Below are 125355 nucleotides of genomic sequence, written 5' to 3' on the forward strand. Positions count from 1 at the left end.
GGCTTATTCACCTTATAATTCTTATGAATCATCAGATTCAACATATAATAAAGTACCAAACACAGTAGTCAAAAGTGAAGGCTTCAAGGTACCCTCAGAGTCAGAAAAGGAATATAAGTCGTCATTTTTGTCGAAAAATGATTACTATAAGAAGCCATTAGTTTCAGAAGATAACTATAAGAAAGTACCCTTTGTTCCCGAACATGAATCATTCTTGCCAAAGAATGATTACTACAAGAAGCCATTATTTTCAGAAAATAACTACAAGAAAGAGTCATATGTTCCTGAGGTACCCTCAATGGCTAAACCAGAATATAAGGAGCCATTTTTGCCAAAATTTGACTACTTCAAGAAGCCATCATTTTCAGAAGATAACTACAAGAAAGAGTCATATGTTCCAGAGGTACCCTCGATGGCTAAACCAGAATATAAGGAGTCATTTTTTTCAAAATTTGACTACTTCAAGAAGCCATTAGTTCCAGAAGATAACTACAAGAAGGCGTCATATGTTCCAGAGGTACCCACAAAGCCTAAACCGGAATACAAGGTACCATCTTTGCCAAAGAATGACTACTATAAGAAGCCATCAGTTCCAGAAGATAATTACAAAAGGTATCATATGTTCCAAAGGTGCCCTTAGTGCCAAAAGAAGAATACAAGGTACCTTCTTTGCCAAAGAATGATTACTACAAGAAGCCATCAATTCTAGAAGATAACTACAAAAAGGTACCATTTGTTCCAGAGGTGCCCTCAGTGACTAAAGAGGAATACAAGGGGCCTTCTTTGCCAAAAAATAACTACTACAAGAAGCCATCAGTTTCAGAAGATAACTACAAAAAGGTGTCATATGTTCTAAAGGTGCCCTCAGTGCCTAAAGAAGAATACAAGGTACCTTCTTTGCCAAAGAATGATTATTACAAGAAGTCATCAGTTCCAGAAGAAAACTACAAAAAGGTACCATTTGTTCCAAAGGTTCCCTCAGTTCCTAAAGAAGAATACAAGGTGCCTTCTTTGCCAAAAAATGACTACTACAAGAAGCCATCGATTTCAGAAGATAACTACAAAAAGGTGTCATATGTTCCAAAGGTGCCCTCAGTGCCTAAAGAAGAATACAAGGTGCCTTCTTTGTCAAAGAGTGACTACTACAAGAAGCCATCACCTTCTCCATCACCACCACCTCCATATTATTAAATTTCCATCTTTCATCTTCAACATGGATGTTTCATTTTAGTCCTTCTCAAACTCAACATATATAACCCATAAGGTTCTCATATTATGAGTTAGAAGGCATGATATCAAAATTTGTATTTATTTATTTATTTATCCTATTCCTACTTCGGTTTGTAATTGTTTTGTCATTTAAATTCTATATTTTGAGCGAGAAATTTATTTCAATTGAATACAAGTTCTTTTTATTGAGAGTTTATGTAGTTTTCATCTATTCTTCCATCAATTACCAATTTGTTCACTTACTATTAATAACATGTAATGACCCTAAAGGTCATTTTTGGAAATTTTCATAAAATGACTGTTTTACCCCTCCCGATAGTTGCCCCGAGTCCTAATTGTTGTATTTTCGAAGTTGGTTTGAAGGAAAATTGATGAAAAGTTGAGTTTTTGGAAAGTTGAGTTTTTAAGAGTTAAAGTTTGGTTAAAAGTGTTATTTCGAGTCATTTGGAGTTTCGAGACTCGAATCGGATTTCCGTCGATTCTAGCAGTTTTAGAATGTCGAAACTGGTCTATAAGAATTTACGGAGTCAAATTTGGAGTTAAAACGAAGATTTGAGGTCCTAAGTTGCAAAAATTGTGAAATTTTGATCAAGAGTTGACTTTGGTCAACAAACGAGGTTTCGGTGCTCGAAATAGAATTCCGAGGGCACCGTTGGATTTAGGGGGTGATTCTAAGTCTAGAATGAATCTTGGTTGAATTTTTAGAGGCCCCGAGTGCGTTTCGAGTTTTTGAGCCTAAAGTTAGTTTCTTGATGCCTTATCGTATACCGGATCAAGGAGACCTCGAATTCAAATTTCGACGATTTCATTGAGTCCGAAATGTCATTTTCAAGCTAGTAGCATATTTGATTTGTGTTCGGGAAGTGCCAAATGAGTTTTGGGTGAGCTTTTAAGTTTCATGGATGCTTTGACACTATTTCAGCAAATTGTGGCAACTAAAGGGTTCATTATTAGTTTTAAAGGTCAAAAAATTATTCCGAAGGTTCTGAAATTTCTATCATGAATTATAGGACTTATCTGCAAATTTTGGTGCATTTTCGCTAACCCGAGATTGGACTTTTATCGCAAATAAGAAATAATTGTTTACCGAGTAGAAATGATATTTGACTGGGTAAACGAGCATGAAATTGAGCTCCGATTGAACGAGCAGGTCCGTATCATTATTTAAGGCATTTACAAAAAAGAATCGGGTCATTTCACTATCGTATATTGAAATTACGGCCTCTTTAGTGAAAGATTAATTGCTGTTTTTCTGGTGCATAACAGTCATGTACTGTTATAAAAATCTCAGACTGTGTTTATTTGGTATTTTGAGCATATCGGGAGTTCTAGAGATCGGAATGGAGTGATTCTTACGGGTTTCTTCTTGAATTAATATGAGGGTTAGTATTCAATCTTCAATTTGATATTTTCTCATAATTTCTTTATCTGGTTTTTTTTCCTATCCGTAAATCTCTTGGAAAAAATTGGGGTTTTATCGATTTGGACTCCCTTTTTGATGAAAAAAGTATATTTACGATCCTTATGTTATGGGTAAACTGATTTTAACATAAAATTATTGATTCATCGATTATTTTCATCATATTAACCGCGTACAATTTGGACTTTCCCGGTAAAGTTAAAGTTTGACAAATTGAGAATTTCAAGGTCAATCTTAACTCCGTTTTTGATGAAATTTCATATTTGAACTTATATAAGCATGGGTAAGATGTTTTTCAAGAGATATTTCATTTTCGAGTCGAGGTTTCGGATTCGAATATTTTAGGCTTCTTCACAAGAACGTGGATTTTCCTTCAAATTGAGTTTGTGAATTGATTTCAACTCCGTTTTCAAATTGGTTTTCACCATTAGCTTCCAAATACTTTAAGGACCATTTTACATAAAAAAATTCCAGATTTGGGTATCATTTTCCGGTATGAGACTTTTGTACAGTTTTGCCCTTTTTCCCTAAATTTCTTGATTTTGGTGTCATTGAACTCGAATTGTGATTGTGAATAATTGTTTGAATAGATTATCGTGATCTGGATTATACTCGGAAAGGAAAGGCTCAAGTCAAGTAACTTTTGGAGTTCGTTTTACGGCAAGTGGCTTCAAAACTTTGTAAAACTCTTAGACTACGCATGACTACTTTCCTAATTGTGTTGGGGGGTAATGGGGATTGAGGATGAGTTTTATTTGTTGATTGAAATTGTTGTAAATGAAAGATGGAGAATAAAACGAGCTAAATGTGTTATATGTGACTTGAATTTGTTGAATAAGTCATGTGATAACTGATATTGAGGGGATAGAAGAGCATGAGAAGGCTATGATTGATACAGACATTGATGTTGAGACAGATGATGTGTAATACTATGATGTGGTTGTGATATGATTGTGATTGAGACAGGTGATATGTAATACTATGATGTGGTCATGATATGGTTGTGATTGAGACAGGTGATGTGTAATACTATGATGTGGTCGTGATATAGTTGTGATTGAGACAGGTGATGTGTAATACTATGATGTGGTCGTGATATGGTTGTGATTGAGACATATGATGTGTAATACTATGATGTGATCGTGATATGATTGTGATTGATGACATGTGCATATTCATTATTCATCTCATGTGTGAACTATCTGTTGCATGAGTTCTAAGACACTGATATGAGGATGGATGGATATGAGAGACAGTTGAAACTAGCTCCGGTTAGCGATTTGGATACCGATGGGATCTGGTTCCGGCGGTGATACATGGTCCATGTGTGGCCCCCATGGATTCTGATTTGAGAATTCAGTGCGGACTGATTACGTCAACAGATGTGTATCGTAGGACAGACATGCATCACGACTACATGACATCATTATTGCATTTTGCATCGCATTTGTCTTATCTTTGTCTGTGATGTTGGGATTGTATCGGTTTACCCTTCTTATGTGGAATTTGATCTACTTGCTCTTATTTGTTGATCTGAGGTTGATGAGGATATACTGTTTGTTCTGGCTGTTGAATGTGATATGTTTAGTACATGTTGGTTGGTTTGTTGCTAGATTGAAGTTTCGGTGGTTCGATTGGGATTGAAAGGAGTTGTTTGTAGCTACTAGTTTTGCTTAGTTTAGAGTTACTTGCGAGTACCTGTGATTTTCGGTACTCACCCTTGCTTCTACACAATTGTGTAGGTTGACAGCTCTCTCAAGATTCGGCTTAGTATTTTCTTTAGCAAATTGAGCTTCGGGACATACTCGAGAGGTAGCGGTTCATTCCAGACGTGCCCTTGAGTTATCTTTACTTTCAGTTTTGTTCTATTCGAGAACTATACACTGAGACTTGTATATTTTTATTCAAATTCTGTATTTAGATGTTTGTACATGTGACAACCAAATTCTGGGTAGTGTTGAGTCTTAATTAAAGTCTTCCGCTTATTTATTATCTTTTATTCTAGTATTTTCTACTTCTCTATTGTTGTGGTTGGGTTAGGCTGACGTGTCCGGTGGGAAATGGACACGTGCCATCACATCCGGATTTGGGGTGTGACATAACAAAACTCTGGAACATAACAACAATCAAATAATATTTCAAAAATAGGTTACTAAGGATTATATTGGGTGAATCGCCTGATAAATTACTCAATAGAATTGGAAAGAAGAAAGAAACTATCTCTATTGTTATAAACATACAATTCTTGGGAGATAAAGAAATAAAGCGAACCATTTCAATCAGATAAAGAAAAAATCGACGATAAATATTACACTACTTAAGATAAAATGTCACAAATTTTTCATTAGCCCTTCAATATTTATCATTAAGTTATTGTTTAGGTGCATTTGATCTATATTGCAGAAGTTCTATTCTTAAAGTATGAAATTTTTTAAAGCCAGAACTTCTAAAATATTTTGAGAGTGTTTTTTTTTTTAAAAAAATTGATTGACTCAATTATCTTTGTGGTAGGGTTTGATCCTAGGGAAGATTGAAGTAATATCTCATATATAGAGCACTTTTTTTCTTAAAAATAGATCATACACGACGCAAATTTGAATCAATTTGAGTTAATAACCAAAAACATAAAATATATGACATTAAAACAATAGCTTCTAATTTTTTCCTGTTTGTATCAAGAAGAACTAATCGAACCCAAAATATTGTCATTCTTGGTAATGAAAAGTATTCATGGTATCTCGCAAGGATAAGAGAGGAAAGAGATCGATTTCTTCTACCAACATATGCTTTTTCAATTGATTTGTCACAACAGGCTTGCTCAGAGTTACTTACATCTCATGTATGATTTGTATGATATTGCACATAAGCGGATTTATTCAATATGCATCCAAAAAATAGCAACTGTGATTTAAAAAAAAAAAAAGTAAGTGTGGTGCCATGATGTGGATTATAAGTCGTGCACAACAAGTACATATAATTAATGGACACCAAATAATGAACAATATCTTTTAGGCCTACACGTATCTCAACTTTTAAAAACTAGTAATTTAATCAAATTTTCACTATACCAACAACAAAAAAAAAGAACAACATTCTTGGAAGTCATTAAAAAATTGGATTAAAACTTTAAAAATAGGTGAGTCAAGCAAATGTGTATGAATTGATCATGGCTTCCCATTATCTCAAAACCTTAGTGGAACAGTACTAACCAAAAAATGGCAAAATATTTGATATGTTTGATTTATTTATATATTTAGAGCATCCAAATTAAATAACCAAATCACCATCTTAGTTATGTTATATAAACTCCTAATTCCTCCATTCTAAAACACACTAGAAAAAGAAAAATAAACAAATATCTAGCTTTAGAATCCAATTCTTCTCAATGGGAAGCCAAATGAAGAAGCAATGGCTTCAATTTGCTTGTACTTTGGCATTTTTCTTAATTGCTACCTGCACTATGGCATATTAACCTTATTCTTATGAATCATCATATTCAACATACAATAAAGTACCAACCACAATAGTCAAAAGTGAAGACTTCAAGGTACCCTCGGAGTCGGAAAAGGAATATAAGTCGTCATTTTGGCCAAAGAATGATTACTACAAGAAGCCATCAGTTTTAGAAGATAACTATAAGAAAGTACCTTTCGTTCCCGAACATGAATCATTCTTGCCAAAGAATGACTACTACAAGAAGCCATCATTTTCGGAAGATAACAACAAGAAGGAGCCATATGTTCGAGAGGTACCCTCGATGGCTAAACCAGAATATAAGGAGCCATTTTTCCCAAAATTTGACTACTTCAAGAAGCCATCAGTTCAGAAAGATAACTACAAGAAGGCGTCATTCCAGAGGCATCTTCGATTGCTAAACCAAAATATAAGGAGTCATTTTTCCAAAATTTGACTACTTCAAGAAGCCGTTAGTTCCAGAAGATAACTACAAGAAGGTGTCATATGTTCCAAAGGTACCCACAGAGCCTAAAGCGGAATACAAGGTACCATCTTTGCCAAAGAATGACTACTATAAGAAGCCATCAGTTCCAGAAGACAAGTACAAGAAGGCATCATATGTTCCAGAGGTACCCTCGATGGCTAAACCTAAATATAAGGAGTCATTTTTGCCAAAATTTGACTACTTTAAGAAGCCATTAGTTTCAGAAGATAGCTACAAAAAGGTGTCATATGTTCCCAAGGTGCCCTCAGTGCATAAAGAAGAATACAAGTTGTCTTCTTTACCAAAGAATGATTACTACAAGAAACCATCAGTTCCAGAAGATAACTACAAAAAGGTGCCATTTGTTCCAAAAGTGCCCTCAATGACTAAATATGATTACAAGGTGCCTTCTTCGCCAAAAAATGACTACTACAAGAAGCCATCAGTTTCAGAAAATAACTACAAAAAGGTGTCATTTGTTCCAAAGGTACCTTCAGTGCCTAAAGAAGAATACAAGGTGCCTTCTTTGTCACCTTCTCCATCACCACCACCTCCATATTATTAAATTCCCATCTTTCATGTTCAACATGCATGTTTCATTTAAGTCCTCCAGCTCAACATACATAACCCAGAGGGTTCTCATATTATAAGTTAGAAGGCATGGTATCAAAATTTGTATTTCTTTATTTATTTATTTTTCCTTTTCTTACTTCGGTTTGTATCTGTTTTGTCTTTTAAATTCTATATTTTGAATGTTTCGAGAAATTTATTTCATTTGAATACAAGTTCTTTTTATTGGAAGTTTATATAAGTATATAGATTCATCTGGATTAGTCGGGCTCCAAGACAGACACTAGACAATGCAATATGGGAAACCAACCATATAAAGGAGTATATTGATTCATCTATTTTCCAGCAATTGCCAATTTCTTCACATAAATAGAGTAGCAAAACACTGGAACATAACATGGAAACCATAAGAAACTTCAAATACGTATTCCAGGTAACCAAAACAACAAACAAAAATAGAGAAAATAAAAAAGTTGGACGAACGGTACAAGCAATATTATTTTATAAGTGCCATTGAGTAATTACTTTATCCAATTATGAAATTGTGGTTACTCAACTACTAGTTATTAGTTTAAAAAATCACTTTTTTTGTTGAAGGAAGTTGGAATCAAGAAAAAAAATGACTTTCTCGGTTAATAACTATTAATTTAGTGACCATATGAGAAATCAACCGGTAATAATTTCTAAAAATGTCCTTTATTTGGGCTCATTTTGTGTTAAATTAAAGTTACAAAACTTCCAGCCATGGATCATTTTTATCAGATAAAAAGAAACCAGGAGATAAATGTTAAAAATGTTTTACTACTCACAATAAAATGTTATATATATATATATATATATATATTATTGCATTTAACTAATAAATTTTTCATTGACCATCTTCATAGGTTCGTGTGAATAAGAGATATAAATGACGATCCACATTGAACATTCACAAAAGAATCTGCAATATTATTTTGTGCGAAGCTTATTATTCAAGTTTGCACTTAAATTTTCTGAATTGATAATCATGTGCAACGCATGTGTTGAAAATCTAGTATATATATATATATATATATATATAAGAATTGGTGATTTAATCATCTTCTAGCTGATTTAAGTTAAAAGTTTTATAGACTAAATCATCTACTAGTAGTATATAAGTAATGCAGGTACATTAATGATATATATCATAGTTGTACTGACAGAATAGTGCAAATTGAGAATTTAGAACATGCTGCCTACTAAACTGAAGTGCTTTATAACATTGAGATTTCTATTGGGTAGAAATGAACGTTAGAGCATTAATCTAATTCCCTCATAATTGTTCAAGTGTACACTTAGCCAAGACGGAACAACAGATAAGGGCTTTTCGATTCAATTGTCCGAAGAGGATGTCAAATTATCTAGAATCCATGATCATGATGTAAGTAATGCAAGGAAGAAGAAGGTTACTTGGGAGAGAAGAGGAGAAAAATCTTTCATATCACTGAATGAATGTATTGTACTACATTATATACAGTACTGACACTTCTAACAAACTTTCTATCTGACTTATTCTAACCAACTCTACTCATCATTAATTAAGCTCACTTAATCAAGTGATTAGATTTAACAACCAACTACTGATAACTACTTCAACTAATCAGTGTACATCTACACATTTATTGATTTCTTTCACACTCCCCTCAAGCTAGAGGCTATGAAAATGTTCTTCATCCCTAGCGTGGACATCAAATATGAGTGTAGGTGTCGACCAAGTCCTTTTGTGAACAGGTCAGCAGGCTGTTCTGCAGTAGGCAAATAGACAGGCATAATCAGACCTTCTTGAACCTTTTCTCTAATAAAATGACAGTCTATGTCAATGTGTTTGGTCCTTTCGTGGAAGACAGGATTGGCAGCTATTTGGAGTATTGTCAGAGAACTATGTAACAGGAACCTTAATATCTATTCCAAGCTCTTTAAACAAGCTAGTCATCCACACCACTTCTGCAACTGAAGAAGCCATGACCATGTATTCAGCTTCAGCTGAACTCTGATGAGTCCATGATTTGGACTCATTTAGGGCTTCTTTTTAATAGATTTAGTGTCCTTAAATGCATATTTTGTGCCAATAGCTAATGTAAATCCTTAAATTTCAGATATTTGGATTGAGGAACAAAGCATGGACACTAATGAGCAAAAAGAAACAAGACCGCTGGAAGGACGAAGAAAAGAAGGCTTGAGGATCGCCTAATCCATTGGGTGAATCGCCGAATGGCTGATGTCTCGCTTAATGTTCCAGTGTGCCAAGCCCTGAAGGAGAAAATCAAGTAGGCGATAGAAAGGAGCAATCGGCGAGTCGCCGAACAGTTCCGCGATGCAGTGCCATATCGCCCAAAGTTACAAACCTTGAAGTTGTTGAAGGCCAAAGCAAAAAGGCGATGGAATTGATCAAAGGGAGGATCGCCGATCCAATCATCGATCCCGACTTATTGCGCCGAATAGTCCTTCGCAGCACATTTTTGGGCGACTATAAATACATTTTTAAATCTTTAGTTTAGTATCAAACATTCAATAGTTTTCATTTTTATTCAGTTTTCAAGTTTGAGAGCTGAGAACTGAGTTTAGAGACAATATTTCCTTAGCTTTGAAGATTTGAAGATTTCCATTTCTGAGAAATTGGAAGTGGGTGTTGAAGATTCTTCATCTTAGACCGTTGTAAAGACTATATCAATCCTATCCACTTGATGGAAACACAACTTAGTAACGATTTTTACCTTTTTATGATGTCTAGCTAAAACCCCAATTCTTGGGGTGTAATTATGTGATTATGGGTTGATTTAGCTGCTGGGTATTGTTAATTGATAGTGTAAATGTTGTTTAAAAGTGATTTCGTTCATTAATTGTGGTTGAAATTAATGAGTTGTAGTTGCAAATACAATCCTAACTTCGTGTTTTTGACTTGCTCGAGAGAGAGGTTTTAAAACCAAAATTTCTGAATCGATGATCTGTGGATATTGGGTTGTTATGGGTTCAGCTCGAGAGAGTGAACCCTAAACCCTTTTCCACTCATTCAGCTCGAGAGAGTGAATGGACTAAAGCGAAGGTTGTTCTTAATTGCTGCTTATTGGTGTTCGAGAGAAACCAATTTGATTCGCGGTAAATTATTCGAGAGAAAGTTTAACCCATTAAAGTCTAGCTTATTCACTGATTTACAACTATTCACTATTAATTGCATTTACCCGGTTGCCTACCTTAGCCCATAATCCAATCACATCCCTATTAGAACCCATCCCTATACTTGTTATTTTTGTATTATTTGTTGTTGTAGCTGATAGTTGAAACAAATCCCCCTGATATTTGACACTTGTGTCACCCATAACTTGAACCATGCTTTCATTCGTAAATATTTTTAGCTATGATTGACTTGATCATATCCCTACTTACCTATTGATTCTCAATTACAAACCACTCCCTTGGGACTCGACCCCAACTCACTAGTTGGGTTATATTACTACCTTACGATCGTTGACACTTAGTATTGGATAAAGTGCCCTGATATGTGAAATCAAACTCCTGGAAACATTAGCTCGTTTCTTAGACTGCCAAGATATAGGAGATTTCCCATATTGCATCAAGTAACCAGTAATTGATCTCTTACTATTAATACAAGCTCTCCAGTCAGCATCACAATATATCCTCAATAGTTCATCACCATCAAATGACATAAATATCCTAGTTCCTGGTTCATATTTCACATATTTAACCAACCTCATTGCTGCTTCCATATGAGATTTCTTTGGAGAATGCATAAATTGACTCAGACGTTGCATAACAAATGCAATGTCTGGTCTGGTGGTTGTGAGGTATAGTAACTTCCCAATAAGTTTCTGATAACCAATGGGCTCTTCCAATCCTGGATGTTCATGTGACAAAGGTATATGCTAATCAAATTCAGCTGTAGTAAGCCTCTGGTTCTGATCCATTGGAATTGGAACAGGTTTAGCACATGCAAGTTCCATATCTGCCACTAATTCCAAAACATATTTTCTTCGATGCATTAAGATGCCAACTTTGCTTCTAGCAAATTCAATGCCAAGAAAGCACTTTAGCTCTCCCAAGTCTTTGATTCTGAAGGTTGTATGTAGGACTTCTTTGGTGTGTTGTATCATAGAGTGATCATTTTCAATCAACAACAAATCATCTACATATACCAAGACTATGGCTATCTTATCTCTTCCTCTTTGTAAACCAGCTGAAGTCAGGGCTGTGTTTAATATTCCATTGCCTGGATGCTTGCTTGAGTCCATACACGAATTTTAGAAGTCTGCACACTTGACCATCACCTTTTCTCTGTTTGGAAAAACTTCTAGTATAGTCATATACACTTCTTCATATAGGTCTCCTTGGAGAAATGCATTGTAGACATCCATCTGATATAACATCTGTTGTGCCGTAATTTTCCTATCCTTAGAAAAATCACATTTTTGAAATGTTCTAAGTATAAAACAATTTGAGAAAAATACTTAGAAAAGAGTCGCTACTTAATTTTTTAAAGAAATTAAGAAAACTTATAATTTTTAAATATTTAAACAGAAAAAATCATTTGAAAATACCAAAGAGGGTTCGAGGTTAATTTACACTTCGAGAAGGGTTTAAGCTTTCGAAGTGCCCGCTAACATACGGTTGACCTGCGATTTGACTAAAATATATTTTGACTATTTTTAGAAAAATGATTTAACATAAGAATAATACTGTACAATATTTGGTTAACTTCGAGAAAATAATTAAATAAATGACACATTCTATATATTATTTCATTTTTAGAGAAAGGAATCCAAAATGAAACATTTGACTCGAAATACAAGTGATTGGAATATTAATAAAATTAGATTAATTAGAATTTATTTAATTCACTTTAAACCAATTTAATAAATTAAAACATGAAAATCATTTCTTAATTGACTAACCTAAATACTTTTACTTAAAAACAATTTTAAGGTGAATAAAATGTGATTAAGTGAAAAAGTATTAAAGAACATCTCTTTTTCAGAACCAAAAGTTTTAACTTAATTGAAGATATAAAATTTGACCAATATACTTGATTAATAAAATATATGAACACAACAAGTGATATGTATTAAAATAAACCAACACAAAGAAAATGACTCGTCTTTTGGGGAATTTAATTAAGCTAATTAACAATTCTAAAGTTAGAGTTAATGATAAGAAAAACAAACAATAAATAAAGACAATTAAATAATTTAAAGGTAAAGGAACAATGAATTTGGGCCCCCTTTTGGGCCAATTTTGCTGAAATTTTTTGGGGTTAATACTAAACCCGTTTTTGTATACACCTGGTGTATATTAGTGTATATTAGCGTGTATATCAACCCTTTTTATGTATCGCTTGCTTCCGAACACCTGTATCTCACCTCAGTCCTGTATTTGCACATTTTTGACATGTAATTCGTTGTATACATATTGTATACTGCTGTATATGACTTGGAAATATGACTTCAGGACCATGCTCTACCTTTCTCAGCCATTGAAGACTGTTAGGAGGTAGTGATAGTAGCCTAGAACCCCACCTTCCTAGCTTAGGTAGTCTCTGAGGGAATGAGGTTGGCAGGGGAAGCTTACAACCACCATGTCTGGATGACATCGGTCCTACACACTTCTCTATCTTTGTGGACCCACCAAATACCTTTTTATCTCTTTCCAACTTGGGAGAAACCACTATTCAACCCTTTGAGCCAAATGCAGGTTCAAGATCCTTTCCTACCACCACCGTCCTTCTTCCCGCATCAATCTTAGGAAGGAGCTCTAGCCCATGGACCATCCAGATGAAGGGACAAGAAATGAATCTAACTAACAAAGTGATGGAAAGAACCTCCAACAGAGGAGCGGAGGGCCTGAACATGAATATTCCCAACTATGTAATGCCATCCTCCCATGTACCACATCAAACTAGTTCCCCTCGCCCCCGATAGTCGTAGATCCAAACGTAAAACCAAATCGGAGTATTCGGGAACTAGAAGAGGCAATGGAAATGATGAGAGCAACCCGTACAAAAATCTGGGTGTTAAAAGAAGTAAAAGTAATGCTATTCAAAGAAATTTATAAGAAAAAATGCATTTTAATATGTCCACCAAACATAAGGAAAGCCTTCCTGGACATCCGTGCTCCTCGCTCCCAAGAAATAGGAAATTTCATAGTTATTATGGATCCAACCCTGAGGATTTGGACCGCCTCAAATGCAACTATGGTACCAATGATAGTTCCACCAAACCTAAATCGATCAATGAACTTCATAGTTTGGAATTGTAGGGGCTGTAATGTACCGGACTTGGGGAGGAATTTTAGATCTCTAATTGATTGGGATAGTCATGATAGCTTTAGTATAAACAAAAATACAAGACCACCAGACTCTAATAGTAGAGTTCCCATTCACAAAAATGATAGAAGTTCCATCTGTGGGAAACTTCGGAGGACTAGTCATCCCGTGGGATTACAACCTCCTAGATGTGGATAATATTACAACTTGGGGACATGAACTCATGTTATGATTAAGGTACGCTCTACTAATGTTTTTTGGTTATTTAGTTGTATAGATGCTTGCACTGTTAGAAATAAAAGAATAACACTTTGGAGCATTCTCAAAAAATAAAAAAATATAACGGCAAGCTGGCTAATTGTCACGACCCGGATCTACGATCCAGTCGAGACACGGTACTCGGAACCACGAGTGGCCCCAAGCTAACCCTTGCATGACATATCAAAGCATATCATATGAAACTAATGCAGAAGCTGAAACATATGCTTAATAAGTCTTAATAAGGAAATCAACAAATCCATGATGAGTGAACAACTAATGTCTGAATTAAGCCTCTAACATTTAAACCTAAGGGAACAAGTTTATCAGGACATAGCCCCCAACTACCTCAAAATAAAGACAACATAAGGAAAGGATTTGACAGTCTAAAACAATGGTGTCCCCAAATGAGGAGGGCTCACCAAGAGCTATTTGGGAGTGCTACAACCTCACTAGCCACGAATCTAAGTACGAATATCAGAATCTACATCATAAAAAGATGCAGCGTAGGGAAATATATGCGTCAGTACATGCAATATACTGAGTAAGTTAATAATACTAACATAATCATAAAATTTCATAACTCGGATAGTCAAATAAGGTTGCCAAAATCATATGCATAGTGAAAGAACTAAAGAGAAAATAGTTGGAGTTCATGACCAAGTATCATAAAAATCTATTTTCAAAGGTACATATACATAAAGTTGAGTCTATCCAATAGTCTTGAATAATCATATACATAAAATAACATACTTAAAATGAAGCATATAGACCTAAAACATGTCCTGAAATTTGCATAACTAGGGAGTTTCTTATAACCGACATACACCATATGAGCTCATGATGTCCAACAACTAACCAGTTGGGAGGGCTTCCCTATACTTTACCAGAGTATAAGACCATATCATATCTATGTTGATCCACTAATTTGAGTCTTTCAGGTCCAGAAGGTTAATAGACAAAGTGGTGAAACATAATCCTACGTTGGCGCGTAGTTATGGGACTTGGATTTTCTAAACCCGCATCCTCTCGGTACTAAATAGTCCTCCAAAAACAACATATATTCATATAATGCTCATAGGTATGAAAACCACTTATCATCTTGAATCATATATGAGGCTAAGCTCAAAATTTATCTAAAGATAACATGTATTTAGGTTGTAATTTATATCAGGCTTATTTTAATACTTAAAATTCATAAGGGTTTGAATGACCATAAAAATCATGCTAAATAAGTACCATAAGGTTTCAAAATAAAATTGAAATGATGAAAAACATAGCTTATTGAAGAAAGATCATAATTTCATAAAAGCCCTAGCTCTACTTCTAATAATCTTGTGAAATTATTGAGAATCAAAATACTTTAAGCATAAGAGTGAAATAAATACTCTCATTGAAGCCTTACATACCTTAGTAGGAAAGTTTGATGGAGAATCTTGAAAGATGAACCCTAGTCTTGATGTTCTTGAAGTTCTTGAGATTAGAATTTTAGGAGTGAAAGAGAGGATTAAATTATTAAAAAAACTGATTTTCTACGCATTTAGGGCTATTTAGATGACTCCCTAATGGTTTTTAGGACAAAAATATCCTTAAAAAATAAATAAAAAGAGCTGGAAGTTGGAATTTTATTCCAGCGGACAATGAGGTCCGTATCCACTCCGTAACGCGGAGCCATCGCGGAGCTGCTGCCAGGCTAGAGCATCTTTAGTAAATCAATCATAACTTTTTATTCAAAACTTGGATTAATGCAAACTTGGCGGCGTTGAAAAGAGGACTCATAGATATTTAATTTGATAGGTTATGGAGTACCTAAATCTTCATATTCTAAGATATATGGTTGTTTGAAGTGGACCCTTATATGGACTCATGTGAAAACTTAGCCAATAGAAATGCTTTGAATTTGGCTTGGTGTTAGAGGTCCTTTATGATCCTGCTTTGAATTTGGCTTGGTGTTAGAGGTCCCTTATGATCCTAAGTCATTTCCGATACCCTACATACATTTGGTAAAGAACCTTAAAACACATTATCAAGTAGGAAATCACCTAGTTCAAGCTTATGTACTTACAACGAACGATTCAGATTCTAAGAATAGAGTTGTGAGGTGTTACACTAATAGGAGGTGATTTTAACGAACTAATGTGTAGCTCTGAAAAAGGTGGAGGTAGGCTGGTAAATAGACTCGTATTATTGAATTTTGGGATATGGTTAACTATTGTGAATTGATTGATATGGGCTTTAAGGGGGGAGGGGGATTACACATGGCTAAATAAGCGCTTAAAAGGAAAAAACAAAACTTATACAAGAAAGACTTGACCGCTATTTTGCTAATAATGAATGGCTTAAAAAATTCCCAAACGCGCAAGTACACCACTTACCGCGCACTCACTCTGATCATTGTCCACTATTACTTTCCTTGTTTTAGAATAGGTTGGTATGCCGACATAATATATTCCACTTTGAAACTATGTGGACCATCCATCCTGAACTCATTGACATTGTTAAAAGGTGTTGGGTTGGGCAGAACAACATAGTAGACACCATCCATGAGTTCCAGTGTAGAGTTACTTCTTGGAACAAACATACCTTTGGGAATATTTTCCATGAAAAAGAACATTATTACAATGCATTGTAGGCATTCAAAATTCACCCAGTTATGCGTCTAATCTTTACCTCCAGAACCTAGAAGTGGAGCTAACACAAGAATATAACAATGTTTTAAGAATGGAAGATGAATTCTGGAAATTAAAATCAAGAGTAAATTGGCTAAATGATGGGGACTCAAATACTAGGTTCTTCCCTAAATAGGATAAGAAGAAATAGGATTATGGCACTAGTGAATGATGTCGGAGACTGGATGTATAATCTACCAAACATCTTAGTTCTAACCCATACCTTCTTTAAAAGCCTATTATGTACGTTAGAAAGTGTGTTACACTAGGGAGCCATGCCAAGTAAAGATCCTAACCCACTGATCCCATTAGATTTAGGTATTCTACCCACGACCATAGAGATCAAAAGGGCTATGTTCTCCTTCCAGGGCTGTAAAGCGCCAGACCCCGATGGTCTACATCCCAACTTCTACCAAAAATATTGGGACATAGTTGGGGATTCCATTAACAATCTATGCACTAAAGCCTTCATAGACGAATATATACCTAAGGACTTAAATAAGACCCATGTATGTTTAATTCCCAAAGTAAAAGGAGTAAATACACTTAGAGACTTCAGGCTCATAAGCCTATGTAACACAGCCTACAAAATCATTACCAAAATAGTCGCAAATAGGCCGAAGCCCATTACAAATGATCTTGTAGGTCCATACCAATCAAGCTTCTTACAAAAAATACAAGTCACATACAATGATACAATGCAATAATAGCACAATAAACCTTATCTCACTTTAGAAAAATGAAGGGTAAAAAGGCAAAGGTGAGGAGCACGCTAGCTAGGTGGAGTTTCCTTATTTTTTTTCAATTGAGTGATAATTTAATCATAAAATTTCTCTTTTACCTTTAATAATATAATTTATAGTCGCATAAGGTGCATGAATGTTTTAGACCACAAAATTCAAAAGACTTTTTTCTCTCTCTCTTATATTTTATGTAAAATCAAACAATGCTACATAAATTAAAACGGAAGAAGTAATGATCTTAAGTAAGCTAAAATATTTATGTAACCATGAAAGAGTAGCTTTATAAACTTGGTAAGGATCAGGTGAAACTTGATACCGGTAAAATAAATAATTGGTCATAGCAATTGTTAGAGTTTTATGACAAACTTCTATCTCCTCCCACTCTGCCTCTTCTCTATCGCCCAAACAACATTTCACATAATATGGCTGTCACAACCTAAACGCCGAGATGATGATAGCACACACCCGAGAACCCCCAAAAGGTGTGTAAGCCAAAAGAAATACACATATGAGACTTTCGAAACGTGGTATCATAATTATAAAAAGGATCAAATACATTTTTCTTGAATCTGAAATACATCTCAAGTCTTCGAAAAGAAAGTTAAAAACTTTAAACGATGGACGGAGACTAATGGCGTTGTGCAAAGTAGGATCTCACCACAACTCTGAAAGAGGGAACTCCGTTGGAATTCAATCAATCGTTATGAGGCTCACCTTGACTAGGATCTGCATAAAAGGGATAACATAAGTAGGGGGTGAGTATAATCCACAAGTACTCAGTAGCTTAGACCGACTGAGTATAAGCAATTAAACATACTTAATAACTACACTATGAACGCTTCTACCTACACATAGAAAAGTCCCATTCCGGCATCGATGCCTCCAATTTATATAAAATAGCGCGAGTAAATTAAACACATAAGATTACATATAATAATCAAATCAACATATAAACAAGTCACACGACACAACTTGACTGACCAATATGATGCAATGATTGGATGTTGTGGTGGTACCAAGGTCGTCGCACAACCCGTCGTATACACCTTGCCGATCCTCTAACTTTTAGACTAGGACTCATGTAAGACTCACAATTCATATACCAATCTCAATATCTCATCAATTTGCCATCTTAGCATGGTCAATGATATTAGTAAGGTGCCACATTTTCTTTCTTAGAAAGATAATATTTTTTCACTTTCTCATATTTTCATGAACAATGATATGATGCATGAGGATGAATGCATCACAACACATGCAACACAAGTCATAATCAATCCATCATTGGGTTTCAATTGTACAAAGTTCCCAAATTTAACAAGTCATGACATATTTTCTCAAATGATAAAGCTGGAGGAATCCATTTGAAATCAATCTTTAGCACTTTAGAAATCATTTCTTTCATTTTATGATGTTCAGAAATTAACTCAACCCCCTAACTCGAGCATCTCAATGTCAAAAATAAGATAAGTCACAGATCCCCTCGCTCGGGCAATTACTCAAATATCGCAGACTTTCCACAACATTTAACACTACTACACAAGCCTGCACACAGGCTAAACATCACAATAAGGCATACGATGTAAAACAGCGAGATCAACACTTACCAACTTCTAAAACACATTCTGCCACTCAGTTCACTGTTGACTTCCTAAGAACAGGTTAGTTACTCATCTCAGTCTAAAAGAGGGATAGAAAAACCTACCTCAAGGCCAAAACTTCACCCGAACAACTCTATAGGAGAAAATCCTAATCACATGTTAACGGGAACGATCCTCAACTATCAAGAATGGAAAAAGTTCATAAAAAGGAGTCCAATAGCGCCCATATTGATAGGGTTTGAAACTGGTGGTAAAATGGTCAAAAAATCACTTCAAAAAGCGAAAGGATTTATCATATATATATATTGATAAAAATCAAGTTCTACTAACCAAAAGAGATTTATGGTTGAAAAACCCACTAAAACGATCAAGGAACGTGTTCCAAATCAAGGTTTTACTAATTTTTCAACTTTGGGAGAAAAAACCCCAATAATCAACTTTGAATTCAAGATTTTAAGATTTTTCGAAAGATAAAAACAGAAGGAATTAGTAAATAATTGATAAAGACACTTACCCAAATGAATCTACTCAAGACACCCCTAAAAAATATCGTCTCCTAAGCTCCCAACCGAATGAAAAATGGTGGAATGTGAAAAATGGGATGAATTCCCGAATATACACTTCCAAGTCTAAAAATTGGGGTCCGAAAATGTGGGCCAAGTGTCGCAAACGCGGCCTACTAGACTGTTGAGGCTCGTGAACGCGGGAATATCTTCGCGATCGCGGAGCATAGTGCACTTGCGAACGCGGACAAATCCTCTTACGAACACGGTGCCTCAGGTACCCTCTTTCCCTGAACACTCTAGGAAACTCACAAACGTGGGACTCTTGCACCAGAAAACAAAAAAAGGCTAAGTTCAAGTCTCTGACCTAACCCTGAATCTGATAAATATAAATTGGACATGCTACCCCATTAGAATCGACATTCCAGACTCAATGGAATCGTCATATTTCCGAAAAGAGGTCAAATTATGAAATTCCCTCCCGGAACACTCTTAAGGTAAAATTCAACTTCTGACCCAAACACTCAAAACTCAACCCAAGGCCTCGGAAACCTTACCAACCGATGGACTAGCTCAAACTCGACGTTACGGACGTGGTGGAACTGACAGAATTCCCATCCAACACTCAAAACTCAAAGTGTTGACCAAAGTCAACCCTATCAAGAATTCTCAACTTAAGAGGGGTCAAATCACCAAAAGCACATGCGATCGCATCGGGGACTGCACCAACCATTCCAGAAAAACAAACTAAGCATGAAAAAACTACGGGGAAGGTCAAAATGGTTATTTCACAATTAAAAGCAAATTCACAAGAAATGGAACATTACAATAACAAACATGTATTCAATTAGTGGCGGAGCCACATACACTTGATGAGGGGTGTCCTCCCCTTCGTCGGAAAATTATATTGTGTAGCCAGATAAATATATTTTTTATGTGTATATATATCCCATATTGACTGGCTTCTAGCAATTTTACTTCTTTATATTTTGACACCCCTTAGTCAAAATTCTTGTTCTGCCACTGAATTCAATATTAACTATCTTTATACTTTATATCAACTATATTTATATTTGTATCAATTGTGTTATAACAATTTGTATTCTAGTTCAAACAATGCTTCACATAATACATCAAACACACACACACACACATACACACACACACACACACATATATATATATATATATTCATTATCAACTATATTTATATTTGGTATCAATTGCATTATTACTATTTGTATATACAAGTAAAATGAAACACGAATTGATTAAATAACATAATTTGAACACCCTTAACATAACAAGTTGTTAATTGATATAGCCCAGTGGTTTCACGTCCTTAGAATGAGGAAGTGCTTGTGTGTTCAAATCTCATTACTTTTACTTTTTGAAAAGAGTTTTTGTTGTGCTATTTCTGGACACCCTTTGTGAAATTCCTGGCTCCGCCACTGTTTGTATAGAGAGTAAGAAAGAGGGAAAGAGTCCTTATCTAGTGATATATATATCTTTGATCTCATTGGGTATCAAAATCCCATGTGTAGCAATTAATGCAACTTGGCAATCTCTAATCCATCAATTTCCCATGATGTTTACAAGGGGGCCCCAACCAATTGTTGTTCTCTCATATGTGATTTGTTGAGATTAATTATAATATGATATCTCTTATAAATAGCCAATGAATTATTACATTATTGGCTGCATATACACCGAAGTATATTAATAAAAATGGAGCACTGGAAGGACCTTAGCGGAAAAGTAGTGATTTCACCTCCTTAGAATGAGGAGGTGCTCGTGTGTTTGAATCTCATAACAAACATGTATTCAGTATAAACTATAATTGTATTTTATATCAACTGTATTTATAATTCGTATCTATTGTATTATGACTATTTGTATTTCAGTCCAAACAATGCTTCGTACATAATATAACAAACATATATTTTGTATCAACTATATTTGTATTTTGTATCAATTGCATTATTACTACAATTTGTATAGAGAGTAAGAAAGAGGGAAAGAATCCTTATCTAGTGATATCTATATCTTTGATCTCATGGGGTATCAAAACCCCATGATGTTAACAAGGGGGGCCCAACCAATTGTTGTTCTCTCATATGTTATTTGTTGAGATTAATTATAATATGATATCTCTTATAAATAGCCAATGAATTATTACATTATTGGCTGCATATACACCGAAGTATATTAATAAAAATGGAGCACTGGAAGGACCTTAGCGGAAAAGTAGTGATGGTGACGGGTGCATCGTCAGGAATCGGGTTAGAGTTCTGTCTCGACTTGGCCAAAGCCGGTTGCAACATCATTGCTGCTGCTCGTCGTGTTGACAGACTGAAATCTCTATGCAACCAAATTAATAGTAATTCAAAGGGACCTCCACGTGCAATCGCGATCCAACTTGATGTTACCACTGATGGTGCTACAATTGAGTCCGTAGTACAAATAGCTTGGGACGCCTTTGGACGTATTGATGCCTTGGTTAACAATGCCGGCATTACAGGTAATCCATAATTGAGTATACTGTATACATTTGAGGTATATGATAAAAAAATTTATTGTTTGAGTATGTAATGTGTATAGGTAATGTGCACTCTTCACTAGAAATGCCAGAGAAGGAGTGGGACAATGTCTTTAACACGAACCTAAAAGGGGCATGGTTGGTGTCTAAATATGTATGTAGACGTATACGCGATGCTAAACAGGGCGGAGGGTCTGTTATTAATATCTCTTCAATGGCTGGTTTGAATCGGGGAGTATTCATAGGGGGTCTTGCTTACGCTTCTTCAAAAATGGCTCTTGACATGCTCACTAAGGTACCTACTTGCAAAAAAGAATTCAAAATTTCTTTTATAAAAGTATTTAATTTTTCTTATTTCATTTTCCCTCCCTCCTCAAATACTAATTTAGATATTATTTTATCTTTTCAAAAAAATAATTCTACCCACTTAGCTCACCTAACCTTCAGCTTCCATTTTTTCTCATTTTGTGTTAGATATATACATATCGAAAATATTTTTTACTTGCCGCGGCAAGACTTTTTAAATTTATTTATTTATTTATATTATATTCGGTGCACTAGTAGAATTTTTTTTTCTAAAAATATATGTACGTACATATCTAACACAAAATGAGAAAAATGTAAAAAAAAAAAAAAAAATTATGAGTGGAGGGATTTTTTTTTTGGGAGGGTGAAGTATGAATTTTTTAAAAATATTTTATAAAAGATTTTTTTTTTAAAAAAGGATGGGGGATTANAGGGGGGGGAGTGGGGGGATGTGGTGGAGTGGGATAAGAAAAATAATTTAAATTTAATTTTTAAATATATTTTTTCGATAGTAATACTTTAATCTTTAATTTTTAATTAATATTAATAGTTTATTATTTAATTTTTATCAAGGTGAAATATTTTATTTATGTGGAATGTTGTGTGTCAAGGTTTTTTCAAATAAAAGAGAGTGCATTACACACAACATTTATGTGTGTTTCTCAAACTAGAAAGTGATAGTTTAGGTATGAAACTCACACTCTCAATAGTTTAGGTATGAAACTAAAAAAAAAGGATAGTTTAGGTGTGTTTTTGACACTTATCTCAATATATATTAATGAATGACAGAATATGGCGGTCGAATTGGGAGTAGACAAGATCAGAGTGAATTCAATAGCCCCAGGATATTTCAAATCAGAGATAACAGGGTGCCTTATGGAAAAGAAATGGTTCGGTAATTATACTAGGAGAACCATTCCTCTGAGAACATTGGGAACGATAGATCCAGCTTTAACATCAATGGTGAGGTACTTAATTCACGATTCTTCTGAATATGTTTCTGGTAATGTCTTCATCGTTGATGCTGGAACTTCCTTACCAGGTGTCCCCATTTTCTCATCACTCTAATCATAAAGGTGGATTCTTCGTTTGAAGTTTATAGATTCTCATAATGATCTCAGGTTAATATAAAATATTGATTTAGTTCATAAAAAATATACACGCATATATAATGGTGTATCTACTATGTTGGAGATAAATGTCAATAAGGGTTTATTTTGCCTTTGATGTGATAAGCCCACTGAGAAGTTATTGTATTATTGCAAAGTATATCTAATATGCAGAATGATTTGGGAGATTTTTATACTTGGCTTGAATTATAATTTGGACTTTTCTACTTACGATTTTATCTAATGAGCACTCAAATTTGATGAAACTCAACTTCTTAAACCACTTTAACGTAAAGTAACTCTCAATCATGTTGATGTTGCAGTTCGTGTCACATAAAATTTGCAATTTTTTTTTAACAACAATGTAGATTCCATTTCAAAGCAAAAGGTTACAGAGGAGGACCAAACCTTACTCATACAAGAGTAGCTAGAATGGTAGGCCATTCTTACAATTTTAGCTTCCAAAAATAAAGCAAAAGAGGAAGATTGTTCCTAGTATAGTTAGGTTTCCCAAAAAAGTCTAGTATAGAATATCTAGTACTATTCAAGAAGAGCTCAATCAGGGTCGAAGATAAAAGTGTTTTTCCTTAATCTGATTCTAAAGTATGGACGAGCTTCTTCATCATTCTTCATAGTGGCTACAATCTTCCTTGGTAAGTGAAAAGTTTCAGTGAAGAAGTCATTTTTCCTATCAAGCTCCGCATAGTTGGCCAAGAGATCAGAAGTGTTATTCCCTTCCTTGAATATATGAATGAACTGAAAATTTCCCTTTGAAGTCATATTATGGATGTCATTAATTTCCTCCTTAATGCTCCATGTTGTAGTTGTAGCTTTGTTGATCATGTTAATATTAGTCAAGGAATCAAATTCTATAGTAAGAACATTGAAACCATGATCAATACACCATTTCAATCCAATCTTGATAGCCCGTGCCTCGGCCAAGTTGTTAGAAGAGTGACCAAAATATGTTGTGAAAGCCATGATCATATGACCCATATGATTCCTCAAAATACCTCCACCACCGACACTTCCTGGATTGCCCTTAGAGCAACCGTCAACATTAAGCTTGTATTCTCCGTAATTAGGCTTACTCCACAAGACGGGGGTGATATCTATCTTTGGCTTGATCTTCTCCATCATCCGACAAATGCTTCGAAATTTTGTGGGAAACTTTAGGGAAGGGAACTGGGAAGTGAGGATCAAATGGATATGGTATGTGGCTTGATGAATAATGTTGCCAGAGTTAATTTTGGTGCCTTCATACTTATAAGTGCATCTATGTTTCCATAATTCCCAGCAAATCACAGAAGGAAGGCATTGAGTGGTCATTTCAAGCACTTTGTTGGTGGATTTAATACGCCACCATCTCATAAGCTTAGTACGAATGCTATCAGAATTAGGTCAGAGCAGTCCCAAAGTATGTTCAAAAAATTTCCAAACTTTCTCCGCTATTTGACCATAGCTAAACAGGTGGTTGATGTTCTCATTCATACCATTGTGACAACAAAAGCATCTGGAAGGTCCCTGCACACCAAAACGAGATAATGAATCATCCGTAGCCAACTTATTGTTAAGGAGTCTAAGCATATGAAAGGAAATTTTGAAAGGCAATTTTGTATGCCAAATATTTTTAGAAGTCGGGGAGGAGCCATTAGATTGTCTAAGAGCATTCCAGGCAGATTTTGAGGAGAAAGAGCCTGTGTGTTCAGGTGTCCAGATAGCATGGTCTTGATTACCTGCAAAAATCTTGATAGTTAAAATGTGAACAACTAAATCAGAAGGTAAAATTTCATGAAGCTTACTAGTGTTCCAGTGATTAGAATTAATAAAGTCAGAGACTTTAGTATTCTTCGAATGAGTACTTTGGTCCACCAACATAGCAAGAGCCCCTCTGTTAGTCCAATTATCCCACCAAAAAGAAAGATTTCCATTGCCCACTTTCCAAAGAATATTATCTTCACAATCATTCCTGGCATCCATGAGCCTTCTCCAAATGTGAGATTGAGAATAATTCATTTTCCTGGAAACAAGATGAATTCTTTTGCAATATTTGGCTTCTAAGAACTTAGTGAGAGGAGAATTTTGAGTTCTAAAGTTCCACCAAGCTTTAGCCGCAAAAGTATTGCAAATGTCATGGAGAGATTTGAACCCCACTCCCCCTTCTATTTTGGGGTAGCAAAGTTTTTTCCAAGAGATCCAATGGTATTTTCTCTTGCCTTCCGAGGACCCCCAAAAGAAGTTAGCAAGAGATTTTTCAATAAGATCAAGAATAGTCTTCGGAGGATGAGCCACAGAGATGATATGTAAGGGCATCAAATGCAACACTGATCTAATAAGAACAACTTTGCCACTCGTAAAGAGCAAATTACCCAACCATCCTTGAGTTCTGTTGACAATTTTAGAGACCATATTACTAAAGTAGGTAATTTTCTTTCTTCTCGAATAAATAGGGCATCCCATATAGTTAATAGGGAAGAGGGAGTGAAAAAATTCAGTAAGAATTTTAATATCCTCAATAAGCTGGACAGGAGTATTAGCAGAAATTAAAAAAAGTGGATTTTTTCTTATTAACCATTTGACCAGAAACTTGCTCATAGGTATCCAACTTCTTAATCATCATAGCAATAGAAAGAAGATCACCAGAAGAGAAAAGAATTGTATCATCCGCAAAAGTAAGGTGAGTAATAAGGGGGCTACCTTTATCAATAGAGTATGGAATAAAGTTGTCTAGAGGTAGTTGATCCATTAAATTACTAAGCAATTCTGCACCCATAACAAACAGGGAAGGGGACAAAGGATCACCCTGCTTAAGACCTCAAGAAGATTTAAAGAAACCATACCTGACTCCATTGATAATGATAGAATACCAATTGTTAGAGATCAATCTAACAATCATATCAATCCAGGGCTCTGAGAAACCCAAGTGTCTCATAACCAAGCACAAGAAATCCCAAGCAACCCTGTCAAATGCTTTAGCCATATCTAATTTGAAGACAACATTGCCATTTACATTTTTTCTGTTCAAATTATGAACAAGTTCTTGAGTAAGCATGACATTGTCGGAAATGGATCTACCTTTCAGGAAACCGCTTTGATTAGGAGAGATGATCTTATTCATAATTTTAGAAAGCCTATTGTTAAGCAATTTAGAGATGATCTTAGAGATGAAGTTGCTCAAACTAATAGGTCTAAAATCAGTGAATTCTTGGGGGTTGTCCACTTTAGGAATAAGAACTAGATTGGTATGCGTGAACGCTCTGGGAAGTTCATTACCAGCAAAGAAATCCAGAATAACCATCAACAGTTCAGAAGAGATAATGTTCCAGCAAAATTGAAAGAACTTACCTGATATGCCATTCGGACCAGGAGAGTTAGCACTGCTCATGGAGAAAACAACTTCTTTGAGCTCTTCCATGTTCGGGAGTTCTGTTAACATTTTGTTGTCATCTTTATCTACCACTCTCGACAACCTTCTAAGAATAGAATAATCTCTACAAGTGGTCTCTTGGGAGAACTGTTGCTCAAAGAACAAAATGGCTTCAGCGGCAATATCGTCGGTGTTATCAAGCCATGTGCCATCCTGCTTTTTAATTCTAGAAAGATGTAATTTTTTCCTTCTAGAGTTAATAATAGAATGAAAAAACTTAGTGTTATTATCCCCATCATTAAACCATTTGAGACTGGCCTTTTGTCTCCAAAAAGATTCTTCCTTCTTAATATGCATAATGAGCAAAGCATTAGTGCAATTATACTCCATTCTATTAGCCTCAGAGTTATTAGTCAAAAAAAAATTCTCCTTTAAGCTTGAAGCTCTTTGGTCTTTTCAAAGATGTTACCAATTGTGTTTCTAGACCAATGTGACAGACTTTTACAAACATTCTTAAGCTTGAGATGAAATTTCCACATAGGGATCCCTTCAACATGAATGATCCAAGCATCTTCAACTACTTGCATAAAACCTTCATGTTCTGTCCAAAATCAAGGAACCGAAAGTATTTCTTTGGTTCCCTTAGAGAGTTGGAAATGTAGATTAACATAGAAGCATGATCAGACCCGGTTCTAACCAAATGCTCAACAGATGATTCTGAGAACGTTTGGATCCACTCAGAATTGGCAAGCGCTCTATCCAATCTAGCCCAGATCATCCTTTTAGGAGCCCGACCATTACACCAAGTGTAGGGAGAGCCAGTGAAGCCCATGTCAAGAAGACCACTATCCAAGATACAATTGATCAAAGGCATACTCTTAGAGATATTATGAGCATTACCGCCCTTTTTTTCTTCTGGAGTAATTATGGAATTAAAATCCCCTATCACCATCCAAGGAGAAGAGTTCACAGTAGCAAAGTTCTTAATATCATCCCAAAGATCTTGCCTCTGATGCATCTTACATTTGGCATACACAATATAGATGTATAAGGATGCACCATTGTTATTAAAGGAACATGTGACAATTTGGTCATTCTCAGCAATAACATTGCACTCCAGAGTAGTGTCTCCAAAGATCCAAATTTTATTATTGAGATTGGCATGAGCAAAGTCAAAACCCAATCTTCTTTTATATCTATGCAGTTTAGATCTATTAGGGGAAGGTTCTGTGACTGCAATGAAGCTGAGATTATGAGTTCTTTTGAGTTGAATAAGTCTGTCAAAAGCACCTTGAGAATTGGTGCCTCTAATATTCCAAATAAGTGACTTAATCATTAAAAATTTGCGGATAGATCATCATTGCTCTGTGAGTATTTCACAGAAGGAATACCTTTGCCTCTTCGTCCTGTCCTACCTCCTCTGTATGGCAGACCTCCTCTTGTAGATTCTAGTCCTCTGGGAGATAGGTTATGCTTGTCAGATATATCGTCAAAAGCTTGGTCAATTTCATTTGAAGGGATAGATTGAGAAACAAATGCTTCAACATGTTGGATAGTAGTATCAACATTATTGATAGAGATATTTTCTAGATTGTCTTCACTAGAGTTAGCTTGGTCCTCCATACTTTCATACTCATCTTCAGTATCACTAACAATAAGATTTTCATTATCATCGTTGTCTGGTTCTTGGTCGGACATCATAAAATCAGAATCCACGCCATTATCACTTTCATAGTCAGAAACAACATTTTCTTCATGTATGTTCATCCTTGTGGGATTTCTTGCTTCATATTTGTTGGAACCATGGTCTTGTGGGGGATCCGGGGGTTTGTGTTGTGGTATGTTTTGACTGTTATCCTTCAAAATTGTAATCCGTTTAGTAGCTTGAAGGGTGTTGTTCACACGATCAGTTTGGCTAGGCATTTGAATGTGGCTTTGTATAATGTTTTTGGGATCGGAAGCTTCTGGGGTGTTGCTAGTATCAGGAATTTGGTTTGATGTACCTCGAATTTGATTAGAAATAGAAACCTGGGAAGTACTAGGTTGAGTTCCATGTAAAGAGGCTGAATAATTTTGCTTTGTATTTTCTTGGTTGCTTTGGTTGGGTATCATCTGGGAAGTGTTTTGTGTGGGTATCCATTGAACTTTCTTCTTTTTGTCTTTTCCAATGTCATTGTTCTTGTGAGAAGCAGCCCTTTGAACATTCAAGTCGGAATCATTTTAGTTATGGAAAAACTTGGTATTAAGCTGATGAGTATTGTTGTCGTGAAGTGAATCATGCCGAGCTCCATTGTTGTTGTTTTGAGGATTTTGACCAGTTTTCATTAGCCCTTCATCATTGTTCTTGTAAGCATTCCTTTTAGCATTTTTAGGAACTTCCCATTGTTCATTGTCAACCTCCTTGCTAGGGATCTCTTTAGACTTGAAAGTTTCCTCTCTCTTTTTGTTTCTACAAGAGTTTTGATCATGGCCTTGCATTGCACAATAGAGACAATATGAAGGAGCTCCTTCATATTCAATATCTAACCAATAACCATCTTCGACGTTAGAATCCAATCTATTAAAGCCCACCCATAGTTGATCTTGCTTGGGTTTTAGCAAATCGATTTCGACTTTAAGTTTCGCCACATTACCTCTTGATTTGGAGTAGGTAACCATATCTGGAGCCATAGCAGTCCCTATAGAGCTTACCATTCTGGAAAGAATATCCCATCTAAATAAATGCCAAGGAAGTTGATGGATTAAAATCCAAAAAAGGAGCTATAGTGGTCTCATTCTCTGGTACAAAATCGGGGGTCCATCTAATGATCTTCATACTATAAGGACCAAGAGTAATGAAAGGCTTAAAATATATCAAAATCCAAAACAAAAATTGAATTTGTTTTAGGAAAGGGTTAATTTTTTTAGGAGCTAAAAATGGAAGAACAAAAAATTGAAAGGGCAACAGTTCAAAATCCAATAATTTTCACTTATCAAGCAATTGATTTTACAAAGAAAGAAGGGAGAAGGCACAAGTACCTCCTTAGACTATGACCGAAATTCCAGAGACACACCTTAAATAAACTAAGGTCATATTAGCCTCCTAAACACATTTTATATATAATATTGTACACCTCTTGGCTTACGTGGCACACCCCGTGACTCCACGCAGTTGAGGCGCTTGGGATATATTTGGATGCCACGTATGTCAAAAAGGAGTAATAATTACAAAAAAAAAAAAAAGAGTTAGGGGGGTAATAGGACCTTAGTTTAGTTAAGGTGTGTTTCTAGGATTTTGATCATAGTCTAGGGAGGTACTTCTACCTTTTCCCAAGAAAGAATAAATATTATCTATTAGTCAAATATTTTTTTGGCAATAAGTCTATTTTGGATTTTTTCTAAAATAGATTGAAAATAGCCACAAAAGATGGAGAACTTTTCTTAGGTCATTTCGTCTTCCTTTTCTTTTTTTTAGCAAATTTATACCACTAGACAGTGATCTAGTGGCTTTTTTTTATTAATAATAAACAGAAAAAAAAATTCTCAATAGGACTAAGTACAAGTAAGGAAGGCTAGCTAGGCCTTATCTTATCAATCTTAATGAGATATCTATCCTCTACTAATTAGCAATAATGAAGAAAATACGAGCTAGAGAGAACTAGATATTCTATGATTATCATAAAGTTTATAATATACTCTATGATGATATTACAAGTGAGGATTCTTAAATAATAAAAAATCATAAAAGCCAATGAGAGAGTTGAGTTATCAACCTCAACCTTCCTTTTACAAATGTATAAACTAAAAGAGATAGATTGACCATCTAAAGAAACTTGAAGTATGTTTCTCTTGTCTTCTTCTTCAAATCTGTCCAATAACACTTGATAGTTCTTCACTTCTTGGCTTTATTGGATAGTTGTTGACACTATCATATGATTTTGTTTCGCCAGTCGCATCGATAGGTGCCTTGGAACAAACTCCTTAGTCACTTTACCATCCTAACTATGCTTTACCAATTTTGATATATGGCTCTTTCTTCAAAATCTCTTTTATAAAAGTATCTAATGAGATATCTATCCTCTACCATTTAGTTACATCACAAAAATGATTTCAAGACGAGCCTAGTAAAAAGAGCCATATATCAAAATAATTTCGATGGTAAATATATTATAGGGAAAATAATTGTTTTAGTCCCTGTGTTATTGTCTTATTTTGGTTTTCTTACTTCCCAGGTTTAACCTTTAATTAATTATAATAAATTATTTTAGTCCTTCTACTAACGGTGATAACCAATACAAACAGATTTGTTATTTCTGTCAAGGGCAATTATGCTACTTCACATAATATTATATTACTATAGTTTAAAAAAAAAAAAAAAACAGATTCACGTGACAAACACATTTCACAAGAAATTGTTCCGTCCAAAGTATAGTGTTGGATTGTAAAAGTTAAGTGTTTATAATATTACTTTGTAAAGCTCTTTCTCTCTCCATATCTTTGTAGATTTTTTTCACTTAATTTAAGAATCTATGTTTAGTTATGAAAATCTAAAATTCTAACTTCAAATTATATTTGAAATTTGATGAACAACATATAATCTACTTTTCAACTCATTTTTCATTTTTAGAAATCCTGTTTAAGTACAGTTCAACATGAACATTATTCCAACTATCTTGGCAAGAATTATAATCAAACATAACTTAATTATTTCTTGGATCTAAAGGCTTTGACTATATCAAAAGGCCAATACCAATTATTATAGGAAAAATTATTTAACTACACACAATTTATTATCATATTTTCTTATTTTCCCTATCAATTCGAAAAATATAAAAAATCCCTTCTTTTCCTTCCATCATCCCCTTTTCCGGATACATTAATTTGAAATATCATATCCATATTTTCCTTCCTTTTTTCGCATCACAAATCTTCCCATAATTACATCAATTAATCTATTTTTGAATTTCAAATCTTTTCTATTTTCAATTAATGATTTCAAATTATTCAAAAGGTAGATTTCTTTCCATCACTTCAATTTCCAAATTTTTTTTAAAAAAAAAATTTCATTGCCCCATTGAAATCTTATTGAACCTTTGCAATTTTAGTTAATCATATCGTCGTTGAAAATTTTTCTTGAAAAATATTTATTTTCTTTTAATGTATCTACTGTTGAAAAACGTCCAAAAAAAAAGAAGAAAAAAGTTGGATCTGCCATTGCACGACCATCACTATTAAAGGTGCATATTTTTAATGTATCTCATTTATTTTGAGCCTTAAATTAATCTTTGTTAGTGTTATCATTGATCTGATACATCACTGCTATAATAACATTTGTTTTATGCAATGTATCATATTCATATTTAAGGTATTGATACATAACTCTAATGTTGTTGAATCTTCAATTAATGTTTATCATGTTCAATATAAATGTACTTGATACATAAACTTTGTGTTATGTATTACACACAAACGTGATATTTAACTTATATATAAGCAAACGTGATGATGACCTGTTTTTCTTTATTTAATATATTGCGTGAATTATTAGCCCCCTCTAATATATTATCCTCTTCTTTGCCATTATTGCCTACAAAGTTTTAAAAAATCATTTTCTTTAACAAAGAATTGGAAAAACTTTTAAATTTGACGAGAATTTTAAGTGTATTTCACTAATATTACAAGATCAAAAGTGTATTTTGGTTCAGTTAATCAAGTAAAGGGTGTTTTTAAGTATTTCATTCCTTTATTTTTATTTGTTCACGATATTAAAAATAGATATTCATTTTTACTTGTTTAAATTGAAAATGAAGAGATAACTTATCATTTAGTTATTAATTAGCCATTATTATTAACTTATAAAAAGTTATTTAATTTTCTAAAATATTGAATTTATTATATTCAAATGCTGATACAATAATATTGACATTTTATTTTCTATTTATTATATATCCATGAGGTGTGTCATGTGTGTGCAATAAACATCTATCCCACTAGCTATTTTCTTGAGTATTTAAATCTCAAAATTACGTNGCCATTATTATTAACTTATAAAAAGTTATTTAATTTTCTAAAATATTGAATTTATTATATTCAAATGCTGATACAATAATATTGACATTTTATTTTCTATTTATTATATATCCATGAGGTGAGTCATATGTGTGCAATAAAAATCTATCCCACTAGCTATTTTCTTGAGTATTTAAATCTCAAAATTACGTTATAAGTACCCGATGTCTCGATCTGTGCATTATTACATTATTGGTTGCATATACACCAAAGTATATTAAAAATGGAGCCATGGAAAGACCTTAGCGGAAAAGTAGTGATGGTGACCGGTGCATCGTCAGGAATCGGGCTAGAGTTCTGTCTCGACTTGGCCAAATCCGGTTGCAAAATCATTGTTGTCGCTCGTCGTGTTGAGAGACTGAAATCTCTATGTGACCAAATTAATAGTAATTCAGAGGGACCCCAACGTGCAATCGCGGTCCAACTTGATGTTACTGCTGATGGTGCTACTATTGAGTCCGCGGTACAAATAGCTTGGGACACCTTTGGACGTATCGATGTCTTGGTTAACAATGCCGGAGTTACAGGTTATTATTATTATTATTATTATTATTATTATTATTATTATTATTATTATTATTATTATTATTATTATTATTATCTAATTGAGTATACATTGTTACATGTTGTGGTACGTTCAAGAAATTTTAATTTTTGAGTATGTAAAATCAGTTGCTTAATTTGATTATTATTGTATAGGTAAGCACTCTTCATTGGAATTGTCAGAGGAGGAGTGGGACAATATGTTTAACACGAACCTAAAAGGGGCATGGTTGGTGTCCAAATATGTATGTAGACGTATGCGCGATGCTAAACAGGGCGGAGGGCAGGGGCGGACCCACGTGTTGTCCAGGGGGTTCACCCGAACCCCCTCGATAAAAAATTACACTGTATATATAAGGTGAATTTTCTGGATTTATGTGGATATATATATTTTGAACCCCCTCAATGACAAGGTGAAGGAGATAGCCCAGCGGCAGCTCCCTTCAATATTAAGCCTGACGTCCAGGGATCGAATCCCTGGGTTAGCGTTTTTCTTTTTTAGTTCCAGTTCCGATTTTCATGTTTTTTTTAGTTTTTTTTTTTTAACAAAAAGTGCTAAAATGTGGTGTTAAACCCAAAAAATTCAAGGGTCCCATACTCCCATTCCTAAATGCTAATAACTTTTTCACTTTCCAAATCCCTAAATCACTTTCTTGTTCTTCTCCAACACTCAAAACTCAAATACTAAAATCATCTCCCATAATATTCTATTGTTGATTTGACATATTTTAAAAGGCTAACTTTTTGTTTCACTATAATCACTTATGTTAGTTTCGGATTTCTTGTAACAAAAATAACTTTTTGTACCTATAAACTATATACTACTACTTCCTTGAAAAATTTTTTTTGTTGACTTATTTACACGTTTATACTTTTATTTTTCGAACCCCCTGAACGAAAATTCTGGGTCCGCCACTGGCGGAGGGTCTGTTATTAATATATCTTCCATGGCTGGTTTGAATAGGGTAGTATACATAGGGACTTTTGGTTACGCTTCTTCAAAGATGGCTCTTGACATGGTTACTAAGGTACGTACTTACAGAGAAGAATTCAGAATTTTAAGTGACTAGATAGTTATTATTCTCTCCATCTTATTTGATTTTTTTTTTTTTGACTATGCATTCAAACTTACATAAAAAGTGTTATAGGTAAGAAAAATTATATTTGCATTAAGTATTCAAATATATTTAATGAATGGTAGAATATGGCGATGGAATTGGGAGTAGACAAGATCAGAGTGAACTCAATAGCACCAGGATATTTCAAATCAGAGATAACAGAGGGGCTTATGCAAAATAAATGGTTCAATAATGTTACTAGGAGAACTATTCCTCTAAAAACATCGGGAACGATTAATCCGGCTTTAACATCAGTGGTGAAGTATTTAATCCATGATTCTTCCGAATATATTTCAGGCAATGTCTTCATCGTCGATTCTGGAACTACCTTACCAGGTGTCCCCATTTTCTCATCACTCTAGTCATAGAGACGGATCCTACTTTTGAAGTGTATGACTTCTTACAACGAATTAAATTTAATATATAATGCTGAATGAGTTCATAGCCAAATGTTTTTAGAGGAAAAATGATGTTGGTTTTGTCTCACTGTTCAATTGTGTCCAAGTGAAGTGTATCTTGATGCAGTTTAAATAAATTCATGCTTGTATAAAGTTTTACATATTTTGTTTTGGTTTATGATCTTTGTAAAAGTTTAACTTTCAACCTATGTAGTGTATTGTTGTGGTCTCTATGGTTATTCAGAACTTCGAACAAATTGGATTACAAATATTATGCTTGAAATTTTCTCAAAAATATTTAAATTTTAAAAAAATGAGACAAGAAATAGGGCACCAGAACCTCAAGCTCTGAAATATATATATATATATATATATAGGGGTATATAGCATGCTTACATGTATATATTTTAGGGGGAAAAGGTACAAGTACCCCCTAGAATATGATCGAAATCCCAAAGACACACCTTAACTAAACCAAGGTCCTATTACCCCCTAACCCTTTTTTTAAAAAAAAATTTATGCACCTTTTTGGCTTACGTGGCATCAAAATATCTCGCACGCGCCTCAATTGTGTGGAGTCACAGAGTGTGCAACGTAAGACAAACGGTGTACAAAATAACAAAAAAAATAAGTTGAAGGGGGTAATAGGACCTTAGTTTAGTTAAGGTGTGTCTCTGAGATTTCAGTCATAATCTAGGGGGTAGTTATGTCTTATCCCTATTTTAGGGGAAATTTCTCAAATAACCATTATAATAAACTTAATTAGATACATATCCTCTACTAATTAACAACCATGACAAAACTACGAGCTAGAAAGAACTAGATATTCTATGATCATCATAAAGTTTATAATACACTTGTAACACCTCGAATCCAAAACAGACCAAAAGTGCAGATTTTGAGAAGTTGCAGGTGCAACCCACGGTTGCCATCCACGGACCGTAGGTCAAACCACGGCCCGTGCTGGTGGTCCATGGTTCACCACTGCAACCTCTCCCCAAACCAGCTCAGAAAAATGGCTAAGTCCCGACTCACGGACTGACCCACGGTCCGTAGATCAGACCACGGTCTGTGGTCTGTGTCCATGGATCGAGACTTCCCTTACCCAGCCTCTGACACAAACTACGGTCGACCAGCACGGACCGTCATTCGATGCACGGTCCGTAGGTCTGACCGTAGATGAGGGTCAGCAGCCAGTTATCTGAAAATTATTGATGGATCAACTTCAGATGGTCATAACTTTTATCACAAAAGGAATTATGTGTCCCGTGACCTATGATATGATAGATAATTAAATCATCTTTTCGACGCCATCGAGTTTTCTAAAATCCGACATCCGAGTAAAGAGTTATGCTAGTTTTAGTGAAGCCCTGTCGGGCAGACTCGACCGACGACTCCAATCGTCATATTGACCTACGGCCCGTCAGTCCAATCCGTCGGTCACTCTGACAGCAGTTAAGTCAGGGGTCTTTTGGTCTTTTCCTATTTCGTTTAACCCCTAAGATACGTCGTTTAGACCCTAAATCATGAGGTTTTAGTTAGTTTTAGCCTAGAAACATAACTAGAACTTACCTTAGTCAAAATCATTAATCAAAACTTAGAAAATTAGAAGCAAGAGAGAAGAAAAAGGTCAAGAACCCTAGTTCAAGAATGTAGCAAGGTTCCATCAGTTCCAGCCCCGAAATTGAAAGATTTCTCCGTGGAATTCGTCACTAGGTATGTGGGGTTTCACTAGTGGGTTCCTTTCGCCCATTAGGTACCTATAATTCAGTCAGTTTCTTAATTCCATTATTATGAATAAACCTAGGGTTTCTAGAATTACAGCAGATCATCATTAACATGTTCCAAATCAAATTATCATGTTATTTCTCAGTTTATTGCATGAATTTCAGAACCCTAGCTATGTATTTCTTTAGTTGTTGAATTACACATGCTAGGTCAGATATCTCAGTTATTCAGTTATACATGCCTCAATTATTAATGCATCACTATTAGATTAATTGTTGCATTCTCAGTTTGCATGTTCAGTTCGAGCTATCCAGTAACTTACAGAAATTCAGTCATAATGTGTTAATCACTTAATCTATTGGGAGTAGCATAATACCGAGTTGGACTAGGGTTCAGCGTACCCATATAGTCCCAGAACTACGAGCCACTTAGGTGTAAGTCCCCTCTGTGGGCAACATCAGTTTAGTGATCACGCTAGCATGCCTCTATACCTCTGGCAGGGTATATTAGGTCCTCTCGATGGGGCGTATACATCGGACTCCACATTTAGCTCATATGGTGTTATGTCGGTTATTAGTAGCTCCCACAGTTCAGTCAGACTCTATTGCATTGACCATATTTGTAACATCCGACAATTTGAAATAACTATGAAGAAGCTGGAAATTTCAAATAGTCATTTTTGGAAAGAATTCAAAAATTTGGAAATTTGGTTAAGTATGGAAAAAAATGAGTTTTTGGTCAAATTTGAGCAGTCATAACTCCTATCTCAGGATGAGTTAGCTGTATTTCCAGTTATGTTTGGAAATCCCTTGGAATGATCTTTCCAACGCCTCTGAGTTTGCTCGATTCCGAGTTCGTATGAGTGAGTTATGCCTTTTGGAAGTTGGGTTGTTGGCACAGAGCAGTATAGTCCAAATTTGTAAGAGTATTTTGGTCTTTTCCCTAACCATTTCTTTTGGTTATATTAAGGATCTAGACTGATTTTAATTTAGTTTTTCCCTTTTAAAAGTTAGAGTTAAGGTTGTGAGTGAAGAGAGAAAGAAGAGGAGAAATGTCATGACCCAAGCCTAGGGCCTAGACGTGACCGGCGAATGGGGAACCCGAAGGAACCCCAAAAAAGCCTCATAGCGTATCTTACACATCATTGGTCGCGGAAGCAATTAAAATGACCATAAGCTATAAGCATAATCAAGGAGGAAATCGGGACTATGGGAGCAAGAAAAAAAAGAAGAAATGATACATAAATACCATAGATGAATCAAGCTCAAACATAATACACAACTTGTCCAACACCACCTCTAAACATAGGTACTTTAGCGGGGGCCAAGACAAACAACTGGGCTCACCCTCATAGTCAAAACATAACTAAAAGGAAAAGTCTTATACATAGCAAAAGATCATAAGCAACGTCCCCGGAATGGAGGACTCACCAATAACCTTGATAGAAAATCGTATTAGCCACGCGGAGGACGAGGGTCAAGCGGTGCTCCGGTCCCTACATGGTGACATCATGTAGGCATAGAGTATGCGTTAGTACGTTTGAATGTACTAAGTATATGGGATGCAATGCAATGCAACAAGGGATGGACATCATAGGCAAAATGCATAATCGTACCCGATAGATAGCATATTAATGAGATGATATGTATAATGATGCTTATATAAAAATCATATTTAGTAGGGCATAGTATATGTGTAGTGAGTGACCATCAATATAGTATTTCCAAGGCCTACCACCCCCTTGGAGAGGCGAAAGAGGTACAAACCCCTCAATGTGGTTACCCGGGCCTACCACCCCCCGAGCTAGGGACCAAGGTACAAACCCCTCGATATGGTTATACGGGCCTACTACCCCCCGTACTAGGCAACCAAGGTACAAACCCCTCGATACGGTTATACGGGCCTACTACCCCCCGTACTAGGCAACCAAGGTACCAACCCCTTGATACGGTTACCCGGGCCTACAACCCCCCGAGCTAGGCTTGGTCGACTCACACACTATATAGAGAAAATCATATACATGTATCCATTTCATCATCATTTCAATACTTATATAATCATCCGACTCATAGGACGTACATTGGACCTTCCATTTCATAAGAATTCTATAAATGGCATTTTATCAAACATATGGTGGGCTACTTGTTCATGTAAATAAAATCATGTGTTTCAAGAGTACTAAGTCCAACCAATTTCAAAATCCATATAAAACAGCCCACCAACAACATACATATATATATACATATATAACAACCTTCATAATTTGATCATGGAGGCATGAAAACCATAAACATCATATAATCATTCCATTTCATGATAATATACAAAAATAGACCATAATAGGATGTGTAGTAATAATTCCATAATTCAAGAGTTCATAAATGATCATAAGGACCCATAAACTTGAAGTAAAATAGAGGATAAATGGTTGGACTTGTGGAAAGGAAGGTTTCCACAATCAACCCACATACCTCAACTTTGGAGAATTCTTGATGAAGATTGGAATGGAGAATTGCTTGAGATTGAATCTTGAATCCGGAATTAAAGCTTGGGATCCTTGAATTTGGTTGATGATCTTGGTGGAATTTTTGGAGAGGGTTTAGAGAGAGTTTTTGGATGTTTTGAAGTTAAATGACTAAGTATGGATATGTCCCCTTTTTATAAAAACGTCCCAACACTTAAAAAAAAATTGAGGCGGGTGAACAGTGTTTTCGGCTACTGGAATTTGCATTTTCTGCCGGACAGGTTTTACGAAAATGGTCATAACTCCTTCATCCTAACTCGGAATGAGGTGAAACAAATTGCGTTGGAAAGCTAACTCACAGAGCTTTAATTTTGATAGTTTGAGCTCCTTCCAGTTCCTTGTGTGCTGAGAGATATGCCCCTTTAAAGTTGACCCTCAAAATCGCTTTTTTTGCGATTTTCAAATTTTGATACGGTTGTTCTAAAATTCGGGTTAGACTCATTTCCCACTCAATTTGACCCCCTGAATAAGAATATGAAGTCGAATTTCCGAAATGATGCACGGATTTTGAGATATATGGAAATTACAATTTTAGGTGTTTCCGAAGCACATTTTCGGGCATTTTTGGGGTCGTTTCAATATCTCCCCCTTGGGAACATTCGTCCCCGAATGTTAAAGAAACATACATGAGAGACACAAACATGGCAATTTCAGCCCACATAAGGATGCAACAATGCACTTACACCTTATTTCAAAAACCTCAACATAATTGTAAAACCACAATGAACCAATTGTCAACTTAAACATGAATGTATGCAATGACATTATCATGTTTAGTGATGTTCAAGGAGAAACTACCTTCTCCTAGTCATAACACACCAACATCAACATTTCTCATGTTCATAGGAGGAACTACCTTCTCCTAGTCATTACATAGTCCATACATCATTAAGCACATATGCAAGTTTCCATGTTCAATAGCACTCTTTCAAGGAGGAACTTCTCAACTCCTTACTAAGACATGCTCATACCTTATTTTCATGAAGTACAATAGATCACTTATAACCAATGCACTACAACATGAGGGAAACAACTCATACAACTCATCTTTCTTCAAAAACACAAGTTTTTATGGAAATGCGCAAACCTCATTAATTCACATAAACATGGGAGGAACTACCTCCTCTACTCTTTAGGAAAGTTTCCACCACATAAGAAGCTAACATTCCATTTCATAAGAACACATTCAAGCATGTTCATTTAATTCACATCATCAAGTCAAGTATGCCATATTACACACAATGCACAACTTAGGAGAAAAAAAATCTCCATTTAAAACACACATCATACAACATGAGAGAATAGGACTACTTCTACGAACTCAATATGCATGCAACTTAGACATATTCCGTTTCATTGGAGGAATTTCCTCCTCCAACTCAAATCATGCTTATCATATGATCTTCGGCCAATTATGCAATTACTTCTTAAAAGCACATTTAAACCATTCACCTCATGAATCACATAGGTTACTTACTCTAATTGCCTATCAACATGAGGGGCATGAAACATGAAAACTCATTTTTATCTCAAAACATGAATTTTCAAAAACATACCTTTCATAAGGAAATCATCAGAATATAAAAATCACACATGACTTCTAAAACATAACATAGGCCCATCTAGGAACTCTTGGTCTCAAGCTAGAATAGGAATGGAAGAAAGAGATGAGGATGTCGGGATTTCAACAAATCATGCTTTTTAAGCACACCATCCCCTCCTTAGGAGGAAGCCCTCACTACAACCCTCAAGAAAACTTTTTCCAAGCACTCCTAAAGACATAACCAAACTCACATTTTGCCATTTTTGCAAAAGTCTATGGTCCTCAACATCTAGCCATACCACCCTTATATGACACAATCAAACACCAAATCCATAATAGGAAGAAATTGTACCCAAATGTCATCCTACTCAACAAGGTGATAACTAGTACACACTCAAGGGCCCCATATTCTTCTAACCATCCGAGCCCTATCATCAATAAAAACACACCAAGTATGCAACCCATCCATACTAAGAGTCACATCAAGGCTTAACATGCCAAGTTTCACTAAGTCAACAAGAGTATTCCTAGGGGAACAAGGTAAGAGATATTCTTCACAAACCCCCTTTTTTTTTCTAACTTTAAACCATTAACCGGGGTAAAATCCGAAAAAGGTTCTATTAACTCATCCGGAGAACTCTAAGCCTCATAGCCTCATAAGGCATCATACAAGATAAGGTAGTACCGGAAATCAACATAACACTTACTCTCATATGAAATTACCACATACCGGTACCTTCATCCCAAAAATTCTTCCAAGTCAACCCTAGTAGCATCCTTTTCTAAGGCCGTCACTAGGATATCACTCAAGATCTCATATGAATCTACCAATCCGGGTCTAGATTGCTCCAATTCACTAAACCACATAAGGTGAGAATTCAAGCAAACCTATCTCATAAACGTCAAGGACACTCAATAACCTTACCATCTAAGCATATTATCCCGCATTGGGGTAAGCCTAAACTATCTCATTACACAACATGATTCTCAAACCAATGAGGATCTCACTCCTACCCTCTTTTAAAGGAGCTTAATCACTCAACATCTCTAGGTACCACTTAAGAATCACTATTCGTCAAAATCCAACACATCATAAAACTCATAAGGACTAAGTTGAGTTATACTAATCACTCACATATGGCCATAACTAAACCCATGAATATTAAGGACGACACAAAAAAAAAATTCGCGATATTCTCTTTATCAAGTCACGAAAGACAAGTATTACTAAGATTACTCCTACAAGGTTCATCACCTTAGATAACTCCTTTATAAACTCTAGAGGATCTTCCTCTATCTTTGGCCCATGGAATTTCCGCAATTCAATAAAACATAAAACACATACCGGAACCCTTAAGATCCACTACCACTCACTCTTTGAGACTTACGGGTAGACATCCTTTCTTGGTTAAACCTTAGAGGAACTTAGAGGAATTTTGACCAAGAAACCTTTCTTTTTTTCACTAAAGTTGGATTAAGACAACTCTAGACCATGTCAACCCTTATCACCACTTTTGGTGGGGTCTACCAACCAACTATGCCTAGGTATTATCTAAGCACCCTACTTAAGTGACCATACTTAGGATCAATCTTAAAATACAACAACTAACCCTTTGAAGTTGGTCAACACTTATACTTCTTATTCTTCACCTTAACTAGATGGTACATGCAACCCTCAAAGTCAACTTCAAAACACAACATAATCCCGACCTAGGGCATATAATTTCTTTTCCCATCTCCACTCTCGGATAGGCTCCTTTGGGAATCAACAATTTGACCATACGGGTTCTACCATCAACTAAACATAACTTCACAATTACCTTGCTAGGTAGGCACACTATCTCCCCCTTTGGAGTAAGCCTACACAAGTTCTTCTAACCAACACAAAGACAATTATGAAGCATTAATCACACAAAATACAACTTCATAATCTATTCCATCAAAGCTCACAAGTCACATAGCCATAATTGGCATTACAACCACTCGCTCCTTCTAGCAAGAACCCTTCAAGTGGTCCAACTTTAAACACCATAAGACAAGGAATAAGAGAGAGAGCTTATAGATCTATGGCACGACTTAGAGAATGAAGAAGTGAAACATTTCCTAAAACGTCTCATAGCCTCCTACTCATAGTTGTGGTGCACAACACAACCATGAATCGGACTCTAATCAACGCGGTGTGTTGGACTCCGAGGATCTATCAACCTAGTGCTCTGATACCAAGTTTGTCACGACCCAAGCCTAGGGCCTAGACGTGACCGGCGAATGGGGAACCCGAAGGAACCCCAAACAAGCCTCATAGCGTATCTTACACATCATTGGTCGCGGAAGCAATTAAAATGACCATAAGCGATAAGCATAATCAAGGGGGAAATCGGGACTAAGGGAGCAAAAAAAAAAAAAGAAGAAATGATACATAAATACCATAGATGAATCAAGCTCAAACATAATACACAACTTGTCCAACACCACCTCTAAACATAGGTACTTTAGCGGGGGCCAAGACAAACAACTGGGCTCACCCTCATAGTCAAAACATAACTAAAAGGAAAAGTCTTATACATAGCAAAAGATCATAAGCAACGTCCCCGGAATGGAGGACTCACCAATAACCTTGATAGAAAATCGTATTAGCCACGCGGAGGACGAGGGTCAAGCGGTGCTCCGGTCCCTACATGGTGACATCATGTAGGCATAGAGTATGCGTTAGTACGTTTGAATGTACTAAGTATATGGGATGCAATGCAATGCAACAAGGGATGGACATCATAGGCAAAATGCATAATCGTACCCGATAGATAGCATATTAATGAGATGATATGTATAATGATGCTTATATAAAAATCATATTTAGTAGGGCATAGTATATGTGTAGTGAGTGACCATCAATATAGTATTTCCAAGGCCTACCACCCCCTTGGAGAGGCGAAAGAGGTACAAACCCCTCAATGTGGTTACCCGGGCCTACCACCCCCCGAGCTAGGGACCAAGGTACAAACCCCTCGATATGGTTATACGGGCCTACTACCCCCCGTACTAGGCAACCAAGGTACAAACCCCTCGATACGGTTATACGGGCCTACTACCCCCCGTACTAGGCAACCAAGGTACCAACCCCTTGATACGGTTACCCGGGCCTACAACCCCCCGAGCTAGGCTTGGTCGACTCACACACTATATAGAGAAAATCATATACATGTATCCATTTCATCATCATTTCAATACTTATATAATCATCCGACTCATAGGACGTACATTGGACCTTCCATTTCATAAGAATTCTATAAATGGCATTTTATCAAACATATGGTGGGCTACTTGTTCATGTAAATAAAATCATGTGTTTCAAGAGTACTAAGTCCAACCAATTTCAAAATCCATATAAAACAGCCCACCAACAACATACATATATATATACATATATAACAACCTTCATAATTTGATCATGGAGGCATGAAAACCATAAACATCATATAATCATTCCATTTCATGATAATATACAAAAATAGACCATAATAGGATGTGTAGTAATAATTCCATAATTCAAGAGTTCATAAATGATCATAAGGACCCATAAACTTGAAGTAAAATAGAGGATAAATGGTTGGACTTGTGGAAAGGAAGGTTTCCACAATCAACCCACATACCTCAACTTTGGAGAATTCTTGATGAAGATTGGAATGGAGAATTGCTTGAGATTGAATCTTGAATCCGGAATTAAAGCTTGGGATCCTTGAATTTGGTTGATGATCTTGGTGGAATTTTTGGAGAGGGTTTAGAGAGAGTTTTTGGATGTTTTGAAGTTAAATGACTAAGTATGGATATGTCCCTTTTTTATAAAAAAAACGTCCCAACACTTAGAAAAAAATTGATGCGGGTGAACAGTGTTTTCGGCTACTGAAATTTGCATTTTCTGCCGGACAGGTTTTACAAAAATGGTCATAACTCCTTCATCCTAACTCGGAATGAGGTGAAACAAATTGCGTTGGAAAGCTAACTCACAGAGCTTTAATTTTGATAGTTTGAGCTCCTTCCAGTTCCTTATGTGCTAAGAGATATGCCTCTTTAAAGTTGACCCTGAAAATCGCATTTTTTGCGATTTTCGAATTTTGATACGGTTGCTCTAAAATTCGGGTTAGACCCATTTCTCACTCAATTTTACCCCCTGAATAAAAATATGAAGTTGAATTTCCGAAATCATGCACGGATTTTGAGATATATGGAAATTACAATTATAGGTGTTTCCGAAGCACATTTTCGGGCATTTTTGGGGTCGTTTCAAGAAAGTGAAGAAGAAGCAAAGTTCGTTAAGATCGTCGTGGTTTTCATCGGGGGTGATCCCTATTAAGGTATGTGAGATCATAGTGTTGGGTTGGTTCATTCCCCCACACGCCAAACTCGTTTTTATTTTTGAGAAAAGTTTTGGTTGTGTTTGTTGAAGCCTTGTTGTTGTGGTTGTTGAAGTCTTGTGATTGTGTTGAAGTTCTTGTTGATTTGGGACATGTTTCCGAGTTGAATCTATTGTATATTAAGGGTCTTTATGATTCTAAGTGTTTAGGGCTGGAACCTTTGAGGTTAAGGTGGTTTAGAGTTGGAAAAAGAAAGGAGAAGAGTCAAAATTTCTGGGAAAAAGGCTGGGGCGTCGTGCTAGCTAGCACGCCCAAAAAGGGACTCTGAAGTCCAGCCCTTGGGGTGGTGCGCCTAGCAGAGCGCCCAGCAGGCCCCTCTGAGGTCTGTAGGCTGGCGCCCCGCGCCTCTCAAAGCGCCAAGGATGCCAAGTCTTCCCATTCATTCCGTACTTTTTCATGCATGTTCCTTGGTAATGTACCTATGTTTTATAGTGGTTTTCAACACTCTAAGGTACATCTAAACATCCCGAACTCATCCATAAACATGAGATTAATTACCCTTGAATTCATAATCCATTTCGAGGAAAGTTCATATCAAAGTCAAGTGAAGTTAGAGTCAAGTCTAGAAGTTAAGAAGCAAGTCAATGCAAGTCTTTAAAGTTGTTCAAGAGTCTTTATTGAACGTTTTAACTTCATTTTAAAGCTCAAATTTCAAGTTAAGTAAAGAGTATAGAGTTTCAAGTTAAGCCAAGAGTATAAGGTTGAGTTCATTTCTCAAAAGTTATTAGGGAACAATGTATTCCCAAAGAAGTTTTAAAGAAATGTTTTTACATTTAAACAAGATTGGGAACTCAGATTTCCAAAGAGCCTTCGGGCTAGTTTTCCAGAAAAGAGTAATCGCTTTCTAAATGAAGCAAGAGAAGAAACTGAGATTTCCAAGATAGCCTTTGAGCTAAGTTTTTGAGTAATTATCTCAAATCAGTAGGAAGACATATGTTTTAAGAATATAAGAGCCAGTACCTTTTTGGGAGTAGTATCGAGCACCAAATTGGGGGAGCGTTCAAAGAACTCACAGCCCCCATAGAACTATGTAGCCATCATGGGTAGAAGAGGTTTATATGTTTTAGATGAATCCTTTTCAAATTAGACTAGTGGATCCATTAGGCAGTTCAGGTCCTATACCTTTGGCCGGGTACAGGATGCTCTGGCAGCATGAGGTTGATCGCTGTATCATCACTATAGCTCTTATGTGATGGTTGTCGGTTAGAGAAACTCCCACAACAATTATTGTATTTTTATATACATGAGTTCATTGTATTTCTACATACATCTCAGGCTTATTGTATCTTTGTATACACACAGAGTTTATAGCAGGTTTTAAACAACTTTTCTTTATATTGCACTTGTTTTAAATTGCCTTATATTGAAATGAGTCAGTCAGGTTGAGTTGAGTTGAGCCAGGTAAGTTATTCAGTTTCTTCCAGATTTCTTCCTAGCTTATGTTGCTTAGCTTTCCATCTCGCATACTCGTACATTCAATGTACTGATGTCAGTTGGACCGCATCTTATGATGATGCAGACACAGGTACCCAGGATCAGCATCCATCACACCGTTGATCCAGTTGAGCACTCTAGAGTCAGTGGTGAGCCTTTTTGCATTCCGGAGGACTCTGTTATTTTGTGTTCCTAGTTTTGCTTTATTAGGATGTTGTGGGTATGTCCTAACATCCATCTAAGTGTTATAGAGGCTTCATAGACAGTCAGTCAGTTAGTATTGAGTCTCTTATCTATGTAAATATTCTATTTTGAGACCCAAGTTGCCTTTTGGCCAGTTTTTATCAGTTGGGTTGCTTTATGACCTTTCATTGCACTGAGTTATTTCTGTTGAGTTAAGTTTTCCGCTGAGTTAGGTAAGCCAAGCCAAGGGTTCGCTTGGGGCCAGCAATGGTCTTCGAGTGCCGGCCACGTCCAGGGTGTAGGCTCGGGGCATGACAATATTTCAGTACAGTCAGTATTCAGTCTCAACATGTTATAAATTTGGTCATTGCATCAGTTAGGTCAGTATTCAGTATTTTCAGTATCTATATCATGTGTAGATTATTTCATTGCTTTATTTCTTTGTTCAGTTATATGTTATTTCAGCTTTACTCTATCATGCATGCTCAGTACCTTTCAAGTACTGACACATACGTGCGCTACATCTTCTCGTGATGTAGGTTTAGGTTCTCAGCACCAAATCACGCTTAGATCGGTTCCCGATCTCCAGTTCAGCAGCATCAGTGGTGAGTCCTCATTCTTCGAGGACAATAGTCATGTCATCTTTCAGTTTTCAGTCTTTTAGTTTCAGATTTTCTAGACTTAGCTGGGGCATGTCCTAGCACTTCTAGTCAGTTTAGAGGTTTATTTCAGACATAGTTAGGTTCAACTTAGTATTGAGTTAATATCTTCCTTGTATTAAACTCATCAATTATCATTTATCTCAGTTATAGTATATGGGTATTCCCCATCATTTCATTTTATTTATGATTATAGCTTCCGCATAGTTTCTATTATTCACATTATATTTAGTATGATCATGATCATGCCAGCGGGGTTAGCTTGGGATCACTTGTGGTCCTAGGTCCCGTGTCCGCGTCTCAGGGGTAGCTCGGGGCGTGACAAACTTGGTATCAGAGCATTAGGTTTAAGTGTCCTAGGATGTCTGAAAAGCTGCACTAGGTAGAGTCATTTTCATAGATGTGTAGTGCGCACCACATCTAATGAGGGGAGGCCACAAAGTGTTTTAGGAAATCTTCATTTTCTTGTTACTCTTATCATACGTAAGGTATGATCTAATTCCATTCTAACTCGACGTTTTACGTTTCAGTGATTATGCCTCCTAGTAGAGCTAACGCCAGGAATGCGAATGCCAGGAACGCAAACGTAGCTCCTCCAGTTCCATATCAAGAAGTGTCGAATGTTGAATTCAGGAATGTCATTTAGATATTGGCTCAGAGTGTCGCTAACCAGAACAATCAGCGAGTTTAAGCTCATGTGAATACAAATGGTAGATCAGCAGCAGCAAAGGTCCGTGACTTTGTTAGGATGAATCCGCCTGAGTTCTTAGGATCGCAGACTGGTGAAGATCCCAGAATTTCTTAGATGAGATCAAGAAAATCTTTGAGGTGATGCAGGTCACTGAGAATGATCGGGTTGAGTTAGCATCTTACCAACTTAAGAATGTGGCTCATATCTGGTATACTCAGTGGAAGGAGAACATAGGTACATATGCCGCTCCTATTACTTGGGATTGTTTCAGCGAAACCTTTTTGCACAGGTTTTTCCCCATAGAGTTGAGAGAAGCAAGGGCCCAGGAATTTATGAACTTAAGGCAGGGTAACATGACTGTCCAAGAGTATGGGCTCAAGTTTAACCAACTCTCCAGGTATGCTCCTCACATGGTTGCTGATTCCAGGGCTCAGATGAATAAGTTTCTGTATGGAGTATCAGACTTAGTGAAAACAAAGTGCAGGAATGCTATGTTGTTAGATGACATCAACATCTCTAGGCTCATGACTCATGCTCAGCAGGTTAAGGGTGATAATCTTAGGGAACATACTAAGGAGACTAAGAAAGCAAGAACAGGTAACTACGAGTATTCCCAACAGAAATTGGGAGGTGGAAATCGCTCGCAGTTTCAGCAGAAGTCTTCGACTCCAGCACCTTCATCAGCTAGTGTTTCATCCCCCAGGTTCCGTAATGATCAGAAAGGTAGGGTGTCAGGCTCTAAGTCTCAAGGTAGTGTTTCAGGCACCAAAACCTACCCAACTTGCCCGAAATGTAGTAAGAACCATTCGGGCGAGTGCCTTGCAGGTAAGGAATGATGCTTTGGGTGTGGTTAGTCTGGTCATAGATTGAAGGATTGTCCTTCTAGACAGGGTCAAGAAGGAAATAATGGTAGAGCTCAGTCTACAACTTCAGCAGCACCAGCAAGTCGCCCGACTCAGCAGGGTAACTCTTCTTGTACTGGTGGCGGACAACGCCAAAATAGGCTATATGCTCTTCAGGCTCGTCAAGATCAGGAAGATTCTCCTGATGTAGTCACTGGTACGTTACGAGTCTTTGATCTTGATGTTTATGCTTTATTAGATCTAGGGGCTACTCTGTCTTTTGTAATTTTTTACATAGCAGTCCAATTTAGTGTTAGCCCAGAAACTCTTTCAGAACCCTTCTCAGTCTCTACTCCAGTCGGTGACTCAGTTATAGCTAGACAGGTATACAGAAATTGCCCTATCATAGTCTCTCAGAAAGTCACCTCAATAGATCTTGTAGAGTTAGAAATGGTAGACTTCAATGTCATTCTAGGCATGGATTGGTTACATTCCTGTTATGCCTCAGTCGATTGTAGAACTAGGATTGTTTGTTTTCAGTTTCCAGACAAACCAATCCTAGAATGGAAGGGTAGTAGCTTAGCGCCTATGGGTCGATTCATTTCTTACCTTAAGGCCAGAAAGATGATCTTTAAGGGTTATCTCTATCATCTAGTTGGGGTTAAGGATTCTAGTTCCGAATCCCCAACTCTTGAGTCAGTTCCTATAGTCAGTGAGTTTCCAGAAGTGTTCCTAGAAGATCTTCCCGGAGTTCCTCCCGTAAGGGAAATAGACTTTGGAATTGATCTCCTTCCAGATACCCAGCCTATCTCTATCCCTCCTTTCAAAATGGCTCCAGCTGAGCTTAAGGAATTGAAAGAGCAGTTGAAAGACCTTCTAGATAAGGGCTTCATCAGACCTAGTATTTTGCTATGGGATGCGCCAGTGTTGTTCGTGAAGAAGAAAAATGGTTTTCTCAGAATGTGCATTGACTATAGGCAGTTGAACAAGGTCACAATCAAGAATAAGTACCATATCCCCAGGATTGATGACTTGTTTGACCAACTTCAGGGTGCTAGTCATTTCTCAAAGATAAACCTCAGATCAGGTTATCATCATCTTAGAGCCAGAGATAGTGACACTCCGAAGACAACCTTCAGAACTCGGTATGGTCATTACGAATTTGTAGTTATATCATTTGGACTAACCAATGCTACTGCAGCTTTCATGGATTTGATGAACAAAGTGTTCAAGCAGTACTTAGACTTGTTCGTTATCGTCTTTATTGATGATATCCTCATTTACTCTAGGAATGAGGAAGAACATGCGAGTCATTTGAGGGTAGTTCTGCAAACTCTCAAAGATCGCCAGTTATTTGCAAAATTTAACAAGTGTGAGTTTTGGTTACAATCAGTTGCCTTCCTTGGGCATATTGTGTCTAGTGAAGGAATTCGAGTAGATTCCCAGAAGATAGAAGCAGTGAAACAATGGCCCAGACCTACCTCTGCTACAGATTTCAGAAGTTTCTTGGGTCTAGCAGGTTATTACAGAAGGTTCGTGAAAAGATTTTCATCCATAGCCTCACCATTGACTAGGTTGACTCAGAAAAAGGTTAAGTTTCAGTGGTCAGATGATTGTGAGAAAAGCTTCACAGAATTGAAAACTAGGTTGACTACAACTCCTGTCTTGCCTCTACTAGAGGGTTCAGATGGTTATGTGATCTATTGTAATGCACCCAGAGTCGGCCTAGGTTGTGTGTTGATGCAGCTAGGTAAGGTTATAGCTTATGCTTCTAGATAGCTTAAGGTACATGAGAAGATTTATCCAACTCATGACCTCGAGTTTGCAGCAGTGGTGTTTGCACTCAAGATTTGGAGACACTACTTGTATGGTGTTCATGTAGATGTGTTCACAGACCATAAGAGCCTCCAGTATGTATTCACCCAGAAATAGTTGAATCTTCGCCAGAGAAGGTGGCTTGAGCTCCTCAAAGATTATGATATGAGTGTGCATTACCATCCGGGTAAGGCAAATGTAGTAGCAGATGCTCTTAGCAGATTATCCATGGGTAGTGTAGCACATGTTGAGGAAGAAAGAAGAGAGCTAGCAAAGGATGTTCACAGACTTGCTCGCCTAGGAGTTCGTCTTATGAGCATATCAGATGGTGGTGTAACGGTTCAAAATGGGGCAGAATCTTCTTTGGTAGTAGAGGTTAAAGAAAAGCAAGATTGTGATCCAATCTTGCTTGAGATTAAGGGTGCAGTCCACAATCAGAGAGTGGAGGTTTTCTCCCATGGGGGAGATGGTCTACTTCGCTATTAGGGTAGATTGTGTGTTCCTGATGTGGGTGAATTGAGACAACATATTCTCGCAGAAGCCCATAATTCCAGATATTCTATCCATCCAGGCGCCACTAAGATGTACTGCGATCTGCGGGAAGTCTATTGGTGGAATGGTATGGAAAGAGATATAGCAGTTTGTGGCTAAGTACCCCAATTGCCAGCAAGTCAAGGTAGAACATCAGAAACCAGGAGGTATGACTCAAAAGATTGACATTCCTACTTGGAAGTGGGAAGTGATCAACATGGACTTTATCACAGGTTTACCTTGTACTCGCAGACAGCATGACTCCATTTGGGTGATTGTTGATAGGGTTACTAAGTCATCTCGCTTTTTGGCGGTCAAGACTACAGATTCGACGGAGGATTACGCCAAGCTTTACATTAATGAGATTGTGACATTGCATGGGGTTCCTTTGTCTATCATCTCAGATAGAGGTCCTCAGTTTACCTCTCATTTCTGGAAGTCATTCAGAAGGGTCTTGGTACTCAAGTTAACCTTAGCACAACATTTCATCCACAGACGGATGGTCAGGCAGAGCGTACCATTCAGACCTTAGAGGACATGTTGACAGCTTGTGTGATCAACTTCAAGGGTAGTTGGGATGATCACCTTCCTCTTATTGAGTTTGCCTACAACAATAGTTACCATTCCAGCATTCAGATGGCCCCTTATGAGGCATTGTATGGGCGTAGATGTAGATCTCCAGTTGGTTGGTTTGAAGTAGGTGAAGCAGCCTTGATAGGACCAGATTCAGTCCTTGATGCTTTGGAGAAAGTGCAACTCATTAGAGATAGACTTAAGACTGCCCAGAGTCGCCAGAAATCTTATGCAGATGTGAGAACAAGGGAACTAGAGTTCCAAGTTGATGATTGGGTTTTCCTGAAAGTGTCACCTATGAAAGGTATGATGAGATTTTGCAAGAAAGGAAAGCTTATGAGTTAGAGTTGCCAGCAGACTTAGCAGCAGTGTATCCAGTCTTTCACATTTCTCTTTTGAAGAAGTGTGTGGTTGATCCAGCATCCATGTGCCATTAGAGAGTGTGGCCGTGAAAGATAGCCTTTTTTATGACGATGTACCAGTTGAGATTCTCGATCGTCAGGTTAGAAGGTTGAGAAATAAAGAAGTCGCTTCAGTCAAGGTTTTGTGGATGAGTCAGTCAGTAGAGGGAGNGACGATGTACCAGTTGAGATTCTCGATCGTCAGGTTAGAAGGTTGAGAAATAAAGAAGTCGCTTCAGTCAAGGTTTTGTGGATGAGTCAGACAGTAGAGGGAGCTACTTGGGAAGCAGAAGCAGAAGCAGCCATGAAGTCCAAGTATCCTCACCTCTTTCCTTCCGATTCCATTCCAGCTTGAGGTAATAGTTCCTCTTCAGTTTTTCAGTCATTCATGCGTAAAATTCAGTCTTAGAATCATGTTCCTTCAAATGTACTTGCATTTTTAGCATATTTACATGTTCTAGGAACTCAGTTCAGTCAGAAATTCAGTTCTCAGTGTTTAGTGGTAGGGATTGCAGCCCTCTCCCTCTATTTCAGCTAGTTTAGTCTTCATTCGAGGACGAATGGTCTCAAGGGGGAGATAATGTAACACCCCGAATCCAAAACAGACCAAAAATGCAGATTTTGAGAAGTTACAGGTGCAACCCACAGTTGCCATCCACGGACCGTAGGTCAAACCACGGCCCGTGCTGATGGTCCGTGGTTCACCACTACAACCCCTCCCCAAACCAGCTCAAAAAATTAGCTAAGTCCCGACTCACGGACAGACCCACAGTCCGTAGATCAGACCACGGTCTGTGGTCTGTGTCCGTGGATCGAGACTTTCCTTACCCAGCCTCTGACACAAACTACGATCAACCAGCACGGACCGTCATTCGATGAACGGTCCGTAGGTTTGACCGTAGATGAGGGTCAACAGCCAGTTAGCTGAAAATTATTGATGGATCAACTTCAGATGGTCATAACTTTTAGCACAAAAGGAATTATGTGTCCCATGACCTATGATATGATAGATAATTGAATCCACTTTCCAACGCCACCGATTTTGCTAAAATCCGACATCCGAGTAAAAAGTTATTTTTGTTTTAGTGAAGCCCTGTCGAGCAGACTCGACCGACGACTCCAATCGACGGACCGTTGATTGACCTACGGCCCGTCAGTCCAATCCGTCGGTCACTCCGACAGCAGTTAAGTCAGGGGTCTTTTGGTCTTTTCCAATTTCGTTTAACCCCTAAGATACGTCGTTTAGACCCTAAATCATGAGGTTTTAGCCTAGAAACATAACTAGAACTTACCTTAGTCAAAATCATTAATCAAAATTTAGAAAATTAGAAGCAAGAGAGGAGAAAAAGATCAAGAACCCTAGTTCAAGAACGCAACAAGGTTCCATCAATTTCAGCCCCGAAATTGAAAGATTTCTCCGTGGAATTCGTCACCAGGTATGTGGGATTTCACTAGTGGGTTCCTTTCACGCATTAGGTCCCTAGAATTCAGTCAGTTTCTTGATTCCCTTATTTTGAATAGACCTGGGGTTTCTAGAATTACAGCACATCATCATTAACATGTTCCAAATCAGATTATCATGTTATTTCTCAGTTTAATGCATGAATTTCAGAACCCTAGCTGTGTATTTCTTTAGTTGTTGAATTACACATGCTAGGTCAGATATCTCAGTTATTCAGTTATACATGCCTCAGTTATTAATGCATCACTATTAGATTAATTGTTGCATTCTCAATTTGCATGTTCAATTCGAGCTATCCAGTAACTTACAGAAATTCAGTCATAATGTGCTAATCACTTAATCTAATGGGAGTAGCATAATACTGAGTTGGACTAGGGTTCAGCGTACCCATATAGCTCCAGAACTACGAGCCACGTAGGTGTAAGTCCCCTCTGTGGGCAACATCAGTTTAGTGACACGCCAGCATGCCTTTATACCTCTGGCAGGGTATATTAGGTCTTCTCGATAGGGCGTATACATCGGACTCCACATTTAGATCATGTGGTTTTATGTCGGTTATTAGTAGCTCCCATAGTTCAATCAGACTCTATTGCATTGACCATATTTCAGTACAGTTAGTATTCAGTCTCAACATGTTATAAATTTGGTCATTGCATCAGTTAGCTCAGTATTCAGTATTTTTAGTATCTATATCATGTTCAGATTATTTCATTGCTTTATTGCTTTGTTCAGTTATATGTTATTTCAGCTTTACTTTATCCTGCATGCTCAGTACCTTTCAAGTACTGACGCATATGTGCGCTACATCTTCTCGTTATGTAGGTTCAGGTTCTCAGCATCCAGATCACGCTTAGATCGGTTCCCGATCTCCAGTTCAACAGTATCAGTGGTGAGTCCTCATTCTTCGAGGACAATAGTCATGTCATCTTTTAGTTTTCAGTCTTTTAGTTTCAGATTTTCTAGACTTAGCTGGGGCATGTCCCAGCACTTCTAGTCAGTTTAGAGGCTTATTTCAGACATAGTTAGATTCAGCTTAGTATTGAGTTAATATCTTCCTTGTATTAAACTCATCAGTTATCATTTATCTCAGTTATAGTATATGGGTATTCCTCATCTTTTCATTTTATTTATGATTATAGCTTCTGCACAGTTTCTGTTATTCACATTATATTTAGTATGCTCATGATCATGCCAGCATGGTTAGCTTGGGATCACTTGTGATCCTAGGTCCGGTGTTCGCGTCTCGGGGGTAGCTCGGGGCATGACAACACTCTATGATGATATTATAAGTGGGGATTCTTAACTAATAAAAAATCATAAAAGCCCGGGAGAAAGTTGAGTTATCAACCTCAAACTTCCTTTTACAAATGTATGAACTAAAAGAGATAGATTGACCATCTAAAGAAACTTGAAGTATGTTTCTCTTGTCTTCTTCTTCAAATCTGTGCAATAACACTTGTTAGTGCTTCACTTCTTGGCTTTATTGGATAGTTGTTGACACTATCATATGATTTTGTTTCGCCAGTCGCATCGGTAGATGCATTGGAACAAACTCCTCAGTCACTTTACCATCCCAACTATGCTTTCTTCCATGCTTCGTAATATGCAGCACAAGCAAAAATAATATTGGACAAACTTATTCGTGTTTAAAATTTAGTTACATCACAAAAATGATTTCAAAGACAAGCCTAGTAAAAAGAGCCATATATCAAAATAATTTCGATGGTACATATATTATAGGGAAAATAATTGTTCTAGTCCCTGTGTTACTGTTTTATTTTGGTTTTGATTCCTGTGATATCTTACTTCCCAAGTTTAACCTTTAATTAATTATAATCAACTATTTTAGTCCTTCTACTAACGGTGATAACCAATACAAACAGATTTGTTATTTCTGTCAAGGGCAATTATGCTACTTCACATATATATTAATAGTTGAAAAAAAATCAGATTCACGTGACAAACACATTTCGGAAGAAATTGTTCTGTCCAAAGTAAAGTGTTAGAATTGTAAAAGTTAAGTGTTTTTAATATTACTTTGTAAAGTTCTTTCTCTCTCCATCTTTTTGTAGAATATTTTCACTTTATTTAAGAATCTATGTTTAGTTATGAAAATCTAAAATTCAACTTCAAATTTGATAAACTAACTTATAATCTACTTTTCAACTCATTTTTCATTTTTAGAAATCCTATTCAAGTACAGTTCAACATGAACATTACTCCACCTATTTTGGCAAGAATTATAATCAAACAAAACTTAATTATTTCTTGGATCTAAAGTAGGGGTGTACAAAATCGAACCGAAAACCGAATCAAACCGCAAATCGAGTCAAACCGAATAAAAAACCCGACTAGTGGTTTGGTTTGACTTGGTTTGGTATTGGAAAAAAAACTCGACTATATTTGGATTGTTTGGTTTTAACTAAAAAAAACCAACCCAACATTATATATGTAATTTTAAAATTTTATTTGATACATAAAAATATTTACATAGATATAATTTTAAAATATTTCTTATACTATTTCATAATTTATATCTTTTAATATATTATTTCAAGTTTAAAACTTAGAATTCGGAATGGTCCAATAAAGATTATAGTTCATTGTCACGCCCCGAGCTTACTCCCTGGACGTGGCCGGCACTCGGAGACCATCGTTGGCCCCATGCGGACCCTTGGCCTGGCTTACTTAACTCAACGGAATAAACTCATTACAATAGTTTAAATGATAACATCTTAGCCAAAATGGCAACTTATGTCTCAAAACAAAGTATCTGCAAATACATAGATGAGAGACTCAATACTAACTGTCTGACTGTCTATGAAGCCTCTATAATACTGAGATGGATGTTGAGATAGACCCTACAATATCCTAATAAAGAAAACTAGGAAAGCGAAATAAAAGAGTCCTCCGGAATGCAACGAGGCTCACCACTGACTCTGGAGTGCTCAACTGGCTCAACGGCGCGTTGGATGCTGATCCTGGTTACCTGTGTCTGCATCATAATAAGATGCAGGCCAACTGACATCAGTACATTGAATGTACGAGTATGCGAGTTGGAATGCTAAACCACAACTTAAGCTTGAAAGGAGTACAAATGAACACTTACCTTGGCTCTGTTTAACTCATGAACAACTGAACTCAATATAAAGCAATAAGACACATGCAATATATATAAAGCTTGTAAAACATTGTAAACAACTTAGTTCGTTAAATATAAAGCACTAACAAACTCAACTTTACTTAAATATAAAAGTAATATAACTTTTGTGGGAGATTCTCTAACCGACAACCACCACTATGAGCCTAAGTGGTGATACGACGTCTTGCCTACGCTGTCAGAATTGTCCTATACTTTGTCGTCATATAGAACGCTTAACTTAGTGGATCCACTAGTCTATGCTAAAAGCATCTTAACGAGTCATCTAAAAAGTATGATCATTTACTACCCATGATGGCTACATGGTTTATGGAGACTTGAGTTAATATGAACTCGCATCCCCATATCGGTGCTTAATACTACTTCCAAAATATACTTAGCTCATATGTTTGTAAAAATAAAACTCTTTCTTTGAATTGAGATAATTACTCAAAACTTAGCTTAAAAGCTCTCTTGGAATCGATGTTCCCTTTTTTGCTCAAATGTGAAAACATTTATAAACTCTTTGGGAATATTAAGTCCCCTTATAGCTTTTTGAGAAATGAACTAAACTCTTTACTCTTTGCTTAACTTGAAACTAGAGCCTAAAAACGAAGTTAAAACGGTTGTTAAAGACTCTTGAAAACTTTAAGAAACTTTGCTTTGACTTGTTTCTTAACTTCTAAACTTGACTCTTAACTTCTTTGACTTTGATCTTAACTTTCCTTGAATTGAATTATGGATTCAAGGTTCATGATCTCATGTTTATGGATGATTTCATGATGTTTAGATGTACCTTAGAGTGTTGGATTCAACTAGAAAACGTAGGTACATCGATTAGAAACTAATACGAAAAGATGGGGGAAGAATGGGGTGAACTGGCATCCTTGGCGCTCTGAGAGGCTTGGGGTGCCAGGCCCTAAACTTCAGAGAAGTCTGTGGGGCACTTTGGCTGGCGCAGTGCCCCAAGGCCAAAACTTCAGAGGCTGCTTTGGGGCGCGCTGGCTGGCGCGGCGCCTCAGCCCCATTACCCAGGTGTTCTCGATTTTTCTTCTCCGTTTTTCATCTCTAAGCCCTCCAATCTTCCCTAGTTCCTTCTCCAAACACTTAGGATCAATTGAAACCTCAATACACAATCAATCTAACTCGAAAACAGCCCGGAAACATAAATCAACTCAACTCCCAAGCATCAACAATTCAACCAACAAGAACTTAACGAATTTCAACAAAGTTCTTCAAGAACTCCCTAACTTTTCATTCAATCAACAACCATTCTCTGAATGGAAATAAGATGAGAGTGTGGGTGAACTAGCCCAACATGAATATATCTCACATACCTTAATAGGGATCACCCCCGACGAATTTCACTTGCAAGCTTGGATGATCTTGACAAATTCTTGCCTTTTTCTCCCTTTCTTTCTTCTTTTCTCTCTTCTCCAAGCCCTAAGCGTATTTTCTCAATTCTCCAAACTGACTAAGTCATGTTTTTACCCCAATAAATCCCTAAAATCAAATTAGGAAATTAATTAGAGAAAAGACTACTTTGCCCTTCCCTAAATCCGGTTTGGGACTTTCCTCAATCCAACTGCCCAACTTTCGAAAGACATATCTCACTCATATGATGTTGAAATCATGCAATCTCAGCGGCGTTGGAAAGATATCTCCAAGGTCTTTCCAACCATATCAAGATCTGCTCCTAAATCCTCCTGAGCTAGGAGTTATGGCCGTTTGAAAATGGCCAAAACTCACTTTCTAAACTTAGACAAAATTTCCAGATTTCCTTATTCTTTCCAAAAATCAATATTTTCATATTTTAAACTCTTTATAGTCATTTCTAGGTGCGGGATGTTACATTCATAGATGTTGATAATTATAATAAAACCTAAATCAAAATCAAATTAATACTAATACAAAAAGAAAATCATTCAACACTAAGAATGACAATAATATTGAATATTTGTTCTTTAGTTTTACATTGGTTTAGACAATTAAAATACATAATCTAATTTTAATTTTCCTTAAATATTTAGTAATGTAATTATACTTATTAAACTTATTTTAGCATGATTTAGTACTTCTAAATTATGATCATTTTCATTATGACTTTGCAATATTTATTTTATATGATGATTTCATTATTATTTTTTATTGAATATTTTATTGGCATCACTCATCTCATATTTTGTGTTATTTTCTTAAGAAACACCTTAGATAATTGTATTTTGGTTGGACTAAAGAAAATATTTGGAGTACAAGTTAATTATATGTTTGTATGCAAACTTTACCGGAAAAATTCAAAAATCTAAAGAAAAAAACTGAGGTTTATTAGATTGGTTTGATTTATAAATTTAAAAATTCGACACAATGATTTGGTTTGGTATTTGAAAAACCCGAATCAACCCGAGGTTGAAAAACCCGAAAAAATCCAAATTTTATTAGTTTGGTTTGATTTATAAATTTAAAAATTTTACACAAATGATTTGATTTAATATTTGAAAAATCCAAATCAACTCGATCATGTACACCCCTAATCTAAAGGCTCTGACTATATCAAAAGGCCAATACCAATTATTATATATACCCTACCGTGTAATTTTTATTTAACTTATATATAAGCAAACGTGATGATGACCTGTTTTTCTTTATTTAATAGATTGCTTGAATTATTAGTCCCCTCTAATATATTATCCTCTTCTTAGCCATTATTGCCTACAAAGTTTTAAAAAATCAGTTTCTTTAACAAATAATTGGAAACACTTTCGAGAATTTTAAATGTATTTCACTAATATTATAAGATCGAAAGTGTATTTTGGTTCAGTTAGTCAAGTAAAGGGTCAGTGTCTTTAAGTATTTCATCCCTTTATTTTTATTTGTTCACTATATTAAAAGCATATGCTTATTTTTACTTGTTTAAATTAAAAAATAAAGAGATAATTTATCACTTTGTTATTAATTTGTCATTATTATTAACTTATATAAATTCATTTAATTTTCTAAAATATTGAATTTATTATATTCAAATGCTGATATAATAATAGTGACATTTTATTTTCTATTTATTATATATCCATGAGGTGTGTCGTGTGTGTGCAATAAAAATCTATCCCACTAGCTATTTTCTTGAGTATTTAAATCTCAAAATTACATTATAAGTACTCGATGTCTCGATCTGTGCATTATTACATTATTGGTTGCATATACACCAAAGTATATTAAAAATGGAGCCATGGAAAGACTTTAGCGGAAAAGTAGTGATGGTGACCGGTGCATCGTCAGGAATCGGGTTAGAGTTCTGTCTCGACTTGGCCAAAGCCGGTTGCAACATCATTGCTGCTGCTCGTCGTGTTGACAGACTAAAATCTCTATGCAACCAAATTAATAGTAATTCAAAGGGACCTCCGCGTGCAATCGCGATCCAACTTGATGTTACAGCTGACGGTGCTATAATTGAGTCCGCTGTACAAATAGCTTGGGATGCATTTGGACGTATTGATGCCTTGGTTAACAATGCCGGCATTTCAGGTAATCTATAATTGAGTAAACATTTGAGGTATACGATAAGAAATTTTAATTTTTAAGTATGTAATGTGTATAGGTAATGTGCACTCTTCACTAGAATTGCCAGAGAAGGAGTGGGACAATGTCTTTAACACGAGCCTAAAAGGGGCATGGTTGGTGTCTAAATATGTATGTAGACGTATGCGAGATGCTAAACAGGATGGAGGTTCTGTTATTAATATCTCTTCAGTGGCTGGTTTGAATCGGGAAGTATTCATAGGGATGCTTGCTTACGCTTCTTCAAAAATGGCTCTTGACATGCTCACTAAGGTACCTACTTACAAAAAAGAATTCAAAATCTCTTTTATAAAAGTATCTAATTTTTCTTATTTCATTTTTCCCCCTCAAATACTAATTTAGATATTATTTTATCTTTTTAAAAAAATAATTCTACCCTTCTCACCTAACCTTCCGCTTCCATTTTTTCTCATTTTGTGTTAGATATATACATATCGAAAATATTTTTTACTTGCCGTGGCAAGACTTTTTTAATTAATTTATTTATTTATGTTATATTCGGTGCACTAGTAGAATTTTTTTTTCTAAAAATATATGTACGTACATATCTAACACAAAATGAGAAAAATATAAAAAAAATAAAAATTAGGAGTGGAGGGATTTTTTTTTTTGTGGGGGAGGGGGNGAATGAGTCGGTGGTTTTTTTTTTTCTTTTGGGGGGAGGGTGCAGTATGGATTTTTTTTTTGGGGGGGAGGGAGGTGGTAGAGTGGGGTAAGAAAAATAATTTAAAATTTTATTTTTAAATATTTAATATTAATAGTTTACTATTTAATTTTTATTAAGGTGAAATATTTTATTTATGTGGAATGTGGAGTGTCAAAGTTTTTTCAAATAAAAGAGAGTTCATTACACACACCATTTATGTGTGTTTCTCAAACTAAAAAGTGATAGTTTAGGTATGAAACTCATACTCTCAATAGTTTAGATATGAAACTAAAAAGTTTAGGTATAAAACTAAAAAAAAGGATAGTTTAGATGTGTTTTTGACACTTACCTCAATATATATTAATGAATGATAGATTATGGCGGTTGAATTGGGAGTAGACAAGATCAGAGTGAATTCAATAGCCCCAGGATATTTCAAATCAGAGATAACAGGGAGCCTTATGGAAAAGAAATGGTTCGATAATTATACTAGGAGAACCGTTCCTCTAAGAACATTGGGAACGATAGATCCAGCTTTAACATCAATGGTGAGGTACTTAATCCACGATTCTTCTGAATATGTTTCGGGTAATGTCTTCATCGTTGATGCTGGAACTTCCTTACCAGGTGTCCCCATTTTCTCATCACTCTAATCATAAAGGTGGATTCTTCATTTGAAGTTTATAGATTCTCATAACGATCTCAGGTTGATATAAAATATTGATTGAATTCATAAAAAATATACACGCATATATAATGGTGTATCTACTTATGTTGGAGATAAATGTCAATAAGGGTTTATTTTGCCTTTGATGTGATAAGCCCACTGAGAAGTTATTGTATTATTGCAAAGTATATCTAATATGCGAAATGATTTGGGAGATTTTTATATTTGGCTTGAATTATAATTTGTACTTTTCTACTTACAATTTTATCTAATGAGCGCTCAAATTTGATGAAACTCAACTTTTTAAACCACTTTAACGTAAAGTAACTCTCAATCACATTGACGTTGCAGTTCGTGTCACATAAAATTTGCAATCACTTCAAAATCCAAAACAAAAATTGAATTTGTTTTAGGAAAGGGTTAATTTTTTTAGGAGCTAAAAATTTGGAAGAACAAAAAATTGAAAGGGCAATCAGTTCAAAATCCAATAATTTTCACTTATCAAGCAATTGATTTTACAAAGAAAGAATAAATATTATCTATTAGTCAAATATTTTTTTGGCAATAAGTCTATTTTGGATTTTTTCTAAAATAGATTGAAAATAGCAACAAAAGATGGAGAACTTTTCTTAGGTCATTTCGTCTTCCTTTTATTTTTTTTAGCAAATTTATACCACTAGACAGTGATCTAGTGGCTTTTTTTTATTAATAATAAACAGAAAAAAAAATTCTCAATAGGACTAAGTACAAGTAAGGAAGGCTAGGTCTTATCTTATCAATCCTAATGTGATATCTATCCTCTACTAATTAACAATCATGAAGAAAATACGAGCTAGAGAGAACTAAATATTCTATGATTATCATAAAGTTTATAATATACTCTATGATGATATTACAAGTGAGGATTCTTAAGTAATAAAAAATTATAAAAGCCAATGAGAAAGTTGAGTTATCAACCTCAAACTTCCTTTTACAAATGTATGAACTAAAAGAGATAGATTGACCATCTAAAGAAACTTGAAACTTGAAGTATGTTTCTCTTGTCTTATTCTTCAAATCTGTCCAATAACACTTGATAGTCCTTCACTTCTTGGCTATATTGGATAGTTGTTGACACTATCATATGATTCTGTTTCGCCAGTCGCATCGATAGGTGTTTTGGAAAAACTCCTCAGTCACTTTACCATCCTAACTATGCTTTCTTCCATGCTTCGTAATATGCAGCACAAGCAAAAATAATATTGGACAAATTTATTTGTGTTTAAAAATTAGTTACATCACAAAAATGATTTCAAGACAAGCCTAGTAAAAAGAGCCATATATCAAAGTAATTTCGATGGTACATATATTATAGGGAAAATAATTGTTTTAGTCCCTGTGTTATTGGCTTATTTTGGTTTTGATTCCTCTGATATCTTACTTCCCAGGTTTAACCTTTAATTAATTGTAATCAATTATTTTAGTCCTTCTACTAACGGTGATAACCAATACAAACAGATTTGTTATTTCTGTCAAGGGCAATTATGCTACTTCACATAATATTATATTACTATAGTTAAAAAAAAAACAGATTCACGTGACAATCAATTGTTCTGTCCAAAGTAAAGTGTTGAATTGTAAAAGTTAAGTGTTTATAATATTACTTTTGTAAAGCTCTTTCTCTCTCCATATCTTTGTAGATTTTTTTCACTTTATTTAAGAATCTATGTTTAGTTATGAAAATCTAAAGTTCTAACGTCAAATTATATTTGAAATTTGATGAGCAACTTATAATCTACTTTTCAACTCATTTTTCATTTTTAGAAATCCAGTTTAAGTACAGTTCAACATGAACATTATTCCACCTATCTTGGCAAGAATTATAATCAAACGTAACTTAATTATTTCTTGGACCTAAAGGCTCTGACTATATCAAAAGGCCAATACCAATTATTATAGGAAAAGTTATTTAACTACACACAATTTATTATTATATTTTCTTATTGTTCTTATTATTTTGAAAAATATCAAAAATTCCTTCTTTTCCTCCCATCATCCCCTTTTCCGGATACATTAATTTGAAATCTCATATCCATATTTTCCTTTCTTTTTTCACGCCACTAATCTATTCATAATTACATCAATTAATCTATTTTTGAATTTCAAATCTTTTCTATTTTCAATTAATCATTTCAAATTATTCAAGAGGTAGATTTCTTTCTAGCACTTCAATTTCCAATTTTTTTTTCATCTTAAAAAATAAAAATAAAATTACCTCTGCCCCTTGCCCCATTGAAATCTTATTGAACCTTTGCAATTTTAGTTAATCATATCGTCGTTGAAAATTTTTCTTGAAAAATATTTAATTTCTTTTAATGTATCTACTGTTGAAAAACGTCCAAAAAAAAAGAAGAAAAAAGTTGGATCTGCCATTGCACGGCCATCACTATTAAAGATACATGTTTTTAATGTATCTCATTTATTTTGAGCCTTAAATTAGTCTTTGTTAGTGTTATCATTGATCTGATACATCACTGCTACAATAACATTTGTTTTATGCAATGTATCATATTCATATTTAAGATATTGATACATAACTCTACTATTATTGAATCTTCGATTAATGTTTATCATGTTCAATATAAATGTACTTGATACATAAACTTTGTGTTATGTATTACACACAAACGTGATAGTTAACATATATATAAGCAAACGTGATGATGACCTGTTTTTCTTTATTTAATATATTGCGTGAATTATTAGCCCCCTCTAATATATAATCCTCTTCTTAGCCATTATTGCCTACAAAGTTTCAAAAAATCATTTTCTTTAACAAAGAATTGGAAAAACTTTTAAATTTGATGAGAATTTTAAGTGTATTTCACTAATATTATAAGATCGAAAGTGTATTTTGGTTCAGTTAATCAAATAAAGGGTGTTTTTAAGTATTTCATCCCTTTATTTTTATTTGTTCACGGTATTAAAAATAGATATTCATTTTTACTTGTTTAAATTGAAAAATGAAGAGATAACTTATCATTTAGTTATTAATTAGCCATTATTATTAACTTATATAAAGTCATTTAATTTTCTAAAATATTGAATTTATTATATTCAAATGCTGATACAATAATATTGACATTTTATTTTCTATTTATTATATATCCATGAGGTGTGTCATGTGTGTGCAATAAACATCTATCCCACTAGCTATTTTCTTGACTATTTAAATCTCAAAATTACGTTATAAGTACTCGATGTCTCGATCTGTGCATTATTACATTATTGGTTGCATATACACCAAAGTATATTAAAAATGGAGCCATGGAAAGACCTTAGCGGAAAAGTAGTGATGGTGACCGGTGCATCGTCAGGAATCGGGCTAGAGTTCTGTCTCGACTTGGCCAAATCCGGTTGCAAAATCATTGCTGCTGCTCGTCGTGTCGAGAGACTGAAATCTCTATGTGACCAAATTAATAGTAATTCAGAGGGACCTCAATGTGCAATCGCGGTCCAACTTGATGTTACTGCTGATGGTGCTACTATTGAGTCTGCGGTACAAATAGCTTGGGACACCTTTGGACGTATCGATGTCTTAGTTAACAATGCAGGAGTTACAGGTTATTATTATTTTTATCTAATTGAGTATACATTGTTACATGTTGTGGTACGTTCAAGAAATTTTAATTTTTGAGTATGTAAAATTAGTTGCTTAATTTGATTATTGTTGTATAGGTAAGCACTCTTCATTGGAATTGTCAGAGGAGGAGTGGGACAATATGTTTAACACGAACCTAAAGGGAGCATGGTTGGTGTCCAAATATGTATGTAGACATATGCGCGATGCTAAACAGGGCGGAGGGTCTGTTATTAATATATCTTCCATGGCAGGTTTGAATAGGGTAGTATACATAGGGACATTTGGTTACGCTTCTTCAAAGATGGCTCTTGACATGATTACTAAGGTACGTACTTGTTGAGGAATTGACAACTTGCATAGCAGTGCATTGAAGATAGTTGTTGTTACATTGCCTTTTATATTGTTTGTTAATTAGTTACTTAACAGAATCAGTTAGTTAGCTAAACAACCTGAACTCATAGTTTGTTAGCTTTGATTATTTGTGTATAAATATCCCAGTGTACAGATGTAAACAATCAATCGAAAATATTTGAGATAGCCATCTAGAATCTTCTCTGTAATTCTTCATCTCTTCAAACAGTTTTCTACAGATTTCATGGTAGATCTCAATTTTTAACATGGTATCAGAGCATTAAGGAGTAAATCTAGGGATTTCCTTCGCGGATTGACTGGAGATCGAGAGATTTCTCTTTGTTGTTTGTATAATTGCTTGATTTTGCTTGATTTTGTTCCAAATCCACTGTCACGATGGATGTTGATGGAGCTGCCATTGATGCTCAAATTCGAACTCATGTCCTTGATTCTCTTCGATCCAAGGATGCATTTGGAATTGACTATCATCACCCTCTGTTTTTGCACGCATCTGATGCTCCCAGTTCAATGTCTATTGGCATGCCTCTGCTTGGCATGGAGAATTACTCACTCTGGTGTGAAGCTATGCATCTGTCTCTACTCACTCGAAATAAATTTGGATTTGTGGATTGATCTATTACATGTGATACTTTTGGTAAGGACTATGAGTTGCTTTGGGATCGTTGTAATACCGTAGTCAAATCGTGGATCATGCACAATGTAAGCCGCGATCTAATCAATGGAGTACTGTTTCGATCGAGTGCTCATGCGATTTGGGAAGATTTACGAGAGAGGTTTGACAAGGTTACAGCATCTCGTATGTTCTCATTGCATAGGTCAATTTTTACATTGGGACAAGGAACTCTCTCGATTTCTGCATATTACTCCAAGCTGAAGGACCTATGGGATGAATATGACTCATTAATGCCTCCTCCGTGTTGTGATTGTGTTAAATCTAAGGATTATGCTGCACATCTCCAATACCAAAGGCTTTTACAATTTCTTATGGGACTTAACGATGGCTATGCTCATGCTAGGAGCCAGATTTTGATGAAATCTCATATTCCCAATGTCAACCAAGCTTATGCTATGGTGCTGCAGGATGAAACTCAGAAAATATCTGCTGGAAATGGTGGAATGGATCCTACTGCCTTATTCACAGCTAGAGGTTCAGGTTTTAAGCCTAAGAAATCTGGTTTGGAATGTGAATTTTGTCACGCGAAAGGACATAACAAAACTCAGTGTTTCAAACTGATGAAATACAGTCATTGTCAACTAGCTGGCCACCTGAAAGAGAATTGTTACAGGTTGATAGGGTACCCTACTGACTTCAAGTCCAAACGCAGAGACACTACTGCTACTAGCAACATGGTGCATGCAGATGGGAATCCAACACCTGATCTAACACCACCATTGAATCCCCATACTGCTCCTGTGACTGTTCCTGTGTTCACCCCTGAACAATATGCTCAGATTTTAGGGATGTTGAACAAGGAAATGGCTGGTCATCAGGCTAGTGCTCACATGGCAGGTACATCTCTTCTTGCTTCTAATGCTAATCCTAGTTGGATTGTTGACACAGGGGCCACTAATCATATGGTTGGAGATTCACATTTACTGATTGACCATACTAAAGTAGGCAACACAGGGAAAGTGCAGCTGCCTAATGGAGAATCTACTGAGATTACACATATAGGAAACAGTCATCTAGTAGGAGGTGATGTTCTCAAAGATGTGTTGTGTGTTCCCACTTTTAAATTCAACCTTCTCTCTGTGTCTAAGGCTACAAAACAGCTGAATTGTTGTGCTTCGTTTTATCTTGACTTCTGCACATTTCAGGACCTCTCCGATGGGAGGGTGAAAATGATTGGTAGAGAACATGGAGGACTCTACTGGTTGAGGGAACACCATAGCAATGGTCATTCACTTACAGGTCACTCTTTAATGGCAAAAGAGGTACCAGATTCAGAACTTTGGCATAAGAGGATGGGGCATGTACCTCTACCAGTTTTGAAGAAAATTCCTACTCTTATCAATAATTGTAGTAATGTTTTAGGCCATTGTGATATCTGCCCTATGGCCAGGCAATCGAGACTTCCTTTTAAGCATAGTTCTACTAGATCTACTACTTGTTTTGAATTGATTCATTTAGATGTTTGGGGACCTTACAAGGTCACTACATACAATGGCATGAACTACTTCCTCACTTTAGTAGATAATTACTCTAGATGGACATGGATTTTTTTACTAAGAGTGAAATCTGATGTTTCAAGTGTTCTTAAAACATTCATTGCTATGGTTCTAAATCAATTTGAACAGCATATCAAAGTTTTTCGATCTGACAATGGATCAGAATTTTTCAATACTGCTTGTAGTGATTTGTTCAGAAGTCATGGAATTTTGCACCAAAGTTCCTGTCCATACACTCCACAACAGAATGGAGTGGTGGAAAGGAGGCACAAGCACATCCTGGAAACAGCCAGGGCAATCAAGTTTTAGGGAAATTTACCATCCAAGTTTTGGGGTTGTTGTGTTGAGGCTGCTGCATACATCATCAATAGAGTACCATCTACTGTTCTTCAAGATAGATCACCCTTTGAATTATTGTATGGTAGAGCACCTTCCTTGCATCACTTGAGAGTTATTGGTTGCTTGTGTTATGTTTCAGTATTACCCAGGCAAGATAAGTTCAGTTACAGGGTTGCTAAATGTGTTCTGGTTGGTTATGGTTTGTATCAAAAGGGTTATAAGGTGTTTGATCTTGATAAGAGACAAGTTTTTGTCAGCAGAGATGTGGTTTTTCATGAGACCATTTTTCCTTTCTATTCCCCTAATACAGTCCCTATGTCACAAATTATTGATCCTTTCTTAGACCTTGAATCCCCAACTTCAGTGATAGTCCATAAAATCATTATTTCTGCACCTGTCACAACTCAACTGCCTACCATTCCCATTCCAAGCTCTCCTGATTTTCTTTCTACTTCAATATCTTCTGACTGCTCACTTGAGCATAACACACACGCTGCTGAAAATTCATCCTCTGACCCTCTTCCTACACCACCTAGAAAATCCACCAGACAAACTAAACCCCCAATCTGGCTAAAGGATTTTGTTATGCCTCACAAGGGCACTCATTCTTCTAATCCTGCCTGCTTATATTCTATAGGCGATGTGGTGAACTATAACTCCTTGTCCAATTCATATCAAAGTTTTGTTTCTAAGTTTTCTGCTGACATAGAACCTAAATCATATGCCCAAGTTGCCAAAGATCCAAGATGGGTTGAAGCAATGGAATCCGAAATCAAGGCATTAGAGGATAATCATACATGGGATGTTATAGCTTTGCCTCATGGGAAGAAGGCAATTGGTTGTAAGTGGGTTTATAAAATCAAGTATTAAGCTAATGGTGAGGTTGAAAGGTTTAAAGCAAGGTTAGTTGCAAAGGGATATAGCCAACAAGAAGGAATTGATTATCAAGACACTTTTTCTCCGGTAGTAAAAATGATCACTGTAAGGGCAGTAATATCATTGGCAGCCACTAAGCACTAGCACATTCATCAAATGGATATGTATAATGCGTTCTTACAAGGTGATTTAGAAGAAGAAGTGTATATGACTATGCCTCCAGGTTTCTCTGCTCATAATCAGTCCACTCATGCCTGCAAATTACTTAAGTCTTTATATGGTCTCAAGCAAGCCTCCAGGCAGTGGAACTTGAAGTTAACCACAACTTTGCTCTCTTTTGGCTTTTCACANCAGGGCTGCTAAATGTGTTCTGGTTGGTTATGGTTTGTATCAAAAGGGTTATAAGGTGTTTGATCTTGATAAGAGGCAAGTTTTTGTCAGCAGAGATGTGGTTTTTCATGAGACCATTTTTCCTTTCTATTCCCCTAATACAGTCCCTATGTCACAAATTATTGATCCCTTCTTAGACCTTGAATCCCCAACTTCAGTGATAGTCCATAAAACCATTATTCCTGCACCCGTCACAACTCAACTGCCTACCATTCCCATTCCAAGCTCTCCTGATTTTCTTTCTACTTCAATATCTTTTGACTGCTCACTTGAGCATAACACACACGCTGCTAAAAATTCATCCTCTGACCCTCTTCCTACAGCACCCAGAAAATCCACCAGACAAACTAAACCCCCAATCTGGCTAAAGGATTTTGTTATGCNTAGCCCAGCCTTGGTCAACATTTTTTTTTTTGTTGATGTTTTAAGTTATGGGGCATCTTTTATTCGATTTGAGTAGTTGAGCGTTTACGAGACAAGCACAATTCATGATCTTTAAGTTCAAATAATCATTAAGGTTTTTTTCTTAGGTATTCTATAAACTCTAGCTTATATCTATAAAAAGAGATATATATTCTCCTTGAAGAGACTTCTCAAATATCCAATAAACTTTTTGATATTCACAGAGAGATCTTAGATCAAGAATCAAGATATAAGATATTGTCGCTTTGTAAGCCGAAGTGATCAAGAGACATTCTTCCTCAAGATCAACTCAATATATCAAAAAATTAAAGTATTGTCCGGCATTCTTAGAGATCAATTGTATCACAAGAAGGTGTACATCAGGGCCGTCTTAACCCCTAGGTCACTAAAGCCATTACTTGGGCCCCCATATATTTTAGGGGCCCCATTTTTTAAAAACAATTACTTATATATGTTATTTTTTTAAAAAAATTATATGTACTATGAGTGTTATTATTTATACTAAGGAAATTGCATATGAGATGAAAATAAACCTGAATTTCGTAAGGAACAATTTTATGAAAATATGAATAGCGAAATCACAAAGTTCCTTGAAGAGTCTTTTAGAGTTAATTGTTTTATATATGTAGAGTAGATCAAACTATTTTTTCACTTCAAAATAGATTTGAACCAATTGAAGCATATGGAAATATTTTTGATTATTTATTTAGTGGTAAAATATTGAGATCACTAGATGATGAGAATTTTAAAAAAATATTGTCTTAATGTTGAATTTTCTTTAACACGTAGTAGTTATTCTGATATTGACGGTTTAGATTTTTTTTTTGGAATTAAAAATGTTAAGGGAAATAATACAAGTAGAAGATAATGATCTAATGAAAATACTCAATCTAATAAAAAGACTTAATTCTTTTCCAAATACATTATTGAATAATGTTAACAGTTCATGTAACCGTTGCCTCAGCCGAAAGAAGTTTTTTCGAAATAAAAATTAGATTAAATATTCTTTAAGATCAACAATGTCTCAAGAGAGATTGAATGAATTAGCTAGATTATCATTTGAAATGGAATCATTAAAACAAATTGATTATAAAACAGTACCTAATGACTTCGCATCTAAAATAGCTAGAAAAATAGATTTTAAATAAAAGTATATATGATGAAAAAAATTAAATATAGGGTCCATCTCTTAAGTTTCGCTTTAGGCCCTCAATATTGTTGAGTCGGCTCTGGTGTACATCCTCCTACATTCTAGAAATACATTGCTAATGACTTTCAAATCACCGAATACAATTACAAGAGAAGCACCAAGAGATACACAAAATTGTACTCACAATCTTATAAATAAAAATAATTCTTTTTTACGCTTGCAAAAACTCCATAAGTGGTGAATATTGTTGAATCTTGAAGCTTTAAAATATATAAATATATTTCTTTTATAAATAAGCTCCATTTTGTTGAGGAATTGACAACTTGCATAGCAGTGCATTGAAGATAGTTGCTGTTACATTGCCTTTTATATTGTTTGTTAATTAGTTACTTAACAGAATCAGTTAGTTAGCTAAATAGTGTGAACTCATAGTTTGTTAGCTTTGATTATTTGTGTATAAATATCCCAGTGTACAGATGTAAACAATCAATCGAAATATCTGAGATAGCCATCTAGAATCTTCTCTGTAATTCTTCATATTTCTTCATCTCTTCAAACACTTTTCTATAGATTTCATGGTAGATCTCAATTTTTAACACGTTTTGAATGAGTATTGTTACGAAAGATCGAGTATATATTGCGGAAACTAAATATGAAATTCAAGGTGATTTTGTATAGTTTTTGAGGTGTTTTGGATTGATATGAAGCTTGGATTAAAGGAAGAAGACAAAGTCAGGTGTTGTATAATAGTGTATAATATTATATAGTATTGTATATAATATTATATATTTGAATGTATGATATTGTATATCATGTTTTTAAACATATATTGTTATAAAACCGTTTATGAAAGTTTTGTATATTATTGTATATTGAATGTATATCTTTTATATTATTGTATATCGAATTTCTTAAACATTGCCGTAAGAAAATAGTATCTATGCGACTAAAAGCATAGAAACTTGGCTATGTAAATAATGGGAAAAATATCTTCCTTATCGGTAATGGGATATAGTGTTTTGAGCTAAATATTTGTAATATATAAAACAGAGAAGGGTTTAAAATGCCCTTCAACTATTTAAATTGGTACAAAACTACCCTCCACCCAACTTTCAGCCCCCAAATACCCTGACGTCAACTTTTTGGCTCAAAAATACTCTCGATGTTAATCTTTTGACTCACATTTGCCCTTATTTTTAAGGGCAAATTACAGAAATCACATACTTTTAAGACAAAATTACAATCTATCTTTTAAAAGTTTATAATTACAGAAATCCCTCAAACGGATACAATAATATAAGCGCTGATACACTAATTTGATGCGCGAGATACAATAATATAAGTGTTGATACATTAATCTAATACGCGCGATACATTAATCTGATGCGCGAGATACAATAATATAAGCGCTGATACACTAATCTGATGCGCGAAAATGAGGGATTTTGGAGATTTGTAAAACTTATAGGGGATAATGGTAATAAGTAAACTAAAATGTGGGATTTCTATAATTTTTCCTATTTCTAATAGCTCCCTCAAAGTAAAATTATTAAATATTTATTTATTATGTTGTCTAATGTGATTGGTCCAAATTTAAACACTTCTCAAATAAATAATAAAAACATATTTTTGAAAATTTATATTTTTATAAAACCACATATGACTCATATTTTTGACATGATACACTTGAAAATAATATTAAAAAATAATTAGTTTCATGATATCTTCCTATTGGCCTATTTTAAATCAACACCCAATTTATTATAATCCAACTCATAAATGGGGATCCAACTAAAATCCATACTCACCCCGATTGATTGTCCATCTAAATTTTTTATTAATATTAATTTTCTCTCAATTATCCAAATATCTTGTCCATTTCCTTTTTTAGTCTCTTATTCTTTATTAGGATATCCACGACTCAAACTAGAAATGAACTCACATGTTCATATTTTTTTAATTTGTATTATTGTCATGGTGGAATCAGGGATGGATGTGGATATCAGAGAAATGATTACTTTTATTCTTTTATTTTGAATTTTGGATACACACAAAAGAAAAATGCATTATACGTACATATTTGCTTCATTAAATCATCTTTTATTGAACTAATTATTTCTATATGAATGTCATCGTTATTTTCCTTCTTTTTCTCCCTTTTTGTCATAAATTGAAAAAAATTAAAATGATGGACAAGATCCAATTAGAAAAAAAATGTAAGAGAGAGGAAGAGAAGGGGTGGGTGGGGGGGGGGGGGGGGAGTGTAGAGAGTAGAGGACTAATTTTTTTCTATTTTCAATTTACTATGAAATTTAAAATCAAGTCAACCATATGGGCTTATATATAAAGTAATTTCAAATTATTTTAATGGATAAGAGCCTAAAATGCTCTAAACTATGGGATTAGGTACAATATTGCCCTCCATCCACCTTATGTGTATGATCCGTTAGACATAAGGGTATTTTTGAGCCAAAAGGTTGACGTCAAGGATATTTGGGGGCCGAAGGTGGATGAAGGATAGTTTTGTACCAATTTAAATAGTTGAAGGGCATTTTAGGCCCTTCTCCATGTAAAAATTCGTATTTGGCGAGTGGCCAAATGTGTAACTTTTCCTTTTTTTCTTTCTTAAAGGGAATTAATATCAGAAATGTATACAGAACATATACAGAAAGCGTGGCCCAGTAAGATTCACCCGTGTAAAACCAACATTGAAATACAATATATCCGATTTGTCTAACAACTTGGGGATGTAGCTCAAATGGTAGAGCGCTCGCTTTGCATGCGAGAGGCACGGGGTTCGATCCCCCGCATCTCCATTTACACAATTATTTTAAATTAGTTTTTTTTATTTTTGTGTTTTTCTACATGAATTCAAATTAAATAAAAAAATGGATATTTGGACGATGAGCGGGAAAATAAAAAAAGTTAAGCACCCCCTCTTCTCGAAAATCTATATTTTATTTCTAAATTAGTTTTTTTAAATTTTTTTTGTGTTTTTCTACGTGAATTCAAATTAAATAAAAAAAAATGGATATTTGGACGATGAGCGGGAAAACAAAAAAACTTAAGCACCCCGTCTTCTCGAAAATCTATATTTTATTTCTAAACTTTCCATTGCATGCAACAACAGTCAACAAACGACATTTTCAAGTCTTTTTCTTGAATGATAACACTATATATAGGACATGTTTGCTAAAGAAAAGTTGTACTATCTAAGGTACTTGTCCTCTAATTATTCGAGTATGTTGAGTTGGTGAAACAACAACGTAACTCACTAATCCAGTTAAGTAAAAATTAAGATTTTTAGAGCCACCAAATTCAATAGCGTTATCAAGTTAATTTTCAATTGCTTTTGTCACAAGAAAATTGAGAAAATGAGTACAAAATAATGTCAAAATTTAACCATATTCGAAAGCTCATATTTTACCTTGTGTTCACTTCACCACATATGACATATCATCATTGTTAAATTGATTTCACCACATCTGATCGATATGGACTTTTTACAAATTAAATATGCTCTCTCACTTTCTTGCTTATAAGTATGCTTTACTTCGACCATTGTCATACCTTAGCATGTTATTCCTTTTGTTATCAAACGAAAATAAGTATATATACTTGAGGTGTCNGTGGCTTTCAAACTTTGTAAAACTCTTAGACTACGCATGACTTACAGAGAAGGATTCAGAATTTTAAGTGACTAGATAGTCATTACTCTCTCTATCTTATTTGTTTTTTTTTTTGACTATGCATTCAAACTTACATAAAAAGTGTTATAGGTAAGAAAAATTATATTTGCATTAAGTATTCAAATATATTTAATGAATGGCAGAATATGGCGATGGAATTGGGAGTAGACAAGATCAGAGTGAGCTCAATAGCACCAGGATATTTCAAATCAGAGATAACAGAGGGGCTTATGCAAAATAAATGGTTCAATAATGTTACTAGGAGAACTATTCCTCTAAGAACATCGGGAACGATTAATCCGGCTTTAACTTCAGTGGTGAAGTATTTAATCCACGATTCTTCCGAATATATTTCAGGCAATGTCTTCATCGTCGATGCTGGAACTACCTTACCAGGTGTCCCCATTTTCTCATCACTCTAGTCATAGAGACGGATCCTACCTTTGAAGTTTATGACTTCTTACAACGAATTAAATTTAATATATAATGCTGAATGAGTTCATAGCCAAATGTTTTTAGAGGAAAAATGATGTTGGTTTTGTCTCACTGTTCAATTGTGTCCAAGTGAAGTGTATCTTGATGCAGTTTAAATAAATTCATGCTTGTATAAAGTTTTACATATTTTGTTTTGGTTTATGATCTTTGTAAAAGTTTAAATTTTCAACCTATGTAGTGTATTGTTGTGGTCTCTATGGTTATTCAGAACCTCGAACAAATTGGATTACAAATATTATGCTTGAAATTTTCTCAAAAATATTTAAATTTTAAAAAAAATGATACAAGAAATAGGGCACCAGAACCTCAAGCTCTGAAAACTATATATATATATATATATATATCATGCTTACATGTATATATTTTAGGGGGGAAAGGTACGAGTACCCCCTAGACTATGACCGAAATCCCAAAGACACACCTTAACTAAACTAAGGTTCTATTACCTCCTAACCCTTTTTTTAAAAAAAATTTATGCACCTTTTTGGCTTACGTGGCATTCAAATATCTCGCACGCGCCTCAATTATGTGGAGTCACAGAGTGTGCCACGTAAGACAAACGGTGTACAAAATAACAAAAAAAATAAGTTCAAGGGGGTAATAGGACCTTAGTTTAGTTAAGGTGTGTCTCTGAGATTTCGGTCATAATCTAGGGGATAGTTGTGTCTTATCCCTATTTTAGGGGAAATTTCTCAAATAACCATTATAATAAACTTAATTAGGCTCCTTAGCTATAATTTGTATATTTACGTGTTGTAGCTATAGCTTACTCTTTTGTATAATTCACACCTCGTTGCATTATTCACGGGTACGTTTGTATAATTCACGTGTAGCTGTATAATTGAGTTATTTTCATCTGTATTTGTATAAATATAATTATATATGTTGGTAGACTTTTGTACTTATCTATTTTGTATAAGTAAAATATAGAAATATACTACTAGAATAACTATATACAATGACAGATTTATACAAATATGGGTACAACTGTAGATTTAAAATTGGATCTGTTTTTCGGAGTAATACAACAATTCTAGAATTATACAAATATAATAAAATTCGAAATAATGAATTTATAAAAACACAAACATCTAAATTCTAAACAATTATACAAATTATATTTGAGTACCGAGTCGTTGAGATCAATTTTCCGGAAATTACAATCGTCAAATTAATCTATTTTATTTTTGTGCAAATGTGTGTTTAGTAGACAACATTTCTCAAAGAATAGGTAGTAATTTTAAATCCATAAGGTATTGCGTTGATGATCCTCACAAAATTCACTGTTTTTGGAGGGCCAACACACACTCATCACGCCATTTTTGAAGAGTCCAAGCAACATAGGGACATACTATGCAGTTATGTTCCAATTTGTAGTCATGCATATTGTGTCCACAATCTTTTATTGAAAGAATGCAAAAGGGGCTGCAGAATTTTGACATTATTTGGAAATATCGACCTATATGGAGTGGTGAAATCGAAGATAGATCCATGATGGTAGAACTCATAATCAAGTTTTAGTCATATATAGTGAAGAACTAATACTACTAGAAATTCACTGTTTTCACACGGAGAAAACGTTCGGTGGCTTATTTCTAAAGATATTTTGATTGAATCAATGAGAAAAAACTAGTAATATTTTCATACAGGAAAATTAGAAAGTTCCCCACTATTTCAGTAAAAATCCATTACCTACCATGCATTTTCGTAGTGAGCTTATTCAATGGAAAATGAGTGAAGAAATCATGTTCTGAAGCACAAATTTCCCACTAATTCATGGTGGAAAAACCTTCGTTTCTAGTAGTGTAATTAAGGATGATGATTTGCTGAACTAACCAGAGAGTAGTAAACTCCACAAGGCCTTTTAGCTAACAAAGAAGAGTGAGTTCCCTTCTCCACAACTTTGCCTTTGTCTAACACAACAATTGTATCACAATTTTGTATAGTACTTAACCTATGTGCCACAACCACGCTTGTCCGCCCAACCATCACTCGTTCAAGTGCCTCTTGCACTAATTTCTCCGATTGACTGTCCAGTGCACTCGTTGCCTTGTCTAATAATACCACCCCTGGATTTTTTAATAGTGCACGAGCTATCGCGATTCTCTGTTTTTGGCCTCTTGATAACTGCAGTCCCTTGTCCCCACACCATGTGTCATATCCGTCTTTTAATGCTGAGATGAAACTATGGACATTTGCTGCCTTTGCGGCTTCAATTATCTCTGATTCATCCACTTCTTCTGATGCTAGCACTCCATACGCTATGTTTTCCCTTATGGTTCCGGAAAATAATGTTGGTTCTTGGCTTACAAGTGCTATCTGGTTCCTCAATGACTTCAAGTGGTATGATCTTATGTCACGCCTGTCTATTTTTATTACACCACTTAAAGGATCGTAGAATCTTTCTATTAGACCAATTATCGCGGACTTCCCCGAACCACTTTGTCCTACAAATGCTGTTGATTTTCCTGCATTGATTGTTATCGAGAACCCCTTGAAGATGATCACATTAGGCCTGGCAGGGTACGCGAAATCCACCTCATACATCTCGATATGGCCTGTTATTTTCTTTGGCTTGTAACCATCTGAATCCTCTGGCTCGATTAAGGAAAATCGATCCAATGTTGTGAAGACTGATCCAACAGCATCCTTACCTCTGTCGAGATCCTTAGACATTGTTCCTAAATCCGCAATGACACGCCAATTGCTAATTAAAAGCACCAAGATTTGGAACAGGGCTTGAGCTCCAATATAGCCTTCTACCATGAAATATCCACCAAACCAGAAAAAGAGAGCCCATGTACATAACTGGAGACTGATGGTAGTGCCAAGTACTATTCCCGACAACCATGACTGTTGTATATTTTCGCGTAGAGGGCCTTCTTGGGCTTCTTTTAGCATTTGAAGAATTCGACTTTGGGAGTTGAAGGCTGTTACAGTCTGTAGATTAGTAACTGCTTCAGCTGCTAACTTGCTGCTTTCTTCTTGAGCCTTGATGGATTTTTCCAACATGCTTTTCAATAAAACCCGCCTACAATAGATGGAGAAAATGATGAAAGCTTGAACCACGATCATAACCAATCCCATTCTCCACGCGATAACTAGGCCAACCGCGCAAGCTATGGTCATCCCTGCAATTGTTTGAATGAATAATGACATCCTGTCCCCAACGAAAGACCTCACCTGCACAATTATAAAAACAGAACATGTTGTCATTACTTATTTCACGCTATATGACATTATTTCCTTTTTAGTCTGATAAAAAAGAACGAGACTTTTATATAGTTGGTAACTCTATCAACTTCAATTTTTGTTCTGAAAATGGGCCTGATATAACCCTCAACTTTATCATTTAGAGATGATACACCCATTGTTCTAAAAGTGGCTCACATATACCCATTTGTATTACAGTAAGGGTATATGTGAGCCACTTTTAGAACGAGGAATATATCAGTTCTAAATCGCAAAGTTGAGGAGTATATTCAAACTCTTTTCCCTTTCTTTTTTCATCTGTAGTCAATGAAATGATCTTAGAGTCACAGAAATGTCATGAAGGTCTAAGACCACAAGTTCGAGCTAAATGTGTATCATTCTGAAACAGTATATGATTAGTCAAAGACCGTCATATAAAATGAATATGAAAGAGTAGACATCGTACCACACTGGCATCATCGGTAAGTCTAGAGCATATTGCAGCAGTGGAATTCTGTTTCTTGTCATACCATCCAACTTCGAAAGTAAGCATCTTGGATAACATCCTCTCTCTGACCCTTTTAGTCAATCGCTCTCCCATGACTGCGAAGTTATAATGCTGAAGTACATTGAGAACAAGGGTAATAAATGCCATCCCCAGGAAAGCCAGAGTATATATCTTAGTCTTTTTCTTAATCTCGTCATGACTAGGCGAGTAAGACACTGATATCAATGCCCCCATCAGAAAAGCATATATCGGTAGAACTCCACCAACTAATATTGCTCCTATACAACCTAAAGTTGCTTGCTTCCATTCCGGCAAATTCATAGCCAAAAGCCTTTTAAATGATCCTTGCCCTGAAGTACTCGGAACTGAAGTATCATCTTGATTTGCAATTGAAGAAGATTGTTGTGAAGAGGCAATAGTCGCTCCAGTAGGTTTTTCAGTTTGTTGTAGATGGACTAAGGAAGCGTATAGTCCTTGATTTTTAATTAGCTCATTGTGTGAGTCAATTTCCTTGACCTGTCCATTTTGGACAAAGGCGATAAGGTCAGCGTTACGGGTAGTGGAAAGGCGGTGTGCTACGATGATTGTGGTGCGGCCAATGGAGGCATTGTCTAGAGCTTCTTGCACCACTATTTCTGATGCAGTGTCAAGTGCACTGGTTGCCTCATCTAGGAGGAGTATTCTTGGTGACTTGATAATGGCTCTTGCTATGGCTATTCTCTGTTTCTGTCCCTCAGACATTTGTATACCTTTCTCCCCCACCTGCATGTATGTTCTTCCAAACTATTATTTTTTCGAAAGTGACCTGATCGTATAAATATTTTTGTTTTACACCAATAGTGCATATAACTAATTAAGTACTGTAATAATTTAGTGCATATAAATTGCTACATATTCAATAGTATTTACATAAATGTCTCATATAACTTTATTCAACTGACATCTATGCCTTCCAACTTTGGGTGCGCACACAAGTAGAGACTTAAACTTGTATAAAGTTGAACACGTAGGCACACGCATCCTATATGACGTCCTACGTGGCATTTCGTATGAGATACACTCGAACTGATTACTATGACGTCACGGAGGATGCATATGTCTATTTGTTCAACTTTTTACAAGTTTAAGTGTATACTTATGTACATCAAAAGCTATAGGGCATAGATAATAGTTGAAGCCAAGTTAAGGAGCACGTTACCTGAAAAATATTTTCCATGAAAAACATTTTCCTACCAAACACACCCCATGTGTCTAAATACTTTGAGAATATATATAAGACATTTTACTCATACCTTGGTGTAATAACCCTGAGGCAATTTACATATGAAGTCATGAGCATTGGAAGCCTTTGCAGCCTCAATAACTTGTTCCATAGATGCATCCTCCTTGCCAAAAAGTATATTTTCTTTAATTGTGGTTGCAAAAAGTGCAGGCTCCTTGCTCACCAGACTCATCTGATACCTCAGCCACTTAGGCTGCAGCTTATTAATGACGACTCCATCGAGAAGAATCTCTCCAGCCATCGGATTATAAAATCTCTGCAGCAGTGCTATTACAGCGGATCCACTTCCTCCTACTAACGCCACTGTTTTCCCTCTCGAAATTTTTAGGCTAAAATCTTTTAGTCCTGTGCTTTCGGGCCCTGATGGGTACGCGAATTTAACGCGTTTGAATTCTATTTCCCCTGTCATGTTATCCAATGCTTGGCCTTCCATGTTTTCTGAATCAATCTTGGGCACCGTTTTCATTACTTCCATTACACGTTTATTAGCTGCTACTGCTTCTGCAAAATCCTTTATGTTTAACAAACTAGAACCCAATCTTCTGTTTGGAGGGACAAAAAAAACATGTAAGATGCCATGTAGGTGTAACACATAAAAGGCATAATATATAAATGTGTTTTTTTTTTAACTTGACATCATTTCACATTTATCTCCTCCAACTTCGTGTGGTGTGCATAAGTAATCACTTTAACTTGTATAAAGCTGAACAAATAGACACATGAGTCTTACGTGGCATGATACGCATAGGACAACACGTAGGATGAAAATTGTCATGTAGGATGCGTGTGTCTACTTGCTTGTCCAACCTTATATAAGGTTCAGTGCTTACGTGTGCACACTCAAAGTTGGAGGACATAAATTTAAACAGAGGTCAAGTTACATAAAACATGTCATTTAACTTGGCCTTGATTGATACCTATGCCCTCCAATGCAAAACTAGATACTTAAACTTATAAAGTTGAAATAAACACACATGTTCCATGTGGATTCCTATGTAGCATCTCACACGAATTGATATGCAGGACGTCATGTAAAATGTGTGTGTTTACTTATTCAACTTTATACAAATTTAAATATTTATTTATACATATCCAATGTTTAAATGTATAAATTAATTAAAATAGTGGATTTAGGTTATATGCATAGATCATGCAATGATTTTTACTGGTATAATATATAAATGTGTCATTTAACTTGACCTCATTTCATATTTATGTCCTTCAACTTTAATTTGAATGTGCACAAGTAAACACTTAAACTTATATAAAAGTTGAACAAATAGACGCATGAGTTTTATGTAGCATAATACACATATGACACCACGTAGGACGCAAATTGTCACGTAGGATACCACGTAGGACGTGTATGTTATTTGTTCAACTTTATACAAATTTAAATGTCTACTTGTGCACACTCAAAATTAGAGGGCATACATATAAAATGGTGGTTCCTTTCCATTTTAATAGAGTACAATATATGTCATACAAGTAGACTATTCTTTCCATCTCAAAATATATGGTGGTTTGTTTTTAACGGGAAACAAAGTTTCAAGAGTCCTTTTTTCTTTCTTAAATTCCGTGTCAGGTTAACTACTCAAATAAATTTGAACGAAGAGAGTATACAGAAATTTCAGTAAAAATCACTACAAGAAAATAAGAAATTAACAAAGGACAAACTTTCCTAGTTAAACAACAAATATCACATGCTAATCTCATTTAGTGATGGACGATACAAAAATTCAATTATTTAGGAGCTATTTAGCAACAAATTCTAATTATAATAAAAGGTGTAATAACTAATATGCTTTCACATGTTATGCAATAATACTGATAAAATATAAAAAAGAAAGGGTAGAGATAATTACTTTCCACCCCAAAAAATTGCAAGGGTGACCATACAGACATTGCCACCATGAACTCCATTGTACATAACCAATATGCTACCATAATAAGATAGGAGAGCTGTAATTGCAAAGGCAGTGACAAAGCCACAACTCCCAAAGAACAATCCTTTAACTAAGCTTTGCTTTACTCCCAATTCAACACATCCTTCAAGTGCGACACAATAATCTTCTATACTTTTTCTTTCTCCAACAAAAGAATACACTGTTCTAATTGAAGAAATCCATTGTTCCAAAATGTTTCCAGCTTTATTAGATTCATCCCTCACTTTTCTTGATATTCTCTTAAGAGCCCTTCCATAAATGATACTTGGTATCATCAACAAAAATAATATTGAAAATACTACTAATACCAGCCTCCAAATCATCAAGAATCCTACCACGTATGCTCCAATAAAATTTGACATGTCCCTCAAGAAAAATGGAACCTATTTTCAATATTATAAAACATAGTCACATATTAATATGAGAATTTGGGGGCAAAAGTTAGGTGGACGCAAGGGGTTCAGTTGAATCTTATCAGTATGAAAAATTAGCAAATATGAATTTCTTATATTTATAGAAATTATCGAATCTTCATGAGATACATAAGAGATGATTCTAATACACAATCTCCGATGATATGTCAAAGTGCAAATTAAATGAAGACACATGATATCTGGATCCGAAATAATAGTTAAAAGTAAAAAAGTGCTTACCTTTTCACCAATCCAATCTTGAATTACTAGACAGTCATCAGAAACACTGGCCTTGAAGCCAACATCTTGTCTTAAAACTGCTTTCAAGTATCTAATCCTTAGCCTTGAAACTTTTCTCTTTGCTGTTCTTGTCCAACAAAAACCCTCTAACAAAATACTAATAATCATAAATTCATAATATAAAACAAATTAAAAAAATAAAATCCTTACGAAAGAACGTACAAATTAAAGTAATCAAGATCGAATTTATTTATATTGAAAAGAGCTGATTAAACAAACCTAAGAAACACGCGATCCATTTTGCACCAGCAATGTAAATCAACCACCTAACATTCTGCAAATAACCAAAACTCTAATGATTAATCACTCCCATAACGATAGGTGTGCGTTCAAGTCTTATTGTTTACTTACCTCGTTAATATTGTGCATAAAGTTAAGGGCATTTGATGTGTCTGCACCACCAATAATGTTCATGAGTTTGGCGGTGACTATTAGCGCGATCGAAAAGCAAGTACCATCTCCAACCGCCCCAAGAAAACCTAGAGTTATCAACAAGATATCAACTCCATCGGCATACATGAAAATCATTTTTCACTTACCCTAATGTGTTACTGTATATGCTGTTAAACACTAATGTCTATATTTAAGAGTGAATATTATTAGTTTTAACAGGACTTTCTAATTTTCAATATATAACATTAGATTTTTTTTAACAATATCTAACAAATAATGAATTAATTAAAAAATGGAATATAAATTAAAATAATTTTTAATCAACAATATATTTTCCTTAATTATAGTGTTTTATAACCGTAGGATATCAATATCCTAATTTTCTCTCAATTACTTAGTCAGTGTTTTGGTTGTTATCAATCTTCTAATTAATAATATCAATCTGTTCTTCCTTCATCCTTGTTTGTAGTTGCCACTTTTTATGGAAAAAAACGTCAGGTACTTAATAGTGTTTATTCAGATTCTACGTGTAATTTTTACTGCTTTGAAAATTATTTTTGTTGATATCATTATTTTGGTGTTTTTTATTTGAAAATTACTTTTTTTCAAAAAATAAATTAAAATAAGCATTTTTATTTCTAGAATCTATTTTTTTTTTTGGAATATGGATTTTTTTTATAATTTTATTTAGATGCATAATTTTTGTTTATATGAATGTGCATGAAGTGAACAACGGATTTCGGTTTGAAAATACTGCATCATTTATAATTAGCATTTTATATACAAGAATTTCATAAATCTAAATCTAAAACCTAAATCGCTAAAATAAATCAAGTTTACCCGTTTGTATATAATCTTCATATTGAATGGAATGAGTATACCTTGTTACATATTATTTCACACGATAAATTCAAAAAAAAATAAAATCATTTATTGTCTATAAAATGAAAGTAATTTAATTTTTAGTTAACTTTAACTAATATTATTGAAATCAATTTATATACCAAATTTACACATTATAACAATATTATTGAAATCAATTTATTTACCCATTTTATACATTAAATAACGATATTTTTTGGTACCTTAATGCATGTAGTTTTTTGGTACCTTTATCTGGGCGAAAAGGTACTACTTTTTAACTCAAGACTTAAGTTATTTCTCGAAAAACTAAGGTCGAAATGGAGTGGTCCTTTTGAAGTGGTGAGGATGACGCAACATGGTGCCATAGAACTTAAAGGCAAAAATGTCCCGTCATTCTTGGTAAATGGGCAAAGGGTCAATCACTACTTCGTGAAGATACGGATCGTGATCGAGAGGCTCTTAAGTTGAATGATGAATGATCCAAGCTGAGTCGAGCCGCGACATTAAACCAGACGCTCCATGGGAGGCAACCCATGAACGATATGTACTATGTAGTTAGTTGTTGGCTTTTGAAATTTTCTTAACTTAGTTTCAATTCATAGGATCTAGTGAAATTTTGTTATTTTTAGTATTAGATAGTTAGGATTTCAATTATTTGCAACTTATTTTGTAATAGATAGGAAAATAATAATAATAATAATAATAATAATAATAATAATATATATATAGGCTGGCGTACTGGATGGCGCGGCGAGCCAGGTCGGAAACTACAGAGCAAGTGTCCTGGCGCATTGAGTGGTGCGCCACGCTAGGACCAAAACTGGAGAGCGCCTGTCATGGCGCAATGATGGTACGAGGCGCCCATATCGTGCAGATTTGCAGCTGGGTCAACCTAAAATGGATCTAAACCCGACCCTTCCCAGCCCACCCTTTTAAATTCCCACCCCATTAAAATTCCACCTCTCTTCATCTCTCTAAAACCCCCAAATCGACCCCCACTCTCCATATTCTCTCAACTCTTCAATTTCTTCTTCTCCCTTTAAATTCTTTCCCACACGACCCCAAATCCTCCATTAATCTTCCACCAAAGTTTCTTCCTTTCTATTTTTCTTCATCCCCAACCCACACTAATCCCTAACAACTAAGAAAATCTAAAACCAATTCACTCTATACCCATACTGCCCAACCCGACCCCCTTTTCTTCTTTCTCTCTTTTCTCCCTCTTGATAGTTCTCTTGGCCCCTAAGGGTAAAAATGTGGATGGTGGAGCGGGTTTTAAGAGGTCAAGGAAGGGTGTTGTTTTCAGTTCTTCAAGTAGCCAAACTCCGTCTCAAAAGTTTGGCAAGCAGGCCGTTGAACAATATGGCAAGGAATGGTTTGAATGCCAAAAAGAAGCGAAATATCTTGGGGACGAGTATGTAGATGAGGTACGCTTACAAGTTGAATTTCCAATAATTCATGAAATTGTGTGTAATTTGGGGTTGCACTATGTTTTTGAAAATCAAGGGGATTGTAATCTCACCTTGGTAAGGGAATTCGATGATAATTGGATCATTAAGACACGCTACAATAAGTCGGTACCAATTCGCAATAATACGGTTCACTTTACCTCTAAAGTGTTGAATGTGTTTTTGGGCACACCCCAATATGATGCTGATGATTATAATAGGTTGAAAGAAACCTCTCCTTATAGAGACATTAGACATACTTTGTGTGGGATTGATTATACGGCTAGGGATCGCAACAAAGATACTGGTAGACATGCCACTCTCCACTATACTAACCTAAACCAAGTGGCCAGCGTATGGTTGAAAATTGTATGTAGTGTCCTCTTATCGGGTATGCACACCTCAGATGTTACTAGGGAGTGGGTGGTTCTGGTGTACATGCTTATGAAAGGTATTCCAATAAATGTGGGGGGCTGTGCTGCGGCAGAATATGATGAAGTTTCGTAACAATAAGCGGTGGAGGTTTTGATATGGTAGTTTGATGATCCGATTTCTCTGGGCGGAGGGAATCGAGGAGGAGAGTCTTGATATGACTATAGCTAGGGACCGTACCTCGTATGCAATCTGTTGGATGTGATGCGCACAAAGGCTCAAGATATGTCACATGGATCTGTCTTATCGACACTGAAGAGGCAAGTGTGGGATGACAGTTGGATGGCTAGAATGTTTGGCATGGCAGAGTTGCAGCTTCGGATCAGGGGTCGCCCTGTTACTGATGAAGAGATAGAGAGCTAAGCCGAGCGCTTCCCGCTAATAGATAGTGCAATTTATATGTGCAGGATGGATCCGACAGGAGCCGGTCGATGATGATTAGGCTACCGCCGAAAAGACGATCGATGAGAAGGACAACGATGCTGATGTTGAGGAGAATGATGCTTATTTGATGGCATTCGATTGTGCCATTGATGTGACGGATGGTCATGATGATGACGACTAGGCCTAGAGGCCTAAAGGAGTATCTCTAAATCTATACTTTGTGTTGTGTGCACTGAGGACAATGTTATCTTTAAGTATGGGGTAGGAGATGATTCTATTTGTATATATTTTACTGCTTCATTGAGTCTTTTCTATTTGAGTTCCTCGACTTTTGCTTTTGGTACTTTTCCTGAGGATAGTCCCATTGAATTGACTAAGAGACTAAGTTGAGGATGGCTATGTCAGAAAGTGCTTAAATATTGGCCCTAGTCCCTAGTGGACATTGTGCACCTCAACTGGGCCTACAAACGTAAGTTAAGGGTGGCTAGTGTAAAGACAAATAAAAAAAAAAGTAGAAGAAAGGCCAAAGCTTGAAATAAAAAAGGGAAAATATTCATGAAGTGTGTATTAAAGGAAAAGAAAGGCTAGTAAAGATGTATGTCTGGAAAATAACAGGTGCATTAGGGAGGTGTAGTCACCAACTATATCCTAAATATTTCCTACCCTACCTTAAGCCAACATTACAACCAAATAGAAGTCCTCTTAATTCCATGAGAAATACTTTGTGAAAATGAAAATACACCAAGGACAAGCGTATGGAATGTGATGATGGGTGAGAACTTCTTTTGTGAGAGTGAGTGAAATGTTTGAAAAATAGGCCTTATTCTAAACTACAACGTGCAATCGTGTTGATTGTAGGAGTGAAAGACTATACCAAATACAAACTGGTGAGAGCATTCATGACATATGTTTGGGTATGTCGTACTTGGTGTGTTTGCATAAGGTTTCATTATCCTAGGAATATGGTAAACGAGTCATTCTTTGAGCTTATGTGTTGATGATTGGCATACTGTAATGGAAATTTAAAATGTTAAGTGTTGCATACAATGTGAGCTACAAAAGCATGATTAAATATGTTTATTTGATTTTAAGGCGGGTTGATAAGTCCATAGGAAGCGAAAATGAGTTGATGGTTAGAGGATTGTTCGAGGAAGAACAAAGGTACAAGTGTGGGATGGTGATCTTAGGCTTATTTATATGCTGAAATTTCCAGTAAATGCATGCATAGGTTTGAAATTAAGAATAATCTTAAGACTATGGACTCTGTTTTGTCTAACTTGCTATGATTGTGCACTAAAACATGTGATAAGGTGGTGCGGGAACTTTCACGGTCAATGAAGTCAATAAGCAAAGGAGGAGTAAAAGGAGCATGAAGATGGATCAAGGAAGTGCAGTGTGGCGCACTGCCTGGCGCGAGATACCAAGGCCACAACTACTGCGACCTCCTGAGGGGCACTGCATGGCGCGAGGCGCCATGGCGAAAACTTCTGAAGCGCTTCTCAGGTGCACTGTCTGGCGCAGCCTGCCAACGCATGAACTACTAAAGGTTGTAGATGGCGCACTGTTTGGTGTTGCGCCCCAACCTGTGTCTGACGTGTCCAGCGAAAGTTTATTTAATCAGGACTCCTTTTTAGATTAGATTTGGAAATACTTTTCCTAAACTCTATAAATAAGACCCTAGGGTTATTTTGTTAGGGGTTCGACTTTTTTTTTGTGTGCAAGAGCAAGGATTAAAGTTTTGTATTAGATTTCAATTCTCTAACTCTTTCTTTATTTTGAGAATCGCATGAACAGTAGTCTTTTGAGGTTTTTAAAGATTATGAGTGGCTAAACGCCCTTGTTTTGGGGCTGTAGCTACGAATGATTGTTGAGTGTCAATGGTTTAATTGAATTAATTCATGGTTATCTCTTTTAAATTACTTTTGTGTTCTTGTTTTAATATTTCATGCTTGATCACCATAGAAATAAATTTCTTGTCTACTCTTAAACTCGGGAGACGCTAAGGTAGATAGACCAAAGAATATATAAAGCTTGATCTTGATCCATTAAATTGAGTTGATTTGTGTTTAGGAGTGACTTTCAGACGAACACCTAGCTTGGTTACGAAATAGGATGAAATATAAATGCTCGCTAATTAGGACTGTCTATCCCTGTTCTACGTAGTTAGACAACTAATTGGAGTAGGCGATTAGAGGTCGGGAGACCATGATCATATCATCAACCCTGTAAACCAGTAACTTCATAACCTAAATTAGTTCATTACCTGAGATACGATACATGAAATCCAATGCAAGCTGCAGCCTTGGAATTGTCTCTTACTTGCTCAACATCAATCTGAAGTCGTTTGCATTAGTTACTATATTTCTTATTTTAGTCGTAGTAGTAATAAATAATCTCTAAACTTTTTTAAAGATACTTTTGTGAGTTGTGGAATTAAGATAGTGAATATAAATTGATCGTAAGTCCTTGGGTACGATAACTCATTTCTAAAAGGAACTATATTAGTTGCGCGATCACGTACACTTGCGTGTGCAATTGGGAGCAACATTGGGCCAGAAAAGTGGTAAACAAATGTTATGGGTTGTCACCTGGTATAATTTTCCCTAATTTTATTTTAGTTCAATCTCAACTCTTTCAAGTTTTAACCCATTTAAAAAAGAATCCTCAATTGAGATCAATTTAATCTCCAATTTCAACTTGTTTAAGACTCTTTGTTTGCATTGATTTAATGTATGTTCCTATATTGAAGGTATAAATTATGATATATTTTATATCTTCTAGGATTTTTCTATCTATTTGTAATTTTTTATTTAATTTCTTGAGTTGAAATTTAAATTGTGGTTATAAAAAATTAAATAACAATATAATAAATAATTGAGATTAAGTGGGTGAAATTGAGCTGGTCATAACCCAACTCAATTTTTGTTTCAACCCAATTTAATATCTCTAATTTCAACTCGACCCTCCCATTTGACACCTCTAATTAGAACCATTAATCTTTTCAAGTCGTTCTAAAACAGAATAACATATTTCTTAGTAAATATTTAGCCTAATATTTTTCATTTTGTTCTTAATGAAAAAAGGTTATAATCACATAGATATTATGTCATATTTTAGATCATAATTTATTATTTACATTCCATATTAATTCAAATTATGTCATATAAATTGAAATTGAGAAAATTGTACTTCCTTCATTTAAAAAAAGAATGACATGCTTTCTTTTTTTATCTGTTTGAAAAAGAATGACCTATTTCCTTTTTATTTTTGGCAACATTGTAATTTCAATTTTCCACGTGACATGTTTAAGACCACAAGATTAAAGAACATTTTGATACATTTGTCATAACTTTAATTTAAGACCACAAGATTGAGAAATGTTCTTTATGTTTTTAAATGTTGTGTCAAGTTAAACTAGACCATTCTTTTTTAAATGGAGAAAATATATAAGAATGAAATACATGGTCGAAAATCAAAAAAATATTTGGGAAAAATTATAAGGTCAATTGCTTTATTTGTGTTAAAATTTACTATTAGTGTAGCGTTCATATTTGACCTATATACAATGATCAATCCAACACAATACTATCCCTCCACCATCTTCATATTTTGGGTTTGCTTTCCTCTTAGTGTTTCATGACTTATTGATATTCAAATTCTTGGTGAATTAGCTATGTCTGTCACGACCTGAGCATACACTCTGGACGTGGCCGACACTCGAGAACCATTGCTAGTCCCCATGCGAACCCTCATCCTGGCTGGCTACAAGCGAAAGACTAACTCAAGCATACATAAGCTTAAAACTGAATTAAAGTCATTGAACTCCAATAGTGAACTTTAAGAAAGTCTGAACAATACTAAAAAGAAAGTAAATACAGAAAACTATTCAACTCTGTCCATCTATGAAGCCACTACTATTATAGAAAGATATTAGGACAAGACGCACGACATCTCAAAATTTCTAACTGTAAGATAAAGGGAAAGTCCTCCAAAATATAAGAAGGCTCACGAAGCTGACTGAAATATCCATGACCTCAACGAAATGCTTGCTGATGATCTTAAATATATGTATTTGTATAATGAAATGATGCAGGCCAAATGGCTCAGTACATGGAATGTACGAGCATGTAATGGGAATTCTAAAGCATAAATATAAGCTTGAACTAGATAAAAAGGAAACATACTTACCTCTTCTCAACTCACTAAACTAAACTCAACTCGAGAATAAGATACTCAACGCAAAGATTAGATACTCAACTCAAAGATATGATACTCGACTCAAAGGTACTCAACTCAAGATACTCAATGTTGACACCCAATTTTGGACCTCCACATTATAGATTAATCATCGAGCTTCTTCAATTTCAAACGATTTAAATAATTAGTTTTATAAAATTTAAAATAAATAAATAAATAAATAAATAAATAATAACAATAATAATATAGTTCGCAAGTTATTTTAAATAGTCTTGTCACTTTTTTATAATTTTTAGATAATATATATCTTTCACATAATTATGTATATAATTAGTATATTTTATGAATATTCGAAAATCGTCTCAAAAAGATTTTATATTTTAAATATTTGGTTAATTATTTAGTTATATAATAGTTCATATATATATATATATATATATAATTAGTTTTTTTATTAAGTTGATTATTTTATTTTGTTAAGATTAAGAAGCTCGTTAATTAATTAAAATTAATTCATCTTATTTAAGTTTTATGTCGAATTTGCTAATTAAATTCAATTTGACTAACTTCTCAATTTAAGTAGGCTAAGTTTGCAATCCTTTGGCCTTTTTATTAATATCCTTAACATTTATTTTAAATATTTCAGGCCAACTTTGGGCCTTTTTTTTTTCCAGCATCAGCCGGCCCAACACTCCCTATTTTCGGTCCATTTCCTTTTCCACCAATAACCCAGCCCAAGAAACCCAATTCAATCAATACACAAACAACAGTACAACAACAGCGTACATCAGTACGCATACAATACCAAAACCCAACCCCACCCGCATCTTCTTCCCCTTGAAATGCGAAGAAACCCAGAACGAACAACAGTACTCCAGCTTAGTGAATCCCAGCCAATCCGGAAAAGCAGCCATACCCTACGACCCCTATATCGTCTTCTTCACGCGAAAATCCCACCAAATCGCGGAAATTTGGCAACCTTATCTCTTGAGAAGAGATTTTTGAATTTTGAATTTGGAAATCATCCAATCTTTTCAATCTGTTTTCCCCCTTTAAATCTGCCCTTTCACCCCTCTATAAATGGTCTCCTGAGTTTTCATTGAAAAAAATATAAAAAAATGGAGAGGATATAGTTTACAGACACAAAAAAATACAGAGAGAACAGCCTGAAAGAAAGTAAAAAAAAAAAAAACAGAGTGTTTGAGTCTCTTCTATTCGAATTCGAAGTTGTTTTATTTTCTGGAGCTCATCGAAATCTGCTTACATTGGTGGAAGTTCTTGGTGGTTAAGCTCGTCGTCCTAGTCTCGCTGCTCCGAAGAAGGTAACATCCCTTTTCCGATTTTAGATTTCTTTGTCGTGGGCCAAGAATCGCTTAGTTCATGGCTTGATGTTGTGATCTTGTTGCTCAACTAATGTGACGACTGTTCATTTCTTGATCATTGGAAATCATTCAGATGTTAGAATTCTGAGAGTGTTGACGACAAGTCGGTGGTATGACTTATTTGATATTCATGTTGTTTGCTTGATCTTTGTTTCCTTGAAGTCTTAATGATTCCGTTCGGTCTCGAGTTTGTTTCTCCTTGGTCAAGGTCCTCTTAGTTCACTGTTAATCTTGTTTGGTTGGCTGTTGAAAATGGTTGTTCATACACCATTTCTCTATAGGTGATTTTGGTTTTCATAATCTGATGTATGGGCTATTTCTTCTTCTCATTATTCTAGCTAGTAAAACTGTATGAGTTGCCTCATCCCTTTTTCATGGTGTTTGCTTCATCTACATTCGACTAAGTAACATAGTTTATATGTTAGTTGTTTGCAGCTCTAAAATCTTATTCGTAATAGTGTTAGTCGTATAGTCTTTGTTTCCTTGCACGTTGAGTTGATTTATTTCGAGTTTCTCACAGTTTAAATTAAGTTAAGATTGAGTAGATAAATTGATCATTTAAGCTAGCTGTCTTGGGGCTAATTTTAGACTTAATGGAATGTAGTTTTGGGTTAGTGTTAATGGCAACATTATCTTTTATGTTTTCTTGTTTGGATGTTTGCTAGTTCCCAGTAGATTGCTTTATTTTCTTTTATGATTGTTTAAATAATACTTGATGACAAGCAATCTTTTAATAGTTTACAAGATGCATGTAGATCATATGTTTAGAACTTCTAAGTACTCTCCGTGTATCTTAAGCTGAATGAAAAACGGAAATCCAGGCGCCATCTGTTCTTATTTTCTTTCACTGTGGAGAAAATATTTGTTTTAATTTTGTCCAAAATTTAGAGAACTTTGTTTTCCTTCTCCTTTGTTGAATATGTCTGATTATTGTTTGTTGTGGCTTCTATAGCTTCTTTTATTTTGACTCACTACTATGAGTATTAATTTTATTCGTTGTTTATGTCTCATGTGAGCTTGTCGTGGAGTCCATTTTAGACTCAAATCCATCTCCTTTGCATATCGTTGAGTTATTTTGAGTCAGCCGGGTGATCCGAATAGGGCTGTACAAGGCTGGAAAACTGAAACAAATCTTGGAAAGCTGAAAAGGGCTGATATACAGCCTGTATATATTCCGTATACATGATATACAGGTCGAAATGCAGAAATATAAGGCCAAAAATTGAAACAGGTGTTTGGAAGCTGAATTAGGTTGTATACATTTGGTATACAGTTTGATATACAAGAAAAACGAGTACATATACATTCGGTATACACTGATATACATCAAATGTATACAAAAATAGGTTTAGGATTAAACCCCAAAAATTCCAGCGAAATTGGCCCAAAAGGAGGCCCAAATTCATTTTCTCCCTTATTCTTTAATTATTTAATTGTGATTATTTATTGTTTGTTGTTTAACTCTAACTTTAAAATGGTTAACTAACTTAATTAGATTCCCCAAAGGATGAGTTATTTTCTTTGTGTTGGTTCATTTTCAAAACATTTCTTTTTGTGTCGATTTATTTCATCAAGCAAGTAGTTGGTCAAATTTTATCACTTTAAGAAAGTTGATTTTTTTTTGTTTAAAAAAAAAAGGGAAAATGTCCTTTGGTGCTTTTTCACTTAATCATATTCTTTTTTAAAAAAAAATTGTTTTAAGTTAAAGTATTTTTCTCAAATAAACTTTAAAAAGGTTAGTCAAAACTTTTATTCTTCAATTAATTAAAAATGGTTTTCATGCTTAAATTAACTAATTTGGTTTAAACCATTATTTTTAAAAATGAGTCAAATAATTTCTAATTAATCTAGCTTTGTTAAAATTCTATCCACTCGCACCTTAATTCAAATGTTTCATTTTAGGTCTCTTCCTCTAAAAAGATAGAATAAAATGGTTCATTTATTTAATTATTTTCTCAAAGTTAAAATTATTATATATTTTATGTTAAATCATATTCCTAAAAAATTAGTCAAAACATAGTTTAGTCAAGTCGCAGGTCAATCGTATGTTAGCGGGCACTTCGAATGCTTAAACCCTTCTCGAAGTGTAAATTGAACCCCGAACCCTCTTTGGTATTTTCAAATAATTTTTTCTGTTTAAATCTTTGAAAATTATAAGTTTTCTTAATTTCTTTAAAAAATTAAGTGGCGACTCTCTTCTAAGTATTTTTCTTAAATTTTTTTATACTTAGAACATTTCAAAAAGTGATTTTTCTAAAGGTTAGTAAAATTACGGCATAACACTCAACTCAAGATAAAACAACAATAAAATATGTGATATATGGAAAGCTTTTAAAACAATAGATAGCAACTCAATATATTGAAGAATACAATAATAACTCAGTTTGTATATAAAAATACAATATAACTTTGTGGGAGTTTCTCTAACCGACAATCATCACTATGAGCTATCTGATGATACAACGTTTAACCCACGCTGCCAGAGCCGTCTTATACTTTGCCGGGGTATAGAACCTACTACTAAGTGGATCCACTAGTCTATGCTAAAAATCATTAAGGAATCATCTAAAAAGTATGACCCTTTCTACCCACGTTGACTACATGGTATATGGAGACTTGAGTTATCTAAACTCATCCCCATATTAGTGCTCAATACTACTCCCAAAATGTAACTAGCTCATATGTTAAAAAACATAACTTGTTCTGTGGTTTGAGATTATTACTCAAAAGATCTTTCTCTTAAAAGAGATGGTACTAAAATTGTTCATAAAAACTCTTTTGGAAATCGGTGTTTCCTCACATCTTAAATGTGAAAACTTTTACTTTTGGGGATACTTAGTTCCCATATAACATTTTAAAGAAAATGAACTCAGCTTTACTCTTACTCAACTTATGCTTGAAAACTCTTTCTAAAAAATATATCAAAAATCATATTTTAATATGATCATTCATGATGACTCAGGAAGTCATACTGCATAAATATTAAGGCGAAATAGTCTGGTGAACCCTTATACTTGTATCAGTTTGTATTCTAAACCCTTCTACTTACACCTTTATCATCTGGACCCTTAAACTCAATTAAAATGAGACTTTTAAGCCCCTCCAACCATGTGTGTAGCTCACTTTCCTTTATATAATTGACATGTCATATCCACGTCAGATATATTAATGCCACATCATAATTATTTCATAACTATTTTTTAAAATTATTAACCAAAATTATTTAATAAAATGTAAAATAATAACATTTTAATTTATTATTGGCATTTCTAATTCTCCCTATTTCACGACCAAACATCGTCGGCGTCGTCGCCATTTTTGCCGGCGAAATCACATATACTTTCTCCCTCACCCATCTTAATCTCAGCCGCACACCATCACTATTTTTCTTTCCTCCTCCAACCTCCTCCAACCTCCACAGTAACAACAACCTAAACCACCGCAAAACCAGATCTGGCCACCGCACAACCAGATCTGGCCAAGCTTTTCGTAATCCTCACACCCCAAATTGCTTACAAATACAATTTCACACTAACCTATGCCGTGAAACTCGTCGAAATCTACCCATTATAGTTTCTCCCCTTCCCATTGTTTCATGGCCCAAACCATCGCCGCCGTCGTCATTGTTGCCGGCGAAACCACTCATATTCCTTCCTTTACCTGCCTTCATCTCCGCCACACGTCACGACCATTTTCCTTTCCTTCTCCAACCTCACAAAACCAACAGCCAACACACCAGATCTAGCCGAAAAATAGATTTTGGAAAAAAAGAAAAAAAGGGTTGGGCAAGGGATGAATATGGCTGAAAATGAGGTGTAATGGGTGAAGAAGGAGTTTTTTTAATTAATGGTTTAAAAAAATTATTTTTTTATAATTTTAAATATTTTTTTAAGTAAAAATGCTCCTCACTCGCCTTAATAGGCGTGTAGTTACACACTTTTGCCAACTCAGACATCTTACTGCCACATAAGCTTGGTCAACGGTCAGAGGGGTTTGTTAAATTGTGTTTTATTGAGTTTAAGGGTCCATTTATTGAGTTTAAGGGTCCAGATGACAAATGTGTAAGTAGAAGGGTTCAGAATATAAACTGATACAAGTATAAGGGTCCACAAGACCATTTCGCCAAATATTAATGATATATCTAGATACCATACTGCTCATACATTGATGGCCTACTCAATTGACATACTAATCATGTTTTAGAAAACTCTTTTCTCAAAACTCATCTTTACTTTCTCAAATCTCAGTTTAAGAACTCAAGGACTTAATGATACTACTCATCTCAAAATGTTCGACTCAGAGGGTTCATGCGGAATTATGGGAATGAGCAACTCAACTCAAAGACTTCATGGGTAACGTGTAATAGTTCCATGATTAGGAATATAATATCAAAAGGGTTAGGAACTCAATACTCAAGACTTAGAACTTGAAGATACTACTCGTCTCAAAGATGCTCAAATTATGAAGTTCATGCTGAATTATGGGCATGAACAACTCGACTCGAGGGTTTACTTAACAATATGGAACACGTGTATACGACTCTTCTCATTCTTATACTTACTTCCTCAAAGCTTAGCTCAAATCGATAGTTGATCTCAAAGGATTCACAATTGAACTCAAATATTTTCTTGGACTCTACTCTTAACTCTATCTTGAATTTGAATTATGAATTAAAGAGTTATGGTTCATGATATGAAAGATCTCGTGATGATAATGTAGGCTCATGAATACATTATCCTCATTCTCACACTCACTTGCTCGAGTATTGAAACAAGTAATTAGAAGTTGTAGAAGACTCCTCAAAAAGACTCAAAGGGACTTTCTCAAAATGTTCGAAAGAACTTTCAAGACTTAACTCTTAACTCTACCTTGAATTTGAATTATAAGTTAAAGGTTTTGATTTATGTTATGAATGATTTCTAGATGTTTAGAAGTAGTTTAGAGTGTTTAGAATCGATAGGGATTGAAGGAACCCTTTTAAAGACCTCACACGGGAAAAACGACGGAGAATGGGTGGGGGCAAGCGACCCTGGCACACTGAGTGGCGTAGGGCGCCAGCCCTCTACCTACAGAAGTGTGGTTGGGGTGCACTGGCTGGTGCAGGGTGCCAGGTCCCAACCCAAAAACCTCGACGACTTTTCTTTCTCGTTTTCCGACCTTAACTCTCCTAGAATCGAACGGTTTCTTCCCCACTCACTTAGATTTGAATACCCAAACTAAGTACACACTAATCTACCAAATAAAAAACCCTCAAATCACTAACTTTCATCTCAAGAATTCATCAAAATCCTAACAAAATAAGATTTATAATGAAAGTTCAAGAAACTTATCAAGAACTCAAACTCTTCAATTTCAAGAACGAAACTTCGCTGAAAATAACATGATTGGCGTGTGGGTGAATGAACCCAACACTATGAGAACTTACATACCTCTTAGGGATCAACCCTTTGGCGAAACTCCGCATGAAAACTCAAGAATCTCAACGAACACACTGAACCTTCCCTCTTTTCTCCTTTTTTCTCTTCTTGAACTCTCTTCTAAAACCCTAAGCGTAATGAATTAAATCTGATTGGGTAAGGAAAAGACCAATATACCTCTCATATTTTCGGCTAACTTTCCTTAACTGGGCAGCCTGATTTCAAACGAGTATATCTCCCTCATACGAGCTTGCAATTTAGCAAACTCGGTGGCGTTGGAAAGAGGACTTAGCAATCTTTCATTTGATATCTTATGGGTCTCCTAACTCATCATGTGCTAAACGTTATGGTCATTTGAAGTTGACCCAAAACTTAAAGAAACTCAGGAATGACTTGAATGAATTCTCTCTAGTTTTTTTTTGGAACACAATGTGCTACATCTAGTGACCTTAACACTTGCGAAGATTTTAAATTCCTTGGTAAAAACTTACTCACTACGAAGGATGGTTCAAGTCTTAGCTCAATTTTTTTTTTGGGGTGTTACAAATACAATGCCTTAGGGTGCTATATGTTGTGATGCATTCATTCTCATTCAACATATAACTGTTCACGGGAATATGAGAAATTAGAGAAATACTATTTTTGAGAAAGAAAATGAGACACCTTACATTTATCCTTGACCACGAGCTAGGTGGCAAGTTGATGAGATATTGAGATTGGTATATGGACTGCGAGTCCCCTATGGGTCTCTGTCTAGAAGCTAAACCTCGGCAAGATGTATACAACAGGTTGTGCGACGACCTTAATTCCACGACATCATTTCATCATCTCATTGCTTTGCATTGACCAATTTTGATGTGTTGTGTAACTTGCTTATCTATTGATATGAATATTAACTATAACCTTATGTGTTTACCTTGTTCACAACATTACTAAATAAATTGGCGAAAGTGTTTTATATATGCAGGTGGAAGTGTTTCATAGTTTATTTCTTAAGTCTGATTAGCTGCTTGTACTCAGTTAGTTTAACCTACTGGGTACATGTGGTGTACTCACCCCTACTTCTGTTATCTTCTTGATGCAGATCCTACTCAGGACGATCTTCGTGGAGGCTGATAAGTTAAGTTCGTCCTTTACTGTCACTCCCCGAGCCTACACCCTAGGCGGGATCGGCACCCGGAGACCATTTCTGGCCCCGAGCGAACCCTTGGCATGGCTTTCTTAACTCAGCGGAAACCTAACTCAATCGAATAACTCAATACAATGAAAGGTCATAAGACAACTTAAATGATACAAATCTGGCCAAAAAGGCAACTCAAGTCTCAAAATAGAATATTTATACATATACACAAAAGAGAGACTCAAACTAACTGACTGACTGTCTATGAAGCCTCTATAATACAGAGATGGATGTTGGGACAGACCCTGCAACATCCTACTAAAACAAAACTAAGAGAACAAAATGATCGAGTCCTCCGGAAAGCAAAGAGGCTCACCACAGACTCTGGAGTGCTCAACTGGATCAACGGCGTGCTGGATGCTGATCCTGGGTACCTGCATCTGCATCATAATAAGATGCAGGCCAACTAGCATCAGTACATGGAATGTACGAGTATGTGAGCTGGACCACGAAACAACAACTTAAGCTTGAAAGGAATACAAAAGAGAACTTACCTTGGCTCTGTTCAACTCATGAATAACTGAACTCAATATATAAAGCAATAAGACACACGCAATATATAAAGCTTGTAAAACTATTTAAAACATGACGTCAAAATCATATTTATAATATCATGAAAATACCATGCTTCCTCTCAAAGTCTACTTGTGCAATGCAATTTCTACTGTAGGAGTTCTCTAACCGACAGCCACCACTACATATATAAGTAGTGATACAACGTTTTACCTCACGTTGCCCAAGGACCATCCTATAGCTTGCCGTGATATAGGACCTTACTTTAACTTTTGCTTAATGGATCCACTAGCTTAACTTTCGTGATCATCTAAAAAGTATGATCCGAGAAATCCCATGTTTGGCTACATGGTTCTTATGGAGAGTTGAGTTAATATGAACTCGTGTCCCCAATTCGGTGCTCAAGACTACTCCCAAAAATACTTTAGCTCATTAGTGTTTTAAACACATCTTTCTTTAGTTGAGATAATTACTCAAAACTTAGCCCAAATGCTCTTGAAAACTCTTTCTAAAAAGAATATCTGAAAACCATATTTTAATATGATCATTGATGACTCGGGATATTCATACTACTTAAACATTGATGATACATCTAGAGACCATATTGCTTAAACATTGATGTCATACTCAATTTGTCATACTAATCATATTTTTGAAACTCTTTCGCAAAAACACATCTTTTCTCAAAAAGAGATAGTACTCAAACTTCTCAAAACTCTTTTGGAAATCTTAGTTTCCTCTCATCTGAAATGTGAAAACATTTATAAACTTCTTTGGGAAATACTTAGTTCCCTAATAACTTTTGAGAAATGAACTCAACTCTTGACTCTTGACTTATCTCGAAACTCTTGACTTAACTGAAAACTCTTGACTTGACTTGAAACTCGATACTTTTTACTTGACTGGAAACTCTATACTTAACTTGGAACTCTATCCTTAACTTGAAACTCTATACTTAACTTGGAACTCTATACTTAACTTGGAACTTGAGCCTTAGAATGAAGTTAAAACGTTCAATGAAGACTCTTGAAAACTTTGAAGACTTGCTTTGACTTACTTCTTAACTTCTAAGCTTAAGTCTTAAAACAAGGTTTAAACATTTGTAAAAGACTTCTTAAAATATGGTTCATGTCGAATTATGGGCATGAACGACTTGACTCGAAGGTGTACAAGCTACATGGAACGCATGTATACGACACTTCTCATTCTCTTACTCACTTGCTCGAGTCTTGAAACAAGTTACTAGAAATTGTAGAAGACTCCTCAAAAAGACTCAAAGGGATTTTCTTAGAATATTCGAAAGAATTCTCAAAACATAACTCTCAACACTACCTTGAATTTGAATTATGAATTCAAGATTATGATCATGTTAGGAATGACTTTTAGGTGTTTAGAAGTAGCTTAGAGTAGTTAGAATAAAAAAGGAGTGAAGATGCACTTTAAATGAACTCAAACGGGGCAACCGACGACAAACTGGATGGGGCAGGTGACCTTGGCACTATGGGTGGCGCGGGGCGCCAGACCCTAAACTTCAGAGGTGGGTTTGGGGCGCTCTGGCAGGCGCATCACGCCAGGCCCCCAACCCAGAAATTTCAGCAAGTTTATTTTCTCGTTTTCTCATCCTATTTCGCCTAAAATCAAATGGTTTCTTCCCCAAATCACTTAGAATCATTAAAACCCTCAATATACAATAGATTCAAATCAAAAACACCACCGGAAACATACACCAAACCAACAATAAACTTCAACAACACAACCACAAACTTCAACCAACACAACCACAAACTTCAACAAGAACAACCACAAAACTTCAACAACACAACCAATCTTTTCTCGGAATTTAAAATGAGTTTGGCGTGTGGGGGAAAGAATCACCCAACACTATGAACTCACATACCTTGATAGGGATCACCCCCGACGAAAACCACGATGATCTCCTTGCTTGATCTTCCCTTTCTCCTCTTCCTTCTCCTCTTCTTTCTCTATTATCTCCCAAGCCCTAACTCTCACTCTTTAAAATGGGACAAAAATGATCCAAAAATCAGTCTAACACCTTAATATAACCCAAAGAAATGATTAGGGAAAAGACCAAAATACCCTTAAAATTTCCGGACGGACTTCACTTCCCTGCCAACTGCCCAACTTCCAAAGGGCATAATTCACTCATATGAACTCGGAATCGAGAAAACTCAGCAGCGTTGGAAAGATCATTCCACAAGATTCGCAATCATAACTGGAACTACACCTAAATCATCCTGATCTAGGAGTTACAGCTGTTCAAAGTTGGCCAAAAACTCACTTTTTCCCATACTAGTCAATTTTCCAGATCTTTAAAATTCTTTCCAAAAATGAAAATTTCCAATTCTAAGCCTCTTCAATTATTTCACATTGCCAGATGTTACATTTACCCTGACAAAGTATTGGATGACTTTGGCAACATGGGCAAGACGTTGTACCATCATGAGTCTCATAGTGATGGTTGTCAGTTTGAGAAACTCCCCAAGTTTTAGTCATATATAGTGAAGAACTAACACGGCTAAAAAATCACTATTTTTCTCCTGAAAAAATGTTCAATGACTATTTCGACAGATATGTTGATTGAGTTAGTGAGAAAAAAATAAAAATGTTTTCATACAGAAAAATTAGGAAGTTTCCCACTATTTCAGTGAGAATTCATTTCCTAATGAGCTAATTTGGTGGGAAATGAATGAAAAAATCATATTCTATAGCATAAATTTCCCACTGATTCGCAGTTGGAAGAATATTTGTTTCTAGTAGTGTAATTAAGGATGATGATTAACTGATCTAACCAGAGAGTAGTAAACTCCACAAGGCCTATTATCTAACAAAGAAGAGTGAGTCCCCTTCTCCACAACTTTGCCTTTGTCTAACACAACAATTGCATCACAATTTTGTATAGTACATAGCCTATGTGCCACAACCACGCTCGTCCGCCTAACCATCACTCGTTCAAGTGCATCTTGTACTAATTTCTCCGATTGACTGTCCAATGCACTCGTTCCCTCGTCTAATAATAATACCCCTGAATTTTTTAATATTGCACGAGCTATTGTGATTCTCTATTTTTGGCCTCCTGATAACTGCAGTCCCCTATCCCCACACCATGTGTCATATCCGTCTTTTAATGCTGAGACGAAACTATGGACATTTGCTGCCTTCGCGGCTTCAATTATCTCTGATTCATCCACTTCTTCTGATGCTAGTACTCCATATGCTATGTTTTCCCTTATGGTTCCAGAAAATAATGTTGGTTCTTGGCTTACAAGTGCTATGTGCTTCCTCAATGACTTCAAGTGGTATGATCTTATGTCACGTCCGTCTATATTTATTACACCACTTAAAGGGTCGTAGAATCTTTCTATTAAACCAATTATCGTGGACTTCCCCGAACCACTTTGTCCTACCAATGCTGTTGATATTCCTGCATCGATTGTTATTGAGAACCCCTTGAAGATGATCACATTAGGCCTGGCAGGGTCAGGGGCGGCTCAAACCCGTTGGTGGCCTAAGGCCAAAATCAAACTAGAGGCCTTAAAAAAAATTATAAATGTTTTTATTTTAAATCTATTTTTCTAGCTTTTTCAGATGCAAAGTTGTTAATAATTTTTGTGTAGTCAATCTCTTATAATAATTCTTTTTCAATCGATAATGTAGCCAAATCACTTAATCTTTCTTGAGACATTATCGATCTTAAATAATATTTTATTATTTTTAATTTTGAAAAACTTCTTTCGGCTGAGGTGACTGTTACGGGAATTGTTAACATTATTATATAATTAATGTAAGCATTTGGAAAAGAATCAAGTCTTTTTATTTGATTGAGTATCTCAATTAGAGTATTGTCTTCTACTTTTATGATTTCCCTTAACACTTTTAATTCAGAATATAAGTCTAAACCGTCAATATCAGAGTGAGTATTATTTTTTAAGGAACATTCAAGTTTAAGACAATATTTTTTCAAATTCTCATCATCTAAAGATCTCAATTTTTTCCCACTAAATAGAAAACCAAAAATATTTTCATATACTTCAAATTGTTCAAATCTATTTTGAAGTGAAAAGATGGCTTGGTTTACTATGTATAAGAAGTAATCAACTCTAAATGATTCTTCAAGAGATCTTGTGATTTCATTATCAACATTCTCATCAAATTGTTTTTTTCTATAAATTACACGTTTCTTACGAAATATAGGTTCTATATTCATCTCTAATGCAATTTCCTTAGCCGAAATCATAGTACTTGTAAATCCTTCTTCTCTATATGTTTTAAAAAAGGAAACTAAACCTCTTAATCGATCTATAGCGACATCAAAATCTAACAAATATTTTAAAACACTATTTACAATATCAAATAAAAAATATAATAAACAGAAGACACAAAACAAAAATAATATTAGAAATTAGAATGATATTACCGAATTCAAAAGCTATGAAGACTTGATTTCCAAAAATGAATCGGGCGGTTGCAATATAGTTTTCTCCAAATTTAAAATATAAACTATCAATAGAACGAGTAAATTTTTAAGCTTTGAATAAGAGAGAGATGTAAGATTAGAAAAAAGAAAGTGAGAAGAAATAGAAGGGAGGAGAATAAAATATATAAAAATAAAATTAGAAAAAAAATAAGGTAAAAAAAAAAAAGATAATTTGTACATTAAAAAAAAGGTATACAACTTTTTATTGAAAAGTCAAAAAGTCATAGTCATATCTATCATACTATCACTTCATTGAACCGTTTTGCATTTATTGTCTTGGTTCTAACAATTTTTTTAAAATTTAATCCTTCCTAATTAACTAAAAAATGGGGCCTTTACATTTATTGTCTTAGTTCTAATACTATTATTTTTTAATTTAATCCTATCTAATTAACTAAAAAATGGGCCCCCCTAAAATTGGGGCCTAAGGCAAAAGACTTTTTTTTAAGCCTTACCAGCCGCCCCTGGGCAGGGTACGCGAAATCCACCTCACACATCTCGATATGGCCTGTTATTTTCTTTGGCTTGTAACCATCTGAATCCTCTGGCTCGATTAAGGAATATCGATCCAATGTTGCAAAGACTGAGCTAACAGCATCCGTACCTCTGGCGAGATCCTTAGTCATTGTTCCTAAATCCGCTATGACAAGCCCATTGCTACTTAAAAGCACAAAGGTTTGGAATAGGGCTTGAGCTCCAATATTGCTCTTCTGCCATGAGATAGCCACCATACCAGAAAAATAGAGCCCATGTACATGACTGGAGACTGTTGGTAGTGCCAAGTACGATTCCTGCGAACCATGACTGTCGTATACTTTCACGTAGAGGGCCTTCTTGGGCTTCCTTTAGCATTTGAAGAATTCGGGCTTGGGAGGAGAAGGCAGTTACAGTTCGTAGATTAGTAACTGCTTCAGCTGCTAACTTGCTGCTTTCTTCTTGAGCCTTGATGGATTTTTCTGACATGCTTTCAATAACACGCGCTTGCAATAGAGGCAGAGAATGATGACAGGTTGAACCATGAACAAAACCAATGACATTCTCAACGCGATTACTAGGCCAACCATGCAAGCTATGGTCATCCCCACAATTGTCTGAATGAATAATGACATCCTATCCCCAACCAAAGACCTCACCTGCCAATTACAAAACAAAACATGTTGTCATTACTTATTTCACACTTAGTTTCGTAAAAAAGAACGACACTTTATATAGTTGGTAACTCTATCAACTTCAATTTTTGTTTGGGAAAAGGGTCTGATATAACCCTCAACTTTTTGATTTAGTGATGATATATCCCTCATTATAAAAGTGGCTCACATATACCCATTTGTGCAACAGTAAAGGTATATGTGAACCACTTTTATAACGAGGATATATATCAACTTTAAATCGCAAATTTGAAGAGTATATGAGGCTCTTTTCCCTTTGTTTTTTCATTAATAGTCAATGAAATGATCTTAGAGTCACATAAATGTCATGAAAGTCTAAGACCACAAGTCCGAGATAAATGTCTCTCATTCTGAAACAATCTGATTAGCCAAACACCATCGTTTAAAATGAATCTAAAAGAGTAGAAATCGTACCACACTGGCTTCATCGGCAAGTTTAGAGCATATCGCAGCAGTGGAATTATGTTCCTTGTCATACCATCCAACTTCTAAAGTAAGAATCTTGGATAACATCCTATCTCTGACCCTTTTAGTCAATCGCTCTCCCATGACCGCGAAGTTATAATGCTGAAGTACATTGAGAACAAGGGTAATAAATGTCATCCCCAGGAAAGCCAGAGTATAATCTTAGTCTTTTTCTTAATCTCGTCATGCCTAGGCGAGAAATACACTGATATCATTGCCCCCTTACAAAAGTATATACTGGTTGAACTCCACCAACTAAGATTGCTCCAATACATCCTAAAGTTGCTTGCGGCCATTCTGGCAAATTCATTGCCAATAGCCTTTCCTTACCCTGAAGTACTCGGAACTGCAGCATTTTTCACGGTCGATTTTGCTTCAATCAAGAAGCTAGGGATACTTGTATGTTTTGAATCATCACGATTTGCAGATTGTTGTGCAGAAACAATAGTCGCTCCAGCAGGATTTTCAGTTTGTTGTAGACAGACTAAGGAAGCGTATAGTCTGTTTTCTTGATTTTTAATTAGCTCATTGTGTGAGCCAATTTCCTTGACCTGACCATTTTGAACCAAGGCGATAAGGTCAGCGTTACGGATAGTGGAAAGGCGGTGTGCTACGATGATTGTGGTGCGGGAGGCATTGTCTAGAGCTTCTTGCACCACTCTTTCTGATGCAGTGTCAAGTGCACTGGTTGCCTCATCTAGGAGGAGTATTCTTGGTGACTTGATAATAGCTCTTGCTATGGCTATTCTCTGTTTCTGCCCCCCAGACATTTGTATACCTCTCTCCCCCACCTGCATACATGTTCTTCCAAATTATTATTTTTTCCAAAAGTGACTTGATCATATAAATATTTTTGTTTTACGCCGATAGTGCATAAACTAATTTAAGTATTAATTTAGTGATGTCCTAGGAAGGATTGTTAACTCCTTAGAGTTAATTGATTTTGATAAACGACACTTAACACATTACTCACAATTCTCGCAGGCAACGAAATCAAAAGCAAATGATTCAAGCAGATTAATTGCAAAGGAATCAAAAAGGAAATGATCCAACTAGACAACACCAAGATGGAAAGAGATATGTTCTGATATCTACAGCAATGATAGAAAGGAAAGACTTAATCAAAGGGATTCAGAATCAATACCAGATGGCCCCAATCTAGCAGCAGCTCAATCAAGCATATCTTAATTGACAGGACGAAATCAAGAGATCAACAATCAAACCAAGAATAGAATCAAGCTACCAAGAGAAGGAAGAAAGTCAAATCAAGACAAGATTCGAGATCAGCTATCCAGCCAAGAATAGAATCAAGCTAGTCAAGCCAAGAAGGAAGAAAAACGATTTACCATGCACATATCTAATATGGACATGGATCAGCAAATCGCCTCAATCAAGGAATCCCTCAATATCCTTGATTGAGACAAACACCCTTGGGTTTTTCCTTACAAGAGCACAAGTCTACGCATATATAAACCTCCTAAGACTTAGGTGTGAAACACGCACTTCACTTGAACTTGTACGATTGTCTTCTGTTATCTTTCATAAAAAACATTGTATTCTCGAGAGTATACAACTGAAAAAGAAAAGAAAAAGAAAGATTTGAGTGTAGATTATACAGGTAGAAGTTGTGTCAAATAGAAAATCTGATTTGCATATCATGCAGGGAACTTAGTTGGAACTCTTTGTAACTTCTCAAGTTCACAACTGCTCTTAAGGAAACCCTTGAAACCCAAGGGGACTGGACGTAGGCACCACACCGGTGTTCCGAACCAGTATAAAATATCCTGTGTCAATTTACTTCCCGTCATTATCTTATTTTATACTGTGATACTAACTTGCAGGTGAGTCGACTGCTCAATCCAGGAAGTCGACTAAAGGATTTTTAATTCACCCCCAACATATTCAGCAGTATTTACTTTTAAAAAAAGGCATAATACATAAACATGTCATTTAACTTGACTCAACTGGTGCCTTTCAACTTTGGGTGTGCACACTAGTAGACACTTAAACTTGTATAAAGTTGAACAAGTGGATACACGCGTCCTACATGGCATTTCGCATGAGATACACTCGAACTGATTTGTAGGACGTGAATATTTACTTGATCAACTTTATACAAGTTTAAATGTTTACTTGTACACACTCAAAGTTGGATGAATAGATGACAACTGAAGTCAAGTTAAATGGCACATTGCCAAATTTTCTATATAAAAAAACATTATCCTTCATACCAAACACACCCCATGTGTCTAAATACTTAGGATAAAAGAAAAAAAGAAGAGGCGTTGTCCTAACATACCTTGGTGTAATAACCCTTAGGCAATTGACATATGAAGTTATGAGCATTAGAAGCTTTTGCAGCCTCAATAACTTGTTCCATAGATGCATCCTCTTTGCCAAAGAGTATATTTTCTTTAATTGTGGTTGCAAAAAGTGCAGGCTCTTGGCTCACCAGACCCATCTGAGACCTCAGCCACTTGGGCTGCAGCCTATTAATGACGACTTCATCACGAAGAATCTCTCCAGCCAGCGGATCATAAAATCTCTGAAGCAGTGCTATTACCGTAGACTTGCCCGATCCACTTCCTCCCACTAATGCCACTGTTTTCCCTCTCGGGATTTTTAGATTAAAATCTTTTAGAACTATGCTTTCGGGCCTTGATGGATACACGAATTCAATGTGTTTGAATTCTATTTCCCCTGTCATTTTGTCCAATGTTTGGCCTTCCATGTTTTCCGAATCAATCTTGGGTACCCTCTTTATTATTTCCATTACGCGTTCATTAGCTACTTTTGCTTCTGCAAAACCCTTTATGTTTGACAAACCAGAACTCAATGATCTGGTTGGAGGAAGAAAAAACCATCTTTCATAAATTATACTGAAGAATCAGTTGAAGAATATGAAACATAACTAAAAGGCATAACACATAAAACATGCCATTTAACTTCTCCTCTCGACTGACATCTATGCCCTCCAATGCATAACTCGACAATTAAACTTATATAAAGTTGAACAAATAGACACACGCGTCCTACGTAGCATCCTATATGGCGCCTCACATGTACTGTCATGTAGGACACTATATATAATATGTGTATCTACTTATTCAATTTTATATAAGTTTAAATGTTATTTGTGCACATCCAAAGTTTAAATATATAAATTAACTAAAATAGGCTTTTATGATGGATTTAAATTTTTATGCATAGATCATGTAATGATTTTTTTACACTATTAGTGTGTTTTAATAGAGTACAGTGTATGTTATACAAGTAAGTTATTCTTTCAATCTCAAACTATAGGCATGTCCTTTAACTTGACTTCAACAGATATCTATACTCTTTAATTTTGGATTTGTACAAATATACACTTAAATTTGTATAAAATTGAACAAGAAGACACGTGTATCCTACGTGACATAATGCACGTCATGTAGGACGCAAATTGATCACGTATGACGCCACATAGGACACATCACTACTAAAAAACTACTAAAAAACGACGAAAGAAAAAGCGACGGACAGCGTCGCTCCAAAGTTCTAAAATTAGTTAAATTTCAAGTTCAAGTTCTAATTCTAAGTTCAAGTTCTAAGTTCAATTTCAAATTTTAATTTCAAGTTCAAGTTCTAATTTCAAAGAACAAGTGATGAACCTTGCTCGTCGACCTACTACTTCGGCTCTCGATGACACCGACGACGAGAGTGATGAGGATGATTATGTAGATCTCACTCCCTAATTTAGATCTCTGGACCTTTATGAACTTTTTGAAATTTTAAAACGAATTTTAAAAGACTTTATAAGTCTTTAATTTATGAGTTAAATACTTTTGAATGTTATTTTAAGCTTGTTGTTTTAGGTTTTGTTTAGATTGTTTATAATTGTGTGTGTTTGATTGGGCTGAATAGTGTAGAATTGAATCAAATTGCATTTGCAGGTGGGCAACAGAAGCTGCGAGCTGCTACTGTCAAAAATATTGCAGAAAAAGCGACGGATAGCGTGGTTTAGTCCGTCGCTTTTTTGGGTTTTAATTTTTTTTAAAACTCAGAAAAGCGACGGACAGCGTGGTTTTGTCCGTCGCTTTTTTGGGTTTTTAAAAATAAAATTTCCAGAAAAGCGACGGACAGTGTACTTTTATCCGTCACTTTTCTGCGATTTTCAAAAAATAAATTTCCAGAAAGTGACGGATTGCGTCGCCCTTTAGAAATTAAAAAAATGAAAATTAAAATAAAGCGTCGCAGTCCGTCGCTTTTTTTTAAAAAAAGTTTTAAAAAAAAATAGTAAAAAAGCGACTCAGTCCGTTGCTAAAAGAGACGCAGTCCGTCTCTAAAAGCGACGCAGTCCGTCGCTTTTTTAGCGATGCAGTCCGTCGCTTTTTGAAAAGCGTCGAGCTAAAAAGCGACGGAAGTGACTGCGTCGCTTTTTCGTCGATTTTGACCAAAAAAGTGACGCAGTCCGTCGCTTTTGGCCGTCGTTTTTTGACAATTTTTAAGTAGTGCATATGTCTACTTCTTCAACTTTATACAAATTTAAATGTTTATTTATATACATCCAAAGTTGGAAAACATAAATGCAAGATGAAGCCAAGTTAAAGGTCATATTTATGTATTATGCCAAAAATATATGGTGGTTCGGTTTAACAGAAAACAGAGTTTCAAAAGTTTTTTTTTCTTAAGTTTTGTACCAAGTCAAACTAACTCAAATAAATTGGGATGGAGAGAATATAAAGAAAAATTCAATAAAAATCACTACAAGAAAACAAGAAATTAGCGACGAAAAATATTTCCTAGATAAACAACAAAAATCTCATGCTAATCCCATTTAACTGATAAATTATATATAAATTCAATTATCTAGGAGCTATATAGTGACAAATTCCATAGTTAATTTCATATTTTCTAGTACTGAATAAAATTTGATTTACTCTCAAAATATCAATGTTACCACATAAAATAAGACGAAAGAAGTACTAATTAGTACTTATTAGGGATAAGGCACAAGTACCATGCACGCTAGACTATGAACGAAATCTCAGAAATACACCTTAACTAAACTAAAGTCCTATTACCCCCCTAAACTCGTTTTTTTTTTGTAATTTTATACATCTTTTGACTTACGTGCCACACTTCGTGACTCCACGTAGTTGAGGTGCGTGGGAGATGTTTGGATGTCATGTAAGCCAAAAAGGTGTACAAAATTACAAAAAAAAAAATGGGTTCGGGGTGGTAATATGAGCTTAGTTTAGTTAAGATGTCTCTAGGATTTCGATCATAATCTAGGGGATACTTGTGTCTTATTTCTACTTATTATAATATAAAGTGTTATAACTAATCTAGATTAGAACATGTTAGGCAATAGTGATAATATAAAAAGAAAGGGGTAGAGATAATTACATTCCACCCAAGGAAATTGCAAGGGTGACCATAAAGACATTGCCACCATGAGCTCCATTGTACATAACTAATCTACTACCATAATAAGACATGAGAGCTCTAATTGCAAAGCCAAAACCATTACTTCCAATGAACAATCCTTTAGCTAAACCTTGTTTTACTCCCAATTCAACACATCCTTCAAGTGCAACACAATAATCTTCTATACTTTTTCTTTCTCCAACAAAGGAATACACTGTTCTAATTGAAGAAACCACTTGTTCCACAATACTTCCAGCTTTACTATATTCATCCCTCATTTTTCTTGATATTCTCATAAGTGCCCTTCCATAAATCATACTTGGTATCATCAACAAAAATACTATTGGAAATGCTATTAATGCCAGCCTCCAAATCATCAAGAATCCTACCACGTATGCACCAATAAACGTTGATACGTCCCTCAAGAAAAGTGGTACCCATTTCCAATATTATAAAACATTGTCATATATTAATATGAGACTTTGGGGACAAAAGTTAGGTGGACACAAGGGGTTCAGTTGAATCTCATTAGGATGAAAAATTAGCGAAATGATATATTTAGATTCATAAAGATTGTTGAGGTGAATATTGTTCAATAGGAGACAGAAAATTTCACAAGGGTAAGGTTGTATCCAGACACCTAAAGTTGGCACGGAGTTTAACTTAGACACCTTAACTAAGATTTGTATAGTTTAAATAGTTGTTGTAGGGTTTGATTGTGTCATTTCGACAATTTCCGCAGGCTCAATCAAATATGTAAAGAATGTGTAAACCACTTGCCAATGACATGTCAAAGTACAAATTAAATGAAGACACGTGACATTTAAATTAAATGAAGACACATGACATTTAGATTCCGAAATAATATATAGTTAAAAGCAAAAAAGTTCTAAGAAGTATATACATATATATATATATATATTTTATTTTTTTTTTCTTAACCCCAATCTCTCCTTCCCCTTCAAAACAATCTCCAGCTAGGGGATTGCACCACTACAACCACAATTTTAAATCTGGCCAAAAAATAAGAAAGACATGTTGAAAATATAATTAAATAATAAAAGTGTGATCTCTCTAACAACTTAAGCTTTTAGATAAGATGATCACACACTTCAATATGGTATTAGAGCAGACAGAGGTCCTAAGATCGAATCTCACTGCTATCCAAAATTAAAAAGAATTTAAAACAAAACACACTTTTTTTTTGTAATCTTTGGGTTTTTTCATACACCTATTTGGTATGTTAACCACGTAAACTTGTCAAGTCATGAACAAAAAGTATCAAAATCACACAATCGAACCCGTCTCTAAATTGTAGTATATGTCTTTAGTTAAAGTGTCTGAGTGAAACTTTGTGCTAACTTCAAAGATCTAAGAATATACGATGACAAATAAATGAAAAACAAAACAAAATTAAACTAACCTTTTCACTAATGCAATCTTGAATTACTAAACTGTCACCAGAAACACTGGCTATGACATTAGCTGTGCTTGCAACATGTAAATCAAAGTAGCCCACATCTTGTCTTAAAACTGCTTTCAAGTATCTTATCCTTAGCCTTGAAGCTTGTCTCTCTGCTGTTCTTGTCCAACAAAAACCCTCTAACAAAATAATAATCACAAATTCATAATAGAAAAAATAAAAATAAAAGATATCCTTAGTACGATAGAACGTACAAATTAAAATTAACATTGAATTTATACTAGGAAGAGATAGATTGATTAGACAAACCTAAGAAACACGCGATCCATTTTGCACAAGCAAGGTAAATCAATAACATAACATTCTGCAAATAACAAAAACTCTGAGGATTAATCGCTCTATATACTTCAAAAGTAATTTGCACCACCATAGGTGTGCGTTCAAGTCTCACGGTTTACTTACCTCGTTAATGTTGTGCCTAAAGTTAAGGACATTTGAAGTATTCAAACCACCAATAATGTTCATGAGCTTGGCGATGGCTATTAGCCCAGGGGCGGATTTATGTAGGACGAAGGGATCCGAACCCCCTTCGTCGAAAAATTACACTATATATATAAGATTAAATTTTTAATATACATGTATATATATAGTACTGAACCCCCTGAACATACACCAAAGGCGTAGCTCAGTGGCGTTGGGGGTTCAGAAATTTGCTTTACTGCACGCGAGGTCGCGTGTTCGAATCCGGGCAGAGGCATTTCTTTTATCAGCTTATATTTTAGGCGTTTTAATTTATTTAAAAATATAATAATGCAATCAGAAAATGATGTTTAGTTCCAAAAAATTAAAACGCTGATTGGGAATTTAGGATTTATTAGTTTAATCCCTAATTATAAAGTCAAATATTAAAAAAATCCTTTTCTTCTTGATTCGACAGTTTAATTCGACCCGTTTATATCCGATTCAACCCGTTTAATTTATTTGTGGATATTATTTACGTGATTAATTTTTTTTTGAACCCCCTTGATGAAAATCCTCCCTCCGCCACTCCTATTAGCATGACCGGAAAGGAAGCTCCATCGCCAACCGCCCCAAGAAAACCTAGAGTCATCAACAAGATATCGACTCCATCAGCATGCATGGAAATTGTCGTAATCATTTTTCACTTGCGACCCTAAGATTCTAATTTGTTGCTATATATGCTATTATAAACACTAATATGTATAATGTCATGCAACCAACTTGGAGAAGAAAAAAAAACAAATAGTAACCATTAATTTTTACATTTCATATTAATTTAAGTTACGATCATATAAATTGAAATCGAGAAAATTGTATTTGAATGACATCGTCCAAGATCATCAAATATTTGGTAAAAATTATAAGGTCACGCATATACTTTATTACATGGTACTTGCACCAATATTTCTATTTAGATAATAAATGTGGCTAGTCAAACTTAATTAAAAATGATATATACTTGTAAATAATTCCATACAACTGTACACACCTGCCAACTTTTTGTTCACACGTTCTCTCCAAAATTCTTGTGAGTTATAAATACATAAATACTTTTTAAAATTTGTTGATAAACTTCATTTTGACAGTCTGGCTAATGGTTGACTCAATAAAATTGAATACATGTACATATAATAAATTTTTCTATTAAACATTTTTAGTTCAAATTATAAAAATTATTTTTGTATGCGTTCTATGTACATGTAATGTACATAGATAAGTTAGTTACTTAAAATATTTCATCTTCTTTAAGTATAGACATTATCCTCAATTGAAACATGTATGAGATTTACAGCTTATTATATGAAAGGAAATAGTATATTTTAAGTGGTTAACTTATTTATGTCACAAGTAATTAAGAACATGCGCAAAAAAATCAAAATTTAATTTGGAGCAAAGGTGTATATAATTAATAAGAACACTTAGTCATGTGTTCAAACCCATCCATTGAAAGTTTAAGGGTTGTTATCAGTGGCGGATCCAAAATTTTCGTTAAGAGTGTTCATACTTTATGACAAGTAAAAAAATAAACCTTGCCCGTTAGATTAAAAAAATTGAAACGTCACTTTTGTTCTCTTAAAAAACGAAACTTAAAAGAAATAAACAAAACGTCTTAGTCTGGGCCTTTGAGGCAACTTTGAACAGCCTTAATCATTGCCCTATCTTTCTTTAGTATTACAAGGTTGTTCAAAAATTAGTATATGTCCGAAAATATCGATATTTACCATATATACTCGCAAAAATTTTCCGACGAAGGTTGTTCATCTGACCATCCATACTAACGTGTAGCTCTTCCCCTGGGGCTTGTCTATCGAAGGCTGGCACACGTGGAAAATCGGGGGTGCACGTGTACTCAATCGTTAACCTTAAAGAAAAGTTATATATATATATATATATATACTTTCTTCGTCTCAATTTATGTGTCTCTTTTCACATTTTTAAATTCAAATCAATCTATCTTTGATCATAAAAAATTTCATATATCTTTTAAATACTTTGAATTATCAATTATTGTGAATATTTTCAATTACAATTATTGTGAATTATAGTACTTTTCACGTAGTTCATAAATAAATAATTAAATTTCAAATATCTTGAAGATTTCATGCGCAAAATTTCGGTCAAACTTAAACTGTTTGATTCTAAAAAAAAAGTGTCACATAAATTAAGACTGAAAGAATATTAAATATTGACACTTCTCAAATTTATATTTTAACACTTCATAATTAAAATTCTGACTCTGTCGCTACGTTTCACCACCTTCAAATTTTGGGTATTAAACCTTGTATATCATGAAATAATTAATCCATTTCCCGAAGCCATCTTAACTTCCTATTTATTTATATATAAAACATATATGACCCTGCTGGATTTGTTCCGTTGATAACGTGATTTGTTTTCTTTTTTATTCTGATAAAAGTAATTTTTTTATTTCCACGTTTTTTAAAGAGTTAAAAAATATTTCCAAACCTTAAAATTTAATATCCCTCAAGCTTTTCTCCCCAATCCCTCAAAATAATTATTATACCCATTTGTTTCTAATAATTATTCTATAAAAAATAGAATCACTCAATAAATTAGAAAAAAAAGTTATTTTTTCGTTCCAATGATGATGTTCAGATTTAACAATTAAACGAATTAATTTTTTTTGTATAATTGCTAAATATTTTGAACTATTATATTGTTATAACTTATATTATAGTATGTTTTTTTATATAATTTTTCAATATATAGATTTTATTTTCGAAATTTAAAATTCAATTCAATTTTACGGTCAAAATTTAAAATCTTGAATCCCAAAAGGTGAAGTCCTATTATAACGTGCTTCCCACCAGAAGTTTAGAAATAAATTTCTTCAATTATAATTATTCTTTTTCTAAATGTTAAATCACCCGAGAACTAAAATTCATTATGTAGTTTCAAGACATGTATAAAATAAAAAATCAATGTCCTTAAACATCAAACTTATATATTAATTCTGGTGAATTTAATTAATTATATTTCAAAATAATCAAGTAAAATAAAGGATTTGAAAGAATTCACGATCTGATATGTGAGGTGTTAAGCCAATTATTGCAATTCATTAAGAAACTTTTAATATTATACTGAGAAATGAATATATACATGCATGAATTGGATTTATATTCATATTTAATTTAATTTCCTCTCTGTTAGTAACTATTGGTGATACTTGTGCTGAGCACGACCTCAAACATAAAATTAAAATTGAAAGACTACTTCATTTAATCTGAAATTTCTTATTTTACTTTAATGAAATTTATATTAATCATTGATTCAGTCTTAGTATTTATCTTTCCGATTTTACACTATACAAACTATATTAATACATTATTCACCCCTATCAGAATATATGTCAAAATTTCCATTTAAAATATTTTTGATGGATTGCTAAATTGCATGTTGTGTTGAGACTAATTAATGTTTATAATTGAAAATTTAATATATATATATATATATATATATATAAAATGCATATTACATAACACCAATATACTAATTTTTAGGATCAACAATTCGGATAGTGCATAATTTATCCTAACAATGTTGTGATGACAATAACCAAGATAATAGTAAGTTGATAACAACGAAAGTAAATGAAATAAGGAAAACAAAAATTTAAAGTGCTTAGTCAGTATGACCTAATCCACATGCATACATGAATAATTTCACTATATCAACAAGAGTAAAAAATTAGAATAAATACTCTATGTGACAATTCAAAAGCCAAGGTGATGATGAAACACACCTTGAAGCCCCAAAATAGTGTGTAAGCCGAAAGAAATACACATACGGGACTCCCAAAGGGAAGTCGGGCCACAACCAGTAAGAAATAACAAAGAAATTCTTAAAATCTGGTAGCATAAATAAAGAGCATCTAATACATTTCTAGGTTTTGAAATACATCTCAAGTCTTCAAAAAAAAATTAAAGACTGTAAATGATATATAGATGGAAACCAATGGCGATGCGAAAAGTAGGATCTCACCACAACTCCGAAAGAGAAGAAACCGTTAGATTCAATTAGCCACTACGAGGATCACTTTGACTAGGATCTACATCAAAAGGGACAACAGAAGTAGGGGTGAGTACAATCCATAAGTACGGACCGACTGAGTATAAGCAATTAAACAGACTTAAGAAATAAACTATGAAACGCTTCCACTTGCACGCAAAAAAATCTCATCCCAGCATCCGTGCCGCCAGTTTATATAACAACAACGTGAATAAAGTTAACAGGAAAAGATACAAATAATTAAGGCACACAACACAACAAAGCTGGCCAAGTGCAATGTAATGAATGATGAAATGATGTGGTGGAACACAAGGTCGTCGCATAACCTGTCGTATACACATTGCCGAGCATTTAGCTTCTAGACAAGGACTCATAAGGGACTCACAGTCCATATACCAATCTCATAATCTTAATGTCTCATCAACTTGCCACCTAGATCGTGGTCAAGGATATAAGTAATGTTACATTTTCTTTCTAAAAAAGATAGCATTTCTCCACTTTCTCATATTTCCATGAACAATGTTATGTTGCATGAGGATGAATGCATCACAACACATACTATCTTTTCGGGTGAAAATACTACCCAAGCTTTAAAACACACTTTCTCATAAGGATCTCAACTGAAACAAGGTTTAGAGAAGGGAGTACATCTCGCTTTTAGCTTGAATGCACGATTCATATGAATAAGAGTGCATTCTTTCGAATCTTAACACTTAAGCTCACTCACATGCTTCTCTCAAGCCCATCTGCAATCTCATGACTTTCTGAAGACTTTTTCTTAGAGTAACTTATCGATAAGGATCAAGTCTTTGCTTTTCAACCACCTTGAGTATGATGGGTAGTCAAATGGATTAGAGAAACGCATGAGTTTGAATAAGTTCCTTATGATATAGTTCTATTGCACGATTTAGAGTATAAAAGATGGAAAACTTTTCTTAAATGTTTGTAGTCCCCTATTTATAGAAGTCGGGCCCTCACAACCATAAATAAGATCCTATTGACATAGCTTCATAGACACCCTATGAAACTTGAATTATGTGCTTTAATACCAAGTTTGTCATTCCCTAAGCCTACACCTTGGACGTGCCTGGAAGTCGAGAACCATTGATGGTCCCCCAAGCTAACCCTTGGCCTGGTTGACTTCTTAGTGGAAGACTTACTCAAGCGATAAAGGCTTAAAAATAGAATTTTATGAACAATTAAACTCCAAGAAAATACTCAACTCAAACTGTCTGTAAAATACTCAATAACATAAGTATAATAGTTTGCAAAAACATCTCAAAGAAAAAGTAACTATTGAAAGACTCATCAACTCTATCTATATATGAAGCCTCTATTACTGAAGATTGATATCGGGATAAGACCCTGATATCTCAAGACATTGAATAGAATAAATGTGAAGTCCTAGGAATGCAAGGAGGCTTACCCAAGCTATCTGAAGTGCAAAGTGATCTGATCAACAAAACGTCTGTTGATGACCCTAAACACCTATATCTGTAGCATAATAAGATGTAGGTCGAATGACATCAGTACATTGAATGTACGAGTATGTAAGGAAGACTGAATGCATAAATTACTGAACTGATAAGATTGGAAGAATATTCATCTCAACTCAACTTCAATACAAAAGCAATAATAAGAGATGCAGTGTTTAAAACTTCATAAATAGAAGATATCAACTCAAGGATGTATATAAAAAACAATAAATTACTCTTTACTCTAATTTGAGATTTTCTCTAACTGACAACGATCACTATGAGCTATGTGATGATACAACATCTCGCCCGTGCTGCCAGAACTGTCCTATACCTTGTCGGGGCATCACTACAAGAAAAACGCTTTATAGGGAAGGGAAAACTAGTCCCAAAAAGTAAGATTTTGGTCCCTAAAGGTCAATCGCGACTGGAAAATCTGGTCGCCACCTTATCCCTATAGCTTCCGCCGCTAATGGACATTAAGGACAAGGTGGACTAGCTGGTCCTTAAATTATTTTTACGACCAGCATTAAACTGGTCTTTAAAATTGTTTTAGGGACTGTATTTCTGGTCCCTAGAGAGGTCACAGGGCCACCAAAGATCTGGTCCTAAAAACTCTTTTAAGGACTATATTCATTGGTCCTTAAATAGAAGATCAATTGGTGCTCAAAGATTTTTAACCACCAGCTTGCTGGTCCGCAAAAGCTTATTTGAAAAAGTGAGGTCCCTATATATACATTCTTTTTAGTTTACTATTTTTGAAATTATAATATAATTAGTAATGGCAATAATCAAATTGCATTGATATAGAACTATCATAATCTGCTTTCATATATATAAATATACACTATAGTACATGAGTCGTCATATCATTATTTACACAAATACTTCACAGAAAAAAAAAAGAAAACTAACATCCTTTATCAAATAAAATTAATATAGATGTCTTGTTTACTTATTCAACTGCCTATACTCTTTGACTTCAAGCACCTGCAATTCCCATGTCTAATAGTGCCAGGTCCAGCAGTCTTTGAGCAATCCTATGTCTAGTTTGTGTCAAGCATATAGAGGAAAACTGATCTTCACATAGATTCCAACCTTTTAGGAGTGGAGCAAACTGTCATATTTCCCTAGTGTAATATTTAGTAATTGGCAAAGTTCAAACATAGTGTGAATCCCTGTAGCATTCTTTTACACATAATGTGTTTGCAAAGCCATTAATATATTGATGCAGCCCAGTCATTTAATGAACCTGCAATGGTCACCATATGCATATGATACTTTTTCATAAGATGTGTAAATAATTTAAGAACAAGCAAATAGCTGAAACAATATGACAAGATCTAGAACAAATAACATCAACATGCCCACTGTGATCCGACAAGTGAAGTCTGGAAAGGCTTGCATGAGATAGAGAGGTTGTTTCCAATATCACAACATCTATAACTTGCTATCGATACAATATGAGTACTTCAGAAGTTCAACAGTACTAGTGATTTGCAAAATAACGAGTTAGTAAATTAGACAGAATATAAGAAAATACCTATTGCCTTGAATGTTTTCATCAAAAATAGCTTGGCAAGACGAATGGGCCACAATGCATTTTTGGATATGTTGAGAAACACCTCATGGATGATCCAGGACTTGTCTACTGCATAGATCTTGTATTTGATCAGAGAAACACATGAAACATTTATAACTAAGTAACTAAGTCTGGACCAACTAGCTGGATGTGAATATGGTGCCTGCTCAATATTCAACTAGTATTTACTTCTATATACTCTTATTTGGGAGTTGATTCCTAAAAATAATCAACTTGACATATTTAACGAAGTTGCAGCTCCCATAAATAGTTAAAATATGTGGAAGTAAACCTTATCTTGTCTTTCTATCTTAATAGACCAAATAGTAGTTTGTAGTTGTTTCAAGTAACTCAATAATTAGCTTAATACATTAAAAGAAATCAATAAGAAAAAAGGTTCAAAAATAATAGTACTTGCCTCAAAAACATTTAGGAATTTTGTAGAACGCAATGGGACAGAACAGACTACTAGTTTAACATCCAAAGATTCTCAAGCTATATCTTTTCTCCTCAACAATTTGTACTATCTATACTAAAGATCTTTGTTTAATTTATAGTTATTATGATCAACATGTAAACATAATTCATTATCTAAGACAACAGGTTGCAAGCTAGTGGCAACTTACAGGGTATTTAAGTTTATCTCATTAAAAGGCAATGCAATTACTAAATGCTTACTTCTTAACCCTGTCGATCTTCTGTGTCTTCCAGCTTTGTAGTTGCTTGTGGTTCTAGCTATTCCCCTATTCTAGTTAACAGAAAAAGCTAGAGTACATACTGTAAGGCAATTCTAAATGTAACACGTATGGTTTCGATCTTCCTTATAAACCTTGCACGCGCACACTACCTCATCCTTCTCTAAAATTTTCAATTATAAGAGTTGGTTCACATGCTATATATAAAGTTAAAATGCAACTTTTTTTGGTGTCTTATGTTCTCCATCCTACAAATCAGGTGCAAAAGTACAAGACCTCTTTAATTACAGAGCTCCAAAATATTTTGCTGCCAAACAACTAACTAGAATTAACAAATATATAAAGTCAAAACTAGCATTGAAAAGGTCAAGATAAAATTCTATTACTATAAATATGATTCAAATATATTGCAAAGAACTTTAATTCAATGAGTAAAATACAAAACATAATCATAACTCAAAGAGTTTATAAGCAAAACAATGAAAAGTTAATATTTCATACATAAAGGTGGGAAAAAGATAAGGAATTTATAATGTCTTTAAGAAGAATTGAAACAACTGACTCTTATGATTAGTTGTAAAAATCTATTCTAAGTACAAACAAGAATTAACTTTACAGATTTCTTACTATAAATGCATAGCTAATTCTATTATTTTCTTGCAGTAACAGCTTCACCTTCAGAAGCAGCAATGAACAAAATAGAGACAGAATAACGCCACAGAAATGAATCGAACACGTGAGTTAAAAGCAAGATTGAATACCTATCGACCACTTTGTCATCACATTTTAAGTGTATACATGGTATAATTTTTCAGCTGACCACCCCAGCTTTTCAATTTTCTATATCAATTTTCTAACTTCCTAATACTTCTACAGTTGATAGTTAACCATTCAGATGGTGATTTCTATAAACTACTACTTAGACCCATAATCATAACCATAAATTTATCATAGAAAAGAATAAAGAGACACAAATAATTTCTAATATAAGTCTCTAGAAAAACACTAAACCATGCCTTGAAGATGAACTTCTGACGTTGTTACAAAAAAATCCATGAATCGCAACCCAAATATATGTTCCATTTCAAATAATTAGTTAATAAAATACTATAATTTAACGGGTGCTTACCATAGTCAAACCAAGAAGTGTATAGAGATGAAATCGAAGAAGTTACATGGATTTTCTCCATTTTGAGAAACAGCTAATGCAACGGTCTGCATCTCCCAACTTGGCGACATATTCCACAATTATCAAAGATCTGGACTCCTATGGAACATAAGATTACATATCTAATCCATGAGTGGAACATTAAGATCGTGAATCATGGTTTCAGAAAAGAGAATTTAGGGCTTGGCTCTCCACTAGAAATTTAGGGTTCGACTCTCTAATGGTTTGAGAGGGAACGTTTCTTTTGGATTAATTAAAACTAGAGGGGTGTTCAATTTTGATTTATTTTTTAAAGGAAAAAAAGGAAAAAAGTCCAATGGGGTCTTTTTGTCCACTCAATTTAGAGACTTAGGACCAGATCTCTATTAATTTAGATACTATTTCTTTTCCCTTCCCTAATTAATTAGAATTAAACACCAGAAGAAAACCTTGTCCTTATTGGTATACTTTCAAGGACTAGTTTAGTAACTCATCCCTATATTTTGGTCCCTAAAGAGTCATTTTCTTGTAGTGTATAGAACACCTCAACTAAGTGGATACACTAAAGCTCTACTCTAAATCAATACATAATTGTCTAAAAAGTAAGATCTTTTACCCATGTTGGCTACATGGTTTATGAGGAATGTGAGTTGTCTGCACTCATCCCCATATCAGTGCTCAATACTACTCCCAAAAATATATACTAATGCTCAAATGTATAAAACATACTCTTTCTCAATTTGAGGTAATTGCTCAAAATATTCTTTTAAAAGAGGTAACTGCTCTGAAATAACTTTGAACTCATTACTCGTTTAGAAATCAAAATTTCTCTTTTCTTAATGTAAAAATGATAAATTTGGGGATCAATAGCTTCCTAAACTTTACTCAAAATGTCTCTTTAAACTTTCCTCAAAGCTCCTCTTTACTTTTTTAGAAAATCAATTTAAGATAATTGTTCGGTTAAAAAAATTCTCAACAATAACTTAATGAATACTCAAATAATAGGGTTCATGCTGAAATATAGACATGAACAAATCAACTCAATAAAAGCTCTTGAACTTTTCTCTTAAACTCACTTTAGTTTTGAGCGTGCATTAAGACATGTGATTAGGATATGCCAGAATTTTCAAAGGTAAATGAAGCCTATAAGAGCTAATACAGAGAAGGAAACGTGGCCACAACTTAAAGAAACACGAACCAGATGAAACAAGGAAAGATTGATCGAGAAATCCTTGGCGTACTGTTGGCACAAGGCGCCAGGCCCTCAACTTCAAAAGTATTGCCTTGGCGCACTGCTGGCGCGTCGCCCCAGGCCTGAACTTCAAAAGTCAAGTCTTGGCGAACTGCTGACGCGTCGCCCTTGTGCATGAACTTCAGAAGTCAGGCCTTGGCGCTATCATGGTGAACAGCCCTAGGCCTTTTCCCAGCACCCCAACGAATTTTCAAGCTTAAATTAGGACCCTAACTTAGTTTAAAATTAGGAAATTTCTCTTAAACTCTTCTTGATTTTCAAACCCAACACGAATACATGAGAACTTTCATACAATTCCTTTGGAAACATAACTTTATCAAATCAATAGGGTTCATGTGATACTTAGCATGAACAACATAATAATTTTCACAAAACAAAAGAATAAAAAAGCCTCAATTGTTAAAGAACCAAACTCAATATCAAGAACTACGAATGGATCCTTTAGATGTAACAATTTCTTGACTAAATCGAGATGTAGGGTGTGAGGACAAAAAAAATCACCACTGTGAGAAACTTTAAATACCTTGAAAGAACAAAGGTTCTTGGCGAAATCCATGGAAGCTTGAAGAACACTTGAACCCTAGTTTTTTTTTCTCTTCTTGAAACCTTGTTCTAATTCCTCTAAATGTTAAAGAACATCAAAAATTGTTTTCACGCTGCCTAGACCTTTAATTAGGTGAATAAAATGTGTCTAGGCTTAGTAGGGATGGGAAAAGACTAAACTGTCCCTCTAAAAACGATTGAGGTGTCTTAAGAGAGAGGTTTCACTAAAACAAGTATATCTTTTTACTCCGAGCTCAAAATTAAGCAAACTTGCTGGGGTTGGAATGAGGAATCAAAGACCTTTAATTTGATAGGCCAAGGGAAACCTAGTTTTTAATGTGCTAAGAGATATGATCATTTGAAGTTGACCCTAAAAAAATCGTATATTGAAACTCAATCGGTATGAAAGCTTTCAACCCAACTTTATGATAGGGGATACTAATGACCTTAATTCATATCCAGAATCATTCCCCACTCAAGAATTGACATTAACACCTAAGAAAATTTAGAATCACTCGACACAATCTTATTCACAAATGAATAATGGTTCGAGTCTTAACTTAGAAATTTTCGGGGTGTTACAATTACTCTTTGAGCTTTTGAAAGATCATCTCACACTTATTAGTCCATAGAAATATTGCAGTCTTCTGAGTCAACTTAGTCAACGAGGCTGCGATGGAAGAGAAGCTCTGAAAAAATTGATTATAATAGACCGCTAATTACCCGATAAAATTCTGAATATCTATAGGGGAAGCAGGTCTCTCCCAATCATGAACTGACGCAACCTTGACCGAATCAACCATAATATACTCTGTGCACCAACACCATCTGATGATTTAAGCAATTGCTTGTTCCCCATCTCAATGTTGGCTGAAACAATGCCACTCACAAGAACAAGCACTACATCAAAAATGGTTATTAGCGGTAATTAATTCTTAATTGCCGCTAAATATATATTTTAGCAACAATTAGTACTCTTTGTATATGTCCCTAAAACCTTTAACGATATTGGTTCTAATGGAACTTAACTAATGTCAGTAAAGACTTTAACACTCTTTATTATTGTCAATATTTATTACCGCTAAAAGTTATTTTTGTTCTAGTGAAGCAACAATATGACTACTCCAACAAAGGAGGCTACTCAAATTGTTATGTTCCAGTGTTTTTCTATTCAATTTATGTGAAGAAATTGGCAATTGCTGGAAAAAACAGATGAATCTATATACTTTTTTTTATGGTTGGTTTCTCATATTGCTGTGTCTAGTATATGTATTGAAGTCCGACTAATCCAGATGAATATATATACTTATATAAACTTTCAATTAGAAGAACTTGTAGTCAATTGAAACAAATTTCTCGAAACATTCAAAATTATAGAATTTAAATGACAACAATTACAAACCGAAGTAGGAAAAGGAAATATAAATAAATAAAGAATTACAATTTTGATATCACGCCTTCTAACTCATAATATGAGAACCCTTTGGGTTATATATGTTGAGCTGGAGAAGGACTTAAATGAAACATGCATGTTGAACATCAAAAATGGAAATTTAATAATATGGAGGTGGTGGTGATGAAGCAGGTGATGGCTTCTTGTAGTAGTCATTCTTTGACAAAGAATGCACTTTGTATTCTTCTTTAGGCACTAAGGGCACCTTTGGAACAAATGACACCTTTTTGTAGTTATCTTCTGAAACTGATGGCTTCTTGTAGTAGTCAATTTTTTGCAAAGAAGGCACCTTGTATTCTTCTTTAGTCACTGAGGGAACCTTTGAAACAAATGATACCTTTTTGTAGTTATCTTCTGGAACTGATGGCTTCTTGTAGTAATCATTCTTTTGCAAAGAAGGCACCTTGTATTCTTCTTTAGGGACCGAGGGAACCTTTGGAACATATGACACCTTTTTGTAGCTATCTTTTGAAACTGATGGGTTTTTAAAGTAGTCAAATTTTGGCAAAAATGACTCCTTATATTCTGATTTAGTCATCGAGGGTACCTCTGGAACATATTGATAGAATATGCACAACGGAAGCTATATTCAGGATCACAAATCTTACATATAGGCTAAACAATATAACATAAACGAATTTAGAAGAGCACTAACCTGTTGAAACTTCTACAAAAGTCGTCCAGATGCCAAGGATCCAGTGCTACGATCTTCTCCTATTTCCTGATTGACTGTTACTACCAATTTACTTGTGTGGGCAAGTATTACTTGTTTTTCAAAAGATAATCTCTTTCAAGCCATATCCAGCCTATTTATCTAGTTTTCCAACTCAAGAA

General features: G+C 35.1%; 5 protein-coding genes, 1 non-coding gene and 3 pseudogenes across 8 annotated transcripts; 6 read left to right on the plus strand and 3 right to left on the minus strand.

The window, feature by feature from the left end:
- LOC125863197 (protein PELPK1-like) overlaps positions 1-1334 on the plus strand; it is a 1419-nt pseudogene extending 85 nt beyond the window's left edge.
- A 4701-nt stretch (positions 1335-6035) lies between these two features.
- On the plus strand, positions 6036-7155 carry LOC125863198 (protein PELPK1-like; annotated as a pseudogene).
- Positions 7156-21425: 14270 nt separating this feature from the next.
- LOC125863206 (uncharacterized) lies at positions 21426-23400 on the plus strand. Its single transcript, XM_049543374.1, has 3 exons — positions 21426-21753; positions 21834-22066; positions 22867-23400. The coding sequence occupies exons 1-3, from the start codon at positions 21450-21452 to the stop codon at positions 23143-23145; spliced, it is 816 nt and encodes a 271-aa protein (XP_049399331.1). The 5' UTR covers positions 21426-21449; the 3' UTR covers positions 23146-23400.
- A 9299-nt stretch (positions 23401-32699) lies between these two features.
- Positions 32700-75167, plus strand: LOC125863200 (uncharacterized). Of its 3 annotated transcripts, XM_049543370.1 has the most exons (5): positions 32700-33128; positions 33301-33419; positions 34062-34098; positions 65357-65430; positions 74657-75167. In XM_049543370.1, exons 1-5 carry the CDS (start codon positions 32825-32827, stop codon positions 74933-74935), a joined length of 813 nt encoding a protein of 270 aa, XP_049399327.1. In that variant the 5' UTR covers positions 32700-32824; the 3' UTR covers positions 74936-75167. The 3 variants fall into 3 exon arrangements, with proteins under 3 accessions (XP_049399327.1, XP_049399326.1, XP_049399328.1); XM_049543369.1 differs by lacking the exons at positions 65357-65430; positions 74657-75167 and adding an exon at positions 34346-34870 and having other exon boundaries at positions 34062-34172; XM_049543371.1 differs by lacking the exons at positions 33301-33419; positions 34062-34098 and having other exon boundaries at positions 65201-65430.
- Positions 59682-61694, plus strand: LOC125863199 (uncharacterized). Its single transcript, XM_049543368.1, has 3 exons — positions 59682-60116; positions 60190-60422; positions 61191-61694. Exons 1-3 carry the CDS (start codon positions 59813-59815, stop codon positions 61467-61469), a joined length of 816 nt encoding a protein of 271 aa, XP_049399325.1. The 5' UTR covers positions 59682-59812; the 3' UTR covers positions 61470-61694.
- On the plus strand, positions 73568-73640 carry TRNAA-UGC (transfer RNA alanine (anticodon UGC)). The gene has a single exon. It is a non-coding gene; the product is annotated as a tRNA-Ala (tRNA).
- A 1650-nt stretch (positions 75168-76817) lies between the features above and the next one.
- Positions 76818-83168, minus strand: LOC125861252 (ABC transporter B family member 15-like). The gene is made up of 7 exons (XM_049541195.1): positions 83001-83168; positions 82869-82923; positions 82590-82735; positions 81856-82319; positions 80001-80532; positions 78667-79470; positions 76818-78191 (listed from the first exon to the last, which is right to left on the minus strand). The coding sequence occupies exons 1-7, from the start codon at positions 83166-83168 to the stop codon at positions 76818-76820; spliced, it is 3543 nt and encodes a 1180-aa protein (XP_049397152.1).
- An 18448-nt stretch (positions 83169-101616) lies between these two features.
- LOC125862417 (ABC transporter B family member 15-like) lies at positions 101617-121530 on the minus strand (annotated as a pseudogene).
- A 3091-nt stretch (positions 121531-124621) lies between these two features.
- LOC125861253 (uncharacterized) lies at positions 124622-125059 on the minus strand. The gene has a single exon (XM_049541196.1). It carries the CDS (start codon positions 125057-125059, stop codon positions 124622-124624), a length of 438 nt encoding a protein of 145 aa, XP_049397153.1.
- Positions 125060-125355: the final 296 nt, after the last annotated feature.

The sequence above is a fragment of the Solanum stenotomum genome, chromosome 4 (assembly GCF_019186545.1).
Source record: "Solanum stenotomum isolate F172 chromosome 4, ASM1918654v1, whole genome shotgun sequence".
Lineage (NCBI taxonomy): Eukaryota > Viridiplantae > Streptophyta > Magnoliopsida > Solanales > Solanaceae > Solanum > Solanum stenotomum.

Bases quoted from the DNA above. Each gene is read 5' to 3' on its own strand.
- LOC125863206 (XM_049543374.1), top strand. From the start codon at position 21,450: ATGGAGCACTGGAAGGACCTTAGCGGAAAAGTAGTGATGGTGACGGGT. The intron at 21,754-21,833 runs GTAATCCATAAT...TAATGTGTATAG, and splicing joins TAACAATGCCGGCATTACAG to GTAATGTGCACTCTTCACTA. The intron at 22,067-22,866 runs GTACCTACTTGC...AATGAATGACAG, and splicing joins CTCTTGACATGCTCACTAAG to AATATGGCGGTCGAATTGGG.
- LOC125861252 (XM_049541195.1), bottom strand. From the start codon at position 83,168: ATGTATGCCGATGGAGTTGATATCTTGTTGATAACTCTAGGTTTTCTT. The intron at 82,924-83,000 runs GTAAGTAAACAA...GGTTATTTGCAG, and splicing joins TTATGCACAATATTAACGAG to AATGTTAGGTGGTTGATTTA. The intron at 80,533-81,855 runs GTAATTATCTCT...CCCTCCAAACAG, and splicing joins GCAATTTTTTGGGGTGGAAA to AAGATTGGGTTCTAGTTTGT.
- LOC125863200 (XM_049543370.1), top strand. From the start codon at position 32,825: ATGGAGCCATGGAAAGACCTTAGCGGAAAAGTAGTGATGGTGACCGGT. The intron at 33,420-34,061 runs GGCGGAGGGCAG...GGGTCCGCCACT, and splicing joins GTATGCGCGATGCTAAACAG to GGCGGAGGGTCTGTTATTAA. The intron at 65,431-74,656 runs GTACGTACTTGT...AATGAATGGCAG, and splicing joins CTCTTGACATGATTACTAAG to AATATGGCGATGGAATTGGG.
- LOC125861253 (XM_049541196.1), bottom strand. From the start codon at position 125,059: ATGACTAAATCAGAATATAAGGAGTCATTTTTGCCAAAATTTGACTAC.
- LOC125863199 (XM_049543368.1), top strand. From the start codon at position 59,813: ATGGAGCCATGGAAAGACTTTAGCGGAAAAGTAGTGATGGTGACCGGT. The intron at 60,117-60,189 runs GTAATCTATAAT...TAATGTGTATAG, and splicing joins TAACAATGCCGGCATTTCAG to GTAATGTGCACTCTTCACTA. The intron at 60,423-61,190 runs GTACCTACTTAC...AATGAATGATAG, and splicing joins CTCTTGACATGCTCACTAAG to ATTATGGCGGTTGAATTGGG.